The sequence below is a fragment of the Amblyomma maculatum genome, unplaced genomic scaffold (genome assembly GCF_055883805.1).
Source record: "Amblyomma maculatum isolate TAMU_Amacu unplaced genomic scaffold, ASM5588380v1 scaffold_13, whole genome shotgun sequence".
In the NCBI taxonomy this organism is placed as follows: Eukaryota; Metazoa; Arthropoda; class Arachnida; order Ixodida; family Ixodidae; genus Amblyomma; species Amblyomma maculatum.
In genome coordinates, this window is record NW_028146738.1 from 29,836,497 (window position 1) to 29,980,675 (window position 144,179).

A 144,179-nucleotide genomic window follows, 5' to 3' on the forward strand; every position below is an offset into this window, starting at 1 on the left:
CCTAGACGGCTAATACTGGCGAGGGTTTCCTCTGCGCCTGTGGCACACACATTGGTATGGCCATCACGAAATATCAACTTAACCTTGTGTAATAGTCGCCAGACGCGCCGTCCTTGTGAGTGCGTTCAAGTAGTACTTCCTCTTGCTTGGCTGTTCTATGGGCGAGAAACGGAATGTCTCAGTAGTTACCGCAAAAACTAAAATGGTTTACAAATTAAAAGCCTCCATTACGTGATCGTGGAGCTTTCGACGCACTGGCGAGACGTTTATGACAGTCTCCTTTTTAGCGGCAGTAGGACGTCCTGTGTAGAGAACCTGGCCTGAAGCCGAACATCCTGTCCGGAAAGGGGTCATTGTCTTCTAGATTGTTACTTAGTCTTGTCTTAACTTTTTCATAAAGCTTCCCCATGCAAGAGGTCAGCGAAATAGGTCGGAGATTATCCAGATTAGATGGTTTGCCTAGTTTGGGGATCATTATGATCCCCGCGTGTCTCCATTTCTCAGTAACTGTACCGTGGTCCCAGTATTGATAAAATCCTCTAGTATCTAGATATGTTTGTCATTTAGGTTTCTAATTATCGCGTTGATAATCTGATCTTTGCCTGGGGCTGTATTTTTGGCAAATGATCTGGCCGCAGCATGTACCTTGTGTGTTGCTACTTGGGCGTCTAGCTGCGGGTTGTCCTCTCCAGTGTATTGTATCGGGCATGGTGCTGTGTGTGTGCTTCCCACATATCTTGAGCAAAGGTGGTCGATGACTTGCTCATCTGTTCCTCGGAACTGATGCGTAAATCTTTTTAGTGTCTTGCTGTGTTCTCTTTTGGGTCAATAAGGTGTCTTAGCAGTGCCCACGTTTTCGCACTACTAAGATTTCTATTTAAACTTTCGCAGATCTGGTTCCAATTATTGCGCGTAAGTTAAGGGAGTATTCGCTGATTTTTTATTGACTTGTGCAATCCTCTGTTTTAGTTTCCTGTTATATTTGTGATTTCTCCATGGTTTGGTCATCTCCCTGCGTTCGTCCCATAGATGGAGTAGGTGTGCGTTTACAATTGGGAAGTCTTCCGTGGATGTGACTTCCCAAGTGTTGGGCATGCATAAATGGGGAGTGCTTTCTACCGACACCTTCGGAACTTAGACCTTCGATGTGAACTGAAAACCGTGGGATCTGACACTACACCTGAACGCGACACAACGGACAAAGCTGAAATTTTCCAAATCGGAAAGCGGTCGTTATAATAAGTGGGCAAGCAATGCCAAACCAATGGAGAAACTGACTACGAGAGCTCCGTATATGCCTGCACACCCTTCCTCCCGTGGACACTGTTCTCGCGACACCTAAGGTTGGTGGTGCTGTTCTTGTCCCTGCTGTTTCAGTGGCGGTAGGTCCTTGTATAGTCCCATTGTCTGGTATAAATGTGGCTGTAGGCATCCAGGCATATGCCTCGGCTCAGCTAGCAACGGTTGTTCCTGCTGAGATATTGGCTCTGGATCGCAACCAATCTCTTGTCCGGTGCGGCCAAGGCTCATCCTGGCCCTGGCAGCAGCAGCATCAGTGCCCCGGCCTCCAACGGGCACTAGAACGGTCGCAATTGCATGTGCACCGTTAGTTGGTAATTTTAGCGTTACGTGGGGGCCTGCTGTACTCCGTTATGTATACCTGTGTTTGGATAACGAAATGGTCGCTATCAAAATATTCATTGGTGTTGGTCCATATACACTTATATATTCCGGATTATTTTGAGGTCGGGGGCATGTACCCGTGGAAACACTGTGTCCTCCTCTCGTGGGGAAACAGGAGTCAGTAACAAGCTCCAGGTTGTGCCCATCCATCTTGGTTATGATGGATCTTCCCTTGGCAGAGTCTATCCTATACCCCCAGTTTCTGTGCAGGGCTTGAAAGTCCCCCACTATCACTGGGTGGTGTCCTTGGCTTTTCTCAACGCTTCTTCCATTAGTGCATCGAAGTTAGCTCTGTAAAGTCTGGGGGGCGAGTAGGCAGAAGGAATAAACTGCGTTCGCTCCTTCTCTTCGGGATGATTTCAATAAAGATATGCGCAATGACCTCCTGCTTTGTGCGAATCTTCGCGGAGACGATAACAATTTGCCAGTGCCGGAGTTGATTACCCGCACTTGATGAAGGTTTTTGTTTCGGGGAGCGGGTGTTATCCCAGCCAAGCAGCTCATGCAATCTGGATTCGCTCCGCCGGGGCGGGTTTGCAGTGCCAATGCACCACCCACGCAACGCCCCGGCGGATCGAAGCCTGACGCGAGCAATATACAAATAGGAGACTTGATCATTGGGTGTCCCCATTCTTCATTCTGATCTTATTCTTCACTTCAATGTGACAGGTCATCTTGGGGTTGAAGGCAGCGTGGCATCTCACTACCCATATTTGTAGTTGATTTCTGCGAGTGGCCAGACGAATTGTTTCCCTGCTCCATTGGGCAGCGGATTGAGGTACCTCACCGTGCAGTGCGGGATGCCTGGAAGCTTGATCAAATCTCTCAGTCAATCGAGCAGCGCGGTTGGCAGGATTCAATCATAAAAAATGTGCTGTGCGGTCTCCCGCACTCCACAGAGTGGGCAGGTGTCGATTTGGTCCGATAGTTTTGACACGAATGCTCGTAGGCGGATTGGAAGTAAGCCTCGCTCGAATCGCCACATAACGACGCGCTACGCGCATCGAAGAAATGAGCAGTGACGAAGCTTCACATGGGGCACTCGGCGAGCATTAGTTCTTTCGAAAGGTGTTTCGGAAGTGCCGGTGTCAGTAGGTTAAGTGCACTTTTAAGTTCAGTACCGAGAGGGTCTTTGGCAGACTTTTCCCTTGCAGCATCAGGTCTTCTGCCGCCATGCGGTAGAAATCCAGCGGCGTCCCTGCGCGAGGGCAACTGTGTGATAGAGGCCTTCGTGTGAATGCAGTGAGCCTGGTTGAAATGAAGTAGTTGGTGATTGGTTTGGTTGGTTTGTGGGGTTTAAAGCAACTCAAGACTATGAGAGACGCCGTAGTGGAGGACTCCGGAAATTTCGGCCACCTGGGGTTCTTTAACGTGCACTGACATCGCACAGCACACAGGCGCCTTCCTTTTCGCCTCCATCGAAAAGCGGCCTCTGAGGCCGGGATTCGATCCCGCGTCCTTGGGAACAGCAGTCGAGCGCCGTAACCACTGCGCCACCATGAGGATACTTGTCAAAGGCATATAACATTCCGCTGCGCGCACTGTCCGCCTATCATGTAGTGCCCTAGTCAGAGCAGAGAGGTCAGGAATGCCGAGGCCGCCTCTGTATCTTGGCTGTTTTATGACGCATCTTCGGACTTTATCTGCAGCACCCTGCCTTAGGAAGCGGAATATGTACTTGTCCAGAGTCTTCTTGGTGTCAGTAGGTATTATGTCCATGATGCTTGCCGTGGAGCTTATCAGGATGATGAGGAGGGTACGAATGATCGTTGCTTGCGCGGTGAGGGGGCGTTTTAATGCTCTCAGATCTTGTATCTTCCTGATAACCTTCTCTTACGTTTTTTCCCAGTTGCGCATAGAGGCGCCATTCGGTTCAAAGTAGAAGCCCAGCGTCCTGGTTTCATGGACTGCTGGGATGTCTGCTAGAGCCTCCATCAAACCTTGTCGTTTACATTTACCATTTTTGAGGGGTGTTAGCTTGGTCTTAGCACCTCGCTATCCCGATGTGTGTTCGCCGCGGACGCCTAGAAGGCTAAAATGGCGAGGGTCTCCTCTGTGCCTGTGGCACACACATTGGTATGGCCATCACGAAATATCAACTTAACCTTGTGTAATGGTCGCCAGACGCGCCGTCCTTGTGAGTGCGTTCAAGTAGTACTTCCTCTTGCTTGGCTGTTCTATGGGCGAGAAACTGAATGTCTTTGTAGTTACCGCAAAAACTAAGATGGTTTACAAATTGAAAGCCTCCATTTCGTGATCGTGGAGCTTTCGACGCACTGGCGAGACATTTATTACAGTCTCCTTTTTAGCTGCAGTAGGACGTCCTGTGTAGAGAACCTGGCCTGAAGTCGAACGTCGTGTCCGGAAACAGGTCAGTGTCTTCTAGAATCTTACTCAGTCTTGTCTTAATAACTTTTCATAAAGCTTCCCCATGCAAGAATTCAGCGAAATAGGTCGGAGATTATCCAGGTTAGGTGGTTTGCCTAGTTTGGGGATCATTATGATTCCCGCGTGTCTCCATTTCTCGGGAACTGTACCTTGGTCCCGGTGTTGATAAAATGCGTTAGTATCTGGATTTGTTTGTCCTTTAGGTTTCTAATTATCGTGTTGGTAATCTGATCTTTGCCTGGGGCTGTATTCTTGACAAATAATCTGGCCGCAGCATGTACCTTGTCTGTTGCTATTTGGGTGTCTAGCTACGGGTTGTCCTCTCCATGGCTGTGTGTGTGCTTCCCACATATCTTGAGCAAAGGTGGTCGATGACTTGCTCATCTGTTCCTCGGAACTGATGCGTAATTCTTTCTAGTGTCTTGCTGTGTTCTCTTTTGGGTCAATAAGGTGTCTTAGCAGTGCCCACATTTTCGCACTACTAAGATTTCCATTTAAACTTTCGCAGATCTGGTTGCAATTATTGCGCGTAAGTTTAAGGCGTATTCGCTAATTTTTATTGACTTGTGCAATTCTCTGTTTTAGTTTCCTTTTATATTTGTGCTTTCTCCATCGTTTGGTCATCCCGCTGCGTGCGTCCCATAGATGGAGTATGTGTGCGTCTACAGCTGGGAAGTCATCCGGGGACGTGACCTTCCAAGTGTTGGGCATGCATAAGTGGGGAGTGCTTTCTACCGACACCTTCGGAACTTAGACCTTCGATGTAAACTGAAAACTGTGGGATCTGTTCGTAACGCCAAGTACTCATTTTATCACAATGACTTACCAAACTTACTTATAAGAAACCCCAAGCAATTCTGGCAAGTTTTAAACCCAACACATCCTCCCGATATTAAACTGACGAATGAGTCACATGAAGCGGTGACTGACCATGATTGCGCAGAAATATTTAACCATGCATTCACATCTATGTTCACTACCGAACTCGACGCACCTTCCCAATTACCACCCTTTAACTTAGAAACCCCCATGCCGGCAGTCACGTTCGTCGAAGAAGGCATTTCATCCATAATTCATAAAATGAAACTTTCATCATCAGCTGGTATGGACCTGATTAATTCAAAACTATTGAAAAATGTGGAGTCAATTTGTGCATCATATTTATGCCTCATTTTCACACAGTCACTCTCCTCAGGAATTTTGCCTCTTGATTGGAAAACGGAGAAGGTCGTTCCAGTCTACAAATCAGGTAACAGAGACTCGCCCTTGAATTACCGCCCCATTTCATTGACTAGTGTGCCTTGTAAAATCATGGAACATGTCATCTACTCACAAATCCTTGGACCGAAACCATTTTATTCACTCTTCACAACACGGGTTTCGTAAGGGCCTCTCTTGCGAAACCCAACTATTGCTTTTCCTTCACGACTTGCACACTAATCTAGACCGTAATATGCAGACCGACACCATCTTTCTTGATTTCGCCAAAACTTTTGATAAGGTTCCCCACCGCCGGCTATTACTAAAACTCTCAAAGCTGAACCTACCCCCTAATATTCTCAAATGGATTGAAGAATTCCTAACTAACCGTTCTCAGTCAGTCTATCTTAACGGCCATCTGTCTACATCTCTCCCGGTTACTTCAGGCGTCCCACAAGGTTCTGTCCTCGGTCCCCTCCTATTCTTAATATATATTGACGACTTGCCCCTGCATGTTTCCTGTAGTATTCGAATTTTCGCAGATGATTGTGTTATTTACCGCACCATTAATAACTGTCACGATCAATACACTCTTCAGACAGAGCTTAACAACGTACTAAATTGGTGTAATAACTGGCTAATGTCCCTCAATCCTAGTAAATGTAAACTCATGTCCTTCACTCGTCGTCACAATCCATATCTCTTTCATTATTCAATTTCTAACACACAGATTGAGCAAGTACAATCATATAAATATCTAGGAGTCACTCTCTCTTCTAATCTATCATGGCAGGTTCATGTCGGTAACATCATTTCAGCATCAAACAAAACACTCGGTTTTCTAAAACGTCACCTTCGTCTTGCCCCACCACATGTTAAATTGCTCGCGTATAAATCACTTATAAGACCCAAATTAGAATATGCATCCCCCATCTGGAGCCCACATCAAGCATATCTAATCACCGCATTGGAAGCTGTGCAGAATCGTAGTGCCCGATTCATTCATTCCTCATACTCATATGACGTCAGTGTTTCATCCTTGAAAGCTACATCCGGACTGCCACCCCTCTCTTTACGTCGTCGCATTGCTAGCCTCACCCTTTATCACAAATGCTTTTATTCTCCTCTCAATCAAGCACCGTATATCACCGCCGCATCACGCATATCTCACCGCACCAGTCATCCCCTTCAAGTTGCCCGCCCACTATCACGCACTGCTACGTTTTCAGCTTCGTTGTTTCTTCGAGCAGCCACGGACTCGAACGGCCTACCCCATGACATCGTCGCCATCGCTTCAACATCTGCTTTTCAAGAACGCGTAACAGATCACCTTCAATGTTAAATTACCATCGCTGTTTGTTTTCCTCACTACAAATGTAATCCCACCCCTTTTATAACGCCCCCCTGAAATGGGGGCCTTTAAGGAATAAAACTCAACTGAACTGAACTGAACTGAACTACACCTGAACGCGACACAGCGGACAAAGCTGAGTTTTGAAATGGGAAAGCGGTCATTATAATAAGTGGGCTAGCAATGCCAAAACAATGGAGAAACTGATGGCGAGAGCTCCGTATATGCCTGCACACCGTTCCTCCCGTGGACACTGTTCGCGCGACACCCAAGTTTGGTGGTGCGCTGTTCCTGTCCCTGCTGTTTCAGTGGCGGTAGGTCCTTGTATTGTCCCATTGTCTGGTATGAATTTGACTGTAGGCATCCCAGCATACGCCTCGGCTCAGCTAGCACCGGTTGTTCCTGCTGAGGTATTGGCTCTTGAACTTGAAACCAATCTCTTGTCCGGTGCGGCCAAAGCACATCCTGGCCCTGGCAGCAGCAGCAGCAGTGCCTCGGCCTCCAGCCGACGTTGGAACGGTCGCGAATGCCTGGCCGGCCGGCTAAGTACTTGTTTGCCATGCGATGAATCCTGTCGTTTTGGAAGGCTCGACAGGCGGCTTGCGATTCCAAGACTATCCAGTAACTGTGTTGTCTTCGGTTTGCTTCCAAGATTGCTAGGGCTATTGCCAGCTCTTCCGCTGTGCGGATGCAATTGGTTCGTATACTTGTTGCGTATATGAGCTTGCCTCGTGAGTCAGTGACCGCGGCTGCGGTCGCCTCTCTGCCTTTGTACCTCGCTGCGTCAATGTATGTCGCAAAATATTATGTATTAAGTTGTTTGCCAGGGTCCATATTTCTGGGCAGTGGCCTGACTGTGAAAGTGTCCCTGATGTCTGGTGCGATATTTGTGGTTTCAACGCTTGTATGCAGTTTGTATGTACAGTGGTAAGAGATTTTATCTTGTGATCACGCTTGCCTCCTTCTTGTAACCACAGCCCTAGTACTCTCATTATGTCCGTCTGACGAATCGGATTTCCGTTCATGGGTCTGTTGATGTCCAGTGGTTTTTACCTGCTAGAGTGTATTCTTATGTATTGCGATTTCTCCGGAGAGCACTGCATTTCACTAGAACGAGCAAAATCCTCAAGTTCTCGCGCTGCGAGTTGTAACCGTTCTTTTTCCCCGGTAAACCCCTTCTGGGTCCACACTGTTACATCGTCTGCGTAGATTGTATGTTCTATGGGTTGTGTGTTCCTGAGCCTTCTCGCTATCCCTATCATGGATATGTTAATCGGGGATATAACTGATCCTTGTGGTGTGCCCTTTTAGGGGTTTTTCTCGTTTCTGACCGTATGTTAATGATCGCAATGGTGGCTGTTCTGTCCGTTAAGAACGCCTTGATCTCGAAGGTCTTTCAGGAAGACAGCAAGCCTTTTAATCCTGAATGTATGCAACACTCTGTACAAACAGTCCGTATGTATACAAACTAGACATTCGATATGAAAGCCAAAGTTACCAGAAGACGTATGTCCAAATGGAAGTCAAGAAGCGACTAAACCCCCCCCCCCCCCGCGCTGCGAAAATACTATGCGCTGTGACTGCGAGCGGACGCATGCTCAACGGCTCCGTCACGTTTCGCTCATTATTGTGGCACATCAACTCGGGCCCTCTTGAAATTTGTGCTACTGTATTCCTAACATCATCAGGATACCGTGAACGCCAAATATAGTCAGGTGGCCCAATTTTCGTTCAGCGAAGGAGTTTCACTTTGCCACGAGGAGTAGGCGCTCGGCCTAACGGCTGCGTCGCTCCCAGGGGCAGTGACACCCTCTTCACCTATCAAGATGGCTTCTCAAGCTTCTCTGAGGGGCTACGACCCTTCCGAAATGGTCTGGAAGACTGTTTCGACTGTCCAACCTGAAGCTGTGACGGAACCTGCCCGTTTTAAGCACGAGGAGTTCTTTCAACTGGTCAGCCGGCGTTCCAGAGCCGGCTCCAAGATAGCGGCTGCCACATCGGCGGCGTCCCAAACGAAGCAGCAAGCGCCAGCGTACGAATCTGCCTTATCGCTTCGAAACCAAGCTAAGCCGTGTCTGTGGAAGCCCCGTCCTATGCCACGGATGCACCCTCAAGACTATGTTGTCATCATCAAGCCCAGGGTCACCGCGGAACTGAGAACACCTTCCGACGCGGTGAGCTGGGCAAGGCACTGAACTCGCACCTAGGCATTTCTGCTGCCGACAACGTTCTCCACATTGTACCCGCATGGGAGCAGAACCTGCTTGTTGCAGGGACACGAAATCCAGACCTCGCCGATCGCCTTATTGACGAATTTAATTTGTCAACTGGTAAAGGTCCCCCACGAGTGCACGGGAATTTAAAGCTTACCGGAGACTTGTGCCGCGGTATCATCGGGGGCATCGCCGACGATGAAACAAGCGCGACGCTCACTGCCCAAATTGTTTGCCGAGGACACCAGATCGCCAGCATCCGCCGGTTCGGAAAATCAACCATCGCGCTCATCACATTTGTGGGAAAGGTGGTCCCGCGATACGTCCACTACAACGGGGAACTTACCCCCGTCCGAGAATATAAGCGAACTGTGCCGGCATGTGTAAAGTGTGGAGCTGTGAGACACCGCTCGGACATTTGCCCCATGTCGAACTCACCGAGGTGCGGCCTTCGCGCCAAACTGTGACTGTAGCGCAGGACGGTCCTGCGCCACACGAATGCAACTCGACCTGTGCAGTCTGTGGACTAACTAGCCCACCCCACGGGATCGAGAGATTGCACGGCCAAATTTGGCCGACTCCATCTTGCCGGAGCCAGACCTTCACAACCTGAAGGACCTGAGACGCCGGCGTCTGAAAGCAAGCAGGAAAGCAAGCAAGAAAGGAAGAAGAACAAGAAAGAGAAGCAGACGCCGCCACCGCCTCCCAACGGAGATGATGCCAAGCACTTCCCCGCCCTCAAACCAGATGGCGCTGCCGGATCCCGGGTCCCGGCGCAGCAACAAAACACTCAGGTGAGTAGCTAGGAGCGGGCCGCCTCCTCCCTTCCCTCATCCTCACTCGCTTCCCCTTCCTCGACTCACAGCATTGATGTCGAGAGCCGCAGGCAAAATGAGCAGCTTAAGGCATAGATCGGGCAACGGATCGCCAAAATTCAAAATTTAGAGGAAAAACTATCCGCTCTGACGTCAGAGTGAGAGAGTGAGACCGAATTGCCGCCCGCGTTCGCGACGGCAGTGACCGCGATAGAGGCGCGCCTCATCTCCCATTTCCAGAAAATGTTAGAAGCGGCCATGGGCTGCTTGGAGACCAAATGCAGGGCATCGGTCCCTGCAGCCAACAACCGCTGCATGAAATCAACCACCCGAACGAGCCATCGGCTCGAAGGGATCCAAGCCTTCTTCAACAGGCACAAGAAAATTGTCAACCCCACAGACGCGAAATCAGAGGACTCCAAACCCGCACCCCCACGCGGTGCTGGCTCTCCCCCATCTCTCATTTCCGTTTCTAAACATGGCAGGACGGTTTAACACGCGTTCCTCTCCTGCTAAAGCTAACGATTCCGTAACCGTAACGCAGTGGAACTGTAGAGGCTTTAAGGCTCGACAGAAACGCGTGAACCTGCGTCTCTACCTCGAAACATTCGAGGCTATGCCCGTCGTGGTCGCCCTCCAAGAGCCAGGAGCGGCAGCCAAGTTGACTAATTACGCGACGTTCCAGCATGAGCCTTTGTCGTGTCGCCTCGTGCACAAATCATACACAGCCACCGAAATTGACCTCGATCTCAAGATACCCTCAGGGGTGTGAAACTCCCTACAACTCCCACCGGGCCACGAATTACGACGCTAGCGCCAAGCTCCCCATTATAGCGGGAGGGGCCGCGTAAAAAAATGGACTTGACGGGGGAAGCCGTATAGCGGAGCGGTCCAAAAAACTGTGCGCTGAAGGGGGTGTTGGTAGGTTGCTTCAAGCGGCGCGGGTCGCGCCCTCGCGTGCGCCCGCTCCCGAGAGAATGCTCTGCCCGTGGATATTTCTACCGCATCACACTGTTTCTGCCGCGGCGCGACCGGCTCGCGGCAGAAACAGTGTGATGGAAAGAAAAGCCGCAAGCATAGCGCTCTCAAGGGCTAGGCGCTCGCGAGCAAGCATACCCGACCACAGCAAGAAATAGCACAGAGAACAGCAGATATCGTTTCGCATTTTTATTAACTGCACGTGAAACAGAAAATGAAAAGATGAAAAGGAAAAGACGAGGTATCCCTCACACACACACACACACACACACACACTTTACATAGCCAAAAGTTTACAGTAGTCTTCTGTGTTCTCCGCTAACATTGTTATCTTGCATGCTTGCTTTATCACTACAAAAGAACCCAGTTTTTCGGCACTGCTTCTGTCAGCATGTGTACAGTTTATATGAAATTAAATAAATGATGCACATATTCTACGCATTCCATACTATCAAAGCAATGTAGAAACATAGAGTGAATACCTGCGTTCGAGCTACCTAGTGGTAGATATTTTATTCAAGTAATCACATGTCACTGTGCATAACATAACCAAAATGCATGATTAAAAATTCTTCTTCGAAACCCATTTACGTCTCTCCGCAGCACATGAAGGTAACAAGTTCAACAACACTAAACACAGCGGATATCGCCGACTGTAATGGCCAGCACAATCAGCAGACGAGATAGGTCCATGGAACTGTAGCTGCATGCAGACAAGTCTCTCGTCTCACGAAGGGGCAAAGAGCCAGCAGGAATGAGATGCACAGAGTAAAAAAACCGCGACCAAAAATCGCGACTTTGTGCGATAAGCCAACACGCAGAGAATTCACAGCGCTAGGCTACGCAGACAACCGACGCAGACGACGGTTCTAATTCAAAACGAGCGGAGTCGTAACGGTTGCAGCGGTTCACGCGAGGACGAAGAAAGCCACGCAGCTGAGTCGGCGGCGCCGTAAGTGCGAGGGGAAAATTTATGCGCGAGGGAGAAGTCCTCCTCCCAGCTTTTTCTTTCCTCCTTTCGGCCCCGCTTGGGAGAATTAGACGGGACGGAAGTGCTGCTGACTTTCCGCGACCTGATACCCTATTCATACATGATGGTGAGGATCATCCCTCTTAGGCGATCGGATCCTCCCCTGCATGTGCTTAACGTATACTGCTCCCCGAAACTGAAGCGAGTGACCTTCGCGGGCCTCTTTAGCCGTGCGCTTAAAGAGGCGATCCCCTGCTGATTGTGGGTGACTTCAATGCCCCTAGCCAGCTATGGGGCTATCGTAAAGAGGAAGTGCATGGACGTATGCTGGCAGAACTGGCGTCCACATTGGGCCTCACGCTCCACACCGACCCAGCATTTCCCACCCGCGCAGGCAACTCGGTGACCCGAGACACATGCCCGCACCTCACCTTCACTCGCAACATAAGACACGCAGACTGGATCAACACCGAGGAGACCCTCGGTAGCTACCACTGTATCGTCAACACAACCGTTTACACACGCCTCCTGAAGCGCTCCACAACGAAAGCCCGCATCCCCGATTAGACTACCTTTAGCCAAAATTTTCCAACAGAAACTAACCCGAACATCACAGAGCATGGGTACACGACCTGCTCCCAGTCAGTTATGGCGCACCCACTCCCATGAGAAACATTACAGCTCACAGAGGTAGTTACGGATGTGGACAACCACCTCCCGCATCTCTGGGAAGCACGCCGTGGCCTCACGCGCCGCTGGAAGCGTCAGAAACACAAGAAGCTCGAAGCTCGCATTGCGGATCTCACCCTGCAGGCAGCAGAGTACGCGGCCCAACTCGCTGACTCTAACTGGGTGGACCACACGGCGGTGAGGCAAATGTCGAGCCGCAACACTTGGCGGCTCTTCCGAGCCCTCATCAATCCAACCCAGACACGCACGGAAACGCACAAACGCCTACACAAAGCCATGCACTCATTGCAAGGAAACACAATGCAGCTGGCAGTGGCGCTACGCAATCGCTACCTGTGCACAATTCAGAACCCCCGCAGATCGGCCTATTCCTATGCAGGCAGGGAACACTCGGAGTTGGAACACTCGGTCAAAATGAAGAAGGGCACTGCGCCAGGCAGGGGGACAAAGTAACCGTAAAAATTGTGGCGAACCTCCCTGACATGGCGCACCAGTGCCTTCTTGACAAAATAATGCGATCTGGAAGGGGAAAACCCCTTTCCCATTGAATGGAAGACGGCTCTCGTCACCTTTATTCCCAAAGCCGGGAAACCAGTCGACACGGACAACCTCCGACCCATCTCTCTCACCTCGTGTGTGGGCAAATTGGTGGAGACGATGGTGCGGGATCGGCTGTCTATGTACCTTGAACAACACAACACTTTTGCGGACACCATGTTCGGATTTCTCCCACACAGATCCGCACAGAATGTCCTGCTCCAACTCGACCGCGAAATACTGAACCCCATCACATGCACTAGAAACGACAAAATTGTCCTCGCCCTGGATCTCAAAGGGGCGTTCGACAATTGAACACACGAGGTCATACTCACGCACTTGAGTCAAACACATTGTGGTATGAACACTTTCAACTACATCAAACACTTTCTCACAGACAGACTATCTTATATCCGAATACAGGATGAAGAACACGCACATTTTTTGCTCGGCACGAGGGGCACTCCGCAAGGCGCAGTGCTGTACCCCCTGCCATTCAACGTTGCAATGATGCGCTTACCTGCTCTGCTGGGTGCGGTCGATGGGGTGCAACACGCGCTGTAGGCCGACGACATCACCCTTTGGGCCATGCAAGGGCGTCTGGGTGACATGGAGACCAGCCTGCAAATGGCTGCTAGCATAGTGAACCGCTATGCCCGCGGCTGTGGTCTCCAATGCTCACCGCAGATATCTGAATTCGGCCATCTGCGCCCCTCGCGCTCATGCTCGACTCAATTTCACCTTCCAAAGCGATCCCATTCAAGAATCTAAGGAAATCAGAGTTCTTGGGCTCTTTAGACGCAACCAGAGAAGATGCGACACAATACTTGTCAAGCTCCGACTTGTGGCGGACCAGGTGGGCCGCATGGTCCGCCGGGTTTCCAACAAGCGCGGTAGGTTACGATGCAAGGACGCCTTGCGGCTGGCGAATGCATTCGTGACCAGTCGAATTTTGTATTCGACTCCCTACATCCACCTGCGGAAACAGGAGGAGGATACTCTCGAGGTTATCCTCCCTAAAGTCATGAAACGAGCACTGGACCTCCCGGTCTCTCCACCTCTACCAGCCATCTCATGGCGCTGGGTGTGGTGAATACTTTCAAGGAGCTTCCGGAGGCCCACCTCACCAATCAGTACAACGCGTCTAACAAAGACAGAGTCGGGTCGCCGTCTTTTTGCCCGACTTCACTTCCAACACACCCAGCTCACAGAGGAGAGATGTCGCATTCCCGAAAAATGGAGACGGGCCCTCCATGTGCAGCCTCTCCCCGCCAACATGTCGAAAGAGGACCATAATGGTTGGCGCCCATAATGGAAGCAATCCAGGAGTTTACTATGTGGACGTCTCCGGCCAGAACCCTAGGGGTTGGTACACAGCCGCGGTCATCTACAAGGGCAAAACAGTAGATGGCCTTACGTTCAAGGCCCAGTCCCCAACCCACGCAGAAGAGGTTGCCATCGCCCTCGCAGCCTCTGACTCCTCCTCCAAATACATCATAACCGACTCTCGAGGGGCTTGTCGGAACGTCCAGCAAGGGTGGACTGCTCCCCTAGCTTACCGCATATACCAACATTGTAGTAGAGATTCGGATCCCGCGTACCGATCTCTCGTTTGGGCTCCAGGTCACCAAGGTCTCTAAGGGAATGAGGCAGCCGACGCCGCCGCGCGCGCGCTCTCTCTCCGGGCATTTCGCACGGGACCCGACGCGGACCAGGATTTTGATTTCAGTCCAGTTTACAAATTTAGAGAAATATGTGAATATTACAGATCTATGCATCTAACGCTTCCCACCCCGTGCAAAGGGCTGGGGAAGGCTAACGAGCGGGTGCTCCGGCGCCTGCTCACCAATACAATGTCGTGCCCGACTACTCTGAAACATTTTGATCCGCAATTCAACGGGATGTGCTCGCACTGTGGGGAGGTGTCTGACACCTACCACATGGTGTGCCAGAAAAACCCATCTTTGCTCCCTATCCCCAATCCCGCCCGAGAGAACTGGGAGGCGACCCTGTCCAACTGCTGCACCCTAGAGGAGTAAAAATGTCTTAACGCAGCGCGCCCGGGCTACGGCAAACGCCAATGGAGTGCATTGCATGTCTAGGCATTCCACCTAGTGTATATACCTCTATGTATTATAATAAATGTTTTCACCACCACCACCCCCGCTGCCACGAAACATGCATCCAGAGCATCCGCCCGAAAGAAGGAAGAAAAGGGTGGGAATGCTGCAGAAAATATAATAAAGACAGGCCGTGATCTATGTAGATGCCGCCGAGTATGAGGACAGGCATGTTAGGGTGGCGGTAGTGTCAGATGGACAAAATCTAAGAATAAGCGGCTCGGTTACGACGAGCTAAGCTCACACGGCTGAAGAGGCTGCGACTGCTCTTTTAATAGAACGGACAATGGGTACTACAATTATAAGTGATTCGATAACATCAATATGGAATTTTGTCAAGGGAAGAGTTTCTCCTCAGGCAGAAAGGATACCGAGAACATGTCAAGATGAAAGGAAACTCCGGCTAATATGGTCACAAGCGCACTCCCAGCTTCAGGGAAATGAGGATGCTCATAAGCTTGCCCACAGTCTCACCTTCCGGGTAAGCTCTGACCCTCAGGCTAGCCAGCTACATTACTGAGCACTATCGAATAAACAGGTTAGAATGCTGTCACGCGCTCGGTGATCATCGGAGGTCATCACCGCGACATGACAAAAGAGGGGGGTGGTCGTTCGATGCCCGGCGTAGCCGGTAAGCAAACAACACATTTAGAGAGCAGCAATTACATTCTAAAAGACAACGACATGAGTGAAGAAACAATCTAATTAAATACTTCGAATTACGTATACAGGGTCATGCTTTTCTGCGATGGAAGTAACACTTAAAGTAACAGTAAGGGAAGAAAAGTTCAGAGCAGTTTCGAACATACAATTGAGCGGGGAGCGCGGCGGCAGTCCATCACTGAGACCATGCAGACGGGCGGCACTCGAAGGCGACAGTCCTCCCGGTTCAGCTTGCGGCCTGAGAATGCGGTACCGGCGGCGGCGCTGGGGTACCCCCCGGGAGCACGCGGCACCTCGGGTTACCCTCTTCGGGAGCGAATTGCGCGGACTGACTTTGGGGCCTCGGTGGCTCCTTTTTAAACCCTTGTCGACGATGCCTTGTGCGCAGAGTCGGGGTCCGAAACAAAACACACAGATAGAGCGCACAAAGTAGTTCACTCACAGAGGAAGGCGGACGAGACACCACACTTCAACACTGCATGGCCGCCATCTTAGGTTTGAAAGACAACGCACAACAAAAACAACAATAACGTACACCCCTAATTTCGGTTCTTCTGGGGGTCACATTGCCAGGGGAAAAGAATATACGGATATACAAAGGAAGTAGTAGGGGTGGCTTTGAGTGGGAATCGTATGACACAGGCAGCACGTACTCTTCTGCTCGAGCATGGAGAGAGTTGTAGCTAACACAGGTAAAGCTATACCGTTCCGAGGCAACGTGCACATACGCGTTCTTGCGCGCCCGAGCGATGGTCACATATACAGGTCCCGTGAACATATGGGTTTTACAGAACAACAATTCCACGTGTGTATAAATGCACCATGGGCAAATTAATGGATGCCGCCTATTCTGTGATGCCCCCCACTTTCGGAATATTATCGCATATTATTCTAGACACACAGAAGGCGGCACACGGGCCTATACTATACACAAGTAAGCTTGGGGGACAATAATAACCGTTATATAAAACTAGCACATAAGTCAACCTGCACGTATGATACAGAATTTGAATGTGAATGCAATGAATATCATGCAAAATAATCTATAACCTGCTAAGATAGTCGGCTCCTACGTTTTCCTTGCCCTTTATATGCTCGGTTCTGAACTGATACTCTTGGAGCAGCAAGCTCCAGCGCAGGACCCTGCTGTTCAGTTGCTTGGCCCGTTGCATGTACGTCAGCGGTTGGTGGTCTGTTTGAACAAGGAAGGGCGCCCCGTACAGATAGGTGGAAAACTTCTGAATCCCCCAAACCAATGCCAAGCACTCTCGATTATGCTGTATGCTGCTTCTCTTGGGAGCAACTTTCTACTAGCGTAAGCCACTGGGTGAAGCGTCCCGCCTAGCTCCTGCATTAGCACCGCGCCGAGGCTGGTGTCAGAGGCGTCCGTGCGTAGCACGAACTGCTTGGAAAAGTCTGGAAGTCGTAGTATGGGAGAGGTCGAAATTCGCCGCTTGAGTTCTTCAAAAGCTTCCTGGTGGACCGGGGTCCACTTTACGACGTTACTCTCATCCCTCTTCGTGAGCTGGGTGAAGGGTTCGTTTATTCGAGCATAGTCTGGAATGAAGTCGCGGTAATATCTACTCAAACCGAGGAATGCTCGTACCTGACGCTTTGTTTGAGGGGTTGGTGCCGCCCGGATCTTCTCCAGCGTTTTTCCAAGTGGCGCGAGTTCACCTCTACCGACGCGATGCCCGAGGAGCTCGATGTTCTCCATCCCGAACTCGCATTTGCTGGGGCGCACTGTCAGACCGACTGCTTGGATCCCTGCAAACAGCTGTCGTAGCGAAGAGAGATGCTGTTGCCATGTAGTACTGGCAACCAGGACATCGTCATAATAGTGTTGCACTCCCGGATTTCCTTCCACACCTCTGCATCAACTTAGAAAATACTGCGGGGGCTGTCTTTATGCTAAACGGCATAAAACAAAATTGGAAGAGTCCCGAAGTTGTTGAAAACGCAGTCTTGGGCTTGGACTCTTCGGTCAACGGTCTTTTCTCGGCTTCCTTCCTTTTCTCTGGTCTCCTTCTACAGTTGCTGGCACTGTATTCTGAAGCGCATCATCTCAATCTGACGTTCGTCAGCTTCCTTTGCGGCCGACGCTCTTCTTCCGCTGCCTGTCTAGCAAACGCTCGCTCCTCACACGGCTTATCCTCTACCCATTTCCTAAGCTCAGTGCCACTCAAGCCAAGCTGGCCACCCATCGCGATCCACTTTTCAAAATCCATGCTTCTATCTACAGAAACACTTTCAACAATTCAAATAGAAGCTGGCCAAAAAATCCTGTTCACGCACAGCACTCTTCCAGTCTACGCAGGCACACCTAAAAAATCAACACGTCTCTCTCTTTGTTTGCCAAGTTTCCTTTGCATCGAACGTCCTGCTCGCGGACGCCAGTTTAGTTGTCACGCGTTCGGTAATCACCAGAGGTCATCACCGAGGCATTGAAAAGAGGGGGGTGGTCGTTCGATGCCCGGCTTAGCCGGTAAGCAAACGTGGAGAATGAGACGAAGACGCATTGACTTGAAACAACAATAAGAAGAGGTTTATAGGCTCAGAACGAGGGATACACAACACATTTAGAGAGCAGCAATTACATTCTAAAAGGCAACTACTTGAGTGAAGAAACAATCTAATTAAATACTTCGAATTACGTATACAGGGTCATGCTTTTCCAGAATGGAAGTAACACTTCAAGTAACAGTAAGGGAAGGAAAGTTCAGAGCAGTTTCGAAAATACAATTGACCGGGGAGCGCGGCGGCAGTCCATCATTGAGACGACGCAGACGGGCGGCACTCGAAGGCGACGGTCCGTCCGATACAGCTTGCGGCCTGAGAATTCGGTGCCGGCGGCGGCGCTGGGATACCCACGGGAGCACGCGGCAGCTCGGGTTACCCTCTTCGGGAGTGAACTGGGCGGACTGGGTTTGGGGCATCGGCGGCTCCTTTTTAAACCCTTGTCGACGATGCCTTGTGCGCAGAGTCGGGGTCCGAAACAAAACACACAGATAGAGCGCACAAAGTAGTTCACTCAGAGAGGAAGGCGCACGAGACACACCCCACTTCAGCACTGCATGGCCGCCATCTTAGGTTCAAAAACATACCGCACAACAAAAACAACAGTCACGTACGCCCCTAACTTCGATTCTTCTGGAGGTCACATTGCCAGGGGAAAAAGAATATACGGATATACGAAGAAAGTAGTAGGGTGACTGAGTGGGGATTGTACGACACAGGCAGCACGTACTCTTCTGCTCGAGCATGGAGAGAGTTGTAGCTAACACAGGTAAAGCTATACCGTTCGGAGGCAACGTGCACGTACGCGTTCTTGCGCGCCCGACCGATGGTCACATATACAGGTCCCGTGAACATATGGGGTTTACAGAACAATTCCGCATGTGTATAAATGCAACGTGGGCAAATTAATGTGTGCGCCTATTCTGTGACAAATGCCCATCGGCAGATAGGACAATAAATAAGATTTAGGAAAGCATTTGGAGGCACATACAAACAAGGACTTTTCCGAACCCAGCTACCCTAAGTTAGGCCCGGGTCTATGGGCTCCAGGCGATTTGTAGGGGGATGGGTTGACACCTATCCTTTGATAGGTTGACACCACCCCCACTTCGAAGCCTGGTGTTTGGTCAGCTTGGACATTGGCCTGTGGTGGTAGGAGGGGAAGTGCTTTCCCTGCTGCTGCCACCTCTTTTGCTGTTCTGGGCTAAGGGGGGGTGGCAGCCATGGACTATGACTTCAAAGTGAAGCCGCCTAGTGTGCGGGCAGGGGTGGGCATCTTTGAGTTCGAGGGTGACAAGGTAGGCCGGGGCACCTATGGAAACGTGTACAAGGCTCGTCGGAAAGACTGGAGTGACAGTAAGGACTATGCACTCAATGAGATTGAAGGCACAGGCATCTCAATGTCGGCCTGCAGAGAGATTGCGCTTCTGCAAGAGCTAAACACACCAATGTTTTCAGCCTTCAGCGGGCATTCCTGTCGCACAATGAACGGAAGGTCTGCCTCTTCTTCGGTTTCGCGAAGGATGACCTGTGAAAACCAGCCCACATAAATGTAATGGGTGAAGGTACAGAGCGAGGAAGAGTAAAGATTGCCGACATGCGCTTTGCGCGGCTACGTAATAATTAGCGCCTTTTATGTAATATTGTTGATTCAGTTAAAACCTGGAAGCCGGCTACTGTGGATACCTTCAAGCTCTGTGTAGCTTAAAAAGCCATCTGCTGAGGCTGTCAGCCTTTTTGCTCTATGAAGGTCTTGTACCATGGGGGTCTTTGAAGCACGGAGTTCGGCGGACATCCGACCTCCACGAGCACCGGGAAATGGTAAGTGACCTGATTTGGGCACCAATATAGAAATTTGTGGCTGTGGCACTGCGGTGGCCGCTGTGGGCTGAGTTGTGCACATATTCGAAAAGTGTTGAACATGGAGGGTGACAATGACGACGGAAAATGTACACCTAAGCTGCGTGGCCCTATCAAGATCGGATGAAGAAAGCAGTAAGGAGGAGAGATGCCGCCTGGCACACCTGCTCCTGGACAAAGGAACCAGAGACATAACGTGCGTGCCGAAGGCAGCGAAAATCACAGCAGCCATCATTTGCCGGAGACCACAGGGACATAACTTTCTCTGCACAATGCTCCGGGTCTGCGAGACGTGGTACAATGAGCGCGATGAGAGGTTGCCCCTGGCTATGTCCTATGGCGACCTGTTCACGATCCGAGAAAATGGTCCTCGTGTATGCTCATGATTAGCTTATGTGGCCTTCCTTGCGAACTTCATGGCCGCATTAACCCACCCGGATGGCGGCCCCGGAGCTGTGTGGGCACCGCCCACCCTGAAACTGTTCTTCATCTCTGTGACGGTGTGTGTCGGGGACAAAAACAGACAAAAACCAGATCAGAGGGACGTGTCAGGAGACAGCTGTTTTGTTCCCCTGATCGCCGGCCAAGCGGGTGTGTCTGTGTTTGTGCGCGCTTGTGTGTGTGTGTGTTGGGAAAGGGCACGGCTGCTCCTTGCCACTTCCGGCCAGTCGACCAGCGGCTCGTCGCCGCTCAAAGCGTCCCTCCCGCTTCACTGGCGCCGTTGAAGACACAAACGCGGCCAACCGTGCTCGGAGTAGCTTGCAAGATGCCGAAGGAAACAGTCGTCAGTCGGAATTTCTGTAAAGTTTCTTCCATGTTGCCATATTAAATCAGTTGGTTAAGTTTCACCGGAGTTTTATTCTGTGACCAAATTATGTCAATGCAGACGCGACGATCATAATTATTAAGACAGACAAAAAGTTTGGTGCCGAAACCCGGGACTCTATCTGCCGTGGATTTGTGAGCTTAATGCTTTCTTCCACTGCTCACCTCAACGCATCCACGCCAGGGACGTCTCGGCAGTGATTGGTCACAGCTACCGATGTCATCGATCCGGTGAGTTTAACTATTGGCTAACTTATTGCAAAGAAAATGGAACGCCTTTTAAAGAAACGGAAGGTTTTTCGCTCGCAAGTTACAAGGGTCATCAACGAAGTCGACGAGCAGCAAACGTCACTCACAACTACTGAAGCTACGTTGCTGCATGCTAGACTCAGCAAGCTGGAGCAACAACTTGATACTGTCAATACGGAAATTGAACCATTGGTACCGGAAGATGACGCAGAAAACGACTACGAGCAAGTATTTGAATATCAAGACCGGATCATAACCTGCCTCGCTGGAGTAAAGCTCCAAGTTGATAGTGGTCCGTTATCAACGCAGGCTGCTGTGAAATCGGCAGCCTGCATTAAAGCGCCCGTCTCGGCTGCGGGAGGTGGTTAGTTCGAAACCTACCGCCCGGTAAACCCACCGATAAAAATGGGTACAAGCGTCCCCCGGCCTGGCGCTGGGCTTTTCCAGGGGTGTGCGTTTGGGAGAAGCTCCGTAAACCCCGCTGCGCGCCCCTCTTCCGCAGTGGGCCCAAACCCAGTTTCGAACCTCGCAGCCTGCAAAGGTGGTTCTGTTTGTCTTGCAAAGGTACTTCCTTTGACCCTCACCTGAAGTGCTCCCCTACAGCCTCAGCTGCAGCAGTCCTAAAAAAAGGGCCACATAATGGGCTGTTGCCGCGCAAGGCGGACTTATTGTTGTCCGATGGCGGAACGAATCACTGCCACATCGGCGCAACTATTTGGGCCAGGACCCCTTTTCCCAAGCATTTAACCCCAGAAGAGCCGAGCACCAGGCCGGGGGAAAGCTTGTACCCATTTAAAAACCGGTGGGCAACCGGCGGCACCAGGGATCGAACCCGGTACCTCCCGAATGCGAGGCGGATGCTCTACCACAAGGCCACCGCTTCGGTAAGAAGAGTTTAGCTCGCCAAACAGTATCCCCCGGGCTTACATGGGATCGCCCAGGCCGAGCCCCTTCCCAAGAGCTAAGTCCCACAAAATGGCGGACACCCACGCTGGGGACCGCTCTTGTCCCAGTTTACGTCTGGTCATCGTCGAGCTGAAAACGAATCCTGCAGCTCTCCCAGCGCGCGTGGCGGACTTGTCAACTACTGCCACCGCGTTGGTCGTGTTGTGGGTCGCACCCACGTGCTCGGGCAGGCGGGATCGCAACACCCGTGGTGCACTCCCATGACGTGCACCCCTGCCAGACGCCTTCGCGCCCCTACCAAATTTTTTAAGCGTCTTGGATTGGACGCCGGCCCTGTTGCAAAGCTCTTTGGGACCTACCGCCTACGTACCGGAAGCGCGAGTGGAGGCTTCATCCTCCACCCCTCTGGTCTTACAGCGGTACTACTGACAGACTCTCAGAGGGTGCTTGCACCAGTTCTGCTTTCGCTTCGTCTTCACTCTCTTAGCCTGCTGAGACGCCCGCAGGCCTCAGTGTTTCCCAGGACGTCCCTGGCATACGCCGGAGGGGGAGTGAAGACAGTCTCTAACAGCGCCCCCATGCCTCCTCGCGGGCTGGGTTACACAGGGTTGCCCCTACCCCTGATGACATTAGTCAGCGGGGATTCCCCTGCGGCGTCCGTACATAGAGACTTAGCCGGCACAGCCCATCCCTGGACTGCACCGGCAGGTGAACAGACTCTTATTTCCCGCTACGAGGAGTGGTCACCTCCAACTCCAGCGGCTTCCACCATGGATTACAGGGAGTTGGGAGCTCCCCAGCCTTATCCCTAGTCCCGTTTATCAATAGGGTACATCATCGGTAAAGGCTGTCATTTTCGGTGGGCCCCACCGTAGCAGTTCCTAAGCCCGAGAATCTACCCCACTTTAGTGGGATAGACGTCCTCATAGTGCACAAGGCTCCGAGGTTCCAGTCGGCCGTCTGAGCATTCACCAGGCTGACCTGTCCCTCTTCATCAGGTCACAGCTGAGTCCTCTCCGCTTCCGCGGAGGGCTCTCGGGTGTCTGCTCATCCGTGTTGTAGTCCCGCTCCAGCCACCCAGAAGCTTGGATTTATGGGCCCGCGCCAGACATGAGCCTGGCTATGGGAGGAGACTTATGCAACACAACTCCGTCCCAAAAATGTGGAACGCTTCACGATTTTGCGTGTCATCCTCGTTGCGTGCGTCTTGGACTTCGGGAACACTCGATGGAGGCTCCGCAAGAAATTCCTCGCGAAGCGAAGCCCTGCACGTATCACTTGCCTCCTCCTCGGGGGCAGCCCGCGGTGATTGGGGTTCCGCGTGTAGCGCGCTTTACAAGAGTGGCATGCGGCTGCGCACGTCGACAACGGGCTCGTCAGTCTGGCAGCCCACGCTGACCCGACGCGTCTGCTGGAAGCGGTGCAGGTGCTCCTGTAGCTCATCTCTTTGGGCGCGCAGCTCGTCAATCTGACGGTCTCGGTCGGCGATGAGTTCTTGTTGGTGCTGTATGAGGTCTGTATGCAGCACGATGATGGCACGCAGGGGGTCCTGTTCGGAGTCGTCGGGCGCATCGTCGCCGCAGTGCGCGTACAGGTGGTCCGTCTCGCACGGCATCGCGTCCAGCAGCTCGGCTGACTTGGCGCACGAAATGTGGTCGTGGTAAGCGGCCACCAAACTCACCTGGCGAAGGACGGCCTCACTCGGTCGCCGGTCTCCGTTGGTGAGCGCCTTGGACATGTCCCTTGAGAAGGGACCACTCGGCTGGCGACCGCTGCCAGGCGGCTCGGATTTCATGCTACGCGCACGGAAGTCAATAATCATCGGTGCGCAGGATGGTGGGCCACTAGCACAGCGTCAATGGTTCTGATTTACGATTAACCATAACACGCGAACGCGCACAAGACTGGACAGGAGAGGCGTCACTTATGCTGCCGAAGATCGACTTATGCAACACAACTCCGTCCCAAAAATGTGGAACGCTTCACGATTTTGCGTGTCATCCTCGTTGCGTGCGTCTTGGACTTCGGGAACACTCGATGGAGGCTCCGCAAGAAACTCCTCGCGAAGCGAAGCCCTGCACGTATCACTTGCCTCCTCCTCGGGGGCAACCCGCGGCGATTGCGGTTCCGCGGGTAGCGGGCTTGACAAGAGTGGCGTGCGGCTGCGCACGTCGACAACGGGCTCGTCAGTCTGGCAGCCCACGCTGACACAGCACGACGGTCTGACTGGCAACCCTTTTGGGAAGTGTTCGAGCAGGTAGTACATAAAAACGAAGATTTGTCTGACATAGACAGATTTCACTACCTGCGAGCATCAGTCACGGGTGACGCGGCAGTGGCACTCGCTGGTCTTCCACCGACCTCAAGGTGTTACAACGATGTGTTGTAGCGGCGTGTGCCGCAGATGTACGCGGACTGCCAAGCAACCAAGAAAATCTCCTTTATTTCAACATGCAGTCACTTATATACACAGAGCGACACTGGTGCCTCTGGCGGCCGGTGATCACAAACTCGAACCGAAACCAAATATACAACATATTCCCTTCCTTATAAAAACGGCTACATTGGTTAGTAATTTAGTAGTGGTAGTACATTAGTGCTCGTTTACCGAATTATATTTACAATAACGACAACGTGCTTGTCCTAGCACTTAATACAAAAGTATATAGAAAACAAAGCAAACAAACAAACAAAACAAGATACACTTCAATAATGTCCACATCTTTCAAACTCAACAACATTCGTGCGGAGAGTGACAAATTCATGTTCACTGCAGCACAACGAGTCCTTCTGCACTTAGTGTCCATAGCGGTCTGGGGGTCGCCTGTTCCTTGGTGGCTGTACCCTACGCTGTGGTCCCGATGCTTCAGAGAACCCACTGGCTGCAGGCGAAGTCTCTTCCGGTTCACAGCAGGTCACACTGGTGGCATAGGTTGCTGCTTAGCAGCAGCCACAGCTGAAGACCCGGTTGGCGCTTCTGAAACGGGTCCGTCCATGGTAGGCGGTGAGCTGCTTTCCGTAGCGGTATCATTTGTACCATTCCTTTCACCCCACCCACAAAGGGATGCAGAAGCTTGTGGCATCCTCGACAATTTTGAAGCGTTCCACGTTTTTCCATCATCAAGGTGAAAAGACGATTGCCCCTGCTTTCTTATCACTTTCCTTTGGCTGCTAAAAGCGAAGTCACCTTTAAATGCAGTTGTAGGTCTCCGTACCCGTACAAGGTCACCAACATCCACTTTAGTTTCCCTTGCGGCCCTGCGAGCGTCTGTGTAGAGTTTACTGGATTGTTGCTTTTGCTTCACCCGCTCGCGTAGGCGGTGGAGCTCTGCGCTAGGGTCAGTCGAAAATATGGCTGACGGGTACCCAACCACACAAGCCGAGTTCTTGGCAAACGTCCATGCAGAAGGAGTGCTGGGGCAACTGCAGTTGTGGCATGTGGCGTGCAACGGTAAACGCCCAAGTATTCTGTTACCATCTGGTGTAAGGGACGCTGCTCGAGTGTAGCTACTTGAACAAAACTTTTAAAAACTCTGTTAAACCGTTCTACTTGACCGTTTGCTTGGGGGTAGTATACGGACGAATGCCGCAAGCGGATGCCGCGATCCTGCAGAAAAGCTTGGAACTCTCGAGATGAAAACTGTGGCCCGTTATCGCAAACGATTTCTTCTGAGTAACCTTCACGTGCGAACACTGACACCAAGAAGCTTGTGACTGTGCGTGTTGTGGCTTGGTTGCAAAAAATATACCTCGGGCCACTTAGAAAAGTAGTCGACCAGCGTGATTGCATATCGGCAATCGTGTGGCGCTCTCTCAAATGGGCCAACAATGTCCATTCCCAGCTTTAGCCACGGTTCCTTTAGTAAGGGGACCGGGTTCAATGGTGCAGCCCTACCCTTCGAGCTTTTGTCCGCTGCCTGACATATACTACATGTTTGGATAGCTAGCTCGACTTGCCTGTCCATGGCTGGCCACCAAAATTTTTCTCGCAGTATGCTTTCATTCGTACAATTCCAGGGTGGGCCTCATGAGCAGCTGTAATTATCCGCGGTGTAAGTGATGCGGGGACCACAAGGCGTTCGCCACGCAAAATCAAATTGTCCACCACTGAAAGCTCATCGCGAAGTTTGAAGAAAGGTTGAAGCTCACCCGGCAAGGATTTGTGCGTAGGCCACGACGATTCAATGTAAGCCTTGATTTGTTGCAGTGTGCCGTCTTCCGACTGGGCCTGTTCAAACTCTTCCCTGGTAAAGCAAGAAGATACAAAGGCAACTGATACAGTTTCATCTGGTAAAGTCTCTTCTTCCTGAGGAGATGACGCAGGGAGACGAGAAAGCGAATCTGCTACTCGATTTTGCGAACCCTTCCGGTACTTTACTGTATAGTTGTACTGCAGTAGGCGCTCCGCCCACCGTGCTATTCGCAAAGGACGCCTTCCTGGCCCTTGGGTAGAAAGCAATGCGACCAAGGCTTGGTCAGTAAGCAATGTGAAATGGCGTCCCCACAAGTAGACATGCCACTTCTCGCACGCCCAAACACACGCAAGTGCTTCACGTTCTCCTACTGAATATCTCCTCTCTGCGGATGAAAGTGCTCGAGAAGCAAAGGCGACTGTGTGCAGTTCCTCTCCATCCACCTGTTGGAGAACCGCTCCAAGCCCACAGTCAGAAGCGTCAGTGGAAACTACAACGGGAAGGGATGCATCGAACATCCGCAGGACTGTGCTGGACGCAAGTGCCTCTTTGATCTTTCGAAAACTGGAGTCTACCTCGCCAGACCAAACAAATGGTTGCCCTTTTCGAAGAAGAACACGCATCGGTTCAACCATCTCGGCAAAGTTGGGAACGAACCTACAGTAGTATTCGACCAGTCCAAGGAACGATCGAAGGCTGGCTGCATCGGTGGGTGCCGGGATATCCTTGATGGAAGCAACCTTTTCCTCCAGTGGAACAATACCACTTGCTGTGATCCTGTGACCCAAAAAGCAAAGTTCCTGCATATCGAAGATACATTTCCTGTTCAACTTGAGTCCTGCCTCTTTAATGTGTCTAAGTATTGAAGCAAGGTTATCTATGTGCTCCTGCCGGCCCCGCCCGAAGACTATAATATCATCTATATAAAAAAGCACGCCCTTACATCCCTGCAGGACTTTGGACATCATACTCTGAAATGCAGAGGGCGCGGAAGCCAGCCCGAAGCACACTCTTTTAAAACGAAAGAGGCCTTCGTGAGTAAGAAATGCGGTGAAATCGCGACTCGCCGGGTGAAGCATGACCTGGTGGTAAGCTGATGCGAGGTCTAGCTTAGAAAAATTTGTTGCCCCCACTATACTATGCAATAGCTCTTCTGTATGAGGAAGCTGCCTGCTACGACAGCTTTGTTTGCTTGTCGAAGGTCTACACAGAGGCGAATACCTCCCTCTTTCTTTTTACCGACCACAATGGGTGACACCCATTCAGATACCTCCACCCTCTCTATCACGTCCATATTTTCCAATCGACGGAGCTCTTCCGAGACCAATGGTCGCAGTGAGAGCGGAAGGCGCCGAAGTTTTGATTGAAATGGCTGCACTGTGGATCGCGTTTTGACGTGGTGCACAAAACCTTTTGCGAGGCCAAGGCCTGGATCGAAAAGAGATTCAGACTCCAACTAATTCCTTTGGGAGGTTAATTTCCTGCACGGCTTTTGTCGGCTCAGAGCGCTGTTCCCTTCGAGAATTAGACGTTAGCGTCGTTTCAAGGCATTGAAGAGATGACCCATCAATCTGTAGCCCGAGCGCCTTGATGGCATCGATACCCAAGAGTGAGGTGCCTTGTTCTACAACATAGAAAAGAAGACTTGTTGTGTCAGCTTTGTACGTAACGTCAGCGAAGAAACAGCCACGAACCGGAATTGGCTGTTTTGAATGGTTGGTTGGTTTGTGGGGTTTAACGTCCCAAAGCAACTCAGGCTATGAGAGACGCCGTAGTGGAGGACTTCGGAAGTTTCGACCACCTGGGGTTCTTTAACGTGCACTGACAACGCACAGCACACGGGCGCCTTGCTTTTCGCCTCCATCGAAAAGCTGCCGCCGAGGCCGGGATTCGATCCCGCGTCCTTGGGAACAGTAGTCGAGCGCCGAGTCTAGTAACCGAACTGTTGGGGCAAAAAGTACGTGGTCTCCAAAATGCTGCTTGAAAAGGTCCTGTGTAACAATGGAAACAGATGACCCAGAATCTACAAGGAAAGTAATGTCCGTGCGGCCAATCGAAACTGTGACGTGAACTGCGGAGCGAGCGGCCGTCGTCACAGCCAGAATGCTCAAAACTTCCTCGCTAGAAGAATTTTGGCTGTCTACCTCACGAAACGGAGCGGAGCCTCGTTTCTTGCAAACAGAGCGGAAGTGACCCATAACACCGCAATGGTGGCAACGCTTGCTTTTGGCTGGACAGCGAAATGATGCCGCACTGTGCTGAGATGAACCACAGCGATAACAACGCGATTGGCGGCTGTGTGACTGCTTCGAGCTCTCGTCGGAATATGGGGTGCGCGTTGGCGTATTTCCACGAGTATTTATACGTCCAACAACTTCAGAAGGAAATTCTTGCAGATCATTGTACGCCTGCTCAAACTGCCTTGCCAGGAGTACCGCTCTAGCGAGCGAAAGAGACGATCCATCAAGAAGAAAACGTTCGCGCAAGCTCCGAGACGAAATACCCGCAACGAACTGGTCACGCAGCGAATCTTCCTCAACAGGAAACGAGCATGTAGCAGAAAGCTCCCGTAATGCAGTGATGTACTCATTCACTGATTCACCAACTTGTTGGACACGCCTACTAAAATGATGCCGTTCGGCAACAACATTGCTTGTTGCCGAAAAATCAGCATGCAGAGCGGCCACTGCGATATAGGATGATACTTCAGGCCTTGCATCGCCTGAGCCCGATGTTTTATCAGTAGCAATTTGCTCACCGAGCTTGGCGTTGTCCAAAGATGGGAGGGTGTAAAATATGCGCTGACCTTCTACCCCGAAACTGTGAAGAAGTAGTGCCTTGCGACGATCCGGTGTGCAGTCGGAGGCACCCGAAGCAAACAGGTAGTTCTCGAAGATGAAGATGCGGAACCATTGCGGCCACGCAACAGCAGGTTGGCCAGGCGCGGGCAGGAACGGGGCGGTGGCGCGAGTCCCGAAACACTCATGGCGCCGAAGAGCAAGCGGCGAAAGCCACGCCCCCCGAAATCGGCCAATCCTCGTCGCCAATGTTGTAGCGGCATGTGCCGCAGATGTACACGGACTGCCAAGCAACCAAGAAAATCCCCTTTATTTCAACATGCAGTCACTTATATACACAGAGCGACACTGGAGCCTCTGGCGGCCGGTGATCACAACTAATAAGCTACAATTTCATATATTGCAATGTGCGATGCGTTGACTACTTCTTCTAAAAAACAATATTCTTTATATACACCCAAAATCAGCCATTTTTCCGCGGTAGCGAAAGAGCTGCTGCTCCACAGCTGCGAAAGAGTTGGCAGCTGTGGAGGCTAATCTAGTTCTCTTGCACTCCTCTGAATGCATTTTGCACTGCGCTCACTCGAGTGCTTTAAACAAATATTATATTACCCAACTATCGCTAAACCTGAAAGTTGCAAACCAGTTAGGAAATCATTCATGCGGCCCCGAGTCGAATTATAACTCAGAAAATTGGCATAAATGTAAAGGTACATACCTTCAAACTAAAAACAAACGTTTCAGGCAGGCGAACGCCCATATGTGTCAAAATCAAGACGTAGTATTTAATAAATTAAGGTTATTTATACAAAAAATGTGCAAACCTTCGTATTGATTTTGAAGTGCTACGTGAAGACTTAAAAGCCACCGGAATAACCTGCACGTCGAGATAGTCTTTGGTATGATTTGTAGGGTTTAACGTCCCAAAGCGACTCAGGAGGCTATGAGAGACGCCGTAGTGGAGGACTCCGGAAATTTCGACCACCTGGGGTTCTTTAACGTGCACTGACATCGCACAGCACACGGGCGCCTTGCTTTTCGCCTCCATCGAAAAGTGGCCACCGAGGCCGGAATTCAATCCCGCGTCCTTGGGAACAGTAGTCGAGCGCCGTAACCACTGCGCCACTCCGGCGGGGCTCGAGATAGTGTTCCGACTAAAAATCGTTCACAGCTTTAAGAGCAGATAACTCTTTGTCGTGGAGGGATCAAATGGACTGGAGCACAACAAACCAGTGGGATACCACCTGAGTGTTCATAAGATGGAGTTGACGTTTTTGTACAGCTGGAACAACTAGCCTATAAGCTGTGCGAGACCTGTCACTGATGGGTTATCAGACGAAGTTGCTGATGTGTTGACTAGTGATGTGCAATAGTTTACAGAAGAGTGCAGCTCCTCACGTAAGAGTGAAAGGATGATAGACATAGCTAAGCTACGATAATGGAGAAAGATGGCATTTTGCTGAAAAAAGTACTCTTCTGGAAAAGCATGTTTAAAGCATTCAGAGCTAAATCATGCCTCGGAGATGGCAGCAACGCATCCACAAATACCATAAGTATCAGGACACGTGATATATCCAATCATCTGAGGAAACACTCATACTCGTAATTGAGGAAAACCCAGACGCACATCTATCCGTTTATCAGTACATTGCAGACGTTGCTAAAGATTTGCCGCAGAGAACATACATAAGCCTGCTCTACGATCATTGCGGCCGCTTCTAGAAAACAACCTATGACATGAGGGACGAATAGGACGACCAGAAAGATTAAAACAGCCTCCGAAGGACGCCCAACTGCACCAGTCATAAGATGGCGAAGGGCTGACATTGGAGGCTACTAGAGTGGTGCCGCTAATTTCGAGCGATTAGCTGGTGATATGCCGCTGACCAAGCGCGAGTGAGATGCTGAAGCCAATCTCCCTCAAGATCCAAGGCCGCTGCCTAAATGGAGGGTATACTAGCACAAAAGAAGAAAATGTTATCATATTGCTCCTCGTAGAGGACAAATTGATTGGCCGGTGAGATGGACAACTCTAAGGAAAGAAAGAAGAGCGTTGCAATGGATTATACAGAGTTGCTCGACGACGCTAAGAGCAGCATGAAAGATTCTATGTTCAGTATTTATGTTAAGCATATGGCCCGGAGCACATGGCCCCATGGCCCTGACCGCAATCAAGATTTCGCTTTTCACTTCGGGATTAGTTCTCCTAATTATTCTGTCCGCTCGATATCTTTTCTGCTAGAATAAACATGGCACTTTCTAGGTTCCTGTCAGCCTGGGGATAAAATGGTTAACTCTGGCGGACATTTACATGTATTGCGAAACCATTTCTGCCTTTTTTCTTTTTGAAGCCAAGGGTGCCTCCAGAGAGTTTATTTTAATTTGCAATGCTACTTTTTCAGCTTGTGTCCCTGTATTTCTCGAACAAGCTAATTTAGCTGCTTTTCTATATGGCGCAGCTTTTCCACGTCGATAAGCTGATAGCCACGATCTGTGTTGCGGCTGACAAGGCAGCTGTTCTAAAGGCCGATTCTATTCGATGAAGAGTTGAGCGCATTGGGTTGTGATGCTGAGATTTTGTGGCCGGAAATAATTTCATTGCTTGAACTTTGTGGGCGATTCCGCTACCCGAGGGAGACGCAAGGCACACACACAGCGGGCCGAGAAGCAAACATTTTATCTCACTCAAAGGCGGGCAGGTCCGTGAGGCAGATCGAGGACTCAGGGCATAGAGGATTCGGACGTAATCGGCAACTCAAAATGATGAAAGAACAACCGGAGTTACAATCTGAGCATGTTGCGATCTGCGCATGTTGCGATGTGTGCATGGACAGTGGCGCTTCGCGCGATGCATGCGCCGCGCAAATAAATAACGTTCAATTTCCTTCGGCAGCGCGATCGCCGATGAGAATGATATGGAACTCATGGGCAGAAAGCGAGCACCTCCAGAGTGACCCTCCGAAATGGACGCTTCCGTAAAAGCAGAGTGTGCGAAGCGCAGGAAGAAAACTCGCATTACACACATTAGAAATCAGAAGCGTCGCAACGCTTTCTGCTTCTTCGCCAGAAATCTCTACAGGGTAACCCAAGAAAACAACGGATGGCCGGCGGCCGTAGAACTGACATGTGCACCGTAAGAACTGCATATCTGCATGTATGTTCTCTGCTGCAAACATTTAGCAACGTCTGCAACGTGTTCATAAACGGACAGATGTGCGTCTGGTTTTTCCTCAGTCACGAGTGTGAAATAGTGTTTCTTCAGATTATTGGATATTTTACCTGTCCTGATACTTATAGTATTTGTGCATGTGTTCATTGTGCCGAATATGACCTTCCTGTCGTACATGAAAATACAATTCAGCACGCAGCCACAGCAGCAAATCCGCGCCGCTTTTTTCCTTTCAGGAAGTGCCCTTCACCGGTATTGACGCTGGCGTCGCTCCGGAGTCAGATTCCCTGCTACCAAGAAGCCAGTGGCACTAACGTCGCTTGTTAAGAGAACTCTTTCGGCTTCAGCCAGGAACGCAATCAGCCTAACGGGACAGACTTCCGACTTCGTTGCTTCGTGTCCACTACCTTTCCCGCATACACTGCGAGCACACCACTGCTTTCTTTACGCAGGAAATATAAGGCTAACTCGAGGTCACTTCGTTCGCTTGTAGTGAGATGCTTCTTTTAGGATAAGCGAAGTAGGCGCAATATACGATACACGGAACACTCATATGATGACCACGACAGTCATAGAAGAGGTTGGCGATGATTTCCGACGGAATTATCAAGGACGTATGTGTCGGTTTCCCTCCACACGCCAATTTATTTCATCCCACAGCGCCCGTTTTGCTTACCAAAAGTGGCCCACTTGGCACTGTCATCGCAGCGGGAAGCCTCAACCCAGAAGGCCTCCCGTACACCCACTGAAAGTTTGAGAATAAGTTGAGGACGTTTCGACCCTAATGCCTCTAATCAATCGCTTTACCAGGTGTGACTGCTCTTTCACCGAGCGCCAGCTATCCTGAGGGAAACTTCGGAGGGAACCAACTGCTAGATGGCTCGATTGGTCTTTCGCCCCTATACCCGGATCGGATGATTGATTTGTATGTCAGAATGGCTTCAAAACACTCATATAATGACCACGGCAATCATAGAAGAGGTTGGCGATGATTCCCGACGGAATCAGCATCAAGGACTATGTCGGCAGCATCGAGTTGTTTGAGCTGCTCCCAGATTCTGAAGAATCTGTGCGAGCATCCACATAGCACTTTGGTCGTTTTGTCGCATGGTGAGCGTGTGGTTCACAGGCATGTGACTGCTCCTGCTGCTCCTGTTGCTGGTACACCTGGGGTTGTTTGATGTCCTGGTTTTCTTCAGGGGCTACATCGCAGCCTCTCTCAGCAGCAAAAGTTTGTATACCTGGCGCTCTTGTTCGGGATGTGTTCTAGCTCGAACAACTCGGCGGCATCGAGTTTTTCGAGCTGCTCCCAGATTCTGAAGAATCTATGTGAGCATCCACGTAGCACTTTGCTCGTTTTGTCGCATGGTGAGCGTGTGGTTCACAGGCATGCGACTGGTCCTGCTGCTCCTGTTGCTGGTACACCTAGAGTTGTTTGATGTCCTGGTTTTGGAAGCGGTGGTGTTGGTTCTGCTGCTGGTGTTTTGTCTCATACTTCAGGGGCTACATCGCAGCCTCTCTCGGCATGAAACGTTTGTATACCTGGCGCTCTTGTTCGGGATATGTGCTAAAAACAATTGGCACTGAAATAACTGAAACAATGGTAATCAATGGCTCTGATTTGTCCTGGAAGCAGCTTGCTGATGCGTTTAACAAATATCTAATGAACGCTGTAGAGCGCAATGTGGTATTTAATGATCTTCAGAATTTCTACAGCAATGGAACCTCCATTTTTCTTGATCCTGTCACAAACCAGTAATTGATCAAATTAGTTAGAAGCATAAACAACAGCACTAGTAAAGATATTGACGGGTTCACTGTTGTACTAATGAAGCACATTATTGATATTCTCGCGCCTTGCCTTATGCGCATTTTAACCTGTGCCTTTCCCAGGCTGTATTTCCATCTAAGATGCAAGTGGCACGATTAACTATGCTGTTTAGGAAAGGCGAGAGAAACGAGATGGGGAATTACTGCCCCATAACAATACTTCCAGTAATTTATGAGGCTTTCGAGAAGGTTATTTTAAATCGATTAGTGCAGTTTGAACAGAAACATCACCTCCTAGTCGACTCTCAGTTCGGTTTCCAGAAAGGTCCCACTCCAGATTTCACCTTGCTTGCCCAAAAGGAGTTTATATTATCTCAACTCGGAGACAGCAGACTGGTGTTAGGCCTTTTCGTTGATTTCACTAAAGCTTTCGACTCCATAAATCATCTTCTACTAATACAAAAATTGGAACATTATGGCAGTTGTGGACAAGCAGCAGCTCTCATAGAATCTTATCAATGTAATATAATTCAAATCGTAGGGATTTATGGCCATTTCTCCGACCCTTCACAAGTTTGCTGTGGAGTACCACAAGGAAGCATTTTGGGACCTTTTTTGTTTAATTTATATATAAACGGCACAGTGAATAGCTGTCCCGCAGCTAACTTAATTATATATGCTGATGACACCAGTGCATTTCTAACTGGACGATTGGCAAATGAACTCGTTGATAATGCAAATTTAACACTTGCTGTGCTAGAATGGGCGCGCATGAACATGATTCAAATGAACGCAAAGAAAACAAAAGCGTTTCTGTATTGCCCTAGAAACAAGAGCATAATAATAACATGAACAATATCAATGCAGACCATACCAGCAGATATCGTACCAACATTCAAGACTTTAGGTGTAATCTTTTATGAAACCCTTTCATGGAATGCGCATGTAGAGTTCCTTACAAGTAAACTGGCGCAGGTAGTGGGGCTGGCTTATCGAAATAATTTTCTGCCACACAATATTATGACACTAATATATACTTTTCATCGCGACTTAACTACTGCGGCTAAGATTGGGGCACGCAAAAAGTTTGTGTTACAAAAGCAGTTTGTTTGGATTATTGAAAATGTCCCACGTTATTTTCATACTCATGATCTCTTTAAAAATACAATATTACGCCAGTTACTAAAGCTTACGACTATCGGCTCCGTAAGTCACTTGAACGAGATTACATAAATAAGTCTACATTTCTGCAGTAACTAGCTGAACTGAAAGCAAACGACAGAACGTACGCTACACGCAAAAATGAACAATAGAAGGTACACACATACAGAACAAACTACAGTCTCCAAACATTACACAACATACTGCCCTGAACATTAAACGATCTGGATAGAAAACTCATTAAACTTAATCAATCACTTATAAAGAGCTTAGAAAACATTTTTGTCCATTTAGAGGTGCGCATTATTGTCCTATGCTAGAAAGCTGCACTAGTGCTGTATTAGTCTTTTTGTAATATTATTTTTTTCTCATTTCATTTTTCTTCCCCTGTGAATAATGTTGTATGTTGCAAAGATGGTAATTTTAGTGTGTATACTTTGTGATTGAATATATTTTCTGCACTGCCGATGTGAAGCTATCATTGATGTCAAGCGATGTGGGCAGCAGCGGCAGCTCGTGTGACGCACCTCTCCTAACGCTCCTCTGTGATTTTCCAGTTCGTGTTACTGCCGCTTTCCTGGCCTCTGCATCTGTATGCCCCTTGGACGTGCGCTGTTCTGTAGGCTGCTACTTCGGGACTGCCGGTTTGAAGTTGGCGCTTTTCTTCACGCAACAAGAAGCTTTTCTACCATTCGTGGCATTCCTGGCCGACAGCGGCGACAGCGGCGACACATCTTTGCCTTATCGGCTCCGTCTACTGTGGGCGTTTTTTGCTCGCATTTGGCAGCAGCGGCAGCTCGTGTGACGCACCTCGCCTAACGCTCGTCTGTGATTTTCCAGGTTGGTCACTTTTTTTATACCTTCAGTCCAAACCTGCCGCTGCTTCCAAAAAACTAAAATTCTTGTTGATGCATTTCTGCTTTTACCGGTCTAGGTTTTGGCATGTCCCGTTGTTGCGCGTGTAGAGGAGTGCTGTCTGAAGAGCACTCACAACTGACATGCTGCGCGTGCGACTTTTCCTTCCACTCGGGCGCTTACTCGGGTGTGACTGATGAAACCCTAAAGGAGAAGCGAGAATCGTTTAGAAAAACATGGAAGTGTGGGTCTTGCAGACCGAATACAAGTAATGGCGCTATCACAGGGAAAGCCGACCAGGCAGAAGTTAATATACCTACAATTCTGTTAGACATAAACAGAAAGCTTAGCTCTCTCGTTTGCCACCCTGAAAAATTGGACGGAATCGAAAAGGCAATAGACTTGCTTTCGGGTGAGTTCGACAAGTTCAAAGAACGACTCGATGCCCAAGAGAAGGAAACAAAAGAGCTCAAAGTTCGAGTTACAGTTCTGGAAGGCTACTCTGCTGGGTCTGATTTGACCGAGATCAAGTCTAGCGTCAATGACCTGGAATGGCGTAGTCGGCGTTTAAACCTAGAATTTCATGGTGTTATTCAGAGTGAACAGGAAGCCCTACTGGCTAAGATTAATAAAGTGGGGGCCGAGGTTTCTCTTGAACCACTACTGCAACAGGATGTCATAGCCATGCATAGACTGCCTGCGGAAAAGGACAGAACTCCCATCATTCTTGTCCGATTTTCTCGTCAGGAGCTGAGGAACAAATGGTTCGCCAAAAGGAGCGCCTTCCGTGATGTAGACAGCTCTGTCTTTGTCAAAGAGAACATGACCAAGTATTCGCGAGACCTCCTTGGAATCGTGAAAGAGCAAGCGAAATGATTTGGCTTCAAATTTGCTTGGCATGTCAATGGCAAAATATTGGTTAGAGGAAGGAAGGGGACTCCGCCTTTGCCATTCGATCAGAGAGTGACCTTGCTCTGCTAGCCTAATAACTCGCCGTAAAATGAAAACTAAATATGGAGTATCACGAATTACTACTTCCCCATAAAGTAAACGGTTGCCTCGACCTAAATAATTTCTCTGCCTTACATATTAATGTCCGGTCTCTGCGTAACAAGTTTGACGACTTCTCATATTTTGTTGACAGTCTGCAGCACACTTTTGATGCAATTCTGCTAACTGAAACGTGGGCCGTATGCGATGCTGATTAGGTGAAACTGCCCGGCTAGGATCCTTGTTTCCTGAATCGCCCCTGCCGTGAAGGGTGTGTTGAGAAAAGAAAACAAACCTCTGTGTGAAGAATGCGGACAGCAACTCACCATAAACCACGTTTTACTTTCATGCACAAGATTTGAAATGCTAAGGAAAAAGTATTTTACTCGATTTTATGATGAACACATTCCTTTCCATCCAGCTTTGATTTTAGGTGAAAGCGGACTTATCGATCTATCATGTGTTTTTAGCTTTTTAAAGGAAGCAAATGTTTTACGGAAACTGTAGAATAAATAGTGTACGCCATTTACAACCTTGTGCTTGGCGCATGATAGCCTGAGCTGCTTATGCGCCATTAAACCCAACACAACACAACATTCTCAAGCTCAGGGGCGCCTTCAGCCGACATGGATATTTTCTACAAATAAGTAAGAAGATTTAAAGTTATACTGTAAGGCACGAAACAAAAGTGCTGTTTGGATTCAATCACAGCATGTTGTTATCTATAGGCAGCCAGATAATTCCAGGCTGCAACAATTTGGACAAGGAGAGCTATGCTCCTGAATCGTCCTTCTCGTGGAGGGGGTGTTGCCATTTACGTAAAGAACAGTGGCCTTCATAGCGAAGTATTACCTCAGTTCTCTATAATGACTCCTGACTGTGAAATGCTCGCGCTGAAGACTGCGGACATAATGGTTTCTGTCGTTTACAGGCCGCCGTCAGGTGACCCAGATAAGTTCTTAACACATCTCGACAAATTTCTTGATTTTGCCGCTGAAGTCCAATGCTCTACTATTATTGGTGGTGAACTCAACATTATTACACTTGCACCTTCTAGTATAAATCGCCATTTGAATCAAACAATTGCTTCCAATGGTTTTGCAAATCGTATCACCACACCCACAAGGATAACGACGTCAATCAGTCATCATCATCATCATCATCAGCCTGATTATACCCACTGCAGGGCGAAGGCCTCTCCCATATTTCTCCACTTAACCCGGTTTAACCACTTAAAAAAGTCAATCAGTACAATTGACTTTTTTATAGTAGACATTGTCTCCCCCGTCATTTCTGCTAGTACTATTGCTTGTGCCCTTAGTGACCACTGTGCCATTTTCGTATCCGTCCACATGGCTGCTCGCCAAGTTACGCACAGCCAAATAGTTTTGCTTATCAATGTATAACTGATGTGACACTTGCCCGATTTCGCGAATCTGTACGTGTTGCAGATTGGAACTTTGTTTTTGCCTGTTCTTCCATTGATGAATCTTATGACCTCCTTTTAAGTACTTTGAAAGTCATTTACAATACGTGTTTTCCCTGGAAAACAAAGAAATCAAACACGAAACTCCGTAAACCTTGGGTGACTCCAACACACGTTAAAATGATGAATCATAAGTCTAGGCTCTTCAAACGCTTTATGTCCACTCGGAACTCTGATCACCTTACAGCTTTCAAAAAACACCGCAACAAGTTAACCAACGAACTGCGAAGATCTAAGTATGCCTATCAATCGCGTATCCTCACTAGCAGGGAAGGTCCAAAAGCATTTTGGAAACTTTTAAATGAATCGTTTCTAAACAAGAATAAAAATACGCACTTAGGTCAGCTTGTGATCGATGGCTTGCCCTATTCCCGCTCTTTGCTGGCAGAAAAATTCAATGACTTCTTCACAAGCTTTAGACCGAGTGGTTCCGCGGTCGAAGCACTTCGGTTTCTCCAAAATACAGGTTTAGAGACTTTTGCTTTTCATTTAACGACCAGCGAGGAAGTTTTTAGCGTTATAATGAACCTAAAAGCTACAAGTTGCACCGATTTCGATGGCTTCCCAATTAAACCAGTTAAATTTGTTGCGGATCTCTTAGCACCATGCCTAAGCTACATCTTTTACTTGTCGCTCACATCAGGAATATTTCCTGCACGAATGAAATATGCAAACGTAACTGTTATTTTCAAAGGAGGCGATAGAAACAAGATGACAAACTATAGGCCAATTTCTATTCTCCCTGTTTTTTCAAAGGCTCTTGAAAAAGTAATGCTCAAGAGAATCGATGGGTTCTTTTCTAAACATGCCTTAATAAATGCCAGTCAGTTTGGATTTCGAAAGGGCAAGTCCACGGAGTCTGCTTTACTCTTGCAAAAGGAAATTTTTTTAAATAATATCGAAGCTAAAAGTTTGACCCTTGGTATTTTCATCAAAGCTTTCGACCTCCCTTATCATGAAATACTACTCTGTAAACTTAAAGCTATGGTGTCCGCGGTCTTTCGTTCCAACTCTTTCGTTCTTATTTAAACATGCGCCAGCAGGTCGTTTCGGTCGATAATGATAAGTCTAGCTCCCTTTTCATTGAATGTGGTGTCCCGCATGGTAGCCTTCTTGGACCATTCCTCTTTAATGTATATGCTAACGACCTTCCGAGCATAGCTTATCACACAAGTTGTATTCAGTACGCTGACGACACAAGTTTTTTTCTTAGGGGATCTTCTACCGATGAACTAATCAACAGTGCAAATCTGGTTCTTTGTGCTCTCCACAAATGGTCCACAGCTAATGGTTTGGTAGTTAACTCTAACAAGACCAAAGCAGTCTTTTTTCGTCCCCTTAACCAGGATATTACAGTAAACAGTACTCTGCATCTAGAAAATAACATTATTGAAATTGTAGACAAGTTCAAATCACTCGGTGTTTTATTCGACTCTCGCATGAGGTGGTCTGACCATATAATGTATATTGAAAGCAAGCTCACTAGATCTGTTGGTTTCCTCTCGAGACTGCGTAACGAATTTTCCCCAAAGCATAAGCTCCTTATTTATCACGCTTTAATTGAGTCTCACATAAACTACTGTCACCTCGTTCGGGGTACAATATCCAAAACAAATCTAAACTTCATACTCGGTCTCCAAAAGAAGGCAATGAGACTGATCGCTGGTGCATGCTACACTGCCCATACAGAAACATTATTTCCGAAATATAGGATTCATCGTGTGCATACCATGTTTGAGTATCGTCTACTTCACTGCCTTACATTGTCACCTCAATGCTTAACTGACTTCTTGAAGAATATATCTGGACTTAGGCCTTACGAGAAACCCTTTCACACCAGAAGTAAACAAATATGAGACGTTCCTCGAACGAGGACGTTATACGGTAACCAGAGCCTTCATTTTACTCATTATAGCATACACAACCCCAACATCTTTACCGCGTCAATTAAGGACTTTAAGCTATATTTTATCAATTCCGCACTGTCTCTCTGTACTTTCCGTTCCTTGCCTTAAACATTATTACAAGAATAGTCACTTCATTTTCATTACGTTTTGCCATATTTCGTGCATACTGTTACACTATTGTGGGCCGTTTATTTACTGTGCTGTTTTTTAACTTGCTGTTTCATTTGTATATGTGTGTTCTTTCTGTGCTTCATAATTTTCATGTTATATATGTATATCTTCGCCTTAATGTCATACGTCCTGTTGCTCTGCCATTACTGGGCCTCGGGCATCTCTCAAGCTATCGTTGTAGCTTTTCGCCCGAGGCCCATTCCCTGTATATTACTGGAAATAAATTTTTCAATTGTTATTGTTTTGGGGGCCTGCAGCCTTGTCAAGTTATCATTATGACAACTTTTTCTACTGTGCTCCCTCATCCTATTTACACATTGGCTGTACATAGGATTGCTATTGTTATTAAAAAGACAATTATGCATGCACTTGCATACAGTGGTATAAGATATGGCATCACAGTCTTTGCGCACTCTTCGCAAAAGTGGCATGATCGGGTAGAGGCTCTCCGAAAATATATGTTGAAAAGTACCGCCTGTGAGCATTCCTTTCCCTATGAAGTAAACTTGTTTAATTTTCTTGGTCTTCCGCCCTTTGAAAGTTTATATAAGCAAACTGTTATTCTTCGGCACTTTTGGAATCCTGCTTTCAAGACGAGAGCAGTTTCTGCCAAAACGCTACTGAATTGTCAGCGCTACACGGTCGCATGATACGCAACCAGATACGGCAAAGCAAGACGATGTGTGTATGTCCCTACAATATTCAATATGCTTCCTGATCAGGTGTTGTCCGCTACTTCTAAAGCCACCATAAAACAAATGCTCCAATCTGTGAAGTTTTAATTCTATATGACGCAGGAAACTTCCAAGTTTCGAAATTTTTTATTTTTATTTTTTTCTTCTTTTTTATACACTGTATCTTCCTTAGTATTTGTATTTCAGTGTGTGTGTACTTACCCTGATATTTTATTGCCTTTATTTTCGCCGCCGATTTTGCCGGGCTTAGTCCTGCAAGCCACCTCTTGGCTTTGACAGGCCCGAGTCTGTATTATTGTTATTATTATTATTATTGTTATTGTTATTATTGTTGTTATTGTTTAAGAGCATTGCGTACAATTGTCACATACCATCTGACACGGACGTCTTTCAGTTCCTAGGCCTTTCGTCAATTCATTTTCTTTTTGTGCAGACAGTTGTTCACCGGCATTTTTGGAATTCTGACTTTTTAATTATTATTACTCCTGAACGGAAGTTAAGGAAAACATTACGTTATCATATATACCACGGAGTGTAGCTTGATACGGGAAAGCAAGGGGCTGTACTTATGTACCTGAAATCTTTAATGAGTTACCGGATGACATTTTTGCGGTTACTTCTATTTGTAACCTAAAGATGCATCTGAAAGCCCTCTATTGATCTTTGTATTCTTTTTTCAGAGTGAAATTATGCTTAAAAATATGTTAGCTAATTCATTTATTTTATATTGGCGTCTACTCTGTGCTTACAGTTGAATTTCACAATACTCATGCTGTTAACCTGTTTTACCACTTGCTCTCCATTGGGTGTAACGAGAAGCATTGCTAAATCTATTGCCTTTTTTTTGTAGTCTTGGCCGTAACTGCCGGGCCCAGACCCTCAAGCCTCTTGTTGGCTTTGATGGGCCTGAACCATATTGTATCACCTACAACGTGGCAATAAACATCATTATTATTATTATTATTATTATTATTATTATTATTATTATTATTATTATTATTATTATTATTATTATTATTATTATTATTATTATTATTATTATTATTATTATTATTATTATTATTATTATTAAGATGGCAGGAGGAATGCGACTGCTCCTATTGCTATTGAACCTGGGGTTGTTGGATGTCCTGATTTCGGGAGCGGTGGTGTTGGCTCTGCTGGTGGTGTTTTGTCTCATACTTCAGGGGCTACATCGCAGCCTCTCTCGGCAGCAGTAATTTGTATATCTGGAGCTCTTGTTCGCAATGTGTGCTAGACGATGGTTGAACTGTGCCCGGGCAGGACGAGGTCAGAGGAAACTCTGGTGGAGGTCCGAAGCGATTCTGTCATGCAAATCGATCATCCGATCACGGTATAGGGTCGAAAGACCAATCGAGCCATCTAGTAGCTAGTTCCCACCGAAGTTACCCTCAGGATAGCTGGCGCTCGATGCAAGAGCAGTCACACCTGGTAAAGCAAATGATTAGAGGCATTCGGGTCGAAACGTCCTCAACCTATTCTCAAACTTTCAATGGGTGTACGGGAGACCTTCTGGGTTGAGGCCTCCCGCTGCGATGAGAGTGCCAAGTGGGCCACTTTTGATAAGCAGAACTGGCGCTGTGGGATGAACTAAACTGGAGTGTGGAGGGAAACCGAAATATACGTCCTTGATAATTCCGTCGGGAATCATCGCCAACCTCTTATATGACTGTCGTGGTCTTCATATGAGTGTTCCGTGTATCGTATATTGCGCCTACTTCGCTTATCCTAAAAGAAGCATCTCACTACAAGCGAACGAAGCAATCTCGAGTTAGCCTTATTTCCTGCGTAAAGAAAACAGTGGTGTGCTCGCAGTGTATGCGGGAAAGGTAGTGGACACCAAGAAACGAAGTAGGAAGTCTGTTCCGTTAGGCTGATTGCCTTCATGGCTGAAGCCGAAAGAGTTCTCTTAACGTGAGATATCAGTGCCATTGGCTTCTTGGTAGCAGGGAATCGGACTCTGGAGCGACGCGAGCGTCAATACCGCCGAAGGGCACATCCTGAAAGTAAAAAAACGGAGCTTATTTGCTGCAGCGGCTGCGTGCTGAATTGTATTTTTATGTACGACAGGAAGGTCATATAATGCACAATGAGCCTACTCCGCATGCGAGAAATTGTGTTGTTGGCTTCAATAGAAGTTACTGAAATTCACCTGTGACCAGGTTTTTGAGCTTCTCGTCTCGACATTTGATTGGAGCACGAACAAGCGACTACATTGCATTGAACTCTGCCGCCAGAAGTAAACGTTACTGTTCCCCAGTCACCTTCACTGCTTATGTATGAAGCTCCTAAAATAACAATAAAAGGCTACTTCCTGTTACATGTTGAGGATTTCTTTGTTTGCCGCCACATGGCAAGCGGCGCTACCTAATCATGGTTGTATTTTTCTTATATATAATGATAACAGAACAAAGTAAGAACCTTTAGTACACTCGAGAATATGCAGCTAGCATTTTGTTGGAAACGCAAAGAAAAATTATAAGGCACATTTAAGCTACAACTTCTGCGTTGTGCGTTGTGGTACCAGCAGAGAAGTGCATGAGCTTCAAATGAAAGCTAAAGGAGATAGGCCCGCTTCCGCATATATGTGACGTAGTTTGCATGGAAAGTGTTCGTGCTGCCTATCTAGTGGATGCGCTTGAGCACAGACGTTGCACGCCTTAAACACCATCTAGTTATTAGCTCGCATAGAAATACGTGTGTGCAGAAGCTGATATATTTACGGCTGCCAAAGATCGAATGTTTCACGGAAATCATAAGCTTTTATATTTATTTTTCTGTGTTTATTGAAGAGGACAGGCTTGTCAATCGAAGTAGTCGTATGGTCTCAGCGTGCACGATGATTGCCTGAGATTCTGATTATTTTTTCTTTACTTAATTCTTAATAATGGTAGACGATTTAGACGATTTAGTCGCACCCTTCGAATATTTGCAGCCTATTTCACGAATGCTACATCTTTATTTCAAGTGCATGTTAACGAATATTTGGTAAAAGAACCGAACATCTATTGTATGTAATTACTGTGTTCTGATGCACTACAGTCTGAGTAAATATTCCTGTTTTTTTTTCTGGGAATAGATAGCCATGATTGAAATGGGAAGAAGTATAACGGGAGGTCTTACTATAGGTAAGGCTGGCAGCTTATCCTTCTGTGTCACGGTCCTGCCTTATATAAATCGAGATCAAGAAAATACTAACATTTGAATTCATTTGTGAGTAGCTGCTAACCCCATCGAGAAGGCTAGGGATAGGGAAAGTTGAAGTGCAACGGAGGTGAGAGTGCTGTCCGCTTTCTCCCAAGCTCTGAAGTCTACATTTTCTCTGTGTTCCTGTAGTTAATTGAATCCGACGACAATGCAATCATTCAGTATCAAATTTCCTGAAATGCTGTATCGTAAATCTGAGTGCTGCTGCCTAGTCCCCCTCCGGGCCCGACCACGCTACCTGAGTCCCTACAAAAAAAGGGTTATTGAGCACGGCTCCGGTAAGGAGCGAAGCGGGCAGCACAGACAAGCTTTCCTCAACGTGCCTCGAAAATGCCTGGCATCTGACTCGTACCTGGCGACGCATGTGAATGCGAGTCCTGAAGAGCGGTTTCGCAAACCGTTGATGCCCTCACAGACACTCATCTAGCGGCGCCTGCGTATTATCCCGCTTAAAATTCGCGCGCACCGTCCTAATAAAAACTGAGCTTTACGAGGCTACTCGACTAACTCCGAAACAGCTAAGATTGCTCAAACGAAGCGTTCTCGCTTGTTATGGAAGAGCTTCTTCTGCGCAGGCCCGCCAAAAATAAATGATGTAAGTACGTGGTCAATAGAACCTCCAGAGGCCCTGTACAAATTGCCTTGCACTCCTCCACCGCTAAACGTATCTTACTGGTGCTGGACGCTCAGGATTCAGCGCTTCAACTTCAATAAACAGTTGCTGGACAGCCTGCAACGGTTGTTAAGGGCGCAAGTATTCACGACTAATTTGGCGTAGCACATCTACCGAGACTAGCTCAGTCCTCCTTTACGCGACTGTGTAATACATCGGAGCATGCACTGAATTTTAGCAGCGCAATACTGGCTTCCGGACACGTGGAAATACGTTACTACTCATCTCTGTGTCAGGTGCGTGTACGACAGTGCGCCTGTTCCTGACATGCGCACTGCGGTTAGCCCATTATCACTCTGCTATAAAAGCAACACTTCCCATTAAATCTGCGACTCCCTTGTTCTGGCTGTCATGCAGCAGTCACATGATCCGCGGCACGCATACATTTTGTCATTAGTGCCTATGATGTTCGAGCTTCGACAGCGGTGTACCAAGAACCATGGAACGGCTGCAGACACCGGAGCCCCTGCGTCTGGCAGGGAACGTCTCGGCATCGTGGAAATGTTTCAAGCAAACGTTTTAGCTATTCCTGCAAGCATTGTAAGTGAAGGATCTCCCAAAAATGTCAGGCTTCGAAAGCTGCACCCCTTCTGAGCATCGAGGGTGACGAGCCGCTCGATGTGTTTAACAATTTCAAGTTCGAGCATGACGAGAGGAAGGAGGACTGCAAGACCTTAGTAGAAACTTTCGACACCTACTGCAGAGAGGTGGGCAATGTAATGCATGAAAGGTACACGACTCACAGGTAAGGGACCAAGTTGTCTTTGGCACCAACAACGCTAGGCTATGGAAAAAGATGCTTCGTGAGAAAGGGTTAACGTTATTGAAAGAGGAAGAAATGTACAAAATAGCAGTCAGTCGCACAACAGAATGAGATGTAGCGTAAAGCAGACGGCTGCGTTGATGTCATTTCAAGGCAAACAGGCAAAAGCAGTCTCCGGGGATCAGTTGAATTGCAGGTGGTGTAACCACAAGCACAGACTGATGCTGTTCGCAGCATTTGGGAAAACATTCTGTATGTGTTGAGGCTTCAAACGCTTTGCTATATGCTGCAGGAAGTCGAGAGAAGTGCGCAAATTTCAAGGTAGTGTCCTAGATGTCTGGAGCAAAGGTGGAAACAAGCGTGAGTAGATTTTAAAAGGTTACATTAATGGTTAGGAAATTCCCTTCAAGATAAAAGCGGGTTTACATGTCAGCCTTTCGCAGTTTTGAATCTGTCGGAAACTACCATCAGGTCAACTGTAGCCGATGAGCAAAGTGATGCGTGCTCTGTGACAGAGTCTAAAATTGTGTGCGCTGGAAATGCTGACTCCGATGAAGCTTTTCACTGTACAAAATGTTCGCAGCCCACACTGCGACTAAAATCTAGTTAGTCTTTGGGTCTGGTTCACCGTACTGTGAATGCTCTGAACGCTTCTTGTGAATATGGTCCTCAGAAGGATTTCAGACATGTTTTCGAGGGATTTGGCTGCCTGAAGTAGCCCTATCGTATGGTCCTGAAACCTGGAGCAGTACCAGTTGTGCAGCCAGCTCGTCGTGTTCCTTTGGCACTGGGGGAGCTTCTCAAATATGAACTCTAAAAATGGTGCGGGCTGGATAAGCCCGCTGGTACGTGTGAAGTGCAAATATTGCAGTCTAAGAGTTTGTTGGATCTAAGATATATCGACCAGCATGTTGAAAGGCAGCATTTTCCCCTCCCGAAGGGCTAAAACTTGGAAGCTTAGTTAGCGGGCGCCACATACTCCAGCTGCCTGGATTTAAACCCGGGCTACCACCTTTGGAAAAGCAAACCTCAAAGATATGTGCTTTCTCTTCACCTTTTAGAAGATACAGGTCGTCTTTCACTTGTCTCTGTCTATCAAGTAGCACAGTATTCCCCAGTATGATCAACCAACTGGCCCCCGTGTTTGCATTGTTGACGGGTATTGCGTCTACCACTTAGAATATCGTATAAATCAGAATTAGTTTAACACACTATCAAGTTTTAGGTGGGCTACCGGGTGTATTAGTATACAGGGATGACATTTTGGTTCAGGGCTCAACGGGTCTAGAGCACGATGAGCACCTATTAGCTGTACTGAAAGTCGCCGAAAAAGCTAGTTTGACTACTAGTGTACAACTTCCAAGTTCAGCGTGCCAGAAATAAACCTCCTTGCTGACATTATAGCCTCAAATGGTAGACTGCCGAACCCACTGCTCGACAAAATCATGACTAAATGCCGAACCAACAAGCAAGCCTGAATTTCAATACATGCTGAGAGTGCTGAACAACTTCGGAAAATTTGTACCGCGTCTGTCTGAACGAACGGCTGGGGATCTTATCAAGTCCCCCTGAGATTTTGAGCAGACAGAAAACCACAGTAAGGAGTGGAAGAGCATAACACAAGTTCTGGCCACAACGTCCGTGCTCGCAGTTTTATTGTGTAAGCAATACTGCGCCAGGTTTCGAGCCGTCGCGTATTCCCGGCAGACGCCACGCTTGACCTTGAGCCGCAGTTGCGTCGACACCTCACCCGCGCCGTAAGGGAAGGGAGGAAGGGGGGAGTGTTAGCATTAGAACGAAAAAATGAGATGTGAAACAAAAGTCCGCTCTCCGTGCTGACGTACCACTCCCTTCCGTCCTCACGCACTTCACACTCCTGGCGTTGCCCGGATCGCACTCTCTTACCGCATGCGATGCGAGCAAGGTCCGATGTTGAATGTTGTAAAGCTTAACTTACACCAAATTCAAGAAACTAACAAAGAGACCGTAGCAGAAGTCTTTGAACTGTGTCACAAGACATAGATGTACAGAGCCTAGAGAGTTTGCTCGCAGAACAGAAAAAGCGTCTGGTCCAGTTTAGTAAGAAATACCAGCAGTTGAGGCCTTAGCAAATTTTGCATTAGTGTTATTGTGGCAGATATAGAGGATGGTATATTTGTTCTTTGTTCTATAATCAGCGATACGCCGCGATCCGATGCTTGTAAAGCATATTTTCGACTCGTGGAATATCCCAGACACGACTGTCTCTGACAACCGCACCGCATTCACCATCGAGACATACGCTGACCTCTTAAGCAAGAACGACATTCGGGATTTCCTGATCCCACCATGCCACCCAGCGTCCAACGGAGCAGCGGCACGCATCGTACAAACAAATAAGGGGAAACTGAAGAAAGCGGCCGCTGGAGACTTCCATACAAACATTAACAGGATCCTATACTTGCGTACACAGAACGCCACGCGCATTTACAGGATCCCTTCCTGCAGAGCTTCTTATGGGCAGGTAGCTGCAAACTCCCCTTCAACGAGTGCATCCCGACATGAGTAGGTATGGAGTTCAAGCAATTAAGGCAGAAGATGCGCTCCTACAGCAACGCACGCAGAAGCCTGTTGCCTCCAGCAGGGGAGCGCGTCTTTATCCGGAACCTCAGACTAGGCCCATCTTGGATTTCCTCAACCGTCCATTGTCGTACAACTTCTTCGCCTCTTCAGGTAGTGCTTGAAGATGGAACGCTGTCGAGCAGACACGCGGACCATGTGCGACCGCAAACGATGCCTGCTGTTATCTCCGACGACGAGTAACCCCTTCCGGCACCAGCCGCGACGGCGGACAACAAGCCGCCGCCCCCGTCTTCCTGCTCACCGAGTACCAAGCCGCCGACGAAAGCGTCGGCGCGCTTACAAAAGCCAATTGTGGCACCCTTTCGGACCCCAGCTTCGGCATCTTCGCGGGTTCGGAAGCCTGTCAACAACTGCGGACTTTAGAATCACAAACAAGACAGTGCTGCGCCCTTGTGCCGTGCTCCAGTCTTCATAAGAGAGGGAGAAGTATGACGATTTCTCCCTTGTGTTTCCCGCTACCAGAAGCGTCTTCTCTACGGAACCCGAACCGGTCTGCGTGGGGAAGAAGCGGGAAAGGAAAGAGAGGAATAAACGCTCTCCCCGCGTACAGCGAGGATGGCCAGTCTGCCTATCACTAGCTATGTGTGTGGTCTGCTTTCTGGGCGCCTCTACCCGCGCCCTTGTCAGAGCACGTTGGTGACCCACGCATAAGCGTCTTGATGCTTGGCCTCTTGCAACTGCATAACAGTCACATTCATGATGATGCCACAATATCTTGTTGCTTCCTTACAATATTTCTTCCATTCTAATTCTTTCATTGTAAATACGTCTGCCACTACCCTAGTCCCTCCTTCGGCCCCATCACGTTATTTCAGAATGATTGTACCCGGCTTCGGTGAACGGGCGAAGAGGGCAGTAGAGGCAAGCTTGCCTGGACGCGCATCGAAACCGTCTGGCGTGTCGTGACTGTTACATAGCTAAAAATAACATATGAAACAAAAATGGAACAGAAACTTAAGGCGCTCATTAGCCAGACTCACCAAGGAAATGGAAACGTATACGATCAAACTAAACGAGCAAAGTTGACCCGGCAGGTGCGACGAGATGGAAACAAACATGAGCCTAGCAAAGACGTGGAATATACTGAAGCATCTCCTCGACATGATCAAATCCAAACAGGCAGCGAGCGTCAAACAGGTGAAATCGAGACGCGCTTTCCAGGGTACTGACAAACAGCTTATGGACAGGCTCAGGGACATTTACATAGGGGACGCGACGGAAGTACGACCGGCAGAATATGGAGGAGAAGAAGCGCAGATCCGAAGTGCTATCGCTGGGCTAAAACCTCGCTGGCCCGGACAAGGTATCCAATGGCAAGCTCGGGAACCTAGACAAGTCGATAGAAGCGATTGCGCGATACATGAACAAAGTATGGGAAGACGGTAAATTGAAGGAGGAATGGAAACAGTCAGCGGTGGCTCTCATCCCCAAGCCGGGGAATGAACCCAAATGAGAAAACCTAACAGCAATCTCGCTGACGTCGTGCGTGCCGAAACTCATAGAGCACGTAGTGCAAACGAGATTAACAAGATATATATGGAAACTTGTGGCCGCACGAGACTGTGGGATTTAGACCTAAGCTCAGCAGGCAGGATGTAATGCTCTGACTCATGCATGGCTTTATAGGCAAGAAAGGACTAGATGCCTAAGTCTTGACCTCACGTAGGCCAGCACGACGCGTATTTAGAGTGGAGTCTGTAAAGGGCAGCAGACGTAGGGTAAAGTATGCGGCAAAAACAGGTCTGGCGTGCTCTCTATTGTTACCGCGCGCGCCGAGGAGCACTGCGCCAGAAAAAGAAGAGCCGCGGGACGAGCGCGAGACGAGCGCGCGGCGCCAGCGCGAGGGTTAGAGAACAAAACAAGAGCGCCGGGGCAAGTGATGTTTACCTGGTGTCCTCCGTTCTTCTGTGTCTATCTCTAGTAGGCGGGCACAGCGTCCCACAATATTTTGTTGTCAGAAGTGGGATCATGCCGCTCACCCGCTCCCAAAGTCAAGGACCCGATGTGCCAGACGACAGGACTCTGCCACCAGGCGATGGCGCCGACGACGCAGCGGCTGGCGCAGCTAGACCTAGACGCTTGGAGGGGCTCGGTCCTTCGCAGCAGCTGGATGGCGGTATTGAGCGCCTCCTGGATATAGTTACTCAGCAAATGGATGCATGGGAGGCCCGCCTGACTGCCCGGGCTGTGGAGGTGGAAGCTATCCGGCGTGACTTCCGTCGCTTTGTACCAGCCGAGCCGAACACAGGTCATGAGTCTTTAGGGTCACCGCCACCGCTGCCTCCAGCCCTGCCGTCGCTGGGCCTGCTGTCGTAGCCGCCAATAGCGTGCTCGGCGCGGGTACATCATTGGGCGTAGTGGAATTACCCACTTTTGACGGCACTACCTCGTGGGAAGCTTACCGCATCCAACTGGAAGGTATTGCGACGGCGAGAGGCTGGGGCGAGCAAATGAAGGCATGGATGCTCGTCTCCAAACTGAGAGGCCGCGCAACTGAGCTGCTGCAGAACGTGCCGCCCGACCAGCTGGGCTCTTACACCGTCCTGGTGGGCCTCCTGTCCGACCACTACAGTGCTTCAAGTCAACCCCGTGCGCAGTACCACCGCCTGCGAGCCCGCCGTCAAGAGCTCGGGGAGACATACCAGGACCTCGCCGCCGCCATTGAGCGCCTGGTTCTGCAGTCGCTGCCGGGGGCAGCTCAGAACGTCGTGGCACTGGTCGGCACCGAGGCGTTTGTCGACGCCATCCGACTCCCTGAGGTGCAGCGAAACCTGAGGTGCAGCGCTTAGTCCGTTTTGGGCGTCCTGAGTCCGTGTCCGCGCCGCCATGGCGCTCGCCATCGAGGCGGAATTGACTTTGTTGGCCACGCGGGAGTCGTCACCGTCTGCCGCGCGCACCGTCTCGGTGCAGACTCCTCGATTGGCAGTCCCTACAGTGGCCTCTAACCGACGCGGGCGTAACGACACCCGCACGACCTGCTTTCGCTGTGGCCTGAAGAGGCACTACACGAGGGACTGTGCTAGCCTTCCAACGTCGGAAAACGATTTGGCGAAACTCAGGGGGCACCGTTCCGCCGAATAAAGTCCGTCCCCACACTCCTTCGATCTCCTTGTCCCCTCCTTTCGTCGGCTTCGATAACAACTGAAGCTCTCTACGTACCGTCGACGTCGCTCTGCTTGACCGGCCCGTAGAGGCCTTGGTCGACACCGGAGCGGCTGTCAATGTGCTGGACAAATCGTTTATTGCTAACGATCACCGGTTGCGTCTCTGCAACCTGAAGCACCGCCTCAGCACCCTCCAGTGCCGGCGGTCCTACCATGTGAAACATTTAACTTTCACCCCACCCTCACCGACGCGGAGCTTGCCTCTCGCAAGGCCTTGCTGCTCAAACATCGCAGTTGCTTTGCTCTAAGCGCCGGTGAACTCGGGTGCACTTCCTGGGCCCAACACCGGATCAACACCAAAAACCGCGGGCTCATTCATCACCAATCTCGCCGTGTAGCGCCAGCCGAACGGAGCGTCATCCAGCAGCACGTATGCGACATGCTTAACCAGGGAATTATTGCCCCGTCTTGTAGCCCATGGCCCTCCCCTGTAGTCCTTGTGCGCAAGAAGGGTGGAACACGCCGCTTCTGCGTTGATTATCGCAAGTTAAATGCTATTACTCACCTCGACGTGTACCCTCTTGCCCGCCTTGATGATGCACTTGATCGCCTGAAGGGGGCCCGTTATTTTTCCACCCTAGATCTGCTGTCGGGCTACTGGCAGGTGCCTGTTCACCCCGATGATGCGGAAAAGACGGCTTTCGTGACTGCCGACGGCCTTTACCAGTTAAGCCGTATGCCTTTCGGTCTCTCGAATGCTCCAGCTACCTTTCAGCGCCTCATGGACCGCGTCTTAGGCAATATGAAGTGTACTATGACGTTGGTCTACCTGGACGACGTAATCGTCTACGCGGCTACGTTTGAAGAACACCAAACGCGACTCATACTCGTCCTCGAAGCCCTTACCTCTGCTGAGCTTCGCTTAAAACCAAAGAAATGTTTCTTCGGTTTTGCAGAGGTGACGTACTTGGGTCACGTTGTGAGCAGGCATGGCATCCGTCCCGACCCTGAAAAATTAAAAGCGCTTACGGCTTATGAAGCTCCCACCACCGCCAAGGAGCTCAAACGTTTCCTTGGATTTGCTTCGTATTTCCGTAGTTTCGTTCCGGACTTTGCCAAGCGAAGCGCTCCGTTGATCGCCCTGCTAAGAAGAATGCAGCGTCGAGTTGGATGCCGGTGCAACAGCTCGCGTTCCTTGACATCAAGCACGCCCTCCTCAAGCCTCCCACATTGGCCCACTATGACGAATCGGCCCCTATCGTCCTCCACATGGATGCCAGCCAAGATGGGCTCGGCGCTGTCCTTCTGCAGGAAGACGAGACTGGTGACCACAAAGTTCTAGCTTATGCCAGCCGCCAGCTTTCCGACGTAGAGCGCCGCCGCCACTCTTTGGAACTCGAGTGCCTCGTCATTGTCTGGGCCGTCGAGAAGTTCCGTCCCTACCTGTACGGCCGTCATTTTACCATAGTCACGGACAATAGCGCTCTCACTTGGCTGCAGTCTGCCAAACACTTAAATGCCAAGATTGCATGCTGGTCACTGCAACTTCAAGAGTACGATTTCACCATAGTGCATCGGCGCGAATCTGCCCATCAAGATGCCGATTTCCTTTCTCGCCACCCTTGTCCCGTGACGGCTTCGACGGATTTCAGGACTGCACAAACGCAAGATCCCGACATTGCGGCCATAGTCCAATCCCTTGGCAGCGCCGCCGGCGCAGGTTTCCGTAAACTGCGCCGGGTCTATCGAATTAAAGATAATCTCTTGTGTCATGTCAGGCGGCTTCGTGGTCGACCATCCGTGTGGTTGCCAGTGGTGCCAGCAACACTGCGGTCGCAAGTCTTGCGCGGCCTACACGATGCTCCCACAGCTGGTCACCTTGGTCGCGGCAAGACCTACGCACTAGTGTCAGAGCGCTTTTGGTGGCCTAATATGTCCAGAGACGTCAAGGAACACGTTGCGTCCTGCCAGACGTGCCAATACCGGAAGTCGTCCACACGAATAACCAAGCCACCCCCGCAGGCTTTTTCGCCGCCGAGTTCACCTTTCGAACTGGTTGTACTGGACCATTTGGGCCCATTCCCGAAGACGCCCGCCGGAAACAGGTATATTCTGGTTGCGATCGACTACTTTTCCAAGTGGGTCGAAGCACTGCCCGTTCCAGACACCTCTTCCGCTCATGCCGTTTTGTTAGTGGAGCAGCATCTCGTTCTTCGGCATGGTGTGCCCCGACACCTCATCACGGACCGTGGGAGCTGCTTTATGTTCCATGAATTTGAGCGAGCCCTCCGCTCCTTCGGCATTGCGCATTCCACTACATCCGTCAATAATGCCCAGTGCAATGGCCTCGTGGAGCGTGTTAACCGCACCCTCGCGGATATACTCGCCTCCTACGTGGCTCCGTCCCACAGAAACTGGAATCGTTTTGTTTCTGCGGCAGCTTTTGCACTCAACACTGCGAGGCATCACCAACTGACTGCATCACCAACTGACACCGCCTAACGACTTCGTTACGCCCGCCTCGACGCTCAGCGCAACCTTCTCACGGCTCATGCGCGTATGCAAGTGGCCAATGCGGCAGCACCACCACTTCCCTTCTTCCGGTCCGGTGACTTGGTCCTCATTCGCCGCACCATCCGCGCGACTGGCCGTGCCACGAAGCTCATGCCCCGATACCGCGGCCCTTACCATGTCGTTGAACGGCTCGGCCCCGTGACATACCACCTCGAAGACCTCCCCGAGCATCGATCATGCTGTGTGCACCACATTTTCTCGCAGCATGTGTCAAACATGAAGCGATTTGTCAACGGCGCCAGCATTGACTCCGACTTAGATACCGGGTCATCACCACTACTGTCGTCGCCTGCTGCCTCATTGCCTTCCCTTGTGTTTGTAGTTTCGCATGTTTCGGCAAAGGTTTCTGTGCGATTCGTGCGCTGATGCTAAAAAATAAAGGTAGCAAAGTTACTAGGAATCAAGGCTACTGAAATGTGTTGCCCTGTTATAGAGTGAACAAATGATCTCGCAGAACATTACCAGGCGCATCATGACATGCCGCCTGCATTCCGTCTTGATATTGGACAACCTGCCGCGTATTTCCATGGAGGAAACGTAATTATAGGCAAGGAAACTTTTATTCACGTCAGCACTGTATACAGCAGACGACAGACGGCGATGAGTAAATATTGGTTGTGAATGCGTTTCCCACGTTAGCGAAAACGTAGGGAGTGCATCTCGAGGTAAGTCTGCTATGTAATTATATTCTCGTTTAAAAACTTTGAAAGTATTATCAATACTATGAAATAAAGTGCCTCGCTCGTTGATCATCATTTTGGCCTGTAGCATGCGGTCTATATACGGCTTTGTTTTTATTACTACGACATTCCTAAAGCAAATCTTGCAGTAAAAGAATAACTCCGAAGGAGATCTTTCTTCAAAAGCACGAACGCTAAGAGTCTCAAAATCACATGCGTGCTCCGCGCGCTTCACGCGACACAACCGGCTCGCTGGCTCAGATGGCAGGTTGTACTACAATCGTGTTTTTATTTCGGTTCTTATTAAATGGTTGCGCTTCATTTATATTTCGTTTGCATTCACGAAACCTGTGGCGCGAATAGGGTGCTCCGTGCGAGTAATGGCAATCGAGTCATAACTATAATAACTTTGTATTGCACCTCCAACATTTTCGTTACGAATGATAATAATGTTGGTTCATTTATTGGCCAATTTGCGGAAATCTGTGAAAGCATCTCAGCAAGGCATATTTTCCATCCCCCCCTCCAAGAAAAAACAAGGCCTAGTTCCTAGATATTTTCTTGCTCGCAGGGCACATTCACACATCATTGTTGATCGCGGACGTCGCACGCTGGATATCTGTTGACTTGGTTGCTTTCAGAGCACTCGCAAAGCAAGGAGAGAGCACAGAAAATCGGCAAAGCAAGACGCGGGGAGCGAAAAGCAGGATAATCTTGCACCCCTTCCACTTTGTATGCATGGTGTTAAACCATTGTACTCTTTTGATGCCTCTCCAAGCCGTCCTTGTCAATTGTCGACATTTCTGAGTTTATGGAGAAGGGGGAAATTTGCTCTTTTCGTTTCCACAAAGAACGCAAGTCTTCTCAGAACACTGTAATGCGGTTGTAAAACAGGTCTAGTGGAAACGCTTCCAGATGAATCTGAAAAAATTCACATGTGAACCTCGTCTTTTGGCGCTTCACCTACTATGGTGGCCACCCATGACACAATGCTACTTAGTACCTCCGTTTTGCATCAGCGGAAACGTTTTTGTATCACCAAATAACCGCCAGTCGCAACTCCATTGTCGCACGTGCACAGGAAGCTAGCGGAGCGTCTACTCCGGCGACGTACCATCGTTTCACATTTCGCCACCAAGCAAGGAATGCAGCGCCGCCACCGCGCGGAGAAACTTAAGTTTGGGTTCCCTACACTCGAATGGGTAGGAATCTGGCCAGAATGTAGCGCGCACAAGGTGGTAAGCATCCCGCCAGGAATCAGAGAAGATACGCGTCCCACCTATGCCGCGGAACACATACCCCGGCTATAAAGGAAAAGACAAAGATATAGGGCTAAGGCCTACCAGAGGAAGTTGAGAGAACGACCGGCAGATAAGGTGGCTTATGTAGACGTGGCGTGCGGACAGCTGGGGCGGCTGTATTCGCGGTGGTCGACTGGGCAAGAGGATCAGCGGTAGCGGATTTGAGCCGCACGTGAGATGCCAACGAGGCGGAAGAGTTGGCGATAGCACTCGCTTCCGTCGCTACCAATGCCATGATGATTTTAGGTGGCACCAAAAATGCAGAGAGGAACTTTGGAAAAGGAAGAATCTCGGAAGAGGACAAACGACTCTTCGATGCGAGGCCGATAAAACGTAACATACAAATAATTTAAATTCCAGCGCACAACTCCACTGTAGAAAATGAGGCTGCACGTGAGCTGGCCCGAGCTTTCACTCACCGGACGGCCATGGGGCAGCACTCTCGCATAGACATGAAAGATAGCTGGATTTCATACGAGATCACGGAACATTATAAGCTGAGCAGGAGGGTCTGCCCGCAGCCCGACCATTCCCTCGGACACGAGGAGGCGATTGCGTGAAGATTACAAGGGAGAAACCATAGAAGCCCCTTCTGGGTACACATGACAATCACGAAAGAGGAGAAAGACAAATATTGCATAACGTGAGGTGAGAGGGGCACTCTCGACCACATAATTTGGGACTGTACTGGCAGCCCTAGCGCCGAACAAAAGATAGTCGAGAAGCCTTGCAGACCTTGCTGCACAGCGAGGACGCCGCTCAACAGCAACAAGCCATTCGCCTGGCGGCTGAGGTCATGAGCGGCATTGTATTTTCACCAGACCTTAGATTGTGAGGCTCCCGAGTAGGGCTCCCTTAGGCCTGCGTGCGGAGGGTCCAAAAAGAAGTACCATTTCGGTGGGAAAAAAGGTTTTGATGATATGATGATGATAATGATGACTTGTACCACATCACCCGTGTAAATGCGAGTGCTGGAGAGCGGTTCTGCAAATCGTCGATGCCCTCATGAACAGTCCACTTAGTGGCTCCTGCGTTTTATCCCGCCTAACAGGCGCGCGGACTGTCCTATAGAATAATCAGTTTTACCAGGCAAATCGACCAACCGAAAGGCAGCTACTATTGTTCGGAGAAGGCGCTCTCGCGGAAAGAGTTATTACAGAAAGGTTCCTGCTAATGACACTCGCACCGGCGCGCGCATGGCGCCTCCTCACCCTCCTCTCGGGCCACCATATCTGAGTGTAGCCTTTCAACGTTCCGCAAACAAAAACGATCAGGCCATGCCATGTGTCATTTCTTTTCCAGTCCATCACTCATTAAAGCGTCCCTAGGTTGTCAGCGGGAGCTGCCCAACCTCCTGAGCTGATCGATGCCATCTTCAGCCGCATCGGTTGTTATTGAAGGCCCGCGATACATAAATAACCTAGGTGCCCTATTCAATGCCGTTGGTTCTGTAATATTTTCATGCATTTCTCTACCGGATGAAGCGTCATACTGGTCCTAGACAATTGAACTGGTGCTTCAACTACTTGCTGAAAAAAGATACTGCTGTGAAGGAGGTGCCTAGCATTGCCACTAAGTCTTCCAGCAATGGATATGACAGTGACATTGTGAAGCAGGAACCGCAAGAAATAAAAAGCGAAAAATATAACTACAATGGCTGAACAGCTTCCAACCTTTGCTGACGAGGCTACTTTTGACGACTAATTTCGCGCATGACATCTACCCAGACAGATTACGTCCTTCTATGAGCGGCTGTGCAACAAATCGGATAATCGGCACCGAAATTTAACACCGCGATACAGGCGTACGGACACGTAGAAACATGATCTACTATTCAGCTTTTCGTTGAGTTTCGAATTTTTCCCTTTCACTGTGTAGGATAGCAATCTGGCCATCGCCTGGTTAACCTTCCTCACTTTACTTTCTTCTGTCTCGTGCTCTCACCTCAGCCACATAGTTTTGTCACATTAGGCGCATACTAATTCAAGTTTGAAAAAGGAGGTTACGAGAGGAGATGTGACTCTTCCCCATTTTTCCCCATAACCTCCAAAATGCGCCATGCAGAGACAATGTACGAAAAAATACATATCAAGAATCAGGATGATGAATGCAAGCCTACAAGGCGGACCTCCTAGATCGCATTCGTGATGTGCCTTCATACCTATAACCTGTATCCTTGTAACTGTACCTGTTCCCCATATTCGCTTCCTCTAGCTGCGAGCGAGAAGATGAGGCAGATAAGAGTGGAATATCGCATTTACGATGAGTAATCTGGACTCACGATCGAATGTCGCAAGGGGAGTGCAGGCCCGCACGTGAGGATTTGGAAGGAATCAACGAGGCGCATCTATTGGCATTCCGCCGCTGTCATATAATCCATTTGGATCGCGAGTGTCTTGCCGCATTTCTACGAAAGATGCTGCAAGTTCAGCGCGAGCCCCACTCGCTCCGAACAGCCTGTCATGACGCTGTCACGCCGAGTCATGGCGCTTGACTTTGTGTACTGGAAACTTCCAACCGCTGATAGCTGAATATGTATCCTGGATATGTATGACTGCCGTCTCGTGCAGGCGGCCTCATTTTCGTCTTTTCATCGGATATCTTCGCCAACCCATGCTCTAATATTTATAGCCAAGACATAAGTGTTCCATGTATCTTATAATTCACCTACTTGGCTTATCCAAAAACAAATACCTCACTACAAGCGAGCGAAGCAATGTCGAGTTAGCCGTATTTCGAGCCGAGTGAATGCAATCGTTTGCGGGAGGTGTAATGGACACGGAGCAAAAATGGGGATATGTATCTAGCTAGACTACCTGCCTTCCTGGCTGAGGCCGCCAGAGCTCCCCTCCAGGTGACATCAGTGCCGTTGGCTTCTTGGTAGCAGCGCATTTAGCTCCGGAGCTACGCGTGGGTCGAAAGCGGCGGCGTCGAGTCCTGTGTGTTAGAAAGCGGCGCGAATTCGAAGCAGCGGCTGTGTGCTGAATGATCTGCTCAAGAACGACAAGGAGATGATATAGGGCAGTAACGCGTCTTGTGCATTTTACGAGAAATTTTACTGTTGGTTGTCAGAAACTTCATCGTAATTCCTCTATAACCAAGCTTACGAGATTCCGAACTCGTCAATTGGGGCAGAAACGGCGACTACGCTGGATTCAACTCGTTTGCCGCAAGAAGCAAGCGTTATTTTTCCGCATTCGTCTTCGTAGCATATGTAATAAATATAAAAGGCTACTTTTTTCTTCCATATTGCAGATTTCTAATCCTAAACTACCCTACAATCATTGTCCTTTTTTCATCAGAAGTTCTCTCTCGCAGGCCTGCGGAAGCGGCGCCGCCTACCCATGAGGGTATTTCTACCATGCAATTTATACTGAACAGAGTGCAAGCCTATAATCCATTGTAAATTATGCAGCAAACATTTATTTGGAAAACCAAAGGCAAATTACTGAGGCACATTCAATCTAGAACCCCTGCATTTGTACCACGTGCTACCAGAAAGCAAGTATAAATGTTCTTTACGAAAACGCTAAGATAGGCCCACTTTCTCATGTTATGTAGTATTAAATATATGTTTAGCTCTCGAGCGAAGTACTCATACAGACTCGTTTACTCGAGGCCGCTCCGAGACTCTCCGTGCCCATTTTGCTTTCATTTATCCTTCACAACAGTGCACGGTTTTTGCTCATCCTTAGAATTTTTGCGACTATTTCAGGAGGGCTACATTTTTCTCTCAAGTACATGAAATAAATGGCTTGTAAATTGGAACTGATATGTGTTGCGTTTGAATACTATTTTTTGATGAATTACGTTTCAGTAAATATTCCTGTTTAATTATTGTGAATGCTGAGGCATGGTTGTCAACTGAAGAAGGATCACCGAAGGTTTTACAAGGTGCTGTTGGCAGCTTTTCCATTCGTGCCCCTTTCCTATGTTTCTCATATAGATCACGATGAAACTAATAATTCCATTTGAATTCATTACTGATGTAGCTACTATCGCCATGGGGAAGGCTAGGGATAGGAGAAGGCTTAAGAAGAGTGGCGATATGAGCTCTGTTAGGTTTCTCCCATATCTCTGAAGCCTACCTTGTCTCTATGTCCCTATATTTAAATGAATTGAACGCTCATGAAAATAGTTTGTATCATGTATTCTGGATTGTTTGCTTGTAAATGCTTCTGCCGCTACCTAGTCCCTCCTACGGCCCCGTCACGCTATCTCAGTCCCAACTACGAAGAATGATTGAACCCGGCTATGGTGAACGGACGAAGCGGGCAGTAGTACGCTTCATCGACTCGTAAGTTCATATCCGCGCTTTCCCTGCTTCGTTCCAAACCGAAATTGACTCTACTGCCTCAAGCCGCACGAACCCGCTACCCTCCCATCTCACTCACGTTAGGGGACTGCCCAATATCCCTAATCTCCAAGAACAGTATCTTAGTCCTCATCCTTCAATTCCAGGGCGCGCCCGGCGACGTCGCTCGAGCTCTCCTACCCGAACCCAGAAAGCCAGACGCCTCATCTGGCGCAAGGCGAAAGCGTAACACATTTCATCACACCCAAGCCTACATGACAAACCGCATGGCGTAAGCATTCCCCTGCCTCCCTTTTGTTGAAGCGGTACCGCAATAACGCTTTCCTCAGAATCTGCACGAAGATCGCCCTACTGCACCTCTAATGCCTGGCTCTTGAACACTTCTACAAACAACACGTTTGATGAGCTAGCAGAGGCTACCCCGAATGCACAGGCTGACTCGACTGTCGGATACCGCGGCAGGCCGCACCACGCTTTCTCGATTAATCACGGCCCCGAAGTCATAAGTAACTCACAGCGCGCCATTATTAATTTTACTCATGGCCGTATTTCAGTCGATGCGTTTCACGTACTCATATCAAATCGTCCTAAGCACCTGACCCTCCTGATATGGGCTCCAGCCAACATGGGTCTCAATGGTAATAGGGACCACATGAGCTAGCTCGATGGAATTGCATAAACAGGTTTGGGGTGCGACCTGATGCCGATGAACACCTCCGGCAACGCACTCCCTCACCAGAACAGGAGTTGGCCACCCTGGTGCAGTAATTGGCCACAACCTCCTATGATAAGCTCCATAAAACCCCGGCCCTCAGTCACCAGCGGCTGCGGAACAACTGCCCACGGCGGCGGTCAGACCTGTGACGCAGCAGGGGGTGCTAAGAAAGCCTGGCTCCGCTGGACAGGCCGCCATTGGAAACTGACCCTAGCAACGTTTAATGCTAGAACCCTAGCTAGTGAAGCTAATTTAGCAGTGCTGTTAGAGGAACTAGAGGGCATGAAATGGGATGTCATAGGGCTTAGTGAGGTTAGGAGGCCGAATGAGGCATACACTGTACTGAAGGATGGGCATGTACTGTGTTATCGAGGTTTACCAGAGAGGCGACAACTAGGAGTAGGTTTCCTTGTCAATAAGTATATAGCGGGTAATATAGATGAATTCTATAGTATTAATGAGAGGGTTGCAGGCATCGCAATTAGGCTTAATAAGCGGTATAAACTGAAGGTTGTACAGGCCTATGCACCTACATGTAGTTATGATGATCAGGCAGTTGAAAGCTTCTATGAAGATGTAAAATCGGCAATGCGAAAAGTAAAGACGCAGTATACTATACTAATGGGCGACTTCAATGCCAAGGTAGGGAAAAAACAGGCAGGAGACAAGGCAGTAGGTGACTATGGCATTGGCTCTAGGAATAGCAGGGGGGAGTTACTAGTTGAGTTTGCAGAGCGCAATAACTTACGAATCATGAATACCTTCTTCAGCAAACGGAAGAACCGGAAATGGACATGGAAAAGTCCTAACGGAAAGACTAAAAATGAAATCGACTTCATAATGTGTTCAACCCCCGCCATTGTGCAGGATATAGAGGTAATCGGGAAAGTACGATGCAGTGACCACAGGATGGTGAGGTCCCGAATTAGCCTAAATCTGAAGAAGGAACGCAACAGATTAGTAAGAAAGAAACCCATCAACGAATTAGCGGTGAGGGGGAGGGCAGAAGAGTTCAGGATCTCGCTACAGAATAGGTATTCAGCTCTAACTGAGGACAGCGATATTACCCTAGAGGCAAGGAACAATAATTTCAGAGATATCATTACTGAGTGCGCTGTAGAAGTAGGCGGTAGGATAGTTAGAGAGGATACCGGTAAGCTGTCTAAGGAGACGAAAGATTTGATTAAGAAACGCCAGAGTATGAAAGCTTCCAATCCAACAGACCAGATCGAATTGGCCGAGATATCAAAGCTAATCAATAAGCACAAAGTGGCCGATATAAGGAAGTATAACATGGAGAAAATTGAGCATGCTGTAAAGAACGGGGGAAGCCTTAAAGCGGTAAAGAAGAAATTGGGCATAGGAAAAAACCAGATGTATGCAATAAGGGACAAGGCGGGCAACGTCATCACTAATATGGAAAAGATAGTCAAAGTAGCTGAGGAGTTCTATACAGATCTCTACAGTAGCCAAAGTAGTCAGGACCGTAATGAGATTGGCGGTAGGGAAAAACAGTCAGACGTTCCACCAGTGACGAAGGACGAGGTCAAGAAAGCACTAGAAACTATGAAAAGGGGGAAATCAGCTGGAGAGGATCAGATAACTACAGATTTGCTGAAGGACGGGGGGGATATCGTGCTAGAAAAACTGGCCACCCTGTATACGCAGTGCCTGGTGTCATCGACGGTACCGGAACCATGGAGGAATGCAAGCATTATCCTCATTCACAAGAAAGGGGACTCTAAGGACCTTAAAAATTACAGACCAATCAGCTTACTGTCTGTTACGTATAAGGTATTTACTAAGGTAATCGCTAATAGAATCAGTACAACCTTAGACTGCAATCAAGCAAAGGATCAAGCAGGGTTTCGGAAACGGTACTCTACTATCGATCATATCCATACCATCAATCAGGTGATAGAAAAATGCTCGGAATATAACCAGCCCTTATACATAGCATTCATTGATTACGAAAAAGCATTTGACTCAGTTGAAACCTCGGCGGTGATGCAGGCATTGCGAAATCAGGGGGTAGACGAGCCGTACGTGAAAGTGCTGGAAGATATATATAGTGGCTGCACAGCAACCATAGTTCTGCGTAAAGAAAGTAACAAAATTCCCATAAAGAAAGGTGTTAGGCAAGGAGACACAATCTCCCCAGTACTATTCACAGCTTGTTTAGAGGAAGTATTCAGAGACTTGGAATGGGAGCAGTTAGGGATAAGGGTAGATGGAGAATACCTCAGTAATCTGAGATTTGCTGATGACATTGCTTTGCTAAGCAACTCGGGGGATGTACTGCAAATAATGATTGATGACCTAGACAGAAAAAGTAGAAAGGTAGGCTTGAAAATCAATATGCAGAAGACTAAGGTAATGTTCAACAGCCTCGGAAAGGAACAGCAGTTTACATTAGGTAGCGAAATACTGGAAGTAGTAGGCGAATATGTCTACTTAGGACAGGTAGTAACCGCAGATCCAGACCATGAAAAGGAAATAACAAGAAGAATAAGATTGGGATGGAGCGCATTTGGCAAGCACTCGCAGATTATGACTAGCAGCTTACCGGTATCGCTCAAGAGGAAAGTATACAACAGTTGCATCTTGCCTGTACTCACCTATAGGGCTGAAACGTGGAGGCTAACCAAGAGAGTTCTACTTAAGTTGAGGACAACCCAGAGGGCTATGAAACGAAAAATGGTAGGGGTAACATTAAGAGATAGGAAGCGTGCAGAGTGGGTCAGAGAAATAACTCAAGCTACCGACATTCTAATAGAAATTAAGAAGAAGAAATGGACATGGGCAGGACATGTAGTGCGAAGAGAGGATAACCGATGGTCGCTGAGGGTAACAAACTGGATTCCAAGGGAAGGAAAGCTTAGCAGGGGGCGGCAGAAAGTTAGGTGGGCGGATGAGATTAAGAAGTTCGCAGGGGTCAAGTGGATGCAGCTAGCACAGAACCGGGTTAAGTGGAGAAATATGGGAGAGGCCTTCGCCCTGCAGTGGGTATAATCAGGCTGATGATGATGATGATGATGATGATGATGATGATGATGATGATGATGATGATGAGCTAGCTCAAGGGCTCACTTCCCGAGCAGCTTATCATCCCGCCCCCAACATGCCCGCCTTGGTCAGGAAGGACACCATAATCACTTAACGCGACTTGCTCCAACACTATCGTCTTTCTCGCCAACTCAGTCCAGGTCCGCACCAAGAACTTACAGAGACAGAGACCGTCATATGGCGCCAACTCCAGACGAACACTTTCTCCAATCCCAAAACGTTCCTAATATATTTCCTAAACGGTATATACCGATGTGTAAACACTGCAATATCCCAGCAGACCTCCTTCATATGGTCTGGACTTGTCCACGACAACACACGCCAACACCCACACAACATACCTGGGAAGCTCGTCTGCGCAGCTCTACCATGGACGACCAATGAGCTCTCATCGGTCTCGCTCTAGAGGCTGCCAGATAACAAGGAGTCCTGGCCGACCCCTAGATCTGGGCCTTTGGCCCCTTGACTGTTTTAATCAATTTTACCAACCAACAACCGAGCACGGCGGCTAACGCAGGGCAGCTCGCGCAGAGCCCTATGCAAGAAGTACGCCGACAATTCCTAGGTAGACTAAGTGGATGTGGCAGAGTACTCGTCGGGTTCGCGCATGGCCCTCGCCATGGCTAACATTCAGGTCTGATTACTCGTATCACGATCCGTCTCCACAGGCTCCTCCGAAATTGCTGAGGAGGCAGCCATTGCGCTCGCTCTCATCTCAACCTGTGCCACCAAAACCCTCTTCGACTCAAAATTCTTACCATATCTAATTTCGCTGATGCCCTGATATCCCGCACCCCGGTTCGGCCTCTCTTCTCGGGGCACCCCACCCGCCCCACAACCCTCATCTGGACCCCCGCACTCGCAGGCTTCCCAGGAAATCACGAGGTACACCCCTGGCTTGAGGTCTTACCTTTCGGGCGAGAGTCAGACCTTTTATATTTAGGGCACATAATTAGTAAAGTTCTATTATACTCGCTATGTACTATCCAAAGAAATATCACTTGCGCTGATATTGTACTGAACACAAGCTTCACAGCAATATACCATCTGTGTTGCCATGGGTTGACTTGGTTTGACGTACAGGAGGAGCTGAAGGTCAACTGGACGCAATCCGCCGCTGCCTGACCTTCGCATAGAGAAGAGTTCTTGCTCAAAAAAGCAGCGAGCAATGATGTCGGTCGTAGCGACCTGCACCGCGAGTGTACCCGCATCTCAGCAGCTGCTTCCTCTAAGAAAGTGTTGTGTTGGGTTTAATGGCGCATAAGCAGCTCAGGCTATCATGCGGCAAGCACAAGCTTGTAAGTGGTGTATACTATTTATTCTATAGTTTCTTTAAAACATTTGCTTCGTTTAGGAAGCTAAAAACACATAATAGATCTACAAGTCCTTTCACCTAAAATCAAAGCTGGATGGAAAGAAATGTGTTCATTGTAAAATCGGGTAAAATACTTTTTTCTTTGCATTTCAAATCTTCTGCATGAAAATAAAATGTGCTTTATGGTGAGTTGCTCTCCACATTCTTCATAGAGGGGTTTGTTTTCTTTTCTGAACAAAAAGTTGTGTGTCATGTGTGTGTGGCCAATGTGGGCACTACGAACGGGTGCGGCAAGGGAGTGGTGCACGGGGTGGATAGGATTTTCACCCAAGAGGAAATCATGCAAATGCTAAGGCACAAGGCAAACCCGGAGGCTATCGGGGTAAGAAGAGTCGGGAAAGATTCCACGACTATATTAATACTCTTCAAGGAGGAGAAAGTACCGAGGACCGTCATCCTTGGGGGAGCCCCGCACAGATGCTACCTGTATAAGAAGAAATATGAAGTATGCAAGGCATGCGGAAGACTAGGCCATAGAATCGACGTATGTCCAAACCCGACAAACATCAAGTGCCGTGGTTGCGGACAGAAAAATCCACCAGAGGACCCCACCGGCAAGCTAAAGTGTCAACGCTGCGGGAAAGAGCACATGCTGGGGGACAGCAAATGCAAGCTGATCCATCGTACACCGTACGAAATCAAAAAGAGAGTCTGGGAAAAGAAGATGAAGAAAGAAGCGGAATCGGGGGGAGCAACCAACCAAATCGCAAAAACCCAAGAACACCAGAGCCGCCCAAGAGCCAGACAAGAAGGGGAGAAGGAAGGGTACAAGCCCAGGACGAGCTCCTTCCCTAGACTAGGACAGGAGCAGCGGACAGCCTCCAGGGGACGAAGCTCTTCCAGGCGGAGGAGCCAATCCAGGGGACTGTCAAGCTCGAGAGCCAGGACCCCCAGTCTAGACCAAGACGAACCAACAACCGAGAATGGTGAGAGCAAAGGCATGAGCTTCGCAAGCAAGGATACCCAGGGCCGAAATATTAAGGACAAAAAAGACGAGGAAATAGAAACATTAAGAGCATGAATGCAACGATCCTTAGTTTAAAGGAGGAAATACAAAATTTAAAAACAGAGCGCAATACAGTGGCGACTAAATCTCAAACAAAAGCAGGCGGATCTGAAATAGGGGCGCCCAACAAAATCGAATGCCAACATCTTACAGCTCAAGTCGACAACAAGGGAGCGGAGAATAATATGATGGTCGAGGATACCTCTCCACCCCATCTAAACGCAAAGTTAGGGAGGATAACAGCTCAGACCTAACAGTGGATGAAAAGCTAGAGAAATTAAATGCGAAACTGGACAGAAGTCTTAAGAATTTCGCTAAGGAAAGAGACAGTAAACTTAAGGACTTAGCCAAGCAGATTCAACATATGCAGATACAGATGCAAAATCACTTTCACCTCATGACGGAGGCGCTCCAGCAATTAAAGGGGGAAACCGCCAACCTAAATGCGAGAGTGACTATACTTGAGGAGAACAAAACAAAGTTGAATAATGGACAGACCGCCCAATAACATCCAAATTTGGCAGTGGAACTGTCGCTGGTATCGACGCAAGCGACCGGTGTTGCAGAGCACGCTGTCGCTCCGCGAATCAGCCCCCCTTGCTATAGCGTTGCAGGAGACCGGCGGTCCGGCCAAATTGCAAGGGTATCGCGCCTTCCACAGTGGGAAAGGGGACAAATCGAGAGTTACAACACTGGCGCAGAGAAACATCGCAACAATCCAACACGAATTAGAAGACAACATCATAGAAAACGTCTTTGTAGAAATTCTAACAGGAAAAAAGGAGGAATCAAACACTTTCCTACTCAATATCTACAGCCCACCGAGACAACGGAAGGTCCGCTTCAGGGCAATAATGAACAAGGAACAAGCAGGGAACCAGCCTTTAATTATAGTGGGGGACTTTAACGCCCATCATCCGGAGTGGGGGTACACTAAGGAAGACGCAAAGGGGAGACAGTTGTGGGAGGACACGCATAACCTGGGAATAACATTGCTGACTGACCCATTACACCCCACGCGGGCGGGGAACAGCGTTACCGCCGATACCTCACCGGACCTGACCCTGAATAAAAACGTAGAAACAACGCAATGGCTAAATACGGAACTCAACCTGGGGAGCGACCACTCAATAGTGGAAACCACGGTTGAAATCAGGAGTAAAGTCAAAGGCAAAAAGTGCTTCCGGACGAAAATCACAGACTGGGACCGATTTAGAGAGAGATTAGGGGGAACAGAGACCTAACAGAGATAGGAAATATAGAGGACTGGTGCGAAGCGGTAAAGAAAGACACTAGGAAAACAACTAAGACGCTAGAAGGGGAAAAAGCTCCGGAAATAGCGGATGCCCGACGCCTACACATGTGGGAGGCCAAACAGGGCGTGGAACGTCGACTTAAAAGGCAAGGCAGAAACAACAAAAATCTCAGAAGAAGGCGCGTCATAACAAAGAAATAGAAGATTACGCCTTTAAACTATGTGAACAAAATTGGACTAACAAATGTGGCGAGATGGAAAGGAATATGAACCTCCCGCAGACGTGGAATATCCTAAGACATTTAATAGACCCTGAAACGTCCAAAACACAAGCACGAGTCAAAATGGCTAAGGTTAGACACGCATGCGAAGAGCAGGACGATGACATATTCATAAAGAAACTCGTCGAGACATACATAGGGGACACCGAAATTAGAGAGCTACCCGACTACCAGGGAATTTCAAATGAGAAGTTCGATGCGCCCATCACGAGAGCTGAAGTAAGGGCGGAGATAGCGAAACTCAAAACCAAGTCAGCTCCAGGGCCAGATGGAGTCACGAATAAGATGCTCAGGAATTTAGATGACAACTCAATAGAGGCCCTTACCAGCTACATGCAGAAATGCTGGGAAAAAGGGGAGATCCCACCGCTGTGGAAAGAGGCTACCGTGATCCTGATCCCAAAACTCGGGAAGCAACCGAAACTGGAAAATCTCCGGCCTATATCGCTCACGTCATGTGTAGGAAAGTTAATGGAACACATAATTCAGACCAGAATTTCAAGTTATATGGAGGAAAAAGAGAAATGGCCAGACGAGATGTATGGCTTCAGGCCCCATCTGGGCGCACAGGACGTCATGCTGCGGCTGCAGCAAGACATAATTTCAGAACCAAAGATGCGAAAGTCATTATGGGACTGAACCTAAAAAGGGCCTTCGACAACGTCAAGCACGAAGCCATCTTGGAAGGGCTCCAGCAGGCATGAATAGGGCTAAAAACTTATCGCTATGTCAGAAATTTCTTAACGGACCGCACGGCGGTTATAACTTTCCAGGAAATACAATCTGGGGTGATCAGGCTAGGTAACAGAGGAACACCTCAGGGATCGGTACTGTCACCCACCCTCTTCAACATGGCCATGAGAGGGCTCCCGAAGGAATTGCGGAAAATTGGGAATTACAACATAAATTACAGCCTGTACGCGGACGCATCAATCTCTGGATCAACAGAGGGAGCGACGCAGAGATCAATGAAACGCTGCAGGCGGCAGCAGATGTCATCTCTAAGTACGCGGCGGACAGAGGACTTAAATCTTCGCCTGAAAAATAAAAAATCTTCGTGTATAATGACAAGGCACTCAGGAACAAACCTCCCTCTGACCCACAGGTGTACGTGGAAAGAAGGGAGATACCAAAAGAAGAGACAATACGAATATTGGGACTCCACTTACAAACACACGGAAGGAACACGATCACCATTAAAAAGTTAGAAAACCACGCGACACAGACATTAAACCTCATCAGGAGGGTCTCACGTAACGGAGACGGCCTCAAGGAAAAAACTTCCTGAGATTGGTACAAGCATTCATCATTAGCAGACTGGGCTACGCCACGCCATATCTGAACCTAAAGGCAGATGAGAAGAGAAAGATAGACGCGCTCATCAGAAAATGCATTAAAAAGGCCCTAGGCCTCCCAACATGTACATCGATGGAGCAGCTACTGGCCCTAGGACTGCACAATACGATTTCAGAAATCACGGAAGCGGTTAAAACCTCGCAACTTGAAAGACTCAGCACGACGCGAGTGGGAAGAGCTACGCTAAGTAACCTTGGAACAGCCACAGACAGGGGGCAAAAGGAAAGGGTTGACATTGACAGGAAAATCAGGGCGCACCTAAGATCCTGGGTGTGTGGCTCCAATCGAATCAAAGGTATCAACACACACTTAATTTGCTCAAGACCTCGACCCAGCAGGTCGCCCGAATGATAGCACGGGTGACCAGCAAGAAGATGGGGATGAAGAAGCCCGACACACTCAAACTTGTCCGGAGCCTCGTTATTAGCAGAGTAGCGTATGTTCTACCCTACTTCAATATGACCAAAGGAGAGGAAGACAGAGCGGACGCCATCATTAAAATGGCGATCAAGACCGCACTCAAGCTCCCCAAGAACACACCAAACCACAAGCTAGCAGCTCTGGGTCTACACAATACAAGAATTAGCAGAAGCTCAAATCAAGTCACAGCTAAACAGACTTCTACAAACGAGGACGGGAAGACAGGTGTTGGAAAAACTGGGATATAGCACACACCTACAGGCTTATAACAAGACAACAGAGGTATTGCGGGAAGTCAGAAATTGGTACCGAGTTCGGCCCATGCCAAGAAACATGGACCCCCGCCTACACTTGGGAAGGAGACAGGCAAGGGCAGAGTATTATGAAAAAACAATCGACCAACAAGACACGTCAAGGTTCACCGACGCAGCCTTATACGAAACCAACGCAAAGAGGGCGATAGCCACGGTCACAGACTGCGAAGGCCGGGAGGTAGTTAGCGCCTTGATCCAAAACTGAACGGTCACGAAGGCAGAAGAAGTGACTATCGTACTGGCCATTAGGCAAGGAAGAGAAACGGGAGAGAGTCTGACGATACTGTCGGACTTTCATTTCGCGTGCAGAAATTTTCAACGGGGTAAATTATCTAAGGTAGCGCACCAAATCCTTACTTCCACAAGCGAGCCAACAAAACAATACACTCAAACACTAGTGTGGATTCCGGGGCATGCAGGGATCACGGGGAATTTGTACGCAGACAGGGTAGCCCGAAGACATGCGACCTACCGTACGCCCAACAGTCTCGCGGCAGAGGACCTGATTCCGCTTGGCCCTGACTACACCACACTACTACAACACTACAGAGGCTTGCGGAAAGTATATCCGGAGCCGCATAAAAAGCTCAGCAACAAGGAGGCCATAGATCTGAAGTGGCTACAGACGGGCACCTTCATTAATTTACACATATTACACATGATGCATCCCACGACATTCGGAGACGATTGCCCGTGGTGCGGAAAGACCCCTATCCTGTACCACATAACATGGGAATGCAGCTCACATCAAATACAAATAATTGAAAATCCAAATGAAAGATAGTGGGAGGCTTTGTTGGCCAGCTCTGACCCGGAGGCTCAGCTCTACCTGGTCACAAGAGCTCGCAAACTGGCGAAAGCCAGTGGTGCCCTGGACTGGGGGCGCCAACCGCTCGTCAGCCTCGTCTGAAGAGGCGAAGAAAAAGATCTCCGAGCAGTTAATAAAGTTCACTCACTCATTCCCGAGGCTGTTGAACATTACCTTATCTGCATATTGATTTTTAATATGCAGAGTAGTAGCAGCCGCGGGCCAAATGAGTGCCTTGACCGGCCACTCCGCATTTTGGCTGTTGCCGCAACAGTCGGTTTACATAACCACACAAGCGTTTTCCTTCACGTTAGCCATTCAACTCACACTTCTACATCAGCGATGCACAGGAACTCCAGAACTATATTTTCAGCAGGGGGCGAGACTGCGGGGTTGCATTATAGTTCTATTTTTAACTAGTGTATTGCTTTCTTTTCTGTATATGTCTTCTTTTGCACTCTCCACATGCCTATTGACTATCGTGTACAAAATTGAATTAAAACAAACAGGTTCATAAAAAACACGTGAGTGATCGATTGCATTAAAAGCACTTGGAGATTCTGTTAATGATACTCATATACAGAGGCCAGTGAATCAACGGCTTTTGTTGGGATACGATTTGTTCAGGCCATTCAGAAGTAAATGTTCTTCTACTGTCTATAGAACCAAGTAGCTAGTCTCGCTTACACCCCTCTGGACATTATATTAGTAGCGTCCTCAGAGTGAAACAAATGTTGAAAATCTGATTGCAGCTTGCAGGAGGGAAATACCACGGATTATGCCGATGGTAACATTTTCGCAAAATGTGTCATGTATAGCTGCCGCTGTGAGAGAACTAAACTTTGATATGGCGATCCACGACAGCCTTCCCAAGCTAAGTTACAGGTACGACTTCGTTACAGTTAACAATTACAAGAACGACTCCAACAAAGTCCTTTTTCTGCATTGTCCATATAAAATAGGCGCTTGTGCTCAACGAAGAGTAGAAAAACTCCATTTCTTCAATACACTCGCCACAGTAGATAATGCAAGAAGTGATGAGATCTGGTGTCTTGATCCCGCTGTAAAAATAGCTAAATTTGTAACATATCGGTGTTGATTACATCAGTGTGTATAGCGCTGCTTTTGCTTTGCTTAAGCCGGAAAATATCCCTCTAAACAGAATGTCTAGGTCTGATAATATAAAGGGATCGGCCAATCGAAAGACCTATCCGATCATTCGCAAACTGGTTGATGTCATTGTAATACACTGATATTCTTCAGAAGAGGTCTTACCGCCTAAATACCAGATAACAGTTATGTATGATAGCTGTAGGCTTTGACATGTGAAGTATATAAAAGACGTAACTCATGCCATTTTCTCTCACCAGGCGCAAAAGTTTCCTCAGCAACACATACTTCCTTAAAATTTCCAAATTATTGAGCACTGTTAAGCGGGGATCCAGGCACTGGTAGCGGGCACTGGTAGCGAGCAGGACCGGAGCGGGGGTGGCCTAGCTTGCAGTCAGCTGGTCCGCAAAATCACTTCCTCTTCCTCTTTCTCGGCGATATGCCCACCTAATCTGAACTTCTTTACAATCTGGCCGCCACAGAAAAGAGGAGCCATCCTGGCGACTCAAGGAGACGAAAGGAATGCGGGATCGTAGTAAGGCTTCAAACGGTCGACGTGAACAATCTCACGCCCACGGCGGCGAAGGTCGGTGGAAGCGGCTAGCGGTTCAACTAGGTAATTGACGGGAGAAGTCTGTTGGAGCACTAGATAGGGTCCGTGGTACTTGGAAATAAACTTGCTGGTCAGACCGGGTGGTGTCGATGGGACCAAGAGCCACACGTGAGCACCGGGAGAAAATTAGTGGACAGAGTGGCTGCTGTCGCTGTGCGCTTGTTTCTGGGCTTGCTCGTCCAAAGTGAGTGAGCGAGCCAGTTTGCGACATTCTTCAGCGTGCCTGGCAGCTGCTGAAAGCGATGTATACTCTGAGATATCAGGACGGTAGGGAAGGATGGTGTCGAGTGGAGCCGAAGGTTCACGCCCGTACAGCAGAAAAAATGGCGAGAATCCGGTAGTTGCTTGAACGGCGGTGTTGTAGGCGTAGGTTATAAATGGGAGAATGTTGTCCCAGTCGGAGTGATCGGAGGCGATGTACTTGGACATCATGTCACCTAGTGTGCGATTGAAGCGCTCTGTCAGTCCGTTGGTTTGAGGGTGGTACGCGCTGGCTGTCCGATGGATGGTTTAACATTCGCGTAGGAGCGCTTCGACAACCTCGGATAGGAAAGATTTGCCTCGATCACTTAGAAGTTCACGAGGGGCCCCGTGCCGCAGAATGAAATTATGAAGAAGAAAGGACGCCATAGTGGGTCCGGTGGCATCCTGAAGTGCTGCTGTCTCCGCATAGCGAATGAGGTGATCGACGGCCACGATTATCCAACGATTTCCTGCAGGTGTGTACGGCAGAGGTCCATACAAATCGATGCCAACACAATCAAATGGTCGGTATGGGCACGGAAGGTGCTGTAGTGGAGCCCGCTGATGGAGGGGAGGCGCCTTGCGACGTTGGCAATCGATGCACGAACGCACATACTTAGTGACGAAGGTATACATACCGCGCCAGTAAAATCGCTGTCGCAACCGTTCATAAGTCTTAAATACACCCACATGGCCACACTGCGGATCGTTATGGTAAGATGCGCAGATATCACTTCGGAGGTGGCGATGTACGACGAGCAGCCACGTACGGCCATCTGGCATATAGTTGCGTCGATAGATAAGACGGTCACGAAGAGCGAAATGCTGCGCTTGACGACGAAGGGCGCGAGGAGCCGGTGAAAGTGATGAGTTCGTTAGAAGATCGATTAGGGATGTAAGCCACGGATCCTTGCACTGTTCGGATGGCATGTCGTCGATGGACAAGGAAGACAAGGCGGAGCTGGAGGCAGGGGACAACGGAGCGTCAGGCGACACTGGCGAGCGAGATAAAGCGTCTGCGTCGGAATGCTTACGCCCTGTACGATAGATGACTCGGATATCATACTCTTGTAGTCTAAGCGACCAGCGGGCGAGACGGCCGGTGGGGTCTTTTAGTTAAGACAACCAACATAAAGTGTGGTGGTCCGTAACAACATTAAATGCGCGCCCATACAAGTATGGCCGAAATTTCTGAAGCGCCCAAACAATTGCCAAGCATTTCTTTTCTGTCACCGAGTAGTTGGTCTCGGCCTTGGTCAGCGTTCGGCTTGCGTACGCCACAACGTATTCATCAACACCGGGTTTTCGTTGGGCAAGAACAGCGTCGAGGCCGGCGTCGCTGTCATCGGTGTGCACTTCGGTAGGAGCAGCCGGATCAAAATGGCGCAATACGGGGGGTGAGGTAAGTATCGTGCGCAATTTCGTAAAAGCAGTATCGCAAGCCGGCGACCAGGCAGAAAGATCTTTGTGGGCGCTGAGAAGTCGCGTCAGAGGAGCAATGATGGTCACAAAGTTCAGAACGAAACGCCTAAAATAGGAGCATAAGCCTATGAAGCTGGGCAGTTGCTTGATAGATGTTGGCTTCGGGAACTCAGCGACAGCGCGGAGTTTAGATGGATCAGGAAGGATGCCATCCTTGGACACTGAATTCCCTAAAATATTAAGTTGGCGAGCGGCGAAATGGCACTTTTTCAGATTCAGCTGCAGACCAGCGTCGCTAAGACATTGCAAGACAGTTTCAAGGCGAGTTAGGTGGGTCGCGAAGTCGGGTGAAAATACGACGATGTCATCCAAGTAGCAGAGACATGTGTGCCACTTCAAACCGCGAGAATATTGTCCATCATGCGTTCAAAGGTGGCGGGTGCATTACACAGGCCAAACGGCATGACGTTGAACTCATAGAGCCCGTCGGGAGTGACAAAAGCTGTCTTGGGGCAATCGTCTTCAGCCATTGGAACTTGCCAGTAGCCAGATCGTAGATCGATTGAAGAGAAAAATTCCGCTCCATGCAAAGTGTCCAGCGCGTCGTCTATGCCTGGCAGTGGATAGACGTTCTTTCGTGTGATCGCATTAAGTCGGCGGTAGTCCACACAGAATCGAATAGACCCGTCTTTCTTCTTGACTAAAACGACCGGGGACGCCCAAGGGCTACTGGAAGGCTTAATAACACCTCTACGGAGCATCTCATCGACTTGTTCGTCAATAATGCGGCGCTCTGAGGCTGATACACCATAAGGACGTTGGCGTAACGAGGCGTGCGTACCAGTATAGATGTGGTGGGAAACATTTGATGTCCGACCCAAGGATGGCTGCTGGATGTCGAAGGAAGTTCGGAATCGGTTCAGCAAGTCGAAGAGCTTGGCGCGTTGATCTGGAGCGAGAGCACTGTCGATGGCTTTGTCAAAGGCAGCAAGAGGCGATGAAGGAGACGAGGAACGAGGTGGGCTAAGGGCACTTATGCTGTCGGAGATTGTGTCGGCACAGGCGGAGAGAAGCGGCGGGACGGTAACAAAATTTTCTGATCGAACAGGGTCGGCATGCCCAATGCACTCGCCACATTGCAACGTGAGTGGGTAGAACGAATCATTAGTAATGGCTAGTTCGGTGCGGCCGCTTCGTACACTAAGGACGGCACAGGGGAGGGGAAGACAGCATCGTGAGACGAAGAGGGAAGATGGGGTGAAGAGCACTGTACAGTCATGAAGAGAGGCACAGTTTATAGGCACAATAGCAGCAGATAAAGGCGGGATATCAGTAGCATCCGCAACGTGGCATTTGGCTTCCCCAAGAACGTTAACGGTGGTCGGTGCGGTGCACAGCGGAGAAAGCTCTACTTCGGCACGAGCGCAATAAATTACGGCGCGATTGCGACACAAGAAGTCCCACCCTAAAATAATGTCATGGGAGCAGTCACGAAGAACGATAAAACTGATGACGTAGAGAACGTCCTGAATGGTGACTCGAGCCGTGCAGGTACCGAGCGGTTTGATGTGATCAGCAGTGGCGGTGCGCAAAGAAACCCCAGAATACGGCAGAACAACTTTTCGTAACAAGCGGCACAGTCTAACGTCAATAACCGACACAGCAGCACCAGTATCTACAAGCGCAAGAGTACAAACATTTTTAATGGTAACTTCTATTAAATTGTTCGGTGGCGAAGCAGGACTTTCACTGTTCGACGAAAGCGCAGTTCTTGCCTGCGGAACTGCGTCTAGTGATTTTCCGGCATTGGCGAGGTAGAACGGCGGCGCATCGGCGACGGAGAGCGACGGCGCGGAGAGGTTGAGCGGTTGTTATAGGTTGAGTAGTTGTCATGCGAGAAGTGGTCAAAGTGAGACGAGGGCTGAGGGGGCGCACGGAGAGGGGACGGCGGCTGCGCGTAGTTGACCGGGCTCTGATCGAAAGCGTACGGTGCTGGGCGACGGCGGCACAGGCGTGCAACATGGCCAGGGAGACCACATGCAAAGCAAATCGGCTGATTGTCAGCTGTGCGCCAAGGGTGTAGAATAGGTGGCGCACGACGCTAAGTGAAAAATGCCCGCTGAGGCGAACCGTACGATGGAAAAGGCGCAGGAGGGGGTGGTCTTGCGGCAACCTCAGCATAAGACAGTGGACTGGGTCCGGGCGTCGGGACAGCGTCGGCATGAATGAGCGGAGCTGTGAGTGGAGCGGCATGAAGAGGTAGTTGTCGAGGGGGCGGAAGTGCTTCGGCAACTTGTTCCTGAATAACCTGGCGTATGTTCGAAGCGAGGTGTGAGCTGGATTGCGGAACGTTTGAAATTAATGATAATTGCCGGGCAACTTCTTCCCGTACGAAGTCTTTGATTTCCTGGATAAGTGCAGAGCTGAAAGTGCCATCAGACATAGCCGCGATCGTGCCTTCAGGTTGTCGAGGGACGATGCGTTGGCGACAAAGTTCGTCGTAGCTTTTAAACATCGTGACCACATCACTTACAGTGCGGGGCTCATTGGCCATGAGGATGTTGAGTACGCCTTCATGGATGCCCATCATGATGTGGCGAATCCTCTGAGCTTCAGTCATCGATGCATTTACACGATGGCACAAATCCAAAACGTCTTCGATGTAGCTTGTGAAGGTTTCGCCTGCCTAGTGTGGTACGGGCAGAGGCATATTATTTTATTCTCCTTTTGTCGCCTCAACATACTATATGTCTGCTGCACCCGCTCGCGCAAACGGTGTTCAGCGCGAAGCTTGCGGACCGCAGGGTGACCGAAGACATCCACAAAGCGAGATTTGAACAAGGCCCAAATTGGAATGTCAGCCTCGTGATTTGGGAACCACAACTTTCCGACTTGCGTGAGGTAGAATATCACATTGTTAAGCTTCAAGATGTCATCCCACTTATTGTTGGTGCTTATGCGTTCATACGACGAAAGCCAGTCCTCCACGTCCTGATCGTCGGTACCGCTGAAGACCGGCGGGTCCCGCTGGCGAAGCACCCCGGAGCATAGAATAGAAGGGGCCGAGGTAGCGGGGCCGGTGGTGTTGCTGGAGTCAGTCATTGAGGTTGGAATTCGGTGGCTGCGGCGCTCCAGGGCGAGGAAATGCAAGAGAAATCCCGCGACCTCCACCAAGTGTTAAGCGGGGATCCAGGCACTGGTAGCGGGCACTGGTAGCGAGCAGGACTGGAGCGGGGGTGGCCTAGCTTGCAGTCAGCTGGTCCGCAAAATCACTTCCTCTTCCTCTTTCTCGGCGATATGCCCACCTAATCTGAACTTCTTCTTTACAGCACATATATCATGAGAATCAATTTGACGGGATTACACCCTCTTGCATGAGGATTGTTTGGAGACCTATAGGTTGACATTCAAAGCGATCATCCTCACAGAGCTGCAGGATCCAGGAGTCCTGAAAAAATATGCACATATATGCCTTATTCAGTGCTTTTCGCTATAAAGGAACACTTATTTGAAAGCAAATTTTTGTGTTTCAAGACGAGAGAAGCAATTCGAGCGAGTAAGATTGCATTCATGCCTCACCAAGTTACACGTAATCTTCACTAGGGTTATCCCAGCTATTTAATGGAATCACTGCTTAATGGGTTAACATGATATATGCTATGTCAACGTCTTAGCGTAAAGCTTTCGTTCGGACCCTGGTTGAAATTTAAAAGTTGCGGTTAATGCCAAAATATAGGTCAAGTATCCCAAGCAGCACGCCATCAATGGACCGCCACTGGTCCAATATTGGGATATATTGGTCCCAATTTTGGTCAATATTAGCGTCTGATTGGGGCGCACAAAGAGCTAAGATATATGCCAACCAATTTGGCTCTCCTATCAAAACCGGTATTGGCATACTACCTTCTTTACTGGCATTCAATGGCACTCATGACTACTCAATATCTTCCACCCAAGCTCACGCCAAGCTCCCTGGGCATCCAATATCTTGTATCCATGCTTATTCACTGGATATTCACAACTGGCATCCAGCCAGATTTATCGGCTACCCAATATTTTTAATCCAATCTTGCCCAGTGGTTTTGCATTATTGGCTTCCAGCCAGCGCAATTGGCAATCCGGCAATTATAGTCCTGAATGTTTCAATAATTAGTACTACGGCTAGTTGCCATTTCGTGCTATGGCTAATAGGCAACTACAAAGCCATCCCATACGTATGCAGTGCTGATATTTTAATGGAGCTTTTTATTTAAATAAAGCATGCTGAGAATATCCATGCACAGAAAATGATACAGCTGAAAGGTACATTGCATGGTGATTTATTAGGTGTGCATGGGTTACAGGGCGTGGAAACATTTAGGCAGAACTCTTAGACTTCAGTGGTCCTCCTGTTTTTGCATCCCTTGGCAAGGTGTTCTCAGGTCCCAGGTTCGAGGAATGCGCTGAGTTCATCGCAGCTTCTTTTGTGGTCGGTTGTAGGGGCAGCAGCTCCCAGCAGCCTTTAAAGATATGGACTTGAGCAGCTTGCATAACAATGTATTTCCTTTCGCAGATGGCACCTGGAAATAAAAACAACATTCATAAATCCCATTAAGAGAGAACACTTTTGGTAAGTGGAAGTACAGCTAGACCGCGGAGTAAAAATCCAAAGTAAAGCACCACCTATTGGCCCTCAGACAACTTTCTTGTCTGGTTTACTCAGGTTGAAATAAGCTGCATACTCGGTGAGGCCGGCCATATTAACTTGGTTACATTGGTTGCGACATCTGGCAGTGCACGGCTTCCCATGTGGATGTGTTGTTGACGCTGGAAACATAAAACAAAATGTATTTGCTGTTATCTATTCGTTAAACGGTAGTCAGTGCTTGCCCCCTTCTACTTGTAGTGCCTTTGTGATCGAACACCTGTAGAAGAAAGACGTCGTCATAACTGCATGCTTCAAATCAATAGCTTTCCTTTGAATAGTTTTCGTTAGGATAGATTGCCGCAAGAACTAAAAGAAAGTACAAAAGAAAAAAGAGACGCAAAAAATGGCAGTCGCACTCCGACCGCGGCTGCTAACATTAGTGTACATCGCATCATTACTGCAAACAGAACATTTTAAAATTTGTCAAAGCTGCAGCCAAAACAACGTACGACACAGATGTTTTGGGGTTTATATGATATACTCAAATTCAAAAATAAAGAAATCCATAGCTTAGCATCACGTTTGTTGTGGGAACAAGTTTGTACGTGTGGTAAAGTATAAGAACTATGGTAGCAACTGTAAATAAGAATCCCCTTTTCAGAATTTTTTTTTTCATAGAGTTCTTCGCGCGGACAGTAGAAGCTCTTGCACGTAGAAGGAAAAGTGTCATGTTTCAGGCAAGCCCCTTTTTCTGCGCGATATAACAATCTATAATTGTGGGTACGAGGAATTTTGAACGAAAACTTTTTTCCATTATTTCCTCAAATAATCAAATTTAGCGGTAAGAATAAGTGCGTCGGCAGATCTTCTTTCCGGACGCTTTTAGTTTTCTACAATTGATAGTAAAACTGCAGCTGCTGGATATTTTATGGCACTTCTACTACTCGGGATTTGCGCAGGAGAAAGATCAAACACGTGAATAAGCTACGCGTCATTTAGACCATTCCAAACGCGCATTCATAACGGCAAATTACAATATTAAATATTCGCTCGCAACTAACAATCATGTTCCAGAAAGCTCAACTTAACCATGAGTTTTGAATAAAGTATGTAAAAGAAGTTGGATCACTTCAGACGCACAACACGCGCGATAAAGTTGTAACCTGAAAATCACACAAAACACGCATCATGTTTTACAGGCAGGGCCACATTTTTCTTTTGCAATACAAATTGGCCACCCCTGCGCCGTAAATTTTGTCTTTGTGACCAGAGTTTATGCATACAATATTTTGTATGCACAAACTCTGGTGCGCTGAAAATAGAGTTCAGAATTGACTGGCATGGTGCGGTCGAAATAAATGGCTTTCCGTTCTCGTAAGCATATCGGTTATTGACATGATGATCAAGGCTGACAACATACAGCACCAAATCATGCAAAAAAAAGGTATCTTACCGTACGGCTAGCGCAGACTCCCAGATCTCAGTTGCAACAATCCAAAATGAATATTGCCGCGCGAAGTACATCCCAGTGATCTGATGCTTTATTAACCTGGTAAGAAAAAGTAGCTATCTTACGACGAGACAAAGCAAGAAATAATCTCAGAAAGCTCAGTTATGAACAAACAACCTAAAATGCTGGTGGTACTCACAGATATCCTCTTTCAGGCATGGTCATTAAAACGAATTGGAACTTTCACAATGCTTGGTTTTTCGGTTCTGCTGTCCAAAGCTGCAGGCGCTCTAGCAGCTCGAGCGGGTGGGGATTGTGTGGCCGGCCGGACGCCTCTGAATCAGACGCTTGTGTCGAGTTTCGAGGCACGGTTGGAAGGGGGCAGAAGGGTCGTTGTGTTTTCACTCTCTCTCTCTCTCTCTTTCTTTTTTTTTTGCTTGAGATCTCTCGAAAGTGGAGGCATAAAGCTCGAAAGGCGGTGAGAGAAATGAAAGAGGTCCCGTGGGCCCGCGCGAGCCCAGAAGGCTGCCGGCCAAGAAAGTTGGCTCCCCCCATCCTTCCCCACATCCCATCTTCCCTTCCCACAGACGCCAAGAGTGCCGCCGCGACATTAGGCCGGTATAACCCGCGTCCGGTAGCCCCCCGCCCCCCCCCCCCCCCCCCCTCAAGAATATCCCACAGATCCTAGAGGAAGAAGTTGGCGGGAAGGAAAGGAAGAGTGCGGGGGAGTAGTGTGGGGGGCATTGTGAGCAACGCATGCCTAGCCGGGAAGAAAGAAAGGGCAGTGAAAGTCGCTGCTCTTCCGCGATGACTGCTTCACGGGGAGAAAAGGCTACAAGATGTGAAGTTGAAAATTGCTTTAGTCAAGGCCCTCGGGCGGAGAGGCGACGAAAGGACGAGAAAATGGAAACCATATGTTCTTTGCGCCAAGCTTGTGAGGAGGAATGCTCAGAGTTTTGCCCTCGGCTTCGCTAAAACAACGAGAAGTGCGTTCGTAGCTCTTTGGTCGCCTCGAATGTTGGCTCGGTAACCTTTGCAGTGGCACGATAATTTCGCCACATTTTTTTTTGTTAATGCAAAATGCGTTACCTATGTGTTTCAGTAGTAATCACATACGAAAACAATCTTCAGTTTTCTCGGAATCGTTCTCGGTTCGAACAAATGGACATATTTTTTAACTAAAGATGGCACACAAGTTCATGACGGAGTGCTCTGGAAGCGTCATGACGCGCAACTGAGCGATGCAGAAGCCCGTATACTTGCTGTATTCCTATCAATGAAAAGAAAAGCGAAAACAACCATAACTACGGGTACATCAAGGTTATAATTCCCATGTTATTAATTTTTTTTTTTCAAATCAGGTCAACATTTAGAGCAAGAAAAAATCCGCATAGAACTAAGCGTGGGCATATAAAGCAGCAAGAAATACAAAATACTCGACGAGCTAAGATCTGAAGAACTAAATTGGCAGTAAAGAAAGAATAGAAAGAAAGCAAGGGTCAACATTAAAACTATACGAACTTGGCACAAGGTGTAGTCCTCAGAAACTTGCGCGGTAAAATCATCTTTCAGCCTGCGGAAGCTGCGCATAATATTACAGAGAGGAAACCTAATTCTCAATCATGTGCTAAATTCTTCGAGAGTGGTGTTCTCTAAAAATGCCCCAAAACTGTCTAAATAACGCGCTCGCATTACTTTTAATATGTACGAATTGCCATTAGCTACCTGGTTGCCACGATGGGATAGAATTGTTTAGTTCTCTGGAGGGAAACGCCTTCGGTGCGGTGATTATATGGTAGGATAATCAGGCATAGAATGCCTGAAGAATAGTTTCTGATCAGTGCTTAGGAGAACGCTGTCAAAAGCTGTAGTCAAATGCATCATTATGAGCCATGTATTGCAGCTTTTGAACAAAAATAACTTCCATAGAGAGCATCGTTATTATGCAATTTCAATTTTGTTACCATATATGCTGGCACCACATGAGCGCGCATTCATTGCACTGTAGGTAATTGTCTTAAATTTTTGTTTTTTTCGTTTGCCTTGCCGCATGTAATGCTGTTGATTTTTTTTTATTATCTTCCACATGCACACAACGTTTCGCAGTGTGCGATTTACGTCGCATTAGAATACGAACCATTCCAGTACTGTTCAGATTTCTTTTCTTGTCAAGTGAATTGGCTGAAATATTTTATGCGCTGCTACAACGATGGCCGAAGTCGTTCAGTCTCTATCTGTCTGTTGCTGAAGCCCACAGCAGAGCGCTAAATAGTACAGGAATAAGATGCAAATTTGTGTTTAGTATATATTAGAACTCGAAGGCCTTGAAAGCAGCCCAACATATCTGTCTATAAGAACAGCTAGTACTGGGGCGTGGTATAGTCGGTGCTGAAGCTGAATGCCGGAAACAGCTAGCGTAATGGCGAATCATGCAGTGAGTATTCGATTGGCTAGCACGATCGATCTCTCCCACCTCTGCTATCGCTTGAACATATGTAGGGTTTCTTTGTAACCCGTAAAAAAGGCGGAAATAATGATGCTACGCGTGCTTGTTTCCAATCATAGACAAACGTTTACAGGATGTGGATTCACCGGACATATTCGATCGTTTCTGCGTTTACTATCTAAACGTAGCCACTGGTGTTTGTTCAAGCGACCCACATGTTCTGTTGTGTTCTTTGCATTTGAATACTTTGCGTTTCTTGACTGCGCGATCTCTCCCACCTCTGCTATCGCTTGAACATATGTAGGGTTTCTTTGTAACCCGTAAAAAAGGCGGAAATAATGATGCTACGCGTGCTTGTTTCCAATCATAGACAAACGTTTACAGGATGTGGATTCACCGGACATATTCGATCGTTTCTGCGTTTACTATCTAAACGTAGCCACTGGTGTTTGTTCAAGCGACCCACATGTTCTGTTGTGTTCTTTGCATTTGAATACTTTGGGTTTCTTGACTGCGCAGGAGGTTTTCCGCGGACACGCACCTAATAAACGTTTGCTTGTCAGATGTGTGCTCGAGCGTGTGCGTATGCTTGTGCACTCGTATGCGTATATATAGGCCCATGGAACGAAATTCCATGCGCGATAGTTGTTGCCGAGATGTGTTCAGGATCTTCGCACTGATGTGTCTATTACTTTCAATCATCCTGGTTTGACGAGATCAGAAAAACAAATCATCTCCACCGGGGATCGGACTCCTAGCCTAGCTAGCGCTTTAACCAACTGCGCTAAACCCTGGATCGAGAAACAAGCAGCATAAATAATTCTCCTTGATACCGTGATGATAGCGACGAGAATGACGCCGCAATTAGTGGTAATGACAATGATGATAGTATCAATGGTAATGACGCTGCGTTTAGTTGATAACGATAATGATACGTGATGCACCGTGTGCAGCATCATTAATCTCGCCTTCGCAAATTTCTGCAGTGTAGATTCCACATGCTGTCAGAATTTTTTTAACACTTGGCTAAACTTTGGAACACTATCTGTGTTAGCTACGTCCACGCGTGATCGACATCCGGCCCTCTAGTCTGCAGGAATTGTGCCGAAGATATTATATGCAGAATTTTACATAACAATTAATCGTGTCTAAAATTGTAAATAAAAGAGTACTCTACCAAAATCGTCAAATATAATCGCAGGTCATCCGCAACAATTAGTAAATCACGGAAAATATATTCAGAAAAATATATCCTACATTTTCTGTGATGGGTGCTTCTGTGCATTTTGTGTGGTCAGCTCAATCAAACAATTTTAAGACAATCTGTACATTAATCCCAAAAAACATTATATATATGGTAGCGCAAATTACGTATGGCATATAAATATCTTCTACAATTGAACGTAAGCTGATGTCCAGGCCAGCAAAAAATTTAGTTGGGACGAAATTAGCCCAAAAACACTGTCATATTCGGATACCTGCACATTGAAAAATGTCAGTGTCGGTCAGAGCTGCTTCTACTGTTTTTAGCGCCGCCGCAGCCTGAAATGTGCAATGGTGACCAGCCATCAAAGCTCGTTAGACAATATCGACTACTAGAAACCACGATATATACAATATTGGGATGCCACCAATTCTGATGGGACAATATTGACCAATCTATGTCAAGATATATTCCATGTTGACAAGCCATCGATATGGCAGAACATTATTGCCCAACCTATGCCATTAGAGTGCAATGCTGGCTAGCCATCCCAGTCCATCGAACAATATTGAACAATAAAATGCAATATGTATACATTGTTGGCAGGCTGCCATAATAGGCCGGTCACTATTGACCAATATATGCCAAGATTTATTTATAGCTGACAAGAGAACCATAATGGCTGGACAATATTAACCAATTTATGCCATCAAAGCTCATTAGACAATATTGACCACTATAAACCAAGATATATGCAATGTTGGTATGCCAACAAAGCTGGTGGGGCAATATTGTCGAATACATGCCAAGATATATTCAATGTTATCGAGACAACCAAAATGGCCGGACAATATTAACCAAGCTATGCCATGATATGCCCAATGCTAATTAGCCATCACAGTCCATCAAACAATATTGACCACTATAGGCCGATCTGTATACATTGTTGGCAGGTCACCATGACTGTCAGAACAATATTGACCAATGCATGCCAATATATATTCAATGTTGACAAGCCAGCCATATTGGCAAAACATTATTGCCCAAACTATGCCATGATATGTGCAATGCTGGCTAGCCATCAAGGCTCATTACACAGTATCGACCAGTAGAAACGAAGATATTACATTGTCAGGAAGCCGCTAAAGTTGGTTGGACATTATTGACCACTGTATGTTTAAATACATTCAATATTGAGAAGCCGTTGTCATTGACTGGACAATATTTACCAGGTTATACCATGGTGTGTGAGATATTGGCAAACCATTGTAGCTGGTCGGCCAATAATGACCAGGTTGTCTCATTATGTATACAATAATGACAAGCGGTTCAATATGCGTGGGCATCATTGACCGCTGTTAGCCGGTTGAATGCCAATAACGGATATGGGTGAAGTTCACTGGGCCAATAATGCTTATGTTATAGCATGGCTGCGCATTATTGGTAGCTCATTGGCACCATTGGGCCACTTGAGGGCCAGTAATCCCCAATCAATCCCTAATATTGGGCCGATGGCTGGTGCTGCCTGGGATAGTGCAAAATGCTTTCTATGATTTTGAGGAGAATTTTCAGATAATTAAAGCACATTATGTTCCAAAACTCACATTTTTATGTAACTTTGGATGCAAGTTCACAATTTTATTGCCTATAGAATAACTTTTCTATATTTGAAGACGCTTAACATAAGATAAAACCTTTTAGACCTATTTTAGTGTAATAAATGTAATAGCAAACTTCGAAACTTATAAATATGCCCAGCTCATTTAGGATAATTCCCGTGTGTTGAAGAAAAGAGCAAAGTATAAAAAATTCTGTTCAAGCAGTTTCAAATATATTTACAATAGCTTCTGTGCTGTACTTACATCATGTCCTGCGTCATGCATGACCCTCTTGCAGCAACAGCTGAATTAATTCAGTGCATGCGGCAGTCCTCTCTCTTTCAACAATAAGTGTAGCTCATCGCCAGGGCAGATGTATGAGCCATGCGAGCCTTTGAAGTATTCTACGAACAAAAGACAATAAAAACACGCATGTTAGTCTTTCGAAGTGCATTACCCTATGGCACCATTAAGACAACCGCATTTTCAGAAATTCTTACCTTTGTCCCCGCTGCTCCGCTATGTCATTATTATTTCATTAGCAGAGTAGACATAGAGACCATTTCAATATTTCCATAAGAACCTAGCTTTTGCAGACATCACTGCCATTCACCTTGTTTGAGCATAGACCCATGAAATCGAAATCAGGTTAAAAATTCCTATCAGATTAGACCAGACAGATGCACTTAGACCCAGTTTAAATCAGCCAGAATAACGTTGATTCTAATAATTTTTTAATCGCATTAAACGATGTTATTATTTACGAAAAAGCAGAAAAACAACAACCGCTTTGAAATATTGCTCCCCCTTCTGAATTGGGAGTTTCGCCAAAAGAGGGAAATGAAAAGCCCCTAGGTAGCAAGCCAAGCGATCTGATTTTTTAAGTAAAAATCAGTTTACTCGAGAACTGTATACACATTCATAGCCTAATGAGTGTCAGGTGACGGACGGAATATTTAGTTGAAATATATTGAGGCAGTGTTAACTGTCGAGATTCCCTGTTTCTATTGAGCCGCGCCCTGTGCAGCCAGAATATCAACCAGTACGAACGGGGCTAATTAACATGTATGAGACAGTTTTTACGGTCTGAGCTTTGCATAATTACAGCCGCTGAGATCTCCTACTTCGCCCACTAAAATTTTTCGCGCAGGACGAATATTGCACAGAAGTTTCAACTAACGCAAATTGCGGATGAAATTCAACAACTTCAAAATGCATTGAAAATATAGCTGGCCAAACAAAATGGAAATCTGTGCGAAGTGAGTGATTATCTCCGCATCATTTATCGCGAGTCCTGTGTTCTTAAATAAACGCAGAAAAAGGCCAATTTATGAAAGCGAACTCGTCTCAACTGTACCAATGATTACCGCATGTAGCTTGCAATTTTAAACCGAAAGCCTTTAATGGCTCATGCTGTCGTGGACAAAGTGTGTCCGGCTTTTGCGGGTGCAAGTCAATGCAATAAAGAGTTGATCCCAGTTCTATTACGCCTGTCTTCTCTTTTGGTGCCTACGACCTTTTCACCACTATTTGATATCTGGTGAAGGTGCTGCCCTTTATATTCCGATCTACTCTTTAAAGCGACCACAGCCCTGTTCCTGCCGTCCTGGGAGACCAGCCTACAGGCCACTCAACCAGTCGCCAACTTCAAGGGCTCGAACCCGAACACGTCTCGCTACAGAATAGGTATTCAGCTCTAACCGAGGATAGCGACATTACCCTAGAAGCAAGGAACAATAATTTCAGAGATATCATTACTGAGTGCGCGGAAGAAGCAGGCGGTAGTATAATTAGAGAGGATACCGGTCAGCTGCTTAAGGAGACGAAAGATTTGATTAAGAAACGCCAGAGTATGAAACCTTCCAATCCAACAGACCGGATCGAATTGGCCGAGATATCAAAGCTAATCAATAAACGCAAGGTGGCCGCTAAAAGGAAGTATAACATGGAGAAAATTGAGCATGTTGTAAAGAACGGGGGAAGCCTTAAAGCGGTAAAGAAGAATTGTGTATAGGCAAAAACCAGATGTATGCGATAAGGGACAAGGCGGGCAACGTCATCACGAATATGGACAAGATAGTCAAAGTAGCCGAGGAGTTCTATACAGATCTCTACAGTAGCCAAAGTAGTCAGGACCGTAATGAGATTGGCGGTAGGGAAAACCAGTCAGACGTTCCACCAGTGACGAAGGACGAGGTCAAGAAAGCATTAGAAGCTACGAAAAGGGGGAAATAATCTGGAGAGGATCAGATAACTACAGATTTGTTGAAAGACGGGGGGGGGATATCATAATAGAAAAACTGGCCACCTGTATACGCAGTTCCTGGTGTCACCGACAGTACCGGAACCATGGAAGAATGTAAACATTATTCTCATTCATAAGAAAGGGGACTTTAAGGGCCTTAAAAATTACAGACCAATCAGCTTACTCTCTGTTACGTGTAAGGTATTTACTAAGGGAATCGCTAATAGAATCAGGACAACCTTAGACTGCAATCAAGCAAAGGATCAAACAGGGTTTCGGAAACGGTACTCTACTATCGATCATATTCATACCATCAATCAGGTGATGGAAAAATACTCGGAATATAACCAGCCCTTATACATAGCATTCATTGATTACGAAAAAGCATTTGACTCAGTTGAAACCTCGGCGGAGATGCAGGCATTGCGAAATCAGGGGGTAGACGAGCCGTACGTGAAAGTGCTGGAAGATATATATAGTGGCTGCACAGCAACCATAGTTCTGCGTAAAGAAAATAAGAAAATTCCCATAAAGAAAGGTGTTAGGCAAGGAGACACGATCTCCCCAGTACTATTCAGAGCTTGCTTAGAGGAAGTATTCAGAGACTTGGAATGGGAGCAGTTAGGGATAAGGGTAGATGGAGAATACCTCAGTAATTTGCGATTTGCTGATGACATTGCCTTGCTAAGCAACTCGGGGGATGAACGGCAAATAATGATTGATGACCTAGACAGAAAAAGTAGAAAGGTAGGCTTGAAAATCAATATTCAGAAGACTAAGGTAATGTTCAACAGCCTCGGGAAGGAACAGCAGTTTACATTAGGTAGCGAAGTACTGGAAGTAGTAGGCGAATATGTCGACTAAGGACAGGTAGTAACCCCAGATCCGGACAATGAAAAGGAAATAACAAGAAGAATAAGATTGGGATGGAGCGCATTTGGCAAGCACTCACAGATTATGATTAGCAGCTTACCGGTATCGCTCAAGAGGAAAGTATAGAACAGTTGCATCTTACTATACTAACCTATGAGGCTGAAACGTGGAGGCTAACCAAGAGAGTTCTACTTAAGTTGAGGACAACCCAGAGGGCTATGGAACGAAAAATGGTAGGGGTAACATTACGAGATAGGAAGCGTGCAGTGTGGGTCAGAGAAATAACTTAAGTTACCGACATTCTAGTGGAAATTAAGAAGACGAAATTGACATTGGCAGGACATGTAGTACGAAGAGAGGATAACCGATGGTCGCTTAGGGTAACAAACTGGATTCCAAGGGAAGGAAGGCGTAGCAGGAGGCGGCAGAAAGTTAGGTGGGCGGATGAGATTAAGACGTTCGCAGGGGTCAAGTGGATGCAGCTAGCACAGAACCGGGTTAAGTGGAGAAATATGGGAGAGGCCTTCGCCCTGCAGTGGGTATAGTCAGGCTGATGATGATGATGAACCCGAACACGGTCTGCTGTCGGACCCCGTCCGACCCCGGCACCCCGGGATCCCGACCCCGTCCGACACCAGCAATGGCCAAGCCTGCAGTAACGGTTGATATTCAGCAGCCCCGACAGCCCCCATTTTCAATGACAACCCGGGACAAGGTCCAAAGGACTAGATGGACCAGTACGAACGCTTTACCGCATTTAACAATTGGGTCGTCTTGAAACGGCATTGCAGATGAAGCTATGTGATGTTAAGAAGATAGTGAGAGACCGGAAAGCGTGGCGTGACATGGTCCATAGGGTCACGAAGAGTCGGACACGACTGAACGCCTGAACTGAACTGAACTGAACTGACGTCTTGAAACTCCAAGCGAATCTGCAAAAGGACAGTAGCGAAGTGATAGAGCTTAAAAGGATCATAGAGCGCCAAAACGCTCAGATGCAGGAGCAGAATGCCCAAATACAGGCGCTTATGAATAAGACCGAAATGCCAGCTAGTAACGGCAACTTGGCAAATTCAGGACCCCAAGACAACACGGTGGAAAGCAACGCCGCAGGCTTGCGCAGGGTGCCGCGGAGCCCCCCTCCCCTCGCCCCGCCAAGGGCGGACAGCGGGAGGCGCTGAGGCCACGCAACATGCAGCAAATAATCTAGAGGCGATGGACGTCGAGCGGAGAGGAAGCGGCGACGCAGAGACCGCGACCACGGTAATGACACAGATCCCGCGAGAAGGAGAGCTGATAGCCATTTTGGCCGCAATTTCCCAAATTAACGAAAGGCTAAACAAAATAGATGACCGACTTAAAGCTCGCGAGAGTCAGCCTCAGACACCATCGGTGAAGCACAAACGTCGAGCGCTAAAAGTGTTCTCAACATCGTTGAGGAACAGCTTCGCGTCCCTAAAAAAGGAGTGAGCCAAAAAAATAAAAAATACGATCGCGAAAAGGTGCAATCGATTAGAATTGCCCGGAAAGGATGATGCAGAAGCCAAATAAGAAGCACAAGAAGACCGGGGGGGGACACCAGCGTAATTTACCAGTGGAACTGCCGTGGGATTCGCAACAAAGAAGCGGAACTAATGTTACACATTGACGGGTAAGACAACAAGCCCGATGTAATTGCTCTACAGGAGACAAACGGGAAACCAAGACTTCCGGGGTACGTCATTTACACGGACCCTACGGAGAACGGAACGGCGGTGCTCGATCGCAGCAACGTGGCGGCAACTCAACATGTTACGGCGCAGGGCGAGTGCGAGCACGTGCTGGTAGAAATTCATGCAAGAGAAATTGGCAGCGCGGGCAATTTATTTGTAATGAGCGCGTACTGTCGGCCGTCACAGCGGCAGTACGAATTTGACCGCATCGTGAGCCAGGCGAAAGGGTTGGCGGGGACCAGGCCACTCCTGATCCTCGGCGACTTTAACGCTCCTCACACAACATGGGGCTGTAAGTTCCAGTCAAATAGAGGAAATACATTGCCCAAAGCAATGGAGGATCACGAGATTGCCCTCCTGAACGAGCCGGACCAGAAGAGGCAACAGTGCCGCGAGCTACACCACAACAGACCTTTCATGGTTGTCGAGCACGCTAGGCATCTGGAGAAGCGAAGAAGTGATTCTGGGTTCTGAACACAGCATGATCAGCATCACGATCCGAGGTTCCCGATATTGGGCAGTGTTGGGGATAGCGCGGATCACCAATTGGGACAAGATGAGAAAGTTCACTCAGGAACAAGAAGAGATGTCTGAGGAAGAATAAGGACAAGCTGAAAGGCAACAGACCTACACCGAATGGTCGAGGGACCAGAAGACCCTTCAAAAACTTACCCAAGAAATCTCAATGACGTCGCAGACATCGTACGTGTATGCCAGGCTGACCCACATGTGGGCGGCCCGGCACTCGTTAACACGGCGATGGAAACGTCAGAGGCACAACAGAAAGCTGGCCAAGCGCATAGCAGCCTTGAACGAACAGATCGCCGAGCACGCGGCCACACTATGCAGGGAGAATTGGCTGAAGACCTGCGACGGCCTGCAGGGCACGTTCTCGACGGGGAAGACGTGGTGTCTCCTGAGGCATCTGATCGACCCGCTGAGTAGCAACACTGCGACCAAACGCAACCTTACCAAAGTATTGAACATGTACAAGGGAGACGGCCGCAGGCTCCTGGAAGATCTGAAGGCGAAGTACCTAATGACAGAGAAGGGGCAGTACTCGGTGCCCGAGAGGTACGAAGGACCCGACAACGAGGAGTTGGACCGGCCGTTTTCCATGACGGAACTGTGGACAGCGATAGATGAAAGTAACAAAAGAAATGCACCCAGCAGGGATGCTATAACATACAAACTACTCGGTAACATGAGCGGTAAAGCGGCCCGCAGCCTCCTAGGGCACATCAACAAAGCCTAGGAGAGCTCGCGGTCGCCGAAGGAATGGAAGGATGCCGAGGTTTGCTTCATTCCAAACCCCGGCAAGGCCCTCACGATAGACAACATGCGGCCCATCTCTCTCATCACCTGCGCGGGGAAGGTGATGGAACGCAGGGTCCCTCGCCGCCTGCAGAAGCACCTCGAAGAAACGGATCAGGTGCCGGAGACGATGTATGGCTTCAGGCAACATCTCAGCACCCAAGACGTGATGATCCAACTTCACGAACTGATCGTCCAGCCGGCAACGAGGCACGCGCTGCATGGGATACTCGCCCTCAACCTCAATGGAGCGTTTGATAACGTATCCCACGCGAGCGTGTTGCGGAATCTGAATATGACCAAGTGTGGCCGAACGACATTCGGCTACATCAAGGATTTTCTGTCAAACCGAGCAGCGACCATCAGGATAATGGAGAAGTCAGACCCTGTCGAGCTCGGTGATAGGGGCACCCCAACGGAACGGTCTTATCGCCCCTGCTTTTCAATCTGACCCTCCTGCCCCTGCCCGGTCTACTCAAGCAAATCGAAGGTGTGGACCACGTTTTCTACGCCGACGATATTACAGTGAGGACGGCTCGAGCTGGGTCTGATGCCGGGATGGAGGAAGCCTTGCAGAAAGCGGCGACGACCGTGCACGAGTACGCAAAGTCGTACGGACTGAGCTGCGCTCCCCAGAAATCAGAGCTGCTTATGATCCAACCGGGAACATCCATGAGCTGCCGCCGAACGAGATCGTCACAATCAACGGAACGGCCATCAAGCCAACACAGCAGATTAGGATCCTCGGCCTACTACTTCAGATCGACGGGAAGGCACACGCCGCTGTCACAAAGATCAAGACTACAACCGAACAGATACTCAGCATTAGACGGGTATCTAACAGAAACCGAGACCTCAAAGAGGACAGTGCCATGCGACTGATACGCGCGTTCGTCGTGTCGCGGGTTACCTACTCCACCCCTTATCTCCAGCTGACGAAGGCAAATAGGGACACCCATAACATAATGCTTCGTAAGGCAACAAAGCAAGCACAGGGCATGCCCATATACTCATCCACGCAAAGACTGCTAGACATGGGCGCCCACAACACGGTGGAGGAGCTCATTGAAGCGATGGTGGTTACGTCAAAAGACAGGCTGATCGTCAGCGCGTCCATAAAGGCAACAGACCCCGCAGTTGCCGAAGAAGCGGCCGTGGCCCTCGCACTCGCACACCGACTCAAAGACAGCCTACAGAAGCTTCCGCAGAGGGATATTCCAAGCGCGGTCCGAGCCATTCTATCCAAGTGCAGGCTTCCGGGAAGAGCCATAGAGCTCGTGTGGGTCTCGGCTCACTCGCCGATAGCAGGCAACACCATCGCAGACTACCATGCCCGAGAAATGTCAATCCGGGGCGAGCACGCGCCTGAAGAGCTACTGCATCCGATTACCAGTTTTAGGGAGATGACCCGTATGTACCGAGAGGAAATGTGCAGACTGCTAGAGCCGCACCCCAAACTCACCAGGCAACAACAGACGATCCTGCGTCGAGCGCGGGCGAGATCGCTTGCGCATCCCGTACTGATGAACCGCATGTACCCTGCGGAACACGATATGCTCTGTCCTTTTTGCAAAAAAAAAAGAAAAAGGCACCCTGCCGCATGTTTTTGCAGAATGCAAAACTCAAACCCCCCCTTTTCCCCATCCCGCCAATACACCCAATCCCCAACCCCTTGAGCGATGGAACACCTTGTTATCCAGCCCAGCCCTATCCATCCAGCTTGCACTAACGGACAAGGGCCAGGAGCTGCTGGGAACATATGGGTCCCGCAACTAAAGAGCCACCCCATTTGGTGCAAGCATGCACCACCGAATTATTTCGAGCACAATAATTCTTAATTCCTCCTCCTCCTCCAAAACGCATTCTTTCCTCTTGATGGAACAGCGTGGAAGCGATATGAAAACACCGAATCTTCGCTAACGACGTAGGAGACATTCACGAGGAACTGTTGAAACAGATTGCCAGCGTGTTTAGGAAAGAAAGAGAGGAACTCCTTCTTTAGTCCAAAGCTCAGCTCCCTAACGAGCCCGTTCTCGCCTACATTCAGGAAATGAAACGCCTCTTCCCTCGGGCCAACCCAAACATGACTGAAGGTGACAAATTTATATTTTTTTATTCCAGTCATCAAAGAATCTCCTTTTGCATATCTTGTCAGAAACCCACCCCAAACCGTGAGAGAAAAGGAAACGGAAGCGTCCTCCATCGAATGGACCCTAGACACCCGTGCTCGACAGTACAAATGGTCTCTTCATATATTCTCTGCAAGCCACGGCGACGCAAAAGCTACAAGTGGACATACCCTCCATGTGTTTATGCATGAAGTCATAAGAGAACTGAGCCGTCTGCTATCACCGCCCCAACAGCCCCAGGTAGCGGCGCACACGTACAATGTCCATGTTGAAGTACAGCAGCCGCTTGGGAATCCTACCTTAACAAATGCAATGCAACAACTTCAAGTTATGTAGTACGCTGATGCCGCCATCCTGCACTCTGACGAGACCCTCCAAACCTCCCTCGACTCGAACAAGCTCCTTCTGAACGCCGCTTCTTGGCCCTATCCGCCAAGCCTACGAACGACCTTCCAGAACCAGGAAGGGTGACGCCTGGAGGACATCCAACAATCGCCCATTCTGCTCCCACTGCAGTGAGGCCGACCACATTTTACGCCACTGCCCGCACAAGCACATCGGCCTGCGCGGCTTCGCCGTCGACGCCTCATGACCCCGTCCAGGCAAAATACCTGGTAAAAGGGAGTTACCAACAGTTAACAAGCTGTAGGTCCGCTCCCAATCACCGTAGAGTGCCCGATGTGCGTCACAAGTCCGCAGTTATGTCCAAGGAAGGTCCCTTAGCCCCCGTAGGGGAAACAAGGCCGCAACCTGTGGAGGTGAGGTCACTATACGGTGAACTAACGAAGATCCTCTACCGCCGACGATGAGTAACAACGACGCCGATATTACCCCGATACTACTTATGAACACGCCCTCGACGATCACGCGCCTAGACTTCAAAGCGACACGGATAACACGACCAGGCTCTATGGTGATGCCGCCATCCAACGCAATGACAACTATGAGCCCCAGCGCGACCTTAACACACGACAAATTAGAGATCAAACACCAAAGCCAACATGCAATATGAGGACACGAACAAGCGACCTCGAAGTTATTGTCGATGGTCGCACGGTTACCGCCTTAGTGGTCACCGGAGCAGACTAATTCTGTCATCAGTGGAGCATTCGCTGCTCCACTCAAGAAAGTTACGACAAATTAGGACGGCCCTCTATTCCGCTCGTAGTAACCTTATTACGGCGAAAGCCTTTAATGACTCATCGATGTCGACAGAAGGTGGTCGACAGGAGGTTGTCAGCAGAGGTGTCGCGCTTTCGAGAGCGATCGAGAGTTAAAAATAAACTTTGTCTCCACCGGGAACCAAATTAATATTCCTTGGATCCCCAGACGAGCGCTTTACCACTGCGCCAGGCCCCAGATCGTGAAACACTCTATATAATTTTCCTTGTCTACCGTGAGGTTGATAGCCGTATTCCGCGAGTGACAGATACTGCGCCTTTAATTTCCTGTAAACTAATTATAGAACGCCGCTGAACTTTGATGCGTTCAATAAAATGTTGGTTGTATTCGACAGGGGGCCGTCACGACAGGTCATGACGTAACCAGGCATTCATGCATAGACGAAGCTGCCCTTGCCGGGCGTCCAATCCAGGCGTCCGTGCGGCGCCTTTTATTTGGCGCTTCGTCGAACGCCGCAGCACAAAGCAAACAGAAGCAAACCCAGATGGCTAGATGCTTGTACAGCAGGCATCAGCGGCGTTTGAATTTCATTTTCAGGATAGAAAAGGCACAGTATCTGTCACAATTCTCCGCGCACACATGTACCACACCATGTATCATGTACCAGCAGCAGTGGCGTGTTATTTGCAGCTGTTAACGGTAAGACAGGCTATCCTATGAGTGCATGCGCATTTCCTCCTTTTTGTACCTTGAATGAAAGCGACTGAACAGTGGGTGTTGTAAGAGGTGCAGCGTCCCTAGGAATAGGGAGCAAAATTAGGTTTTGCTTGTAATAAACAGAGGTACAAAAAGGAGCAAATATGCTTGCAATAACAGCCTGATGGCCTACCTTTTCATCAAAAGCTGTAAACAACCTGTCACTACCAGTCGATTCTTTGGATAGGGTTGTCAATGCCAGAGCTTAAAGCTAAGAGCAATATGAGTAATATTTATTGTGGTCACGGCTATAAAGAATTCGCACAACACTCCATTACTTTAACTATTCAACCGTCCATTTATAGATATTGTTCAATAAAGAACCATGCACATCTTATTAAGTTGCTCTTTTCTACTCCCAAATGATTACCTATAGAATTAGAATACGTGGATCGCTGCTTCGGTTTCAAAATTTTTGTACGATGGCTATGACGTGCACTTCATGCATACAGTACGTGAGGCACAAAGAGCTATAATTGCCGGACAGGTAGCCCTGACGTCCTGTCCCATTTAAAGTGAGCGCCGTGATCGAGCGCTTCGCGAGCTATATATCTCGGACAATATGGACAATACCGGCCGTCAATATTTTGTACAGTGTGTCCCGCGTGCACGTTGTTTACTTTCCAGTGACAGGGGCGCAGTGCACACACGGCTGATGCGCCTTTTTGCTTGTTTTGTTGTTTTCCTCCGCCTTCGAAGCGCGCCTGCGAAACCGCTCTCCTTTTGTCGCCGCTTCCTGACAACGCCCTCACCTGAAGGCGCGTGCTCAGAAGGGGGGTGTCGATTAAGAAAATTTTGAAAAGTGGCTCACTTGCGCTGTTCACGGCTTTCAATTCCTTAATATGATATTATTCATTATAAAAGTGGGGGTTCATTATTACTAAATTATAGCCTAATCATCAAGCGGCATCACGCACATAACGTCTGCCCCGCTAAAATTCGCTTGCACAGACCGGACGGACAGTTTTCAAAGCATCGTCTGTACATCAGAAAACAAAAAATCTGCCCTTAACTCTTAACAAAATCCAAAAACTGAGCGAACATGGCTTCCTGCGCGCAGAAGAGACGCTGTCCAAAATATATGTACAAAGCCGGGTGCGTAGTATTCGGTCACTAAATGATTGCGACGCGCTGCTCAGTCAAAAAACTGCGCTAAGGGCTGCCTGCAGTGTTCTGTCGCGCGTTGGTGGCACACACACACACCTGTTACGCACGGCTTCTCTAATTTCGGCGCAAATGCTGTTCATATCGCAGCCAGCAAATAAGTCCACGCACTTGCTTGCATGTAACCCGGACGAAAATTTGCTTAGTTCTTGAAGTTATGCTTCACGCCGTTGTTTCGAGGAGAATACGGAAAGAGTACATTTGGGACTGGTAGGAGATTATATAGAACCAATTATGAAGCAATGGCATGCTGCAAAGATATATACTCACGGTCTAAGATGACGTCGTTCACTGAGTCCGACAATGCCGATGGTTTCCCGCCGCTGCTGTAATCCGTACTCCGGCGACATTTCATAGCTCTACTGTTCACAGATGTGTAGCAAGCACAAACCGGAGCACATGTAACATATATAGGGGCAAGAGAAAATTATACACAGCACAATGAAAAAGAAAGTTATTGAGGGACGCAATTATATAAAGGTATAAGAAGCAGTCACAAGTCTTGTAGCGTCTCCAACAAGCTCTGAAATGAACGCTTCGGGAGGAGGCCGCACAGCAGCGCAGCTGGGGATGCTGTCTGTTGTGTCTTGCACGTAGACGCGTAGGCGAGGGGGAACAATGAACCGCTCAACTAGTGGGCGATTCCAGCCGCGGTGTTGTGTTCGCAAGGGCTGCGCGTGGGAACGAAGGACCAACGATCCTCTCAAAATTCCATTCCTCCTTTACCCAGCCCTCTTCTGCTTGCACCAGCCAGCCGTGACTTCGGACCGTGCCGATGAGCGGCCGCCAGCGCGCACCGCTCGAGTCGAGTTCTAACAAATATTTTTTTGGGTTCGCAAAAGCATTGTTTCTTCAAGCCAACCGCGGACATAACATTTTCTAAAAAAATAGAAAGCCTCCCCATCTACTATCCACAACGTTGCGTAAATCCATAAAGTTGGTGCATCGACAAATGCGCGCGTTATCTTTCCCGCTTCCACCTATGATCGAACAAAGGATGGTCGTTCGACCTTTTATATTTACTTCAAAATATTATATATTGTTGCGTGATGACTGATTAATAATATCGAAGAGGCGGAGTTTCGAGCTTCTCTGCTGTTCTGGCTAACTTTGGTTATAGATTACACAATTTATGTTCAAGTTAGCTAGCTTAAAATTATCTGACTAAACATATGCATGCTTTTATTTGTATTCAGTTAATTTTCGCTTTTCGGGTATGAGTAGATGTTTTTATAAAAATTCTCAAGAGCGGCCACAGAAACGAAATTTTCCTAAATGTCAGGCCTTTGTTTCAGAATAGGCTCATGGTAGAGCAGCAATAATTCCACACTATGCTCTCATCATAGTTATCCGCAAACGGTTAAAGCTTATATTTTTATGACATTTGAATACAGGGATACGATCGCGCTAATTTCCAGAAAACAGCGAACATGGAAAATTTCTTAGGAAAAAAAAATCAAAACAGTTTTAACACTGTTTAAACTTTTTCCACCTATTCTGCACGACCGCACCTTTCAAAATCATTAAAAACACTTTGCATAATTTTGTTTCGCTAGTAATTATGGCCACTTCGATGAGGCCTTTGTCCAATTATAGCGCACCGCGCAAGTTCGAAGTTCTACGGAATTTGTGAATTGTTCAAGGTTTTTAAATTTTGCCATATTATTGTATCAGGGAGAAATATATGTACAAAAGTGGATTAAAGATATATGCATTGAGAAACAGCCAAGGAGCCAGGCAATGAGGGCCCCCAGTTCGACGCACTTCTGTTTCTTAATCTTCCACAAACGAGCGCGCCACTTCGTCCTCGTCATTCTCCAGCTGCAACAGTATTTCTTTCGTCATTGTTTGTCTCGACTTCGGAAAATTGACGGTAACAGACGCAGAAATGAATGATTCAGAATCAGTTTTGTACTCGTCGAGTTCCTGATGCGCTGTGTCATCAGGCAACACACAGAAGTTTTTCGCAATCACCTTCACCTTTACACGGATTACAGAAAAAGACGATAACGTTCAATGAGCAAGCAACGTATTCCAAATTATTTTACTAGAATGGAAAGATTGTGAAGGGCATGGAAAACTGCCTCATTAAAACACGGTGTTTCTGGGCTGTATTCGTTTTTTTTTTTTTCAAATAACTCGACAGCGCACATTATTTTCATTCATGTACTGTTTCTTTCATGCAGTCCTGGCTAGCGTGCCTGCATGCAGTGTGAACAACCGATCGAACGCGCGGCAAAAGGCTCACTTCAGGCCGCCTGGATGCCGTCATCGGAGAAAGGCACGAGCATCCGGTTACCAATGGTTGTTTTTTTTCTTTTTTTTAGCATTCGATACCTTGCTTTGCCACTGCAGCACCACATTCATGCTTTCCACCGATCGCATCTGGCGCAGCAGTTTCTCATGCGGCAGAGGCTGTCGCCCGCGCTGGTGAAGCGGGCTCCCCGACAGTGGTCGCATCTCATTTACTTCACTCGTGTTATTGGCGTCTGGTTGCGGTGCGAAAAACAGGCGGATAGAATAGTGAAGCTCTAGTTGAGATGCGTTGAACTGCTACAAGAGAGTTACTATAAGCCCTTTATGAGGCATATTGTTTTTTATTAGTTTTGGGTAGCCTCACCATAATATATGCATCGACGTCTGTCGGTCTGCAGACGCAAAAACGAGCTCTCACTGCTCCCCCTCTTAAAACGAACGTCTGGGGGGAGCACACCCCCGCGCTCATGGCCATGGTCATCTCAACATCTGAGCATTAACGTCCTCATTTCCGTCGACATCTTTTTCCTACTATTGGACATATTTTTAGAACCTGAAATCCAATCCTGCTTGCATTTTATTCGCTTAGTGGCCAAGAAGTCAGACCTACAGCAATTGCAAATTCCTGTTTAAGGGTCTTATAGGACTGGTCGTAACTACTAGTGCATCAATATTGTGCAATATGGTTTTATTGATATTGAAAATTGATGTAGAGAAGAATACATGAACAAAGTTTAAAAAGATATCTAAAACTGTTGTTTTTTTATTGCCCTCAGAAATTTTCATTGTAATAATGGTGAAGGTGATTGCGAAAAACGTCTGTGGGCTGCCCTATGACACAGCGCATCAGGAACTCTACGCATACAAAACTGACTCCGAATCATCCATTGCTGTGTCTGTCACAGCTAGTTTGCAAAGTTGAGACAAAAAATGACAGGATGATGAGGACGAAGTGGCGCGCTCGTTTGTGGAAGAATAAAGAAAAGAAGTGCGTCAAACTCACTGCCTGGCTCCTTGGCTGAATACAAGTACCTTCGCACTTGTATTCAGAATTCGAGCGTAACCACTGAGCTATCACGCCTTCTACGCTTCAAATTCGGATATCAATTTTGTAAGCATGTCGCGGAATCCATGTGGATTGTGGGCGAATGTTCTACTTATGATGGGTCCCGAAAGCGATGGCGCGCATGCATAGGCTGAATTTCTCGCCGTTCTTCCTAAGCCTCAATAGGCCTCCCTCTGGAAGCGACGGACCAACTGAGCATAGGCATTAAAAAAAGTTGGGCAGAGGCAATTTACGAGGCTTTTCTGGTCACAGGCCGACAAAAACGACCTTCCTTTTGAGACGTGTGTTAGCCAGGTACGCGCTCCCGCGAGAAAAAGTGGAGAGACCACGCGCTTTGATAAGTCTGCACGTCCGCTTTTTCTGTTGGTGAAGCGGTTATTTCTGTTTAAGATACTCTCCTAAGTGTACTTGCCATCTTGCCCAAACAATTTTGTCTGGTGCATCGTTTTGTATAAAATTAAAAAAAAGCAATCGTAGCGGTTTGCTCGAAGCTGTACGTGTTGGTTTAATGCTGCGTACTAAAGCTGGAACGTGAAACCGAAGGAGGTTCTTGCCTCTAGAATCAGCCTCTCTCGCCTCCCTGCTGTTCATCGGTAGTCTGCGCAGAGCGTGCGCAAGCCAATAGCGCATGTGAGACGCGCCAGCACAGTCGGTCCGAAACAGGCGGAGGAAGAGGGTGTTTACTCTGCGGGCGCACTGAGGCCAAATTACAGGCGCCGAGGAGCGGGTTTCATTGTACTGGGCCTGCCGCTTTCGAGCTCGCACGATGTCGACAATCGCCGAACCTTTCGCCGTAGTCCCTTTATGTTGACTCTGCGAGCGTTTTTTTTTTTCTTTTTGCTTTTTTTGTCTAGATATATAATCTCGCTATTACTGCCTGATAGATATTGATGCTTAGTCGCTTATTTGGTCGAGTTCGTAGTTTTCCTCCTTTTCACGTTTCAGGTTTGAACTGTTGTCATATTACTTTTATGGATTCCGTTATGCGTGTTTTTACGTTGTGTTTCTTCTTGACAGCAATTAAATGCATATTTTAGCGCCCGAAGAAGAAGCGCGATCACTTCGACAAAGACGACGACGCTGCTGCCATGACTCGCACGCGTGCTGGTTCCGCTGCTGTTGTGCTGTACTGTGCAGTTGCCCTCACTCCGAACCATTCATTGCTGTGTCTGTCACAGCTAGTTTGCAATGTCGAGACCAAACGTTTCTGGATGACGATGAGAATGATGAGGACGAAGTGGCGCGCTAGTTTGCGTAAGATTAAGAGAAAGAAGTGCGCCGAACGGGGGGCCCTCATTGCCTAGCTCCTTGGCTGTCTCTCATTGTATATATCTTTAATCCTCTTTTGAAAATATATTTATCCCTGCTCCAATAATATGCCAAAATTTCAAAATCGTGGGCGATGCACAAATGCCGTAGAATCTTCAGATCTGCGTGATGCGCTACGCCTTGCACCAGGGCCTTATTGAAGTGGCCGTAATTACTAGCGCAACAAAATTATGTAAGGTGTTGTAATGATTTCAAAAGCTGGGGTTGTAGAGCATACGTGAAAAAAGTTTAAACAATGTTGAAACTTTATTTTTTACTTGGAAATGTTCAATGTTCGCTGTTTTCTTTAAATTAGCGCAATTGTATCTGTGGAGATATATGGGAGAGGTCTTCGCCCTGCAGTGGGTATAGTCAAGCTGATGACGATGATGATTGTATCTGTGTACTGAAACGTTATATAAATATAAGCTTTAGCTGTTTAGTACATAACTATGCTGAGAACATAGTGGGGAATTATTACTGCTCTGCCATAAACCTTTTTTGAAATAATTAGGTCTGCAAAGTAGGAAAAATTTCGTTTCTTGGGCCGATTTTGTGAACTTTTATAAAAACACCTACATTACCTTGAAAAGCTAAAAATAACTGAAAACAAATAAAAACATTCTCATATTTAGTCCGATAATTTTCAATTAACTGTAACATATTTTGCATAATTCATAACCAAAGCTGTCCAAAAGAGCAGAGAAGATAAGCGCAAAACTCCGCCTCTTCATCATTAATTTCGTGTGGCCGGAAAAAATTTTTGGAAGCAAAATCAATTCCAGATCTCTTCTTTCCAGTCATCTGATAATATTGTTACGGACGACAAGGAAGAAGACGTGGGCAGTAGCGCGGGCAGGAGCGCTCGCGCTAGGCCCGCAAAATTCATTAAACGTCATCTACCATCGCCATCGGTCATGTTCTGTCTCCTGTCATCATTGGCTCACCGCTTCGTAACATTTGGTTGGAGGTGCGGCGTACGACATCCCCATCCTCGCCTTGGAGCATCGACGCCATCTTCAAGCCGGAACCATCACCGAGGGCCCAGGGACATCGCCGAGCAGCTTCGCTCCAGCCCTTCAAGCCCAGACCTGAACAACTACCACCGCCCAGCCCCCAGCCCGGACCTGGAGACAAGGAGAACAGAATGACCAATCAGAACCGAGACGAAGGACCCGTAAGACCCCAAGGAACCGATGGACACGAACACGCAACCCCCGCCCAAGCTGCCCGACGTGACCTCGAGCCATCGGTCCCATGGACTCTGGTGACGGATGGTTGACAGCTCCAGGGGAGGCGGATCACCCATGCATCAGACATCGTACCGGCAAGCCGTTCTATTCTTCCTTCTTCCTCTTCTTCAAGCATCCAGACACGCCCATCATCATGCCATTAAATCATTAACATGGATAAACTTCCTCGTCCACGATCGGGACGATCGCTCGGTGGCCCCGGGTCATGTTACGGATGACAAGGAAGAAGACGTGGGCAGTAGCGCGGGCAGGAGCGCTCGCGCTAGGCCCGCAAAATTCATCTACCATCGCCATCGGTCATGTTCTGTCTCTTGCCATCATTGGCTCACCGCTTCGTAACAATATTATATAAAGTTTTGAAATTAATGTAAAGGGTCGACCGACAATCTTTTTTTTATTTACGTGGAAACATTCTATTTTTTTATTCCTTTGCCACCACCTAGCGCGGTTGGAATGATCGGACTCTAAACTAATAGGCGGAACAAACTAATTTGTTGTTTATTGCCGATATATATGTTGTGCGCCAAAGAAATGTACCGGCGCTTGTCATGCTCGCAGTCTGCGCGAAAAACTGCCATTTTTTTACCACCATGTAAATGCCCATAACTAAAATGGCAAACTCGAGAGTCTTCCGGCTTTTCATTTTCCAGGGATTGCGTCTAGAAAGTACACACATCGTATTCAGTCCTTTCCCCAGGTAAACAGACGATGCTGCGCATAGTTCCTTATAGATAATGCAAAAGCGCTAGGACAAAAAAAAGCTGAGAAAACGCTCATTTGTTCGTTCAACTTGAGGCAACGTTTTCTTTCTCGGCAATGAAAAACCTACCTTCTAATCGCTAATTTAATGTCACATGATCGTGCTATGACCACACGGTTTCGTTTTGTATGCGCGTTTTCACTGATAACTGGATTTGTACTAGAGGTTAAGTAGATCCAGGGATGTAATCGGCGTCCACTACAGGCATATTGGGCTGTGAGTGCTAGCCGGGCCAACATGGCACGCGGCCGACCGTGGGCCGCCAAATGCCCGAGAAACCGTTGCCAAACAGGTCGGCGTTCAGTCGGGGTTACAAGCTCGGGCCATGAATGCTGGCCGACTTCTGCCCAACCCAGTACATGACCGACCATGGGCCGTCCATTGACCGAGCTACTATGGCCGAATTGGTCGGCGTTCAGTCGGGTGCCCGACATTGGGCCTTGGTTGATGGCCGACTTCCGCCCTATCTGGTACTTGGCCAACCATGGGCCGTCATTTGACCGAGCACCGAATGCCGGCAGGTCGGCTGCCGACCAGCTGCCAATGACCGGCCATAGGTCGGCAGTCGGCCAATGCTGTCTGGGTAGTTGCCGGTGACATTGTTATTTAAGGTGAAGGTGCTTGCAGCAGCAGAAAGCGTACCTATCAAAATAGTTGTCATATGAAAAACTCACTTCCAATCATTCATATCATCGTCTTTGCATGCGCAAACAATAGGCACTGAAGTTGGTCAGTGTTCACTATATATTAGTTTAAGAAATACATTGTGATTTCTCATTTTCACTTAATTTAATCAGTCACTACAGCCCAACGTTGCTACAGTCGCCCACCGTAGCCGCTCGCTGTTGAGGCCACGGAGAAGGAAGCCAATGCAGCGCTCTTCACCAGGTAATTCCAGCAGTAATTGGTTAATAAAGTGCTGAACTACTCTCCAGACGTAGACCAAACTATTTCTACGCACAAGCAAAGCTTACGCTTCAGAATATTTGTACGCGCGAAGTGGTTTCGAAGGCGGCGTCGCTTGGCGCAGTGTAGGTACAGTAGCGTAGGCACACCGCGTTTTTGCCTACACCCCTTGTCGCTGCCGATCGCAGCGCCACCTTTGTTTACAAACATGAAGTTTGTTTATAGGCCATTTATGTTTACTCATGCAGACTGCCAGTTGCGTGAGTTTAAAAAATACGCTCGTGCAGGGCCAAGAAAGTGTCCACATATATCACGATTACTCAAGGTGTTTAAATACAAATTGTTTTGACAGTGCTTGGGGAAAGTTACGTTTACGTACGCGGCACAAAATTTTAGCATTGGTATGACTTCAGGCGTGCTCTTTTCAAATAATGGTGATATATTATGTTTAGGGGGACATCCCCCAGCCTTGTGGTCATGGAAAAGAACAGAAGCTGAAGTCGAACAAGGTCGGGCAACTGCACGAAGCGCTTCAAGCATCGGAAACTGTGGCCACAGAACGAATGATTTGTGTCACGATTGCCGACAGTGCATCCCATGTAAATCACAGGTTTGATGCAATCGAAGGCTTTGGTGAGAATGTGGACAAAAATGTTGCTGAGAGTATTGAAGCTTTAGTTAGAGAAGGAGCTAAATCAGTATCCGACGTGAAAAAGTGTCTTCATTATTATGTTCACGATGTGCTGTTTCCTGGGAAGGAAAAGCCAAGTGGCAGCTGAAGGGCATTTTTTCCAACAAGTAGAGACATAAACAGCCACATTCGGCACGTTCTTAAAAAATACCGTTTCAGCACAATCGATCAAAACAAAGCTCGTAACTTGGTCAAAAAGCTACAAAGCGAGCAACCCCAAAGTTCTGTACTTTATCGCCCCTATGTAGCAAGCAAAAATACAAACAGCAGCAACACAGAGGACATGGAAGAGAGTGTTGCCAGTGAGTGCGAGGAGACATTGCTATTTTGTTTCCAGTCTAAGTTCATGAGAGATATGCTTAAAATGTACGGAACCGCTGCTGTTTGCTTGGATGCAGCACACAAGACAAGTGACTGCGCTCTACCGCTCTTTCTTCTTGTCATCAAAACACCCTACGGTTACACAACTTCGGGCATTTTATCGTGCATTTCGAGACAATTTTTTGTATTTTCGAGGCTCTGAGCGTGTTCAAAAAGTGGTGCGATAACCTTGCTGCGCAGTACTGGATGGTAGATTATAGTCAAGCAGAAATGGGTGCCATCCGCCAAGTATTTCCAAGTATCAAAATATCTATCTGCGATTTCCACAGGCTCCAAGCATGGCAGAGGTGGCTTCGTAGAAAAGAAAACGTCATATCACATCCTGACGATGCCCTTACCTTCATGAAAAACGTGGCTAACGCTTCTAATCATGTTGAGTTTGAGAAGGCACTGGAGGCCCTTACGCGTTCAGATTATTGGTCGAGCGAAAGATTTCGAACTTACTTCGAAACAATGTGGCTATCTGTGAAGGAGCTCTAGGTATTGCTCTACCAGCTTGAATATGATGTGCTCACAACAAACAATGGCATCGAAGCTCAGAATAGGGTGCTTAAGGGGCACTACATCAAGAGTGCAAGTGGGAAGGGGTCACTTACCTCCCTTATACCAGCGCTTATTTATTCTTACTTGACTTACAATGAAAAAAAAAATTGATGATTCTCAAATGAGGCAGACATCACTGTACAGACAGTACAATTAAAATGTCCCCACTTATCTTCTTGGCCCACCACACAAATTTATTAAACACATGTTGAGGATGCTTGTGAGTGCCGAAGAGTACAGCTGTGCTGACAAAAATGAGCTGCCTGTCGAAGGCAGATTTTCTGAACATTCTGAACAGTGCTTCGCCCTTCAAGGCGCCATGCACACATATCTGCACTTGTGTGTTTCTACTACAACTGCGGAGAGAGCTGTAATTACTGGAAAATAGATTGATGTATCAAACAATTGGGTGTACAAGGAACAAGAATCTTTAAAATTGCACTTGGGAATATATCCTCCGCTAATGTACCGGTCAGTAAAACTGCTATTATGCCTACTTCATAAACAAGTCGCACTCCGCGCATCTCTACGTAAATGCTTGCTAAAAATTACAACAAAGCTGGTCCTAAGCCATACCTACGCATGATTATTTCTAGATCTGCCTTGATGCAGTCGAAATGTAACGAAGTTCCTAGTCCTTGTACTCTGTTAAAACTAGCGCATAAAAAAATACCGAATAAAAAGCAAGAAGGCAGCTTGGCAGCACGCAGCCTAGAAGCAGACGACACTAGCACTCCACTGGCGCGGTTGCCGCCGCCGCCGCGTAATGCCGTTCCCCGAAAACTGCTGCAACGGAAGTGCCGGGTGCGTCACTCAAAAATAAAACTCAACCTTGCGTTTTGTTCGAGCATGAAGCGCAGTACGAAAATTGAAATGAAATATAAATAAAATAGTTTTATAGATTGAAATTACTGTAAAGGGCATAATACATCGGTGGCGTCCGTCGCGCCATTTTTACTACGTTGAATTAACTTAAAAAATCGTCCCGGCGTAAATCCGCAAAAAAGAGTTTAAAGCATGTTAAAAGGCGATTGTTGATGAGAGCTGTCTCTGAACGCAACCTAAAGGTAACTTGCACTCACTGAAGATAGGAATTAATTACGGTGAAGGTAATTGTATAGTGTAACCATTGTCATACCGTCACATCCTGGCCAGGGTCAATACAAATGGTCGCGTTACTTGGAAGAAAATGCGTGCAGCTGCCTATTTTCAGCGGCATCAACTCGATGATGAGGGCCCCTGCGAACTTTGAGGCCAATTACAAAAGCACAGAAAATAAGATCTGCCAGAACTCCTCAGAACTAGAAAGTAAACTTAATATTCGCGCTCAGGAGTGAATGCAGTTTTTGTTTCTTGCGTAAGAAAAAACGTGTCACATTTATAATAATATTTTAACTTGTTTCTGACGGCCTCTCTCGGCCATTTAGTATCCGCAGCGCAGTTGCCCAAAGCTGAGATATGGCTCAGATGAGATATGGCTTCGTGCGGCTCGTGTAGATCTGCAAAAATGCAGCATGCTAAACGCTCGCCTTCGAATGGAAGACTCGTCGCTGTACAGAGCTTCTCGGGTTCACGAGTGCAAGCGGTGGCCAATTCAGCGACTGTTGCGGTGCTGACTGTGATGTTTGCGACAGCTGCTGACACTTCTGCTGCGGTCAATGTATGATCGCAGATCTCGACGACCGCATCGCTCGCGCCCGCTGTCACTGAATCAACCGTGGCGCCCTGTTCTTGGCAAGCGCTCGCGCCCGGTGTCACTGTTTCACCCGCATTTGCTGCATTTAACGCGTCAGGATCAGTCTGTAAACACGCCGCAGCTTTATGTTCTTCGATTACCTCGTCTTACGAGGGATTGAGTTCAGTCTCCTGCTGCCACGCGCCTTCCGGTGCACCTGACGGGACCCTGACGCCCTCGGTAATCTGATCGCACGCGGGCACTTCTATTGGGAAGACTTCAGCCGATGTTTTGGCGTTGTTTACTTCGCTGGCCGGCAACGCGCCACGCACGCCGACAGCATCGCTCGCTGCGGCGAAGGTCGTCTCCGCTGGCTCGCTCGCTGTTGCGTTGGACCCCGCGGCTTCGTCACCTGACACGCTCCCTACAAGCACTGTTCGGGGCCGCTCTTTCGAAGGGTTCCTTTTAGTTTCTTCTGCTTGAATACCTGTTTCGATTTGGCGTCCGAGGGGCTTTTGTCTTATTTCTAATAACTGGACCTCTGCTGGTACCTTACGAGCTTCAGCTATCGCTTTTTGAGTTTGCAGTTCGTACTTTCTCAATTCTGCCTCCATCTTAGCAATTTCCAACTTAGCTGCTATCTTTCTCATTTCCACCTCGGCTTCTATCTCCATCTTTCTAATTTCTAATTCAGTCTCTGCTTTCGCATCTGTCTCTCGACGCTTCGTTAGGTCCTTACTGTTCGTCTTTGTTGCGCAATTCTTCCGTCTCAGTGCAGCTACGGGGACTCTAACGGACTCACTGGTCCATCCGGAAAACACTGACTTTCTGGTGTTCATGTTTACTAATCGAGCTAACTACACGTCGACACCGCGCACCTCCCGCTCCTAATGCCTGAGCCACGCACACCAACGGACGCAAGAAATCCCGCTCACCTGAGCAACAGTTCCGCCTTTCTCGCCGCGTCGCTCCTCGCTGTGGGGCACTTCCGATCGTCGCTGCCTCTGACCGTCACCGCTGGGGGTCCCTGGGTCCTTGCACGCGTCGATGAAGTTCCTACCCCAAATGACCGGGAGATCTCAGCACCTCAGCAACAGTTCCTCCCTCCTTAATTGCCGCGCAGCTCCTAGCTGGTGGGCACTGCCACTCGCCGCTGCCTCTGACCGTCTCCTCTTGGGGTCCCTAGGTCCTTGCACGCGGCGTCGCTCTTCCTGCTTGAACGGCCGGCAGATTTCGGTAAGCGCCGATAACTTTGCAACGGCTCGTGTAACGGGCTGGGCTTGCGGAGTGCTGCAGTTGCCGAATTGTACTGTCGACTGCGCCAGTAAACGTCATGTTCTTTTTGTCTCTTCAAATCTTCCACACCTCTCCAAGGGGCTCCTCGATTCGGCAGGCGGCGTGCAGTTCACACACAACCACAAAATGAGATGTAGGACGACGAACTTGCAGCAACGAACGAAAATTGACTTTATAGGACACAAACAAAAGATACAAAAAACTTATTTACACGAGGCAGTGAGGCATCACACTTCACAAACGAGACCGGGCGAGAGACTCACTGCAAACTGAGCACATCGCTCTTTTTACGACTTCTCCGTCGGGGCCTGCCTGCTACGCTGTCTTCTCCGAGCGAGAATCAAACCAAATTCAGAACCGTCGATGGCTGCGCGGCGCGCTCTTAAATAGACAGCGCAAAAGCTTCTAGGCGCGGAGGAGGAACGGAAAACAGCTTAGCGCTGCCAAAGCTATGCCTCCCCCCCTCGGCCCTCTGGAGAGGTCTCGAATTTTACTCGAACATGGTAAGCACGCGCGGCCTTCCCGCGCGAAGCGAGGAGGAGGGCCAGGACCGTGCGGGGGAATGCACGCGTGACTCCGCCCATGACGACGAGGGCGAGGAAACGCAGCGCGGTGGCCGAGATTACGTAATCGGTCACGTCGCGTTCTCGGAGCTTGTAGAGCATTCCATCGCCGTTTTCTGCGGCGCGCGCGCCGAAACATTAAAGAAGGGGCCACCGCGGCCTTACAATGGGGTTATTATCGGTGATGGTTAATGAAAAAAAAATCAGTACGAACTTTAAACAACAAAGTTGCTATGCTTTGTTCCCTGCACAGAATGAAAATTGCCGCAGGCACCATCTAACGGGGGATGTGTGTGGTTATACACTGACGTATCCCCCTTCCCCTTTCCACCCACCCCGTGCGCCGACTGCTACTGGAGATCGGCTTATCTATACTATTTCGTGCCCAAACTAACGACTCGAGCAATCATGGTCAGTTATCAGCATGTGTGCCTTATAACAATCATTCATGGTGAGGCAGCTAGATCGTACAGCGCGATATTTATAACAGGCAAGTCCTCCATTGAATATGAAGAATATTTACCGATTAATTCGTAGGTGTCGTAAAACAAATATTGCATAAATATTTTCAGCTGTACTTCAGCCAGCAAACTGAATCATCCAACTTAAAAACAAAAAGCGCTTTCTCTGAAGCAATACGTCTTTTACTCGAAGCAAACAACGAACGAATGAATTCTCTAATTGTGGAGCTTTTTTCAATCACAGCTCACTTACTGACCTATTGAAAAATTGTTGAACGATCACTATGTGAGTTGCGATAGTTTAATGCAGGACTGAAAGCATGCCGGTTAAGGCACTACGCAACTCTGCAATTCCGACAGACTCCGATGCGTGTTCGGATAGGTTGCAAACTATCTCGGTTTGTCATCTAGATGATCGCAATATGCATGTCTGGATGCCACTTACGTTCGCCCTTTGTCGACTTAAAGCTGTCGTTCATCTTGCAATAGCCCCACTCACGCCCAGTTCTAAAAGGCGCCCTTCGCAAAACGTTCTCATCAGGTTGCGCAATTGATAAACGCGAATAAACGGAAACTTATATGTACAGGTGCGGACATAAGAAAACGGAGCACGCTTTTCCGTTCAAACTGAAACCACGCCTTCTACACTGGAGATAAGAAAACAATATTTGTCCTAGTGAAAAGGCACTGGCGTAGCTTGTACCGGATCGCCCATACCACGACTGCAGATTTCAGTTATGCAACGCATGAAAAATAATAGCAGAAAAAGCGCGCTCCGTTTACTTTTGTCCGCAGGGGTACGGTACGGCACGACAGAAGCCACGTTATGAAGTGCAATGAGCAGCGCTCAAAAGAGAAGCTCAATAATCCCCCGTACTCATCCAGTCTCCTGAACTGAGCTGAGTTCTACCGCCGCTGTGCTTTGTACAGCTGCGGTGAAATAGAGTACAGAGCAATCTTTTTATCGTACCTAACAGAACGCTTCTAAACGCAGCAGCATGTCTTTAGTTTCGCGATAACTTAGAGGCTCTTCAGCACCTCCAGCCGCGGCAGTCTCAGCCGTCCTACCAAGGAAGTGGTGCGACGGCCACTGGGCGGCGCTGGCGGTACGCGGAAAACTTCAGCGCAGGTTCCCTATGGGTGCGTCATCGACCCCGGTTCAACGTTCATCGTTGCGTGCTGCGTGCAGAGTGGATTATCTGTACCAAACAGTCAGTATTTCATTCTGCTGGTTGTGGTAGAGCTTTACAGCAAGGCGAAGACTGTGTGTACTCGGTGCGAAACTGATTGCAGCTGCATGTGCGCATTTCCGGACGATGGGACAATGCTGCGTCACAGCTCGGCGGCTCGGCTCGGCCAGCTCGGCCTCCCAGGCACGTCGCAAAAGTGACGGCTTGTTTTACGGATAGGCTCCCAAAGCATCGCTGGGCGGCGCTGCGGCTCCTGATGGGCAGCGCCATCTGTGGCAGAAAAATACACAGTTGGGCGCCGCCGGCTTGGCTCGCTGCCTTTGCGGCGTGCGCCGCGCGCTTTCTCTCGCACGAGCACGCGCCCTGACGCGCCCCTGCAGGCGCATCGCGACATGCCGCCTGCATTCCGTCTTGATTATTGGACAACCTGCCGCGTATTTCCATGGAGGAAGCGTAATTATAGGCGAGAAAACTTTTATTCACGTTTGTACTGCACAGCAGACGACAGACGGTAATGAGTAAATACTGATTGTGAATGCGTTTCCCACGTTAGCGAAAACGTAGGAAGTGTATTTCGACGTAACTCTGCTATGTAATTATATTATTGTATATAAAATGTTTAAAAACTGCAAACGTATTATCAGTACTCTGAAATAAAGAGGCTCGCTCGTTGATCATCGTTTTTGGCCTGTAGCATTAGATCTGTATACGGTTTTGTTTTTATTATAACGACGTTGCTAACGCAAATCTTGCAGTAGAAGAATGAGTTATAGTCCGAAGGAGGTGTTTCTTCAAAGGCACGAACGCTAGCAGTCTCAAAAGCACATGTGTGCTGCACGCGACATAACCAGCTCGCTGGCTCGGAAGGCAGGTGAGATCCAAGCTTGTACTACATAGTGTTTTATTTCGGTTCTTATTAAATGGTTGTGCTTCATTTCTATTTGGTTTGCATTAACAAAACCTGTGACGCGAATAGGGTGCTCCGCGCGAGTATTGTCAATCGAGCCATAACTAGGATCGCTTTTGTATTGCACTTCCGACATATTTTCGTTATGAATAATAATAATGTTGGTTCATTTATTGGCTAATTGCGGAAATCTGTAAAAGAGTTTCAGCTCAGCAAGGCATGTCGCCCCCCCCTCCCCCCTTTTCAAGAAAAAAAAAAGGTCTCGTTCCTAGATATTGTCTTCGTCTTAGGGTACATTCACACAACATTGCCGATCGTGGACGTCGCACGCTGGATATCTGTTGATTTGGTTGCTTTCAGAGCACTCGCAAAGCAGGGAGAGAGCACAGAACAAAGCAAGACACGCGGGTAGCGAAGAGCTGGATATTCCTTCACCCCCTTCGCTTTGTATGCATGGTGTTAAACCACTGTACTCTTTCGATGCCTCTCCAAGCCGTCTTTACCAACTGTCGACATTTCTGAGTTTATGGAGGAGGAAATTAGCTCTTTTCGTTTCCACAAAGAACGCAACACTTCTTAGAACGCTGTCACGCGGTTGGAAAACAGGTTTTGTGGAAACGCTTCCAAAGGAATCTGCAAAGTTTCACACATGAGCCTCGTCTTTTGGCGCTTCGCCTACTATTGTGGCTGCCAATAACACAATGCTACTTAGTACCTCCGTTTCGCATCAGCGGAAGCGTTTTTGTATCGCCAAATAACCGCCAGGCGCAACTCAATCGCCGCACGCGCACAGGAAGCTAGCGGAGCGTCTGCTCCGGCGACGTCCCATCGTTTCACATTTCGCCACCATGCCAGGAATACGGCGCTGCCATCGCACGGCGAAACTTGAGCTTGGGTTCCCTATACACGTCTGCATGAGCGGCGTATCGCTGCATTTGTTTTATTTGAACAGTGAAGGTGAGATTTTATTGCCCCCAAGACGCGTGTCGCATTGCGCAAAGCCTTCCGTTCCGCTCCCTTTGCTGCGTGTTTTGCTTACTGCGTCGTATTACCGCACCAATGTTCGCTGAATGTGCTCTAGCTGTTATCACAGGGATGTTCCTATTGCCAATGGGATCTTTCTCATGAACATGTTAAATGCTTAAGTTGTAAATTTGTAGCCTCACATTGACTCCTCTCAGTGACAAATGAAGCGCGAGTAAAATAATGGAATCGTGAACAGGGCGAGATTTATTGGAACGAAGCTATATCGTAGATATTTTCACTTCTCAGACGCATTAACTTCTAAATACTAGCAATCCCAATTTGAATTGCTTACCTAAGCTCTTACAGTTTGGTGTTCTAGCGCTAGCGTTAGTTATTCCGTTCGTTTTTCTTTGTTCTTTGACACTGATATGTACTTTGCTCGTTAGCAAAATCTTTTACCCTTTTATGATCTCACCGCGTCTCGAGACCTACGCTCAGGTCATTTTGTTATCACGAGGATTTCATGAAGACCATGACGAAAGAGCGGTGGTCGCTTTCCTACACTTCAAGATTTGCATTGTCGTGAAGCGTCTATGTAACTAATAGTGAATTAATAAAGCCTGGCTTTCTATGCAGCACAGCTTCACTCATTTATGCCCTTAATGAAAGCCCTCAAGCCATGTGATTCTATCCATGTGCTAGCCAAATTCACTTGAAGGCCCTTGTTCACAAACGTGCCCCAAGAAATAAGCTCCAGAATGCGTTTACATGACGCGCGACGAAAGACTAGGCTAACGAAGACGGAGACAGAACGATTCTATGATAAGGTGGTTAAAGATGCCGTAACATTTCAGTTAACATAAAGCTTGACAGTAGAAATCCATGTCAAGTAAAGTTGGCTGAACAGTTACGGTGTCCATTTTTCTGCCTCATCCGAGCATCGTTCTGCCTCGGTCGTTATTGACCTTGTTTTTCGTTCATAAGTAAAAAACCAATCAAATTCCCCACCAAAAGTACGTCACTGTGACGTCACAAGCAACGTCACGTGTTTGTTTTGCCTCACAGTTCGCAGGGGGCGCCGGGAAACTAAAGCCTCGCAGTGAACTACATTACGTCAGTTATAGCCGAGTCATTTAAGAGCGACGATAGGGTATTGTCCGCAAATCAGGAAGCAATACAAGGTAGCAGCCTACAAAGCAGGTTAGAACTGACCAATCTAAACTGAAAAAAGGCAGAAAAAAATCTTCCTAAAAACACATCTACAGGAATAGATGGAATTCCGATCAAGCTGATTAATGAACTCGGTCCAAAAAGTAAGGAAACGTTGTTAAAAGCTCTGGAAACAGTCATAACGAATAAGCGAATTCCGGACAGCTGGCGGCAGAGTAAAATGAATTTGATTTATAAAGGAAAAGGAGACAGGATGCACATAAAATCCTACAGGCCAATTACCATAACATCTGTTATGTACAGGTTAGTCATGCAGGCGGTGAAATTAAAGGTGCAAGCATGGGTATAAAGTAACAAGATACTTGGAGAACTTCAGAACGGCTTTAGAATGGTAGGCGCTTAGATGATAGCCTGTTCGTGCTTACCCAATGCATCGAAATATCTAGAGTGGAAAATAGACCTTTGTATTTGGCCTTCCTGGACATAAACGGGGCGTACGACAACGTAAGCAGGGAACTCCTGTGGAACATATTAAAAGAAGGTATCGGTTATGAGATAACAGAGTTCCTACAGGAAATATACCGGGATAACAAAGTAGAAATTACGTGAGAAGGGATAAGAAGTACGAAAGATGTCAAAGTATTCAAAGGATTAAGACAAGGCTGTCCTCCATCACTGGTGCTGTTCATGCTTTATATGATAAACCTGGAACGGAGGATACAAGACAGTAACCTAGGTTTTAACCTGTCATAAAGGTTAGGTGGAAAGGCAGTAGAGCAGCGCCTCCCCGGTTTGATGTATGCAGACGATGTTGTGCTGCTAGCTGAGAGTCTGGAAGAATTGCAAACTCTAGTTAAGCATTGTGGAGACGAAGGGGCGGGGGGCGCTCTAGGCTTCAGTTTTAGCGCAGTTAAGTCGGGTCTGATGATTTTCAACGGTTCAACTGATCAGGGTCTTAAAATACAAGGCCATGAAATACCTAGAGTAGCAGAATATAAATATCTGGGGGTATGGGTAAACAAAGGATTCGCATACATTGGAAAGCCTAAGCAATCACTTAAGGCCAAAGGGCAAAGGAATGCCGGGATAATGAAGCATAAGGCAATGTGGGGATACAATAGGTAGGAGGTTTTGAGGGGTATTTGGAAAGGAATTATGGTGCCCGGACTTACTTTCGGAAATGCGGTTTTGTGCCTAAAATCAGAGGTACAGTCGACATTAGAAATAAATCAGAGATCCGTTGGACGATTAGCACTAGGTGCCCACGGCAAAACTACAAATGAGGCGGTACAGGGAGATATGGGCTGGGCATCTTTCGAAGTATGGGAAGCTCAGAGTAAAATATTATATGAGGAACGCCTGAGGAAATTGGACAGTAACAGATGGGCAGCTAAAGTATTTAAATACCTGTACTTAAAAAGCGTTGACTCACAATGGAAGAATAGAACTAGGAAACTAACTAGTAAGTATGCTAGTCACAAGGACGGAGAAATAAAGAGCATTAAGCAACACGTGCAAAAAACACAGAAGGTAAAAGTAGGATAAATTCGATGGAAAAGAAACAGAGTGTGGAATTATACCGAAAGTGGAAAATGCCGATCAGGAAGGAAGATTTATTTGATAACTCAAGAGGCAGTTGAAGCTAGATCAGGGTGCCTTAGAACACGCAGCTACAAAACGAAATTTAACCATGGAGATGACGCATGTGCTTTATGTGGTAACTCCAGTGAAACAATTGACCATATTATACTCAAATGTAATGGTATCCATCCGGAAGTTGATGCAGGCGTAATCACTGTTCCTGAAGCTCTGGGGTTTAGAGATACCAGTGCCCGGGTGAATAAGCCGGCGGTGGAAACTAGCAAAAAACGACTGGAAGATTGGTGGCTTAAAAGCAGAGAAGTGACATAATGTTAGTAATGTAGAAACAAAAATTTAATAAATAGAATGATGGTTTAGTTAACCAATGTAAATCAACAATTAAGATATAGGGAGAAAAATGAGCATGATAGCTACTGCTACCAACCCGTTTCAAAGGGGACGCTCCTATATTCCATCCATCCATCTCCGCTCAGAGTCGACACGCAGGCTTCTATGGGAGTTACGCTGCCATACTATTTCTACCATGTCCTGGCTGCGTTCGCGGCTGGTTTTGCTGTTATTAAGAACAAAAAACATCGTATTATGCAACCTAAAGGGAAACATACCCCAAGAAATATGGTGATAATTTATTTGAATGTTGTGCACCTACAGGAATCGAACACATGTCTTACAATCAGGTACGTCGTGTTAACCACAGAAGCGACGGAGAGGACAGTCTTTAAATGCGCTCTCATTCGTTTTCATTTAACGCACTAAAGATGGCGCGACGGATGCAACTGGCATAGGGAGCCTACATGTTACGCCGTGGCGCCCGGCTTAGGGTGGTACCATCCTTTGTGCGGGCACATGTCACCGCCCGCTAAAGACCAATGTTGCCAGATAAGCTAACGGCGCCATTTTGATCCCCAACTGAACCGGCGCAGCCGGGCGCTCCGCATGAAGCGGAGCGTTGGCGCTCGTGCATTGTGGCGGTCTGATTTTTTCTTCGCTGCTATCTACATGAAACATTTGCGCACTGCGGTAAATATTAAGTGATGCATTTTATACAGCTCGTTCGGTAGAAAAGCTGTCGGCATATTAGAAATAGTATTAGTAGTTGTTGTAGTAGACTGAACCACGTGCTGGAAATAATCGGGGGCCGCGTAAAAAATCGTATCATGGTAATTTGTGGTTCTAGTGATTGATGATTGATTGATGTATGATAGGCAATGACGAGGTAATAAAGTGTAATTAACTACTGAATTAAAAATAAAAAAATAAAAAATGGGGTTTAAAGGTTTCAAAATGCTCAGAATGTAAAGCCTGATGCTAAATAAAAAAAATTAAGGCACGTAATAATGAATTAAATAATTGAATTACCAAAAATGAGACACCAAAAAAGGAGTTTCAAGGTTGTGAAAATGCTCATGATGAAAAACCAATTCTTTATGAGGCTAATTAAGAAGTTTAGACTTTGTAATTGAACAATTAAGTAATTGAAATAACTGGAAAATTGAAAGCTTAGAAAAGGGGGTTCAAAGGTGTGGATGTGTTCCGAAAGAAATGCCAATGCTTGGTGAGGCTAATATAAGGAAAATTAATTAATTGTATTTAACTAATTTAATTAATTTTCACTAGGATTGAAATACTCTCAAAATGAAAATTAGTAAATAGGGTTTAAAAGGTGTCAAAACGCACAGAATGAAAATCGGATGCTCGTTGATGCTGATTAATAAATGTATAGTGTGTAACTAATCAATTGAAATAATTTGAAAAATAAAAACTTGGAAAAAGGAGGTTCAAGGGAGTCAAATTGCTCAGAATGGAGAGCCAATGTTTGCTGATGCTAAGCATCAATGTTGAAAAAATAAAAACGAAAAATGCACTCTACAATTTCAACCTTCTCAGAATGAAAACCCAATGTACGCTGATGCTATGTATCGGTCTTTCAAAAATTAACGAAACTAAAATAATAAAAACAATAAAGTAACTTAGTGTAACACATTGTCCATGTGTGTGAGAAGCCCTACTTTCCGAATCTCTAATATAAGGTGTGGAGCATATACTGAGGTCAGGATTCAGTCGCCCTCAACATGACTCGTACTTATAACTATGCCTCGTGACTCGTTCCAAAAATGGAACAAAGCATGGCTTAGCTGTTTAAGAAGCAACGTACAGCTTCACAAATCTTTGACGTGAAGCTTGCGTGATGGCCGCATCTTCTGTGATTCTTAGCGTTGCAGAGGAGCTAACATCCGAAAAGCCCAAGTATAAGCAAAGGCTCACCGAGTCCTAGCTTAATCTTAACTTTCCAGCATGTTTTATTCGCCCTAAGAGCAGAACAGAAAAGGCGGCAGTCACACACGCCAGTTAAATATTTGGGCGATTGTTCTGTGATCTGTAGAACCTATAGAAAGAAACGCTATCTTTTGTAGTCTAGTCATGACTGATGATTCGTAGTCTTCGTGCCAAGTAGCATGACTCAGCATTTTAAAAACTAGCCCACTGCGAGTGGGGGAGCGTGTACAACATTACGTATTGCCATCACTCATAGTCATAATCCTGACTCATGATCCGTAGTCGTAATGCAAATTAGCAGTATTCAGCGCCTTTCAAAGTCATGCATATACCCACAGCAGGGCAAAGGCCTCGCTCATATCGCCCCACTTAACCCTGTGCTGTGCCTGCTATGTCCATCTTATCACTGCAAACTTTGTAATCTGGTCCGTTCACATCACATTCTGCCGTTCTCCGTTACGCTTGCGTTCACTTGAAATCCAGTCTGCTACCCTTAATTAATGAGCTGGTTGTTCTCTTGCCTTCTCATTACATGTCGATCAAAATTTCATTACTTGCGTTTGTTCCCTGATCCGCCTGCACGCTTCTTATCTGTTAACCTACCTACCATATTCCATTCTAAAGCGTTCTGTGTTTTTCCTCAGTTAGTGGAACCCTTTATGTTAGACTGCACATTTCTGCCCCGAATGTGAGTACCGTAACGTAACTTGCAGGTGTTGTATACTTTCTTCTTGAGGAGGCTGGTAGCTGCCATTCATGATCTGAGAATATGCTTGCCAAATACACTCTACCCAAATCTGTTTCTAGTAGTAATTCCTTTTCGTAGTCCTGACCTGCTGCCATTCCTTGTCCTTAGCAGACATATGCCCTTATCAATTTCAGCGCATCGTTACCTATTTTAAATTGTTGCTTGTTTCCGAGGTTGTTGAGCATTACCTCCGCATATATAATAATTATCTTCTGCTTATTAATTTTAGAACCGCCCGCTGTGCTTTAAGCTATTCATCATCGTTTACAATTCTTGCCCAGAGTTCCCTCTTAGCCCAACCTAACCAAAGTAGACTGGAATAAATGAGGCGAAAATATTTGCTCTGAAGCCTATACTGCCGTTTCTCATTGTTCCTATGTACTATGTCTACTATCTCTCGCCTTATGGTGTGCGTGACCTCAAATAAGTATTTTATTTTCGGTATCTCTTTATTCTTTACCACCATTAGCATGCGTTTGTGGCCTTTAAGATTAACGCGTTATGAGCACTTGAGATGACGTTGATTTCAGCTCATTATAATCCCAGTTATCGCAAAATATAGAACATGCGGGCGGTATATCACAGCTTCAGCATGCATGCACTCTTTTTCTAATGCTACTGGACGATGCTACTGCCCCTAGGCACGAAAAAAGTCCAATTGCTCTGATGGGCTCGTTCTGAATCGGTAAACAGCTTTCCAAACGCGCGTGCGTCCAATGAACGCATTTCTAGAAGCGTGCGCTAGTACTCACTTTATGCGATAACAATAAACAACGCATCAGCGAACACCCCCCTTAAAAATGTTCATGCTTTATTTAAAGGCTACAATACTGAAAACAAAAGACACGTAAGCTGATTAATTCGTCAGCAAGGCCAAATTTTTCTACCTCAGCCTCGTTCTATAACCGTGAAACCACACTCGATGGCAGATGCCGCGGCTAGCAAAAATCATTCCCTTCCTTTTTGAATTAGTAACAAATGACCTTATACTACCACTATTGTTATACGTTTATTTCTCGACTGCGGGTGCGAAGTAGGCACCCTAGCAGCTGCGAACATATGAACCAACTCTGGAATTTGACTTCTTTTATTTATATATGTAGAGGTATTAGTGCTTACGTTTTTTATTATATCACAGCTGTCGAAATGTGGCGGCTGGGTTTAAAAAACCGTGACTGGTTTTAATGCAAAAACATTATATGCCTTATTAGCACATAAGCCATCCGCAATTGACCACTTAGGGCATGAAATTCGAATGACGTTACTACCCGGTGCATGATGTCATAGCGCATGTAAGATGATATGAATATATGTTAATGGCCAAAGGTGACATTCCACAACCTGTTAAGACATGACATAACCACGTCGTCATTCATAACTAGTAGTTATAATGCAATTTAACATCGCTCAGCAGTTTACAATAAACCGTACAGTAAGGTGTGAATGAACCTGTACAAACATTATACATAGTCACATATGATTAGGTCAAAATGACAAATGGCTGTTAGTCATATCTGACGTAGCAGCCCCACCGGGGTGGCGCAGCCGTTAAGGTGCTCGACTACTGTGCCCAAGGACGCGGGATCGAATCCCGACCTCGGCGGATGCGTTTCGGTGGAGGCGAAACGGAGTGGCGTCCGTGTGCTGTGCGATGTCAGTGCACGTTAAAGAGCTCCAGGTGGTCGAAATGTGCGGATTCCTCTACTACGGCATCTCTCATAGCCTTAGTCGCTTTGGGACCTTAAACCCCACAAACCAACCAGCCATATCTAACATAGCATGACATAGCACTTTAGCATGATGTAAGGCGTTGAGTCTGTAAAACATTACCTAGTCATGACTGATAGTCATAATCATGACTTATGGCCCACAGTAATATTGCAACGTTAACATCCAGCACTTTACAATGTAGTGTGCTGTAATATGTGAAGCATGTATAAATATTATAGCCATGGTTCAAAGGTATATTACTCGTGACTTGCAGTTATATTGTATGGTAGCATGACTAAGCATTTTACAAATCATATTGCAAAGTGTGGAGTCTGCAAAACCATTATCTGTAATGATGACTGGTAGTCATAATCATGATTCATGGCTCTTAGTCATGTGCTAGATAGCATGACTCAGCACTTAAATAGCCTACTGTAACGAGTAAAATGTAAAACATTATGTGCAATCATGACTTATAGTCACAGGCATGAGTATTTTTATTAGTTACAATTAACTGTTCGGGCGCAGTCATAGACAAAGGCCGCCAGTGAGCATACTGCAATCATACTGGATATGATACCCTGCGATATTACTTGGTGTAGCTAAAGATGCAAATGTTAATCACAATTAACTAAGTAATGGCTAATAACTAAGACCCGAAATTAGTGTACTGGAATATACCACATAAAAGCTATCCTGTGACCTATGACTTGGCGTAACTTAAAGTTCAAGCATTAATCACAGCTAACTAGTTAACAGTTCTTAACTAAAGCTGGTAATTAGTTTACTGCAAACATACTCGTTATAAACAGTCCAATGATATATAACTTCATGCCATAGCCTCAAAGTTCAATATTTAATCAAAGTTAATTAAATAAAGGCAATTTACAAAGACCAGCAATTAGTACATTGCGATCGTGCAACATATAAGTTATCCTGTGATATATGACTTGATGTAACCAATTTCAAGTATTAATCACAATTATCTAATTAACGGTCGATAACTAATATTAACTAAAGTTTATATGTTAATAATTATTACCTAGTTAACAGTTCCTAACTAAAGCAGGAATTAGTGTAGTGGAAATGTTCTCTGTATAAGCTACCCAATGATATATGACTTCTTACTGTAGCCAGAAGTTAAATCTTTAACCAGTTAATTAAAAAACGGCAATTAAAAAAGACCGCCAATTAGTGATTTGCAATCGTGCGATATAAGCTATTCTATATGACTTGACATTGTAGACATAAGTTCAACTGTTAATCACAATTATCTAACGGCAACTAACTAAAATTAACTAAAGTTCAAATGTCAATCACAATTAATCGGTTAAAAGTTCTTAACGAAAACCGCAATTAGCGCAGTGAAAACATGCTCTGCATAAGCTATCCAATGATATATGACTTGATGTTATAATCTGATGTTAAATATTTATTCACAATTCATTGAATAACGGTAATTAACAAAGACCGCCAATTAGTGTATTGCAATTGTGATGGATATAAGCTATCCTATGATATATGACTTCTTGTAGCCTAAATACCTAGTGTTAATCACAATTATCTCATTAACGGTAATTTACGAACAATAACTTAACCGAAGTTCAAATATTAATCACCATTAACTAGATACCAATTCTTAACTAAACCGGCAATTAGTGTAGTGCGAACGTGCTCTGCATAAGCTATCCAGTGATATACGACTTGATTCTATAGCCTGAAGTTAAAATTTTAATCATCACTGTTCCCAAGGACGCGGGATCGAATCCCGGCCTCGGCGGCCGCTTTTCGATGGAGGCGAAAAGCAAGGTGCCCGTGTGCTGTGCGATGTCAGTGCACGTTAAAGAACCCCAGGTGGTCGAAATTTACGGAGTCATCCACTACGGCGTCTCTCATAGCCTGAATCGCTTTGGGACGTTAAACCCCACAAACCAACCAAAATTTTAATCATAGTTAATTAAATAATGGCCATCAACAAATACCGACAATTAGTGTATTTCAATCGCACTAGATACAAGCTATCCTGTGATATATGACTTGGCGTTCTAGGCTTAAGTTGAAGTGGTAATCACAATTATCTAATTAATGGTGATTAACTAACAATAACTAAAGTTCAAATGTTAATCACCATTAACTAGTTAACAGCTCTTAACTAAACCGGCAGTTAGTGCAGTGTAAACACGCTCTGTATAAGCTATCAAATGATACATGACTTGATGCTATAGTCTGAAGTTAAACATTTAATCGTAGTTAATTAAATAACGGCCATTAACAAACACCAGCAGTCAGTGTATCGCAATCGTGCTAGATAAAAGCTATACTCGGATATACGACTTGGCGTAAAGTTCAAGTGATAATCCCAATTACCTAATTAACGATGATTAACTAATATAACTAAAGGGGAGTTAAATGTTAATCTCAATTAACTAGCTAACCGTTCTTAACTAAACCGGCAATTTTGTAGTGCAGACATGCTCTGTATAAGCTATCCAATGATATATGACTTGATACTATAATCAGAAGTTACATTTTTAATCAATGGTAATGACTGCCAAGTAATTAACAATCGCAAATAGTCAAGCGCAATTATAGTCGACGCAAGGTATCCAACGATATATTACTTGATATTGCAGCTCAAAGTTCATTTTTATTCACAATTAACTAGTTAGCTATTGTACCTAAAATAATTTTATTCCTATTATACTCGACATAAGCTTTCAATTTATTTAGCAGTTGCGGTAGTGTAGTTAGAACAAAACAACTACACAGCGGTTTTGGACACTTTATCTACATATTAGGTACAAGATACTCATCAACCAAGTAATTATACACATTGAAACAATGCGTCGTGTTAAGGATGCCGACGACGAGACGGGCGCGGGAGCCGCCGCTTTCACCCTTCCAGATAGAATTCCCCACCGGAAAAGAGCGCAGGCTGTTCGGCCGGATGGCGACAGCGGTCAAAGTCGGGCCACCGGGAAACAAAAAGGTTCAAGTGGATCCCGGCGTCTCCCGCATGGGTCAGTACCCTCAAGGCGACCACACGGTCATCCCCTTCGTCTGGCCGACAGCGCGCGGCGGCCCTTTCGACGCCGACGGGGTAGCCCAGACCAAAAGACGCCAACAGTCGCCGAGCTCCTCGCTTGCCATCTACCCTACGCTTCTCCAACCAGACTTGCCGACGGCGCGCAGTGGCGCAATTGACATGGTGCGACGCAGAGGTGCCCCCGACAATGGGACGCAGACAGACGCCGATCGACGCAGGTGTGTGCCAGACTATGAGACGCCGGCAGTCAGCGAGCTCCTCGTGTGCTGCCCTCTACACCACCACAGCGGCTTCCTCCTTCCCCAGCAAGTCTAAACTTTCGAGGGGTAGTGTCTGTGAGAGTGAAAGTGTGTCGATTTGAGTGATATTAGAGTGATAAGGACACTCCCTCGACGACGAGCCCGCCCTTCCCCTAGGGAACCTGGGGAACATGGACCCTTTAAAACTATGTGTGTGTGAGGGCATCATCAGTTCTTCTCCGCAGTTCTCCTGAGATCTTTCCTACTGTTAACAATGTAAATAAACCAAGTTTTCGTCCTTCTACTCCCAACTCCTTCGCTCAGCGGCACTTCTTCCAGAGGTGGAGCGGGCGTCGATGCGGCCGAAGTTCCGTCCAGCGACACCCGGGTCCCACCTCTAACAACTGGTGGCAGCGGTGGAATCGACCATGCGACCTGGTGCTGCTTCTGCGGGTGAGTGCTTCAAATTTTGGGTTATTTATTTTGAACTGCTGGGAATCAAGAGAAGTTGTTAGTTGAGGCGCGTGTGATAACCTCACGACAACAGTGTGTCAGCAAAGTCAAAACTCAGAGCAGCAACCATGTATCTTATGAGTTGGCCGGAGGCGGATTTGCCAGCTATGTGCGAGGAGATGGGTGCGGAAGTTCATGATCAGATGGAGAAATCTGACATTTGTAAAGCTCTCTTGGAAACTGGGGATGAAGTTATTAGGCTTTACATGGGAACTCCTCAAAGCTGATCGTGAGAAAGAGGAAGAACGCCGGCTAGAAGCCGAAAAAGAGGAGCTAAAGCTCAGGGAAGCAGCAAAGAAGCAACAAGAGTGGGAAGCAAAGTTCGAAGCACCGGAAAGAAATGGAAAGGCTGGACGCTGAACTGGAGGCGCTTGAGCTCGGACTTGAGATGAGGCGAAGGGCATTCCAGAAAGACAGAGTTGTAACCTCGGAGGACGAAAAAGGCGAGAAATTAGAGCGTCAGGAAGCAGGGAGACAAGCCGTTCATCCCCTAATCGATCAGATTAGGGAATGAACGGCTACTCAATAAGAAATACTGCTCAACTGCGGAGCTTAAAAGTACAAAGCGAGAGCCAAAATTGCAGGACGCACTCCGATGCTAGGGGTAAGCGCGATCCGACCCCTGTTCAGCTGAGACCCGCTCCGCTTCTGACCGTTGGCAGGTTACCACCTTCAAACGCTGCGAAAAAGGAAAGAGCTCCTAATTGTTTCAAATGAAAACGGAAAGCGAGAACTCCACAGAGAGATGCGGTAGAGGCAAAAGAAACAGTTGAGCAGCCGAGTCGCCGCGTTAACAGGATAGGGGATCGCGGGCTAGTGTCCAGCGGAGATAAACTGGAAAAGGAGAAAGTGTGACCCCAGTCCGAAGGAAAGCGGCGCGCGAGACCGAGTAAAATAAGCGCGACACCAGGATAGATAAGTTTGTCAACACATCCAATCGGCGCAGGCATAGAAAAGAACGAGTAGAGGTGCCGTCAGCAACCTGAAGTTCAGAACAGTCTTGGAAAGTGTGCACAATGCAGTGTGGAGCAGTGCCAACATGTAGTCTGTGACACAGGGAAGCTAGGCAACCTGAAACAGGAGAACCCGAAAAGGGCCCAAAACAACCCTCAGGAAAGTGAGCTTGAGGTAGGGGGCCGTTGTTCGGTAGATGCTCTAGAGTATGTCCATGGCTGCGATGCTAATTCGAGCTTTGTTCATGAACCGGGAGAGCAGTGTACCCGCAGTGCCTATGGGAATCCCGGAGAGTTAGGTAACGGACACGAGGCGCACGTGGAAGGAAGACACGCAGTCGCGAGAACGGGAAAGAGCAAAGAGTCTGCCGGAGGTGGAAGAGAATAATGACCCTTATCTCAAGTTAGCAGTGCTAGTGAACCCTGATGACGAGAAGGGAGAGGTTCTTGTTTCGAAACCTGAAGAAAACATCCGCACTGCGTATCAGAAACAAGAGAGAGTAAATTCTGATCGTGCGACGCGTGCGGATTTTTTAGAGGCTAAGCCCAGAAAGTGATGGGCAATTGTCCTCTGAGGGCACTAAGCTGGCAGAAGTAACTCCTAGCCAGTGTGAGACAATCGCGGAATTCTGCAGCAGAAGCGTGCCGAATTTGAGCCACACGGCCGCTGACCGCGAAAGGTCATTACTAGCTGAGCTACAGAAGCTAGATCAGCTGGTTGTGAAGGACTGGGCAGCAGATATATATGTATGCAAGTGCCGACATAAGGTGCAGACGGAATGTTTAAAGTGTGAAATTCAGCCAGGCGATTCAGAAGCAAAGACTGCGCTGCGAGGGCATAGAGGCGATTTCGGTACAGGAGGAAGAGTGTTCACGCCCTGTGGGTCAGAGACCCCAGGAAGCTGTTTTTGCTAGTGAAACGTGCACTAAACACTCTAGACGAGAAAGAGCCAGAGCCAGTGCGATATTAAAACAGACCAGGTGTAGGGCTCCAAATTTGCACTCTCCAACGACTGCGGGTAACCGTAGCAACAGGAATGCTGGACGCTCAAGGCAAAACGATTCCCGCGAGGCGCCTCGGAAACGCATGAAAGCAATTTGTGATCAGGCGAGGTTTGCGAGAGGTCTAGGCGCTTGCCGATAAAAGGGAAAAAGCAAAGCACTTTTACGAACAACACAGGACGCGAAGTGCCTGAAATGCGGCAGGCCCCGGAAGGAATAAAAAGCTGCCGTCCAGAAAAAAAAAAGGCAATAGGATCACAGGTAAAGCAGCCTGAGGTGTCTAGAGCGAATAGACGGCCCGCGACTGAGCGGACACGGGTACAAAATTCAAGAGAGAAAGAACAAATGCCTAAGTCGGGGAAGAGCTCTAGCAAAGGTACGACGCGACAGGGGAGGCAAAAGACTGGTCGCTTCATTGTTCGGCCCTGCTTTCCGACTTCATGCACAGGGTAAAAGTATGAATGACGCTGCTAGTGCGCAGAGAGACGGTGGTCAAGCAGAGACTTGTCGCGACGCTTTTCGTCACCCCACTTTTTGTCACGCCTCGACAGAGGTACAAAGGGTCAGGCTGCGACCCCGCAGGGCGCGCCTGAAAGAGATCCTTTCGACGGGGCAGGTCTAATCACACCCGCGTATCGTTTCTAAGTAGATTTTTTTTAGCTTTTGGATTTATGGAGAGAAATGCTACTTTGTTTTGCGCTATTGCTTCAAAGTTGTTCAGTCCTGTGAGATTCATCGCCGAATTTCAGAGGGTATGTGCCTTTCAGATGCAAAGGCCAAGTATCCGTAATGGTAGCGCTACCAAGAAAAGAAAAGAAAAGGCACTCAGAAGAGCTTGTAAGTCTCACGTAGACGAGAGACGCATTCAAGAGACGTTTAAACTCAGTTTGAGGCACATAGTTGTTTTAGTTACGTTTTCCTTTAGCAATGGTTACACTGAAGAGCACGGACCACTGGTAACTGCCTAATTGGTTATCTTAGCTATTGCGGCAACGCTTCAGTAGTAAGCTTGCCTATCATGGACTGCTGTTTTCGGGTCATCTCAATTTTGAGTAATTTTTTTTGCTGCTTCGGTGAGCGCTCCAAAGTAAGCCTGAACGTTCAGAAAAAAAAATTTGGAAGGCTGTTTCAAATACTATGATTATAAGGGGATGAGAGTGGTGCTGATGAAAACTTTAGTTTCGATTTTCTAGCTCTGTAGAACATCCACCCACCTTTTCGTATGCAGCATGTGGGACTTGCCTTTGGTTGCCTCATACTGGACATGGGAGCTTGTTCTGACTCGAAATTCGGGCAAATTTGAGGGGATCAGGATGCAGGAATATCATTTGTTTGATTTAAAAGCCTAGTGCATCTTAAGTGGATTCCGAGCACTTGCGCGCGTAGCAGTGCTGTGCTGTGTGGAAAGTTTGACCTAAGCTTTCCTTTGTTGGTGCGCGTTGGCTTTGGGTGTTGTTGCCTGGGGAGACGATCTCCTTCAAGACAGGCCACCAGAGCGAACGCAAACCAATCTCTCTTCGGCAAGAGATTGCGACCACTAGCCGATCGAGATTTTCCCCGGCCGCGGAGGAGCTGTTAAGGATGGCGACAACGAGACGGGCGCGGGAGCCGCCGCTTTCACCCATCCAGACAAGAATTCTCCCCCGAAAAGGAACGCGGGGTGTTCGGCCGGATGGTGACAGCGGTCAAAGTCGGGCCATCGGGAAACAAAAAGGTTCAAGTGGATCCCGACGTCTCCCGCATGGGTCAGTACCCTCAAGGTGGCCACACGGTCATCCCCTTCGTCTGGCTGACAGTGCGCGGCAGCCCTTTCGACGCCGACGGGATAGCCCAGACCAAAAGGCGCCAACAGTCGTTGAGCTCCTCGCTTGCCATCTACACTACGCTCCTCCAATTAGTCTTGCCGACGGCGCGCAGTGGCGCATTCGACATGGTGCGATGCAGAGGTGCCCCCGACAATGGGACGCAGACAGATGCCGATCGACGCAGGTGTGTGCCAGACTATGAGACGCCGGCAGTCAGCGAGCTCCTCGTGTGCTGCCCTCTACACCGCCAGAGCGGCATCCTCCTTCCCCACCAAGTCTAAACTTTCGAGGGGGCGTGTCTGTGAGAGTGAAAGTGTGTCGATTTGAGTGACATTAGAGTGATAAGGACACTCCCTCGACGACGAGCGCGCCCTTCACCTAGGGAACATGGGGAACACGGACCCTTTAAAACTATGTGTGTGCGGGCATCATCAGTTCTCCGCAGTTGTTCTCCTGAGTTCTTTCCTACTGTTAACAATGTAAATAAACCAAGTTTTCGTCCTTCTACTCCCAACTCCTTCGCTCAGCGGCACCTCTTCCAGAGGTGGAGCGGGCGTCGATGCGGCCGAAGTTCCGTCCAGCGACACCCGGGTCCCACCTCTAACAGTCGGCTAACAATATTTTCTACTAAGGAATGTCATTTTGGTTTAATTACCAAACTGTGATCCCCACAAAAATCCACGTAATGTTCCTTATCAGTTAATTCAGCCAATGTCTCCTCTCAGCTCACCCTGGTTCTATACATACAAAGTGTGCCACTCCTAACCTGGGGACCAACATGGCGGCCCACCAAGCTTGACGGCTGTTTTTGGCCGAAATCGGCAACCCTGGCAGATGCCACCAACCTGACGGCGGCCACCGCGCGATCTTAGTAACGCATGCGCGAGAGGAAAGAAGGTAGGCGAGGAGGATCTGTTCGTATTCTGGCGGATGTGACGTAATGAATTGCCTATTTTTGTTTTTTGCTTGCGTGTACTCTCGGACCCAGAAGGGTTTTTTATCGCCGCCTCTGCAGCCGCAGGTGCTTTTTTTTAATTTTGGCGCGCAGTGGCACACGCAAGCAGGAGGCTTGTTCGCGCGGCGTTGTTTCAGATTGACCAGACTGGAATGTGTTCTGCAAACTAGACTGGGCGGCACCCATCCTTGCAGCTTTCTCCAGGCTATCGTAAGTACTGCGAAAATGGAGCGCAAGACACTTACGACGGCATCCCGTACTTTCCTCGCCAACTTACTAGAGCTCATGGCGCCGCTCTCCTCACGTTACAGCTTGTCTGGAATGTTTTTCTGCATCGATGCGCTATTGCTAATTGGATTCAATTCTTTTTGCGGCATCTTGCTGTGAGTCGGTGGCTTCAAATGAAGCGTAGAGGATCTACGCAGCTCTTTTCCGTGCGCCAGGAAGCAGTCCTTTTAATACCCGTGCTTCAATCGGTCGCCGGCGGCTCATTTACGAGTGCGCCTCCGTTTCGCTCCCGAATAGCCCTGTCTTAGCAAGAGCAACCATTTCTATTTTTTGTTGCAGTGTGTGCCGAAATAATCTTGCTGCACAGCGATTTTGGGATATTGGCTACGTCGCAGCTTCTGAAAGCTGCGACGTAGCTGGCAAAAACAGGTTGCGCCGCAAGAGCGCTACTATATGAAATCGAAGTGACCTTATTTATGAAGCTGGCACTTGGCATACATTTCGGTCAGCACCGTCACAGCCAAAGCAGAAAAAGGTAGGGAGGGGGTGTGGGGGTGCCAGTACATATCTGCTGGATCGTTCTAACTACTAAAGAGGACTAACCCGGTCATGCGACTACAATTGTTGTATAACATTTTTGCTAACCGTGATGATGTTAATGTTGACATTTTTGCATCAACTCTAGGTGAATTCAAATTCTGTTTCAAGATATGACTGTATATTGTCTTGTGTACCATACAAGGCAATTGCTGTTCGTGGGCACGGTAAATTAATAAGTTTTTCTATGTTCCCCAGCATGTCTGCTCAGTGACAGTGCTATTTATGTGGCCATTATATAGATCATTTTTGTATTCCTGACTACAGCGGGTGAAATCGCTTCTTTCAGCAGTAGCGCGTTAACAAAATAAATGCTGGTGCATATTTTCCAGTAGCTGTCAAATACATTGAGAGGGCATTCAGGTGCACAAGGTGGGACTAGGCTGACCCAGTCTGTTCCATATGGAGATACGTACTAGCGCCCACGTAGGTATGTCATGGAAGGAAATAGAATTGTATTATTGCTCGAAGAGCTTTCCAGTAGCATGTTTGATGGGCTAGCTGGCACACCACTGCAGTGTGGTTTGGCTGTGCGAACAGGCCAAGGACGAAAGGAACACGCATGGAAATGCCAAGTTTGTTATATAATTTCTTCATCTCCGTGCTTCTTCGGTTTACACTGCCAAATCATATTCACACTTGCCTATATGTTATCTTGCAAGCAGCAAATGCACTGCTGACACTAGGGGCAAATTTTATTTGCTCTTTTTGGTTGCGGCCAATTTAATTAATAGAACATTAAATGTTTCCATGTGATTGTAAAGTGACAGCTACTAGCATTATACTTTCCTTCTGTGTTGCAGCAGGATCATTCATGTCTTACCTTTCCCAGGAGCCGGCATTTATTGCATTGTTCTAATTTCCAGGCACTTCCCTGTCTGGTGCGTGTGCTGAAACAGGAATCCCTTGGAGGCGATTTGCAGCTTTTGTCCATCATCTTGATTCCGTCTCCACATAGGTAATAGCCACTGCGGTGGCTCAGGATTACGGTGCTCAATTGTTAAACCCAAGAGCACCGGATGAAATCCTGGTTGCGGCAGTCCCTTTACAATGAAGGCAAAAAGCAATGCCGTGAACTGTGCGATGTTCGCACACATTTAAAGACCAGGTTGTTGAAATTTCTGGAGACCTTCACTAAACCATGTATTTATGTCCCATTAATATTGCTGCGAAACCTTCAAAACTGTATTTGTTGTGTTTTTAACAGCCACCGGCATACGGCCTTATCACTTAATTCTGGATCGCGTATCAGTTCCGTATTCTTTGTTTGTTAATGCTCGATGTCGCGAGTCACACCTTTATCAGTTTCGTTGTAGCGCAAGATGCCCCGAAATCTGTCCCGAAGATTCCGGCCACTCGTGTGTCTTTCTACAATGTTCCAGCCTGTGCTGGTAGCTGTTTGCGACGTTATCTAGATTGTTCTGAGCAGCCATTAAATTGAGCGTTGACGAGTCTGACGGGCATTCTTTATTCGACGAGTACGTTTGTTGCTATCGCCACCGCCGAGTTGCTTAGTTCTTTTGCGGGCGCAAGTCAGCCCAATAAAGAGTTTCTTCAGTGCAACCATCGACCCTTCATTTGTGTCGTCGACCTTGTCACCACTACGTGACATCTGGTGGAGGTGCTGCCTTTGATCCTTCAAGCGAAGACCCCAGCCTTGTTCCTGTTACCCTGGAGGAACAGCCAACAGGCCACCGAACCAGTCGCTGGCTTCGAGGGCTCAAACTTGAACACGGTCTGCTGCCGGAACCCATTAGATCTCGGAAGGCATCGACGCTGACAATTGCCTAGCCTACAGCACCGGTTGTTTTCGTTCAACCCCGTGAGCCCCCTGCTTCTATGGACAACCGGACGAGATGCAGAAGACTGGGTGGACCTTTTCGACCGTGTGGCAGAATTCAATGGCTGGAACGCTGCCGCGAAACTCAGGCAAGTCTACTTCGTTCTTCAAGGACATGCCCGAGTTTGGTTCGAAAATCATGAGGCAGCTATGAAGGATTGGGAGATTCTCAAGGAAGCGTTTTTGACTGCCTTTTCAAGCGTCGTCCGAAAAGAAACAGCCCAGGCCCTCCTTCAGTCAAGACTTCAACTTCCTAACGAGCCTGTCCTGGCGTACATTGAGGAGATGAAGCGCCTCTTTCGCCGCGCCGAGCCCAGCATGACCGAAGATGAGAGAGTCAAATTTTTAATGCGAGGCGTTAAAGAATCGCTTTTTGCAAGTCTTGTCAGAAATCCGCCAAAAACCGTGGCGGAATTTGAAACGGAAGCGTCTTCCATCGAGAAGACGTTGGACACCCGGATGCGCCACTAAGAGCGACCCCTTCAGCCGGCCTACTCAAGCCACTACCACAGCGCATCTGCAAGCGGAGAGAACCTTCGGGACCTCATTCGGAAGATCGTGCGAGAGGAGCTCCGCCGATTGATGCCATCCTCGCAACAACCCCAGGTGGCGACGCTTGCGGATGTCGTCTGTGAAGAAGTCCAGCAGGCACTGGGCGCTCCTCAAGCGACGGCTGCGACTGCTCCAGCACAAGAGGCAACAGCGATGAACTACGCTGCTGTATTACGTCGCCCTGCGCCCCGACGTGATGACTTTCCGAGCCCTCGACGCTACCGTCCTGTTCCTGAAAACCGCCCCTTGGCCCCCACCCGCCAAGCCTACCAACGACCCCCAAGCCCCAGAAAGTGCGACGCCTGGAGGACAGTAAACAACCGACCTCTCTGCTTCCATTGTGGGGAGGCAGGACACATCCTCCGTCACTGGCCGTACAGGCGGATTCGCCTCCGTGGTTTCGCTGTCGACGCCCCACGACTCCATCCTGGCGAGCGACCACAGGAAATCAACGACTTCCTGCGCAGCGGAGAGCACCCGTCGCCAAGGCGTCTGTCACGCTCCCCATCGCCGTACAATGCTCGATTTTGGTCGCCGGGCCGCAGTTACGTGTAAGGACGGTCTCCTAGCCCCCGTAGGGGAAACTAAAGGCAGCAACCTTTGGAGGTGAGGTTGCTCAATGCCGAAACGACTAAGATCCTCCGCCGACGACGACCACTAACGACGACGCAGCTATTTCATTGCCGCTCCACACGACGACATCGACGACAACACGACCAGAGTGCAAACCGACACCACCGCCCAGCCAAATAACGGTCTGCCCCAGCCATGACCTGAAGAAACGACGGAGCCGAGATCGGAAACCAAGGCCCACGTGCAATGCGAGGACGCGAATAAGCGACCTTGAAGTTGGTGTCGACGGTCGCAGAGTCACTGCCCTAGTAGACACCGGAGCTGACTATTCAATCATCAGTGAACCGTTAGCCTCACAGCTTAGGAAAGTTACCACCGCTTGGGATGGCCCGCTGATTCGCACCGCAGGTGGCAACCTGATTACTCCACAGGTACGATGCACTGCAAGAATAACCGTACATGGGCGTACCTACCCCACCAACTTCGTGGTCTTGCAGCAGTGCTCCCGAGACGTGATTTTATGCATGGACTTCCTAAATGAACATAGGGCTATCATCGACCTCCGATCCAAGCTCATCAAGCTCTCTGCAGACAATGCCATACCTGCTACAACGCCTTCGACGCAACACGTCGCTCTAAACGTCATCGACGGAGAATTGACCGTGCCGCCCAGATCAAGCATCGCAATCAGCGTAGGTAGCGCAGACATCGAAACCGCTCAAGGCATCGTCGAAGGAAATATCCAATTGCTCTTGGAACGAGGTGTCGGCAGCGCAAGAGGCATCGCGAAATTCCGGAGAGGACAAGCTCAGGTGCTGATAACAAACTTCACCGAAGAATACCGGCATCTCAACAAGGGCACGACGATCGCTTTTCTCAACGAATTAGCGGACCTCAAAGACGTATTCGCCCTCCACGACCAACCACTGGAAGACGCACCGCACCAATTCCGTCAGCACACATTTGACATCAGCCCGGCATTGACCCACAGCAGGAAAGACCAGATTCGCAGTCTTGTTCGAAGCTACAGGGACTGCTTCTTGTCAGCATCGAAGGTACGAAAACCCCACTGGCCAAGCACCGCATTATAACGGACGAACACGCCCGACCTCTGCGCCAAAACCCTTATCGTGTATCTCCGCGAGAACGCCAGGCCATTCGCGATCAAGTTGAGGAATTGCTGCGTGATGACGTAATCCAGCCATCGAACAGCCCCTGGGCGGCACCAGTGGTTTTGGTGAAGAAGAAAGACGGCACACTTCGCTTCTGCGTGGATTACCGCCGCTTGAATAGCATTACTAAGAAAGATGTCTACCCGCTTCCCCGCATCTACGACACTCTCGACCGGCTCTGCAATGCAAGGTACTTCTCATCGATGGACCTGAAGAGCGGATATTAGCAAATTGAGGTCGACGAAAGAGATCGCGAGAAGACCGCATTCATCACACCGGATGGTCTTTTTGAGTTAAAGGTGATGCCATTTGGTCTCTGCTCCGCACCAGCCACATTTCAACAAGTAATGGACACAGTCCTGGTAGGCTTGAAGTGGCAAATGTGTTTGGTATATTTGGACGACGTTGTTGTCTTCTTGTCAAACTTTGAAGACCACCTAAAACGACTGCAGACAGTGCTGGAAGCCATCAAGTCATCGGGACTAACGCTAAAAGCAGAGAAGTGCCCCTTCGCCTACGAAGAACTGCGTTTCCTAGGTCACATCCTTAGCAAGGATGGTATTCGCCCAGACCCGGAGAAAACTGCTGCAATCGCACAATTCCCAGTGCCTGCCGACAAGAAAGCTGTGCGCCGATTCCTTGGGCTGTGCGCTTATTATCGACGATTTGTCAGAAACTTTTCGCGCATCGCCGAACCGTTGACGCAGCTTGCAAAGGCTGACGTACCTTTTAAATGGGAAGCGCCGCAAGGAGAGGCCTTCGACGAACTTAAGCGCCGCCTGCATGTGCCCTCCTGTACTTGGCCACTATGATGAAAACGCCGAGACCGAAATTCACACCGACGCGAGCAGTGTGGGCCTAGGAGCCGTTCTCGTCCAGAAGAGTGCCGGACAGGAGAAAGTAATCGCCTGCGCTAGCAGGTCCCTCACAAAAGCCGAAGTCAATTACTCGACGACCGAGAAGGAGTGCCTTGCGATCATTTGGGCCACTTCTAAGTTTCGTCCATACCTATACGGCCGACCATTCAAAGTGGTAAGCGACCATCACGCGCTCTGCTGGCTGGCTAATTTGAAAGATCCCTCCGGCCGCCTTGCCAGATGGAGCCTACGACTTCAAGAATTTGACTTAACTGTAGTCTATAAGTCAGGCCGGAAGCATTTCGACGCAGACTGCTTATCGCGCGCTCCCGTCGACGCTTCCCCGAAGGATGATGACGACGACGCTTTTTTGGGACCGGTAAGCGCCAGCAGTTTCGAAGAACAACAGCGATCAGACCCTGAGCTGAAAGCGCTAGCCGATTACTTAGAAGGAAAGACCGCTTGCCCTCCTGGTGTGTTCAGGCGACAATTATCTTCGTTCGCGTTAAGTAATGGCCTCCTCGTGAAGAACTTCGCACCCAGCAGGACTGCGCAACTACTTGTAGTGCCTAAAAACCTCCGGCTGGAAATTCTGCAGGCGTTGCATGATGAGCCCACAGCAGGCCATCTCGGATTTGCACGCAGGTTGCGTCGAATACAGGAGAAGTACTACTGGCCGCGACTGCTTGCCGAAATTGCCTACTACGTGAAGACATGTCGTGAGTGCCAACGACACAAGACGCCGCCTCTCAGACCAGTAGGACTACTAAACCCGATTCCGCCCCAGACATGCCCTTTCAACAAATTGGGATGGATCTTCTCGGCCCCTTTCCAGCTTCGTCTATGGGTAACAAGTGGATCATCGGGGCCACTGACTACCTTACCCGTTACGCCGAAGCAAAAGCACTATCAAATGGTACCGCGGCAGAAGTCACCAAATTTATTGTCGAACAAATTCTTTTGCGACACGGCGCCCCAGACGTGCTCATCACGGACAGCGGAACGGCGTTTACGGCAGAGTTGACGCACGCCATCCTGGAATACAGTCGTACAAGCCATCGACGAACAACTGCGTACGATCCCCAGACCAATGGCCTTACGGAGCGCCTGAACTTAACGATAGCGGACATGATCGCCATGTACGTCGACGCTGAACACAAGACCTGGGACGCCATCTTGCCGTACGTGATCTTCACGTATAACCCGGCAGTCCAGGAGACGACCAGAGCGACCCCGTTCAAGCTTGTGTACGGCAAGGAGGCCACGACGACGCTCGACGCAATGCTGCCGCACGTAACCAACGAGGACAACCTTGACGTCGGCGCCTACCTGCAGCGTGCACAGGAAGCCCGACGACTCGCACGGCTGCGTATCAAAGACCAGCAGCGCACCGACAGCCGACGATACAACTTACGACGACACCACGCAGAGTACAATCCAGGAGACCAACTGCGGGTTTGGACACCAATTCGCCGTCGCGGACTAAGTGAAAAGTTGTTGCTTCGATACTTTGGGCCGTACAAAATCATTCGCCGCGTCGGACCACTGGACTATGAAGTCATTCCCGACGGAACGTCAGCATCACAACGGCGACGAGCACGCCCAGAAATTGTACATGTTGTACGACTGAAGCCATATTACGCGCGTTAAAGAATCTGTGGTGTTAAACTTTGCAGTGTTTATGTTTAAGTTGCCTTGTTTTGGAACATCGAGGCGATGTTTTTTCAAGGGGGGAGTAATGACGCGAAACCTTCAAAACTGTATTTGTTGTGTTTTAACAGCCACCGGCATACGGCCTTATCACTTAATTCTGGATCGCGTATCAGTTCCGTATTCTTTGTTTGTTAATGCTCGATGTCGCGAGTCACACCTTTATCAGTTTCGTTGAAGCGCAAGATGCACCGAGATCTGTCCCGAAGATTCCGGCCACTCGTGTGTCTTTCTACAATGTTCCAGCCTATGCTGGTAGCTGTTTGCGACGTTATCTAGATTGTTCTGAGCAGCCTTTAAATTGAGCGTTGACGAGTGTGACGGCCGTTCTTTGTTCGACGATCGACGAGCACGTTTGTTGCCATCGCCGCCGCCGAGTTGCTTAGTTCTTTTGCGGGCGCAATTCAGCCCAATAAAGAGTTTCTTCAGTGCAACCATCGACCCTTCATTTGTGTCGTCGACCTTGTCACCACTACGTGACAATATGGAAACAGTCTGTCTGGGCAATGGACAGAGAGAAAATCGAATGAGGTCATTAAAAACAATATTCACCACTGTAGCCAGTATTATTGCAACATATTGGTAGTGCTTCCTGATATATATTTTTACATAGTGGCCATGTAGACCAGTTGGTGCAAACCTAACTTGCTGGACATGGACATAGGAACTCAATACAAAGAAGTACATGGGACAACACTGTTTGGTCTGAGACCCATATCCAAAGCATTTCACCCTAAAAGAGCCAAGCATCAGGTCAGAAGAAATCCTGAACCAATTGGAAAACTGCTGGCTACCTGGTGGCACCTGGAATCGAATCTGGTACCTCCCGAATTCGCAGCAGATATTGTTCCTTATATTTCTTTTTCTTGTGTTTCCGTGTCTTTGGCTGGTCTAGTATGTTAGATTTAAGTTTACTACAATACCCCAAGAAAACAAAAATGACAAAATATTTTTGGTCGGTACATAATCTTATTGCCCACTGTTCTTTGAGTTTTCATACCGTTGATTGACTATAAATTATATATCTATGAAATTTGTTGCCGCTTAACGAAATAGTGTGTAGAGCTAAACACAAAATATCACCGACCCAGATTTTTTTTGTGTGTGCGTATGGTGTGTTCAGGTAAAGACTATCAATGTTATAGAAACATGGTTCTACATGCTAGTTTAACATATTTGACAGAGCACAGCTATGAGGTTCCTGAAAATTTTCAGACAGCTCGTCCCACTGTATATTATTTTTTAAGAACATTGTGATTACGCTGAGCACCGATTTCTTCTTCCAATGAAATTTTTTCTAGCTTGGTCAGTTCTTTCAAGACCAAACTTATTACCCTAACCATAATCATCACGGAATGACACGGATCTGGTCTGTGAATCCACCCTAAGTGCTCTGTAAAAAAAAAAAGAGACTAAAATGTACTGCATACACCAGCGCACCTTTGACCAAGGCCTTTCTGAATTCATGAACGATCATTGAGCTTTTTTTAGATCTTTCAAAGCCATGTTGAACACCATTAGAGCGAGAACCCGAGCAAAGGCTACCCCACCTATACATGGTGGCCTTGTGACAGAGAATCTGCCTCACATTCAGGAGGTACCAGTTTCGATCCTGGTGCCGGTGGGTACAAGATTTCTCCCGGCCTGATTCTCGGCTCTTCTGGGGTAGAGAGAACTTTTATTCGTCCAACAGAGTGACTATCCCGCTCTTCGGTGGTTAGACCCGGAAGGTGGGACAGTCGCCTTAGTTGCAGGCCGGTAGTTCTTGGACTCCGGCGGCATCTTCAGCCAGTCGAACAATTTCTCTTTGGGCTCTTGGGTCTGAGCTTCGCAGAAGGGTCTCCCAGGCGTCTCTAGTTATATTTTTAGCCCTGCCTGGTGACTCTGCACATTCCCATATTATGTGATCTAGAGATCCCCTTTCCTTACATAGTGAACATAGGTCTGATCGTATTTCTGGCCATTATGGTTGACAAGAATTGGGCTCGGGTATGTATTTGTCTATAGCTTCCTCCATGCTACTGCTTCCTTTTTGCTTAACGTGGAGTCTGGTGGTAGTAGGACCCTCCTGCTCAGTCTGTAGTGCATTGCTATTTCGATATAGTTAATCAGGTCCTCTTGTTTGCCTTACTCCGGTGGCACTCCTCCAGCCCGGTGTGTGAGATCTCGGGCTAGTTCGTGTCCCGCCTCGTTTCCGGGCACGCTTGCGTAGGCTGGCGTCCAAACAAGGGTGATATCTCTTTCTATTCGCTTTTGATCGAGGATTCTACCCGCAATTTTTGCTATTACTCCAGCGGTGTAGCTCCTGATTGCGCTTTTGCTGTCACTGACTATGTATTTTGCCTCGGTCTGAGCAAGAGCCAGTGCTATTGCAGCCTCTTCCGCTGTCTGTATCGATTTTGTTTTTATAGAAACTGCTATAACCATCTTTCGCTTGCCATTGAGTACGACTGCATTCATTTTTCCTTTGCCGCAGTATGCAGCGTCTATATATGCAATTCTACCTGAATTTTCCGTCTAGAATCTCCCTGTCTGTGTTTCGGCCCTTTTCTCTCGCCTTTGCTTATTATATTCAGGGTGCATGTTCTTTGGTAATGGGGGGATGTGGATCCGTTTTCGGACCTCCACTCTCATTTCCTCTGTCGTGTCCCAGTATTCCCTCGGTTGTATACCTATTTCCCTCAATATGTTCCTTCCACCGTTAGTTTTCTCTAGCCTTCTTTGTTGTGTAGCTAGTTTTGCCTCAATTATTTCATCTAAGGTGTTGTGTATTCCCAGCATCATTAGCCTGTCCGTGGAGGTACCTAGATGCTTGAGAAAGGTATTCCAGTTCACTACATGAAAAGGGTCATCAACCTAAATTCGCGATTCGTTCCACCATTAGACAACCCTAAGTCTGCTTCGTGCAGCAGAAGCCCATATGCAGTTCCTTTTTTCTCCTTTCCTAAGCCATGAGTCCTGGTAAGCCAAGCACCAGGCTGGGCCATAGCTTGTACACATTTGAGAAAATTGGGAGTGGAAGTCGAACCCACCACATTCCTGTAATGTCGAATGATGCTGAGATAAGGAAATAGTCAGCCAGCACAATTACTAACCATTCAAGAAAGACTACTGATTACTCACACTGTGGTTCATTAAAGGGATGTGCTCAGGGGTGCAAGAGCTCAAATAAGATTTGTAGCGATTTTTGGAGCAGCAAAATCTTCGTTCTAGAGCAGTAAAATTCATATTTGGAGCAGCGCACAAGAAAACAAAGAACCTAATTCAAATTTTGTAGCTGTTACACAGGGAACGAACCTTACTTTCGGCACAAAAGAATGAAGAGATGGGAATATCGGACTGTATGAATGTGATCCAAAGAAAATCTAGCCAGGGCCACCTATCACCGATGCTGCGTGTTTTTATTTTTGTACTGCTAGGCATGCTATCACAAAAAAAAAATATGAGCCATAAAATTGAAGAGGTTAAATAAAGAAAGCTAGAGATTATACTTTTTTTTTCATTTAGCGCGGTTTGACAATCTTAATCATGGGATCTTATGTTGCTTGCAAGGCTAAAAAAAAACAATGTTTTACTCTCTGCGAAATCCACAGCTTGTGTCGTGCGAGGGCAGCTCCAAAAAAGCTTAATTTGAACCAGCGACTGCGATCAGCCTGTGTCCAAAAGCGAGCGCCTGCAAAGACAAAATGTTGATTAAAAAGCAAATACAGAAACAAAGACAAAACGAAACGCCGACCAAAGGCGAAATGTCAAATGCCGAAAGCAAGTTATAAGCAAAGAAAACTGACGACCGAGCACATCTCCGGCTCGTGAATTATGCTTCTTGTGAACTGGTGATGACTCGGTGGTTTTGACACAATATTTTGATTAAGGAGAGGTGGACGATTATTAGGTTATGTATTTCATGCACACAGCAGACGTTATAGTATTTCAATGTTGGAATTCAATAGCTCGGCTGCTGTGCGTTTCTCGACCGTCTGATGTTCGAAATAAATTTCACATGTTCCACCTCCTGTTGTATTAGCACAAACACAAAAGCCATAACTGACGCACCTCCTACACTATCTGACGATGGGAAAGTGAGTCTATCGACAAGACAACATAAAAATAAATTTGCTGTACATGAATGGCCCAACAGGCTATCGAAAACTTTCATGAGCCGCATAAAAAGCTAGAGATACATCCAATAAAAGCATGCAGAACTTAAAATACAGTGTTGAAGTATTGCTCCAAAATCACAAGTACCACCACGGCCCACCACGGAAGCAATAGCAGTGGTGCCTTGTCACAAACAGCCCATTTGCGTTATGGGGTTCCTTAAGCGCACAGACAGTGACCGAAATGGAAAGCGGAGAAAGCACATTGATGCAGAGACAAATATGAGTAGGCATTCTAATGCCGTGACGCCATCTCAAAATAAAACTAAAAGGCCAGTTACGCATGCTACAGTGTCTGAAGCATCGTGACTGGTTATATCACGGCCGCAGAAAGTTGTCCCTGAGTATGGCAAACTTTTGCGAATAGTCGGGGCATTTTGGCACAGCGTGGCGCAAATTTAACAAATTTCACGCTTAATGCACAGCTTGGCGCAAAAATCTGTTGCACCCCTGTTTGCTGTACGCTCATCATTCTTGGATTTTCAGGCAACAAGCCGCTTCTGCTCTGTGAGGCCTGGGAGAGGTCTGTTGTCTTTGCCTTCTTAACTGTTTGGAACACGACACTATTTATTAACCCTATTAGGTATGCCAACTCTTTTCAGCCTTTCATTAATAGCCTGGTACGCAGGTTTAGGGTGTGTCATTGGCAAGCGCATCTCCTGCATATCCTTCAAAACCTTTAGCATTCTCTCCACTGCTTTGAAGCTCCGTTCGATCGATAGCCTTTGTCCTGCGAAGCTCCGTAGAAACCAAATACTGAGATTGTTGCACTAAGACTTGCACTATGTGTGGGAAGTCACGTGACTCACACGAAAGAAAACGTAAGGGGAACAAAGGACTTCTTCGCGGCGCGACGGAGTTCTGTATTTTTTCTCCATTGTGCATGATCATCCTTTATACAAGTGGTATCGCTGTCATACCTGCTTAAGTGCTTCCGCACTAACTGGGGACCAACATGGAGACCCACCGAGCCTGAGTGCCGTTTTTAGCCAAAATAGGCAACCCTGACATGAGATGTCACCACCCTAAGTCGGGCGCCGCGGCACAACATGTAGGCTCCCTATCCTCATTGTGAATTCGGCGCCATCTATTAGCGTTGCGAGAGTCTGCTGTCCCACATCGCCTCCGAGATCATCTCCACGCGTGCGGGGGTGATCTCTGAGGCCATGCTTCCCTCCCTTCCTCGCAAACATCTCCCCTGTCTTTTGAGCCGCTCTTTCAAAAGAGCGAGAATGAGCGGCAACTCACTGAGCGACCACTTTTTTGGAGAGCCGCTGGTTCAGTGAGCCATCAGGAACCGTGAGCAACGTTTCTTTTGGAGTGCTGTTAGGAACCATTCTTCCAGAGTTAAGTCTCCTGTTTGCTGCGACTTCAACGCCATCTGTTAGCAGTACGAGGAAGCAACTCCAGTGGGCAGGCACAGGTGAATTGGGCCGGCATATAAAGAAAAGAAAAAAGTGTGCTGTCTGCACAATCCTTCACACGTCGTCAGCCGGCTGCTTCGGCGCCGTATCGAGGCTCCTCGCCGGCGACCTAGCAGCCACAATGTGTGTGTGCTTCGGGCAGTCGCCGCTGTTTTTGTGCGTCTTTTGTTTTGCTTTCAATGATTGCTATGCATAGTTTTCTCATGCTGCATTACAAGAGGGCGAATGTGGAATGCATAGCCCCTTCCGCAGCCATCCCAGCAGAAAAAAATATCTGGTTCAGTCACGAACGAACAGCACCTACTGCAGCGCGTCGTGTGGTCTAAGCGGGAACAGATGCCTTGAGAAAATTAAAACCACACTTCACAGCATGAATGGCGAGCGATTCGGCTTGAAGTAGACACATAATGAATGAATGAATTAAATGCGGTCAGCGTATGTATGTAGCGGCAAAAACAGGAAGGTTGAACACGTTTGGGTTATGGGACCGGGCCAGAAACCTATTGCAGGAATAAAGGAAGCAATGGGAGAAGCCGGGGCGCTGAGAGAAGTGGGCCCTGAGAAAAACTGTCTCAAAGTTGAAGACAAGGTGTCGGGCCTTCGGTCCTCGGCCGCGGCAATACAGTCATGCACTTAAAACTCGCGCCAAATACATGCGCGGCAGCACATGCGCGTTAGAGCGAATCCGCGCGTTGGAAGCCGGGATAGTGGTTTCCCGATAAGAAGGCCGCGCGACAGGGGGGGGGGGAGGGCTTTTTTTTGCTTCGTCAGGCGTGGACAACGTTTGGCGGGGCGTACCTGGACGGAGTGTTCTTTCGTCGTGCCGTGTTTGGACGGGGATTCCGGACGTTCGGCGTGAGTGCCTGATTGTGCTGTGGTCCCTTTCAATTTTTCTGTTCCGTGAAGATTGTTACCTTCACACTGTCGCGGTTTTCCTTGTTTCTGTTCATCGCAAAAGTAGCGACTTCGTTATTCTCCTTGTGTTTGCCCAAAGTAAAAGCGGTTCGCCAGATTTGGTCTGTGGTTGTCCGTTGTACGGATTATTGCGCCTCGCGGACCCTCCCCCTTTCCGGGGCGAAGGCAGTGGCCTTCATCTGGCGCCCAACGTGGGGCCCGAACCCAGACCCTGAGGTTAAGAGTCTCATGTTCTATCGACTGAGCTAGCCGGGCTGGACAGACACGGAGCAGGAATCGTTTCGGGCGCTGTCAACACCTATCGCAGATACTGCTCATCTACAGCTCCCGGACCTAAACCGGCCCTTTACAGTGCAGACTGATGCGAGTGAGTATGGAATAGGTGCTGTTTTACTTCAGGATCACGAAGGGAAGCTTTGCCCCTTGGCATTTGCAAGTCGCACTCTCTCATCGCCGGAACAAAACTACACGGTAACAGAGAAAGAGTGCTTGGCAATTGTATTTGCGCTAAAAAAGTTTGACATGTATTTGGATGGGGCTGAGTTTACAATTCAGACCGATCATCAGGCACTGTCTTGGTTGTCAAAGCTGCAAAACCCAGCCGGCCGTCTAGCCCGCTGGGCGCTCGCTCTTCAGAAATATAATTACAGGGTGGAGTACAAGAAAGGCACCTTCAACAAGGCAGCCGACGCCCTGTCCCGAGCTCCGTTACCTGCAGATGGCGAGAAAGCACGGCACGTCCTGGTGATCGCAGAAGCCGCTGATGCCTGGGGCACCCAACGACGCCCAGCGTCGCATGCTGGCGGACTTTGCTGTGGCCGCTCTCCGTCTGTACCACCGGCCGCCGACCAGGAAGATTTGCTGGACT

At 47.9% G+C, this 144,179-nt stretch overlaps 2 protein-coding genes and 2 pseudogenes across 2 annotated transcripts; 2 read left to right on the plus strand and 2 right to left on the minus strand.

The window, feature by feature from the left end:
- Window positions 1-19,348: 19,348 nt before the first annotated feature.
- On the plus strand, window positions 19,349-19,659 carry LOC146172484 (cyclin-dependent kinase 8 pseudogene; annotated as a pseudogene).
- Window positions 19,660-23,298: 3,639 nt separating this feature from the next.
- Window positions 23,299-23,787, minus strand: LOC146172485 (uncharacterized). Its single transcript, XM_084585774.1, has one exon. It carries the CDS (start codon window positions 23,785-23,787, stop codon window positions 23,299-23,301), a length of 489 nt encoding a protein of 162 aa, XP_084441900.1.
- Window positions 23,788-27,603: 3,816 nt separating this feature from the next.
- LOC146172486 (uncharacterized) lies at window positions 27,604-91,288 on the minus strand. Its single transcript, XM_084585775.1, has 3 exons — window positions 91,232-91,288; window positions 28,086-29,139; window positions 27,604-27,872 (listed from the first exon to the last, which is right to left on the minus strand). Exons 1-3 carry the CDS (start codon window positions 91,286-91,288, stop codon window positions 27,604-27,606), a joined length of 1,380 nt encoding a protein of 459 aa, XP_084441901.1.
- A 13,766-nt stretch (window positions 91,289-105,054) lies between these two features.
- Window positions 105,055-106,596, plus strand: LOC146172487 (uncharacterized; annotated as a pseudogene).
- The last annotated feature ends 37,583 nt before the right edge of the window (window positions 106,597-144,179 follow it).

Bases quoted from the DNA above. Each gene is read 5' to 3' on its own strand.
- LOC146172485 (XM_084585774.1), bottom strand. From the start codon at position 23,787: ATGATTATTGACTTCCGTGCGCGTAGCATGAAATCCGAGCCGCCTGGC.
- LOC146172486 (XM_084585775.1), bottom strand. From the start codon at position 91,288: ATGTGGGTCAGCCTGGCATACACGTACGATGTCTGCGACGTCATTGAG. The intron at 29,140-91,231 runs GTAAGTTTTTGA...CGGCGCCATGAG, and splicing joins ACGTCATTGAGATTTCTTGG to TGTTTCGGGACTCGCGCCAC. The intron at 27,873-28,085 runs CGGCGCTCGACT...AACCAACCAACC, and splicing joins AACAGTTCGGTTACTAGACT to ATTCAAAACAGCCAATTCCG.